The 144,179-nt window shown below is 40.0% G+C and overlaps 1 protein-coding gene across 1 annotated transcript; it reads left to right on the forward strand.

Annotated features, from left to right (window-relative positions):
• Positions 1 to 27,685: 27,685 nt before the first annotated feature.
• LOC104577906 (contactin-3) lies at positions 27,686 to 96,260 on the forward strand. The gene is made up of 21 exons (XM_010225421.2): positions 27,686 to 27,718; positions 31,415 to 31,548; positions 49,563 to 49,658; positions 60,485 to 60,688; positions 61,043 to 61,145; positions 62,062 to 62,246; positions 68,449 to 68,585; positions 70,852 to 70,981; positions 72,228 to 72,378; positions 80,214 to 80,341; positions 81,033 to 81,208; positions 85,227 to 85,344; positions 86,552 to 86,710; positions 86,801 to 86,950; positions 87,517 to 87,587; positions 88,467 to 88,701; positions 88,857 to 88,972; positions 90,232 to 90,418; positions 93,872 to 93,984; positions 94,772 to 94,940; positions 95,944 to 96,260. Exons 2-21 carry the CDS (start codon positions 31,488 to 31,490, stop codon positions 96,042 to 96,044), a joined length of 2,790 nt encoding a protein of 929 aa, XP_010223723.2. The 5' UTR covers positions 27,686 to 27,718; positions 31,415 to 31,487; the 3' UTR covers positions 96,045 to 96,260.
• Positions 96,261 to 144,179: the final 47,919 nt, after the last annotated feature.

A 144,179-nucleotide genomic window follows, 5' to 3' on the forward strand; every position in this document is an offset into this window, starting at 1 on the left:
CATCTGCTTCTGTAGTCAGCAGGAATCTGCAAAGCTCTTTCATTGCTGCCTTCCAAACCGCTCTTCAGAACTCCTTTTAGCATTAATGCCTCAAAAATGGCAACAGAAAAGTCTGCTAATGTTCCAAAACCACCATTTACTATGAGGTTTGGCGTTTTCTTTGTCTTTCACCATGACAGTCTTTTGTTGCCCTTATAATGTCTTTGAAGCTTGAAACCTTCCTTTTTGGCCCTGCAGAGGCCCAAAGGGCTGTCTGTGGTGCAGGTCCAGGTTCCTCTGCCTGCACCTGCGGGCAGGGCATTGCTGCAGAGCGGATGCTGGTGCTGGGGACCTGCTGTCTGCCTTGCAGATGCCAGGCACCTTTTACATCGAGCTAGGGCTGGTGTCCTGTGGACTGAATGCTTCTTGAGCATGGCATTTGGCATGTTCATAGAGGCATCTTCCTTTTTTCATTATTTTCTTTCCCTTCCTTTTTCATCTGAGAGAAACCAATTCATGCACTCTCAGACTGCCCCAAAGGGTGCAACAAAACACAATACAGGGGGAAAATGGGGAGATTCACTTCAAAAACGCAATTCTAATCTGAACCAGAACACTGGTATTGACACATAATGGGTTTCCTAGTTTTGTTTTAATGCAAGCAATGCTGCAAAGTTCTTCATAGTAATGCAGTAAGACCCGCAGTAGATGTACCATGATAGTTTGTCCATACAACGTGGGTGAGGGAAGAGTAACAACCCTGGCAGCCAGAGAAGAGCCTTGTGGCTGTACACAAGATAAGGAGGTGGTTGGTCACCAGGGAAAGTGGGTACTGACTTACTGGGAGGAAAGTGTCAGGTCTGTCTGAGCACAAAGCACAGCTGCACAAACTGTGGGTTTTCATAACGCTGCGCAGCCCTGTTGCTAGCCCTCTCCTCCCTGTCCTTCCTCCTCCCTCTCAAGTCAGAGATTTCAGTTCAGGGACGCATCTTTTCTTGGTAAGTGGCATGCAGCAACAAGCTGAAAGTAGGGATCTGATGCTGTGACAGGGCTGGTGACAAAGCAATGGGACCTTAACCTAGATGTCACAGAAGCAGAATGGAGTACCTGGGGACGGGAGACTCGCACAAAACCTGACTGCTTTGACTTTACATGAGCACTGAGTGATTTGTCCCAAAGGGTATGCACGTTTCTTCCTTCCCTTGCCCTCCAAAAGTGGTAGTGCAGAGGAAAGCCAAGCAGCTGCGCTTACAGAAACACACAGAGCTTCCTAAAAGCTGGTAATAAGGTTTGACAGTCATGTCATAACTATTAACAGTGGCATGGAGATGGGCCAGCAACCCATGCTCTCCCGGCTCTCCTCTATGGCAGAAATTGCTCTCTGGTTCTAAGTCTGCAAACAAAATTTGACACAAAGGGACATTCCTTGCAAGAGGAAAGGCAAAGCAGTGCATCGTATTGTGCCAAATTAGACTATAGTCTCAAAAAATAAAGTAGGGAATAAAGAAAATAGTGCACTGATATTTGCTATTTCTGTTGTCCATATATTCAAATACATCAAATAATTGAAGTATTAGGTGCATGATGGAACAACCCGATGAAAAGGTTTGGCAGTAGGTATTGGGATGGTTCACTTATTTACAACTGGTAAAAAGCCAGATTGATTGATACAAGTTTGCTGATGAAATCTTACCTATGAAAAGCCATTGTTCATTCTCTAGTACTAGAACAGTGTATAAAAAAGAGTTTTCGAAAGTGAAATTTGGGTCTCTGTATACCTCTCCTGTAAGGCCACGTGTCCTGATTAACATGGACCCAATAATGTAAGTGTCAGAATAAATCACAGCAAATGATACTTTTCTGTATGGATGTTGTGAATTTCAGAGCTCAGAGTCCTGGATTTTTTTCAGGCCAAAGAGAGGGTTAGTTCCTTCCAAAATTTGTTGACCCTCAGACAGCCATAATTCTTGGCAGCCTTCACTGTAGAAAGAATCAAAATAAAAATCAACACTGTAAAAAGGGACATTTGAGAATGATGTCCTTCTTGCCTATATTCACAACTGCTTTTAAATGGCTCTATTAGAGCTCCTATAAGCAAACCAGTGCAGATTTCTGCATGAACTGGGAATATAGACAGTTGTTTACCTTAACATGGAAGCTGTCAATAAACCAAGCTAATGATTTTTTTTTCCTTATCATGTGAATTTTAATTAAGAGTTTAGTAAGTCACAATCCAAATCCTCATGTCCTAGGCTTTCAGGAAGGCATTATGCATATGTTCATGCTTTGTCTGAAGTTTATGTAACTTCTGGTCAAGAATTATTACACCATTTTCCCACAGTGCTGCAGATGCAGTCCTGACCGCTCCAATTATCTGTCTACTCCAGAATATAGCAGCAGTAACTTCAAGCCATCATAAAAAAGTTTATTAATTTAGCTTCACTGAGTGCCAACCATTTTACTGCAGTGCAGTAGAAAACTATCCACCATGTAAGAAATCTTCAACTATTTTTCTCTAGGCTTGGCTCTCTAAAAGGACTTTCTGAAATTTGCAAGGATGAGTAGTGGGGCCAATTCTGAGTCTGCATGGAAGCTTTCCTAAATCCCTGCATGTGTTCAGGGGAAGAAGCTGATGTTTTCTGAGCTTGAGAGAAATGAGGGTTGGCTAGGGACTGCAGCAGAGTTTGAGTTCTCTTTTCTTGTAATTTCTAAGGCCTTTGAGTTTGCATGGTAATACCCTTATTTCTGTGTGCTTTCTCCCCTTGCATACATTTTTATGATAACTCAAATGGCAATAGCTGAATAGAAACTTCTAAGTTTCTTAAGCATATTCTTCCCAAGATTTCTCAGTCTTACTAGCCTTAACATTGGATTCATCTGATTTTCAGGCAGAAGCCAGCACTGATGTTGGTCGGACTTTGTGTCCAGTGTCCAGTCAGCTGGGGTGCCAGAGAGCCTGGCAAGAAGGATCAGTGAGGCAGTAAAAAGAGATGGCACAGAGCAGAAAACATGTTAGTATTAAACACTGAGCACACTGTGCAACTGAGGGATCTATCCTGACTCCCATAAACAAGAGGGTATAGACTTGCCCTGGTTGTCACCCACCCCAAAGGATGAGGGGCTGCGCTGGGACATGTGGCAGGTCCGCAGGGAGCTGGGGGCACCGACGGGAGGTGATGCAGATCCCAGCCTGAGCAGGAGGAGGAGGAGCAGAGGAACCGCTCACCCAAGCAGCCCCTTCCTGGGAGCGTGGGCAGCAGGGGCAGCAGGAGGTCTCGTGGGCTCCAGCGGACGCATCTGCCCGCGATTTCAACGTCTGATTCTGGCTGACTGGACCAAGCTGCTTCCGATGCAGTTCTCATTCTGCATCATTCATAGGCCAAAAAATCCCACAGGATTTCTCTTGGTAGAAAGGATTAGGTTTAGAATGCAAATATTTTTCGAGAGGATTGCTTTGTCTACAGCAGGAATGTTGTTTTTCTGTGTTTGAAATGTATTTGCCAAATTGCTACAGAAAAACAAAGTGCCCCGAGATAATGGTAAGTCTGGCTGCTGCAAAAAAAATGCTGTTAAAAGTAACCATGCTTTGTAACTTTGATGCCCACTAGTTCTTGCAAAGATAAAGCTTCTGGTGTGCTTTTTAAAAATCTCAGTTGTCATGAGCATCGTCACACAATTATACTAGTAGTCTGTCATTTCATATTCCTGTTGCTCAGACCTCTGAAACCCCAAACTACAAAGTCTATCTTTGAATTACTTCAGACTTCTGGCAAAATCGGTAGCTTAAATCTCATAAATACATCAGCTATGCATCAATCTACCACCGTTGCCAGGAGTGCAGGTAGGGCCCCAGGGAGTCACATATGGACACTACCTGTAGGACTTCTGTGATCTGTGAATCTCCTCAAACACCCTATCAGCGGTGTGGATTCCTGCATAGCGAATGGGAGCTGAGAGTCAGCTTTGGTTTTCTTTGCTCTATGTAAGTCACCTATAGGTCCTCAAGCCAGTGAAATAAAAGTAGAAAATCACTGACCTAGATTATCTCAATGCCTCCTGAAAGGGTGGAGCAGGGGAAAAAAAGAATAAAAGGCAAGTCCTGTATATCAGTCCCAGCACAGGCAAAACTGAGTTAGAAGAGAGCTGTGCTGGAGTATGTTGCCCAGGGCAAAGGCACCTTCCCCAGGTGAGAGTAATATCAAGCATATTTTGAGAAGTCACAAGGTCTTTTTCTGAACTGAAAATAAGCTGTTGCAGTTCATGGACTATTACTAGTGTAGGTGCTTGAGATGATGAAAGCCTAAAGATAGATTCTTGAGCTTTAGGCAGAGTACTAGTGATACAGAAAGATGGAAACTGGGGGAAAAATACAGCTTTTTTCAGACATAATAATAAACTGATGTGAAGTAACTATTAGAAAACTGCTTCAAACCACTTAAATCAATGAGAGTTTCAATTTTCCATTCCTTTCAGTAGGCTTTTAATCAGGCCAATAGAAGAGAGACCAAAATAGAGTGATGAAAATTAGAGAGGTGTAGTCAAAAAGTATGTATCAATTTGGATTTGGGACGTAAGTCTGCTACCTTGCAAAGAACAATATCCACACTTTCATTCACAGAGAATAATCTAATAGTTGTTTCAAAATACTTTTATAGTATTCTAAGTATAAAACACATCACCTATAAATTAAGGATCAAAAGGCAGCATGGGCTCAGAATATTAAATAATAACACCTTTCCCTAAGTTGAATTAACTGTTACAGCAAAATTTATTGCCAATCTGGCTACAACATCTGCACAACTAAAGGACTTGTTAAAGAAAAATGAAACTTGTCTTTCTGCCAAAGTTTGGAGAGGCTTAAACGGAAATTAATATCCGTAAGAAATCCTGGAACATTTTGGAAAAATTATCTGGCTAACAGTACCTGCTGCTTTCTAGAGAGAGAGAGAGAGAGAAAAAAAAAGTTTTAAAAGGCATATTTCATGGTGCAACTAAAACTTGCTCCACAAAAATGATGATGCTTTGATGCAATTACCTTCAATTTTTGTTGCTGCTGTTAAAGTAAATTTATGTTAATCAGTGTTATTCCTAATAAAACAAATCAGATATGTACTGTCTGGAAACAGATCATAAGCTCTTATATTCTCACAAAAGGTCTTACATGTTGATGCCAAATAGCGATATAACTGATAATGCAAAACCCATCCTTCTGTTCAAGTTCAAGGTGACAATTCAAGATAGCTCCCTCTCTTGGATCATAAATTATCTCTCCAAGATGTGTTCTGGAGGAACAGCACATGTGTCTGGGGAATACTGCGATTGAGATGGTCTGCAAATGCACACATATGCTATCTAAATAGTGATAATTTGAAAAATTAGCCTTGAAAACATGTAATGAGAGATAAAAATGTTTTTGTATATAAAATGGGCAACTTGGAAATACTGATTCCTGTACAGCTATTTGTTTTTTGCAATGCTATTTTCTGTATCCTATCTGAAGATTAAAAATTTTGCTTCATGTCTTAGAGACTAAAGCATAGCCTTTATGAAACCTTCTAGAATTTTATCTCAAAACTGACATAAAGAAAAAAAATTAATTGAACATTATTCACAGGTGCAGCCATAGCAACCAGTCAATTCAATTGTTCTTAATAGTCAATTCAATGTGAATTTATTTATATCCCTTTTCATAGCATCATAGAATCATAGAATGCTTAGGGTTGGAAGGGACCTCTAGAGATCATCTAGTCCAACCCCCCTGCACACGCAGGGACACCTAGAGCACGTGGCACAGGACTGCGTGCAAGAGTATGAAGGTACCTGAGCAAATAGCTGGTGTAGGTCCAGAAAGCAGGATGCCAAGAAGACTGTTTTTTAAATGCCCATATATGGTCAAAATGGCCATATTTGGGCACCCCAGCACAATTGTCATACTTGGATATTTTTACCATATATGGTCAAAGAACAGTCCATGTAGGCTCAAAAGGCCCATATTTGGGCATCCACAATCTGATTGCCATATTTGGGCATTTTTACCATGGCAAAATGCCCATACATGGTGAAAATGCCCAAATATGGTCATTTTGACAATATATGTGCATTTTTAACCTCATATGGTCAAAATGCCCGAATATGACAATTGGTCAGGATGCCCAAATATGGGCATTTTAGCCACATAGCAAAAATTACCTGTATATGGTCAAAATGTCCAAATATGGCAATCAGGGCAGGATTCCCCAATATGGGCATTATGACCATATTTGTGCATTTTGACCATATTTGGACATATTGCCCATATTTACCAACTACCCTCATGTGGAGATGCAATGCCGTTTTGGTTGCAGGTCATTTATATATTATTTTCTTCTTGTTTCTGTTCAAAGTAAATTAGCATAGAGTCATTTGTATTCATTGCAGTTTTCCCATCAGAGTATTTATATATCTTAGAATTATTAGCTCTTGATTTAGGAAAGTTTTTTTAACTAAGACTTTATGCATATGTTCATGTAGTGACAAACCAAATATCGTCTGAAATACTTGACCAAATTAAAGGTCTTGGGGCACTCTTTTGTCTTGTTTATCTTTCAGATATACTGTTTTTCGATTTGTTTTTTTTTTTTCATAGGTCAGCGTTGTTTATGCTCACTGTTTTCTCTGCCTACACCTGATGCTGTTGATAAAGCTTGGGTTTAAATGCACATGTCTTTTGTCTCAGACATGGTTTGGATGTCTGATGTAACTCATGAAGGAAACCATATTAAAACCTGAACCTACTTGATTATATTGACACCTGAAATGTCAGATGATCTTTAAAATTCAAACTGTGGGGCTAAACTACCACTGTGATTCCCTGGAAGGCGCTGTGTGCCAAGTATTAACTGATGGATGCTTTGGTGAAGAACATTGCTAACACCTGTCTGTTACGATGTTTATGTTGCCATAAATTTCACAGTTAGAACTGAAAGCTATTGAAGATAATTAAAATTCATCATTACATTTGGAAACAAACATTGCACCAAAACAAAAATAACTCTAAAAATAAGGATTCTTGTAAATTCTTTGGAGTACAAAAAAAAAAAAAAAAAGAAAAAAAAAAGGGAAGAAGGGAGCGGGCTGTTTTCACCACTCCCCTTAACAAAGTGAACAGTTACCTGACCATAGCAATCACATTTCAGAGGGCTTTTAAGGAGTATTTCTCCACCACTTTAAACTTACTAACCAGGTTTTTATTGACAGTTCCTGCCTAAGCTTTCTTTCTTTTTTCTTCTAGCAAACAAAATTATGCTTTGCATGCATTTATCCTCTGGGTGTTCACCTCTCCAAAAGTAAGTCTTGAGAGCAGGATGTTTCAGAAGAAAAGTAGCTTCTCATCCTGTGAGAACCCTTATGCTGTGTGAAAATTCCTAGGTGCTCTGAGCCAACAAAATATCTGATTTCTCTAATATAAGCTGAATTTTTGCTAGAAGTAAATCCACTAATCTAGAAAATGCTCTATATTTTGTATACTATTAAACAGTATATCAAGCAGTTTGTTTAAACACAGGATGGCAGGGGTAGAAGGAATCTAATTTTCTATTTAATTCTGTTTGATTAGGAAAGTTACACAGCCTGTCATTTAGCTTTTAGGACAGCCATAAAATGTCTTTGCCTTCCACTGAGCTGCTTGCCAGGCCTCCAGGCATCAGGCTTGTTCCTGCTTAACATTTGAGCTCAAGGTTGCCAATTAATAGGTAATGATAAAAACTGATCCACTGCATTTAACAGATGTGACAAAATCAGGTAGAGTACTACAAAAATAACTTGATATATGGGGAAGTAATCATATTTTAACGTCTAATAGCTGCAGATGTTCAGATTACTGCAATGCTATTAAAATGAGTATCTATTAATACACAAATACTTCAATGACACACAGAAACAGAGCTAAACAAAACCTGGAAGGGAAGGAGAAAAAAAACAAAACAAAACAAAAAACAAAATTTGCCTGTTTATCGCAATTAGCCTTCAATCACTTATTCATTTCTAACCGAAATGTCCATCTGAAAAGATCATGCTGTCACACTCCTCTTCCTCCCATGGTTCATAGATTGCTTTTATGCCTCTGTCTACCACATACAGGTATATGTGATATCCTCTCACCCTTTCAGTTATCCCTCTCTCTGATTTCAAGATATTGGATATCAGTTTGCACTCACAAGGCACTTAACCTTCTTATTATCATCTTCTTTCTGTATCATGCTCTCCAGCACAATTGCATATAATTCATATCAGTTTTGTATTAGTTACTATGACCTGATCTAGGTCCTGGCTGCATCAAGGAAATTTGCATCCATACACCAGCACTGCTGTATTTGCTAGTGTAAACCTTTCATGCATACAGCCTGTGTCAGGGCTTTCAATGCTGCAGTTTAATCCACTCACATAATTAATTTCCTTAATACAGACGGGGCCTCTCCGTAGCCTCCCCCACCCAGCGCTTCCCTCCTGCTGCTCCAGCAGCAGCTACGCTCTCCGTTTATTAGCAGGAGCTCATGGAGACAATGAAATGAGATTTTTAAGATACTGCTGATTTAATTGATCACATTTGATACTAAAAGAAGTGTTTGCCATTTACTTCATTGAAATTGGGCTTGACTGTTACTGGATGCTTCTAAAAACATAACTTTTTAATATAACATCATTTTTCATACGATGGTTACTAGACCTATTGAGGGTGGGATGATACAAAACAGTGATAAAATACAGATGGCTGTGAGCAAGAGTAGCTCCTCTGATCTTGGCATCCGTATTAGCAACACCAGCGACATGAAATGACTGTGGCCCAAGCACACGCGCGAATGCAGCTTTTCTTCCGCCACTGCCACCGCAGGGAGTCTCTCTGTGTCTCTCTTCTCTCTTTGAAGAACTGGCACATTATCCTGTGATATACATATTCAGAAAACCCTGGTCTTGGAAAAAATGCAAAATCTATTAACTGTGCATGCAGAGCCAGGGCTCAGATAAGTGTATATCAATGTTGCTGAAGAAGTATTTCATAAAAATAATTATTGAATTTATATTGAACACTTATTTTTAGATAAAATTCTATAAAAAGATCTGGAAAAGAAGATCTTCTAATCATTTAACGGCATATAAAGCATCATACTTTTTTCCACGTAATTTAACTACTGACATTACTATACCTGAAAGCACAGGCATCTGGTTATACAGCCTTACAGTAGAAAGACAGTAAGTACATTTTCAAATATGCTTTTCTAATCCTGAATATTCTAGGGTCCAGTGGCCATTTCAGATTAAGGAGTGGTTTATTTGCTTCCAGAGAATCACCAGCAAGATCAGACCAGTAGTCCATCTAGTTTCCATGTTGGAAGTGTTCCGTAGTTTCGCAAAAGCAGCTCAGCTTAAGCTTGAGGTGAATCAGATGGTACTTCTGCTAGTACCTAAGAGATTCCTATGAAACAAAAGTACCCAGAGGACAAGCTATGATCTGTTTTTCTGGAGGAAAAGCAGATAGGGGACAACAGTGGTGTATATAACAGATATAAGCAATTCACATGTGGAAAACATGTGAACACAATCAGAGAAATATTCCTTGGAAGTAGGCATAGCAACTGCAGCATTTGGTGGAGAGAACTGAGGGGGTATGTCATTAATGGGAACAAGAGTTCAGTTGGTAGTTTTAGGTTTATGCCAGCTGACATCAGGATGGAGAGGGGCTAAGTTTGGCTCTCCTTAATTATTGTGGAGTTTCTTAGCTGATTTATTTCAGTATCTTTATGTTTATTTACCTGCTTACACTCATATCACACTCATAAATTTAAGATTTCCCCCACCTCCTTAGTTTAATCTTTGGGAAGCATTAATTAGACAGCACTATAGCAGAAATATCTCTTCTCATATAATGTGGGCATGTGTCATGCCCACAGCGATGTTTGAATGACAAGTAGAAATGAAAAAAAACATTAGGTTGGAAGTAGCGTGGGACACTCAATTAGGTTGTTATTATTGAACATGTATATTACAGTAGCATCCAGAAGCCCCAGGTAGCAGAAGGGCATCATCATAGCAGGTGATGAAACCATGCCATCTAGCCTTAGAGAGTCTGCAGTCTGCAAATCGATTATCTTCAGTAAATATACTGTGCTATTGCTCATTTGCTGCGTTTCCTGAAATGAAAAGGAAAGGCAAAATACTTACTAAACCACTGTATCTACATGTCTGGGTTCCTATGTCTTCACAAAGGTTAGAGTCATCTTATAAAGATCTTATAAAGTATTTCTCCAACAAACTTAAAAAACCCTGCAATTTTACATAGTGTAGTTTGGTACCTGTGATAGGAGTTTGAAGTCCGTGATTTAAATAATTACTGAAACTAGAGAAAAAAAAATCACTGTAACAGTTGGTCAAAGCAGAAAGTGTGGGGCTTTTTTGGAGGTAGACAAGGTCATAAGGGAGGGCAAACTGCAAAAGACATTTTCAAAATTTAAAGGATGACTATGGTCGGTCAAGCATAAAAGCACAGGCTTCCCTTCCTATACAACGCACAGCTAAAGCACATATTTCCCAGCTGAAAACTCTGCTACAGGTCTGTGATATTGTCAGGTCTCATAAGCCCAAGTGAATCAGGCACAGGGAATGTGTGAATCGGGATGCTCTGGGGAAGCTAAAATATTTAGAGGGAAGAGAGACATCAACTGCATTTCTGATCCTCCTCCTGGTCAGGACCAAACTGATGCCCTGTTGACATGTTAGCATCCATAGTGCTGGATGTATAGCACCTAGAGATGCTATACTGTATCTTGCTGTAAAACCAAGGCTGGGTCAGCCTCACATAAGATTTTGTGCAATCATTTAAAAAAAGCAAACATAATCTTCTATGGAAATATATAGGAGGAAAGGTTAATAAAAGTCACCTGGTGAAGATAAAGAGCTGTGGGGATATAGAGGACACCTGTTGCAGATTAGGGGGTGTCCTTCTCTGGGATTGGTCACTGGGTTATTGATGCTCCAGGGTTGGTGGGAAGGTTGTATGAATAACCAAACCCTGGGCTCAGAAGGAGACTCTGGGCTCTTCCTGCTCTTCTGTTGCTCCACAATCTTTGAGGCAAAGGTGCAAAGCAGACTCTTGGCTATGTAACAGAGTAGCTACCGTGCTTCACTACCTTCCACGCATGAGCCAAGCTACAGTAATAGACTCTGTACTCATTCCTACTCCATGCCAAATCCAAGCTGAACCATCTTGGTAGGAAGGTCAGTGCTCAGCTCATGGCTGCTACCTCCTTTCAATTGTGGTTGTGAGTCCTTGGTGGTCCCAATCTGCCAGTTAAGACACAGCTTGTAGTCTTTCTAATGTGTTTCTCTACATCCCTTCCTCAAACCAGTGCCACAAGTCATCGCACAAGCAACTGCATCTCAGAGATGGATGCTCCTTAGGCACAAGGACTCCTGGGTTCATAGGGGACTTAAGATGGGTCTCCTCAGGTCCTTACAGGCAGCTGGGATTCCTGCTAAGTCTGGCTCAGCGGATACTGGTCTAGTGTGTATCTGTCCCCAGAGAAGGAGATGTTGGTGTTTCTCTGGCTAGCACGTTCCACTATTTCACTGCACACAGAAACAGAGATGGGGTAGTGGCATCTCCAAAATAACTTGTGCAGAAACCCGGCTTCCCACTCAGGGGAGGCCTCAGTGCAGCTGGAGCTGCTGCTGAATGGTTTCACAAGGCCTCAGCATCTCTCCCTGGCTTCCAGGGCAGCCTGGTGGATGGCACCTTCCCAATTACTGTGAATGCTTTATTATGGCTCGGAATCCTCAAAGACCATAGCGGGTTCAGGAAACTTATTACTATTTGTTACATAACCTGCTAAAAAAGAGACGTGAAGGAATTAATTACAGCAACCCAGCAGCAACACAGCGATCGGCTGCGGCCAGATTCAATAAAATCTCCATGTGGCTCCTACGCAGAGACCCGCGCGAACCCGATTCTCCCCCCGGGCTTCCAGCCCAGCAAGGGGCTGAAGTTTTTACTTAATCTCTTGCGCGCCAGCTCCCTGCGTGACCGCGCGGCTCCGCGGCCCCCGCGCGCGGCTCCGCGGCCCCGGGCGGCCCCTGGCGGGGAGCGGCGGGGCGGGAGGCGGCTCCCGCGCGGCCCGGCCCCGGCCCCGCCCCGCCCGCCGCGCGCCGCTCCAGAAGAGGCGGCGGGAGCCGCAGCATAAGGGAGTGTTGGTGCCGCCGCGCGCTCCGCAGGTGCGCGGGCCCCGCAGGTGCGCGGAGCGGCGGAGGGAGGCGGGGGGCAACTTCGCGAAACTTCACTTGGGCTCTGCGCCCCCGGGTGGCGGCAGCAGCGGGGTCGTCGCCGCGGTTCCCGTCTGCCGCGGAGCGTCTCCGAGCTGCGCGTGTATCCCCGGCCCCGCGGCAGCCCCGTGCCGGCGCTCGCTAACGGCTCGTTAAGGGCGCGAGGGCGGCACGCGACGACCGTTAAACGGGCGCCTGGAGCGGGCGTCGCGTGGCGACCGTTAAACGGTCGCCGGGGTCTGGGGCGGGGGCAGTCGCGTGGCGACCGTTAAACGGTCTCCCGAAGGGGAGCAGGAGGAGAGCGAAGCGGGGCCGCTCCGGGGGCGCCGCGCGGGCGGCCGCGACCTTCCAACCGCGGAGGAGGCACGGCGTCGCCAGCGGATCGTAGCGCGCGTCGCCAGCGAGCGGAGCCGGTTCCTCCCGGTACGTACGTTTGGCTTTTGCATTCCTTGGGAAAGGGTCCGTGCCTCACTCCGTGGGAGCCGTCAGCGTGACTTGCTGCCTTGGAAGTGTATTTGCTGTCAAGTTTATTTTATTTTTTTAAAAACTCTTTCCGACAAGGTGCAATAATGGCACTTCAGGCATCCTCCTACGGCGCTCGCGGCACAACCTCCTGCCGCCGTTGGGCTTCGCCGTTTCTGCGCTCCCCGTCAGCGAGCCTCGCTGCATCTCCGCATCTAGCGCAGGGGGCTCTTACAGCTCTCGCAATAAGCGCTTTCTGCATTTGGGAGCATTTAATAAAACCCTTTCCTCCCCAGCCCGCGTGTAAGGGTAGGAAAAGCGCCCAGGTGAGCGGGTGACCGAGGAGCCGCTCGGCTGAGGTGCAGCCGCCGCCTTCGGCAGCGCTTCCCGAGCGCCCCGGGAGCGCCGGCCCCGCGCGGCTCGGCCAGCTGGCGCTGTGGGTTAAAACCGATGGGTTACTGGAAATCCAGCTATTGCTGTACTGCTTCTCCCCTCCCCCCCTTAATTTAAAGTTAATTCTTATGACTGCGGAGTTGCTCGAGTTGTAAAGCTGCGTTTCTCTAACTTGAATGACATGCTAATAATCCTCTGAAATTCAACTTGAGTGTACGAGGTTTTTATCTTGTCTTTGACACTGTTGTGAATGCTAGTGTGCTGTTTACAACTACAAACCTCCAGTGAGAAGTTGCTTATTTTTCTTTTTATTTTCCTTTGGTGTGTTTGCTTTAATCTCCTGTGCTTGTGTGTGTATATATATAAATATATTATGTAAATATATATATATTTCTGTACATTGTTCAGAGTATATGTAAATTTTTAATATACAAAATGCTTTGAGAATGTTTTTCTCCAAACAATTTTGATTTGCCTTCTTAGCTAATTATATACTCCAAGCCTTTTAGAAACGTATACTACCTTAAAAAAATCATTCTTCAGGTTATCTAATTCTTTGCTAATTCAATTTTGAACACTATGGATTTTCATCCTGAAGTTGCTCCTAGATTTCTATTGAATTTTGACAGAGGCAGGATCTTTCTGTCAGAAATGGGGGGAAAATTCCCTTCCTGTTACAGTCTTCTCTGCATTATCTGTCTGCAGCTTTTGCTTACTCTGTCCTGCTCTGGTGCTTATTCTTTAGCTAGTGATTTGCTTTTGTGGGGCAGAGGGAATCTTTTCTTTTTTGTTGTTCATGTTTTACCAGTTGTGAACTACCAATGTCCATGATGCTGTGATGTGGCCCTGTTGTCGCTAAATATGGTGCCAGACTTGCTTCCCTTAAGTCCGAATACCCTTTTTTTTTTTTTTTTTTTTTTTTAAATATGTCCTTGAGAGGGATCGGTCAGCTGCCGCAAAAGATCCAGCAGTATAGATGGTCAGGCATGATTATTTTTATTAATGATCCCGAGGATAACTAAAAGCAATGTGCTGCCCTTTTTTCTTCTTCTTTTTTTTTCTTTTTATTTCTTACTGGTTGAAGTGCTTATTTTGCATGATGAAAAATAGTAGTATTATGTGAATCTCTCACAATGAAATAAAAGACTTCATGAAGGGCAGGCAAACTCCTCAAACTAATGACTACTGAAGTTTGGAAAAGTAATTTGAACTCTAGCTTGAGCTGCTACTTGATGGCATTGTAATAGAAATGCTGATCCATCTCTAATGCTTACATAGAGTTCCTACTATATGGTGAACTATTCTTGGAAGGCTATTCATTATGCAAGAGACTTTTCATAATAAGTTGACAAATGAACTTGGAAAAAGCACTTCAGAAAAGTTGTGTACTAAAATGTGTATAACTCTTGCTTGAAATATTATTGACTTGAAAATGTACTCACAATGTTCAGCTGCAATTTAAAGGTTGCTGCTGTCCTTTAACTGTGCTCAGCTTTGAATGTTTTATTTATTTATTTTTATATCCTTCTGTTTGGTGAGTTCCCTGAGTCACCTACAGGCTTTTACATCTCATTATTGGTTTTAGCATTGGCTTACGTTGAAGGTGAACTATGGGCTTTCTTACCTGAAAATACATGTCTTTTCTGCTTACCTTAAAGAAACAGGAGATATAACTCACTATTCATTGATTTTTACATTTAACTGGGGCTAAGGATCTGGAACATAATGCTGGCCAAAGTTTTTTTTTGTTTGTTTGTTTGCTTGTTTTGTTTTGTGGCCAGTCTCTTATTGAACAATGCACTAGGTAGGGGCTGCATAATTTACCTGCAGCTTAGTAGTGTTTGTGCTCAAGGAATATGAGATCCTAATTTCAAATATCTTTAGACATCAGACAATTCAGCATTATTATTTAATTTATCCTTCAGTAGAATTTATGCATCTGACTTAAGCTGGTGATATGAGCCATTATGGTTCATTCTAGGTGTTACAATGTGAAAGAAAAGTTGTCAGTGGAAAATTAAGACTTACTATAGACTGGTAGAGCACTACTCTGAAACAGGCTCGGTTCTTCAGCGGCCTCTTGTTGCTGTGTGAAGTATTGAGAGAGTCTCTGATGTTCGGAGCATGTTTTGGGCTTTTGGATAAGTCTGGTCCTGCACATACCTAGGACATCAGAGTGCCAAAGCTAGAGAAGGTCAAGGTTTCTCACAGAAGTATATGTGTGTATCTTAATTGACTGTGTGCTTTGCAGATCTCTGGGTTAAAGATTTCGGGATGTGAAAGCTATGGATCTACCAAAGCAACTTGGTAGTTCATCTTTTCAGTGTCAAGCTGAAATATGCATTTTTAATTCTTGTCTGAGACAAATACATCTCATAACATATAATACAAATACATTTCAAATACAAATACATTTCAAATACATCTCATAACATATAACATATATGAAAGGGCTGTTATCTTTGGATGCCTCTTGGAAGGATTTCTCAGGTGGTAGGCTGATACAGTGCTCATTGTCTCTCAGGCAATTAAAAGTACTTAGGGACTACCTTTTCACAGCTGAATTTCAGAAGATTTCTGAAGCCTTTCCTTAAAATTCAGTATCTTAGGTTTAGAAAGAGAGCAGGGGATGATTACAGAACAGGTGAGAGGTGGCTATTGGAATGTTCTGAATATGCTGTTTGTTTATTTGTCATTCAGAAAGGAAGATAGAGTTTTCTACCATTAACCTTTCCGTAGTTTTAATGCACTGAAGTATTTTTGCTCCTTAAAATCAATAAGGTATTTTCTTCTTGAAGCTCATGTTTCTCCAGACTATCACTTTTAAGTAATACTCTTTTGAAAAACGAATCTGTTAGTCAATATAAGGAATAATTAATTGTTAAAATTGCTGCATGTCTAGCTGAATGAAATAGCAGCTGTAGCTACAGAGGTTGCGTTCAGCAATGAACCAAAATATGCCTGAAGCCTGTTTGTGTTTTCTTGGAGAAACATTTTTTGTGAGAATAGACAGTATTTGAAGTCAGTGCATGTATATTAATCCACTGAGGATCCTGAGTGAAAGCAAGAGGGAACTAGTTTCTGCCTGTGTTTTGTAGTGTTCAACTGTGGAACATGAAGTTACATGAATAAGTATTGCAGAGCTCCTGGCTTGGGGAGCCCCCAAGAAACAAGGCTGGCAGCACATGAGCAAGTGTTTTGGACAACCGCAAATGAAAACCGAGGAGGCTGGGCTTGTCGGAGGAACATACTGATCACTTATATCATTTATGTTACTTCACTTCCTACTCCCATGCCTCCGCAAAAAAAAAAAAATCAGGATTTCTGTAATGCTTCATTCTTCTGGAGTGTCCAGGTTCAGTGGTCCGTTGTGACCAGATGTATTCCTTCTCTCATCTTGAAGGACCACAGTGATGTGGAATGAATATGTGTCTGATGGTGCTCAGGTTGTTTCAATATTTTGGCTAAAACTTTTCTCCCCTCTCTGCCTATTCCTGCAGCTTTTATAGGAAAGCCTCTTTTCTGTGTCTGTTTGATATTCCCATCTGTAAAATTTCCCCTATCTTTAAGCATGTTCTTACAGAACTCCCTCTATGGCCCCACAAACGCAACATCTCAAAACTGCTTTATGTCCCTACTACTTTTCTCCAGAATGGCAGTGATGGAATTGCAAGTATTTACCTGTGCAAGTATTTAATGTAGTTTAAACTTTAAACTACAGTTTAACTAAACTTTAGTTTAAACTAAAGTTTAATGTAATTTAATGTAATTTAAGCTTAATGTATTTTAATGTCAGGGAAGCTGTGGAGTCAAGATCCCATCTGTTTATATTAGGCCTTTTGGCAGTAGCTCATGAAGCACTAAAGGGCTCAGGTATAGCCAGATTTCTTATCTATTATAATATATGTATTCTTATATGCTGTTTTTATTTTTTTCTATGGTTAAGGAAAGGCAGTCTTCTAATCTCAATTATAATGAGGAAGAGTGAAATCTTGAACTTTACTATATTTCAACAGTTTGAATTTCATTGAGACTTTATAGCTATCAAATTCAAACTTGCTTAGATTAACCTAGATTACTTTGCTTTTTCTATCTTAAACCAAGCCATGATGGGCTACCCTGCATTAATCATTTTAAAAATAGCTATTACTTCTATTCCGTTTTTTTTTGGTATGCTAACCCATTTTTTAAAAAAATCATATTATTTCTGTAACTCTACTGTGTTAGATCATAGTGTCCTGTTTGTAATTTGGAGGATATATTTCAATTAGGTAGACCTCGACAATTCTGAAGAGTATTATAGCTCAATGTATTTAGGTCTTTTTGAGACTTAGGATCCAATAAACACAGCTGTTTATACCCATAGGTCTTTCTCTTTAGAGTAAATTGGTGGGGAAGATCAACTAGTTTTTCACAATGCAACTTAATGTAAAGCATGGTCACTGTTTTCTTCATTTGCACTGAGGTCAAAACAATCATTTGTGTGTTGCACTGCTTGACTACATAGGAGCAATCCCATCTAATCCAATCTGAAGCAGATCAGTAAATGATAAATTTTGTTTAGCTTACCAGCATACTTATTTTCACAGTTCATTTACAGAAAACTCATACAATTCTGGGTTGGAAAAGGCTCTACTTGTTGAAATCGCCTCTCATGGCATTCAGGGTAAAATGCGTAGGAAAAATCCTCTTTAATTATTTTGCATGGAGAAAGTGGGGAATTGGATTCTTGTGACTAATGCAGAAGCCATAATTTACTATTTTAACTATAACCAAATGTTTCGTCCTGTTTTCCTAAGGAGATAAGGCTTATGCAGTTACTTTAGAAAGGCATCTTGCCTACCTGTTTTGTTCATGTCTCTCAATTAGGTTGGTACAAGGTAGACTGTTCCTGCAACTCTGAAAGCAGCGAAAGACCCTGTTTTCCAGCTGCTTACTGGTGCCTTGCTGATGGAAAGAAGCTTCAGCTTCTTAGATACTAGAGAGCCCACCAGCAGGATCTGGAGCTGTGGAAGTAGGGCTTTCCTGGGAACACGACAGCTAATAGTAGTGCTGCTACAGAGTAATGAAGATGTCCTAACCTTTACTGGGCTTGATCTTGTTTCTGCAGCTGCAGGGCAGCAGTGCTTACCTGGGTGGTGGAACAGTTTGTGGCAGTACAGCGTATTCATGCACAGCTACCATTTGGATCATGAGTGTTTTTATGTAGTCAGCATTTACTATGTTAACATTTTTGTTGATTTTAATCATAATTTTTCTGGTATTTTCCGCTACAAGTATAGTGCGGATCACTGCTGAGTTGCAGTTACGACTGGGGGGAAAGCTCACTTCTGGATCTTGGATTATTTAATATCTCAACCAAGCATATTGGAGTATATGCATATCTGTTTTACTAGGGTAATTTTTAATGCACAGTATAGCTTGATTGCATTCCTACTATGTTACTGTTTGACCATCAGAACCTGTTAAACAGGTGTGTTGTTTGGAACATGATAAAAATAGTTCCTGATGAATCCATTTTTTGTGTTTCAAAAAACAAATACTTTAAGGAAAGCTATTCAAACTGGAAGTGATCAAGAGCTATTGGCAGACATTGTATCACAAATATGTGAGAGTTTTTCCCCTCTATTATAAAGACTAGTAGGAGACCCTTTATCTGCCTACATTTAATACTTCATTCTTGGATACTGTTTTATATTATTTAAGATCTGGGGAAAAAAAACTTCAAATATTAACTCTATTTTTCAAAAATACAGTTGTTTTTAAGGTTCTGTTACACTTACTGTTTGAAAAAAAATATTTTGTTGCAGAAAATTATACTCATTATAGTAAGCACACCTAGGTTGGAGTGCTCTAAGTAATTTTAGAGTTGCTTGGAAAAAAGGAAGCAAAACATGATTTGTAAATTTAATGGTATAGGCAGTATAGGGTTATGATTTTATAGGTAAGTATTGCATATTATTGAAATATTGCAAGTTTGGAATTGAGGTTTTTCTGGTATTTACACAATTACTTACACAGTTAGTTATAGAAGAGTTGTTAAGTGAAAATCTTCCCTAACTCATGTTGGATTTATATGGCCTGAAAAATAACTGCTATCTGAAAGCTTACAGTCAGCTCTGCTATGTAATTAAAGGAAAAACTCACTTTATACAGGCTGGATAGACTCTCGGGGCTTCAACAGGAGTACTTCTGCTTTCCTCTAAGGAAGTTATTAAATTGTATTATGTAGTCATCTACTGATGCCCATCCATCAATATTTCTTAAAACAGCTTCCTGAAAAGTTCAGGTACTGTATTAATTACTCTCACTTCTCTGGGTGATGGAATAGTGCTTTGTTCTGTCAATGCTTTGGATATTAAGCCCTTCCATCCATTGTTGTTTTTCCCATCTCTCTTAAAATTCTTAGTTGCTTCTTTGAATAATGAAGGTAATGATAGTTGCAGAGAAACCAGAGTGTACTAGAAGGAACAGCTGGTGCTCTTTGTTTCTTCTCGTGCTGCCAACCAAGGCTCATGAAAAGGACAAATCAAGGGCATGGTAACAGAAGGGAAGCCCTTCCAGTAGCAGCTGTGCTTCATCACAAACTTCCCTAAACATCCGGAGTTACGTAAAAGTAACCTGTTACCATATCAGCTTGGTCATAAGATGCCCCATTGAAAACTATCTACTGGGTTTGAGACTGGAGTTAAGGAGCAGAGCAGGGTTTCAGCTAGAATGAGTATTTATTATCTTTTTCTAACAGTATCTTTTTTTATACCCCTGAACAACTATTAGGCTACTGTAGCCACCTTGAATTACATAGGTGTTTTATTATAAAATACTTTTCTTCAAGACATTCAGGAAGCTATTAAATGCTAACAATTTCTTTTTTACTGTAATATGCACTAAGCTTAAGGATTATTTTATTGATATATACATCATTGATATTGGTGATGAATATCATTGATATTAACAATATAAATTTGGTCTCTCTTAAATCTCAAAGTTAACAAATTCTTTTAATAATATATTCTTTAAAAAGGCAAGCTTTACATTGAAAGAAAACATATTTGTGGTCTTTCAGACAAATGTATGAACATCGGTTTTATTCATTTACTTTTGAGTGAATGAATATGAAATAAGAGAATAGCCTGTCTACCTTTGAAAGATACCTCTGAAGTAAGCACTGATTTCAAGTACTGTTCTTGGCTTTTGGGCCAGCAGCTGTGCCGCTGGCTTTTTAGGAAAAGTCCTAATGCTTTTATACATGAATTGGCATTCATTTTATAGTAGTGCTGGCTGCAGCTCTTTCCATCTGTCTTAATTTCTGGTCGTGTTGACTAAATATGTTGAGTGTGGTGTTTTTTTTTTTTTTTTTTTTTTTGGCTGCGCAAATAAATGTGTGAAAATAAATGTCTCCTTTGGGTTGCCTACATGAAAGGGATAGAAAAAGTGTGGTATTACAAAACCTTATGACATTACATATAAATGTGAATTGCATCAAATATTAGCATGACAACTCCTGAAAAATAATGTAATTTATTCAGGATTTTGAAGTGTTGTCATGTAAGTGAGTGTCGTTCCAATGAAGTTGAAGCCAGTAGAATATAAATCTAGATTCTTATCCAGTTTCTGTTCACTGTGGAAGACAAACTCTTCCAAATATGCTGTTCTATATCTAGCTCTTTTGAATCAGAGTGCTGTACATAATGATTTAATAGTTTATCTGTTTTGTAACTTTGTTCATTGCTATGCTGGCAATTTATATATATTATATACATATAAATAGTAGTATAGCATAAATAGATTAATCTATTATGTAACTCTTTGGTCATATCATGGGATAATACAAATTCTGTCACAGATATGACTATATTAGGTCAAATTACTTCCCTGGTTATATACAGTGTAGCACATAGGCTTGTTTTTGTAGATGTTTGCATAGGGCTGTAGTTGTCTTTTGGCCTTTTCCTTCATTTCCTGGCTCAAATCCAGGTTGTGAAACTGTAAGAACAGTTTTAGTGCTTTAAATAAAAGATGGCAGTGAATCTTGCTGGAGGAGTAAGAACACTTGTCTGCTTGCAGCCCACTGCAAAAGGGCTGAGACTGCTGGCTCAGTGGCTTTATTAATTCGTAAAGAATTATGGATTTAATTGGAGGTCATTTCTGGAATGTTTGCCTGCAATGTAGGGAGAGTGGTGCTAAGTACATACAGCCATGAAGAGTACCTTAGAGGCCAAAAGAAAATAGCATCTTTTGTGGGCTGGAACTTGTTGCTGCTTTCTTGTTAGATACTGTGGAAAATGATTTTTCATCTCTGCAAGTAAAAGGTAAAGAGAGGAATAAATAAGATAAATAGAAGCTTCTGGTTAACAAAACTTTAATATTTTTCATTAAGGAGTGAGAATATTCTGAAGTTATCTTTTAAACTTGTTCTAAAATAATTCATGGTTGCAGAAACAAGATTGTAACTGGGATGAAGATCTATTGAACCCCATAGATTTTGATCTATGTTTCCATATTTTTTTTTTCTCCAACAAGAGTAAATTGTATGCTGTGTGTATGGCTTTCCCACAGATATTTCTTTTGTGCTATAGCATTTTGGATAAAAATGCTCTTAATATTTCACAAACAAATTAATCTCCATCCCCCATCTTCTACTTCCATGGTTTTCAAAATCTCTGCCAACCACACATTTCCTAATTTGAATTTCTTTCTCAAGCCCACAAATTGATTTTCTGTAGTGCTCTTAGGTATTCTTCACAGAAATAGCGTTCACCTCGGTGTTTTCATGTTGGCTGCCAGTTCTTTCCAGAACTGTTTGCATCAAGCCTGGTTCTTTCATAAAATCCGGGTCTTGATAGATGGGAAGAATAAAAGTGTTTCAGGCTTTTGTTGGCTAACAAATCTAGCAGTTCTTTACTTTTATCTCTATAGTCATAGTTCAATTATAATCACCCTTGCAAGCAATAAACTTGGGAATATGCCAAGAGTCCACTAGTAAGTGTAAGGAAACTATGTGGAAATTTTAGTTTCTAAGAAGTTTCAGATTTATTATCTTACGATGACTTGACTTCTTGTCTGAAGACTTTAGTGTCATAGATACCCAAGTAATAGTAATCTACAAATTGTGCAAAATGGAAATTATCTGCTGCTGTTTCATTACCCACTGTAACAATTCCTTCTTCGTTCCATATGCCCTCTATTGCAGTGATCTGGGTTGTGAAGGTTTATGAGAATATCTTAAAATACTGTCTTCTGCTAGCGGCAAGTTAATCAAACAAGCTCCCGTCTGAATTCTTGCTGGAGATCCATGTGCAATAGGGGGAGTTGGGGATGAGAAAAAGGAAGGGGGAGGAGCAGCTGCCTGGGTTATCCCCAGTGTGTTCCCTCTCCCCAGGAGAGGATTGGAAGGAAGCAGGAGACTCTTCTATTTTAAAAATATTTTTAAAATGTGCAATATCTAGTGGTCTTATTCGGTAGTAACCATGAAATGGTTCATTACTGTTATATGGTGCACTGGAATTTTCAAGCTAATCAGGCATACTAATTGACTGAACATCTGTAACTGCTTTATCATAGTCTCCAATGGGTATTATTCTGTCTGCTAAGTATTTTTTGCTGTTATAATCTACTTCTGGGGTTAATATCTCTGCTGCTGGTGATTTAATTCAGCTGAAATACAGTATTCAAATTCTTGGCCAATACTTCAGTTTCTTGAAAAATTTGACTAAAATACTTGAGCATTTTATTTTCTTATTTTTATCTTGGAGAGAGAAAAGTCTGTGGATGAATAGCTGCATGTGACAGAGATAATCATAGACACAATACATTAGGGGTACCTACCTGGGGCTATATATACTGAAGTTCAATTCTACATTAAAATTGGTGGGTTCTTCTATCTAGCTCACTTCCAGACTAGATATTTAAAAGCTAGTAAGATTATATGAAATGTAAAATACCATTATTTTTGCTTCTTAGACATGTTTTTTTTTTTTTTTTTTGACTATATATTTTAAGTATTGAGGTCATTTTGCCATTCTTGGTGTCTAACTTTGTGGAACTTCTCATTGTCTCTGCTTAATTTTAGAACAAAATATCTCATACTTCACTGAGTAGAAGCTGTAGGAGTAAAACTCGGTTGCTTCCTATGCTGTATTTTGTGGGGAAGGTTTGGTCCAGCTGCCCTTTTGGAAACTTGTGCCCTAAACTCATAGGGTTAGATCTCTTTTTAGGCTTGTTTCCTGTTATCCCTAACCATGCAGGGCTGTTGTTTGATATGGATTAGTCTCTGTGAGTGACTTAGAGCTATTCAGGGGACCAGTGTTGCATGGAGGTTCACAGGCCCTGAAGACCATGTGAAGGATGTGCTAAACTTCAGAGGACTTGCAGAGCGCTGCCTGACGGCTTACTTGGGCTCACCATTCCTTTCATAAAGTCCATCCAGAATCCTTATCACATTTTCAATGTCAGCATACCTCTGATTACAATATAAACAAGAAATAAGTGCTAGTTTGTTAGTTTGTGAAACTCTTTACCCTTGTTTACAGTAGCAGGACTGTAAATATCAAAAAGCTACAGAAAATAATAAAAAGAATCCCCTTTATCCACCTTCTGCTTATCTGTGAGGCAGAAAGCAAAACTGCTGGGTTTGTTTTATGTCTGCTTGCTTTTAGATCATCTTTGCTTTCTAAATTTAACTGGATGGAAAGAGGAGAACTCTTTCCTCACAGTTTGTGAGCAATGTCTCACAAACAAGTGTGCATCAGTTTTAGATTAACTGTTGTCTAGCCAGTTTCCCAAATTTTGGAATTTGAGTTACAGTTTCAGAAAAGGCAAAAATAGTATAAATATTGCTACAGAAAATACAAAAATACTACTATTTTGTAGTTTTTAATTTGCTTTTGTTTTATTGTGTGTGAGATGTTCTCTGCTATCTGGGAAAATGAATCTAGGGAAGTCCAGGTAACATTGTCCTGTGGGATGTGCATGGAAATGGAGTGTGGAGATCCTAGAAAGGGTCTCTGCTACTGAGGCACAGACAGCTGAGAGTTGTAAAATTCCTTCCTACCCCGTAATGGTCTTGCCTGCATATTTTGTCATGTCACCATGTCATACTGTGCTGTCTTTTCTTAGCATTTTTTGGAGGGTGAGTGTTCTTTTCTATATGTAGATGGACTTTGTCCTAAAATCAGATGTTGCCTGCAACTTTATTTTGTTTCTTGAATTTTGTATAGTATCTTAAGAATTGGTATTTGTTAAGAAAACAGATAAGGAAAGAGCGGGGAAAGAAAAAGCATGGGGAAAGAAGGAAACAATGAAGAAAATGTTGGAAGCAATCTCCTGTTAGCATTAATTACTTATGTATATTCGTTTGCAGATGTATCTGAGGATCCATGCACGTGGGTCTATGGCATAGAGTTAGTAATGTAATATCACTATACTTGTTTAGATTTTGCTATATTTTTCTTTGTAATGACAAACCAGAATGAATCTTCCCCCCAACAATCACATCTCTGGAACGGTGCAGGGAAGTCTGTCTTTTCTTGCTTTGAATAATTTGGCAAGAAGAGTTTGGATAAAAATGGCATTATTAAAGCCTTTACAATATGAAGTCTTAAAGGCCTTTTCCATTTAGTGTTTAGTAGCAGCTTGGTAAAAATAGCCGTTTCAGCTCATAGATCATAGATCTCCAGTAATCCATGAGGTTAAAATTCATGGTCTGAATTGGTTTTTGGTAACGCAGGTAATGAGATGATCTTACACAGTAAGTCCGAACCGAATGTGTGTCTTCTGGCTTTTGTGTTGGTGTGTGTGCTTTTGCAACAACAACAGCAACAACAACAACAACAAAAAAAAGACTTGAATGTGCAATTCTCCATTTTCTAAGTTTCATGGTTCAAACTAAATGGAAGTGACTGTGTTTCAGTGACTGGGTTTTGAAGCCTGTCACAAGAGTAGGATGATGATTATTGCTTCTCCTATGCCATGAACCGTTGTCATTTTACTTAGTGCACTTCTGTGGGAGAAATGTGAGGGAGAATGGCAGAATAGCAAATTGTTGTTTGTTTGTTTGTTTTGTTTTTAAAAAAGCTCTTGGAACTAGATGGTATTACTGTGGGCAGTAGGATTACTAGATACTCAGTGCTCTAAAATTTTGATGAAGGGAGACCTACTGACAAATTGCTTTATGTAACCCCTCTGGCCAGGTCATTTAAACTCCCTAATTGGAATTTTAAGGGATCTTTGGCCAAGCAAGGCAGTGCCCTGCAGGAAGTGGAGGTTAGTGCAACCTGGGACATGAAGACATGTGCGAATGAGCTTTCTTCTGGCCAGGAAATATTGCAGTTACGTTATGTATGCAAAGGAAAATGATGCATTATTGTGGGAAACTGAGAAACTGTGAGAAGCTGTGGGAACGGTGAAAGTTAGGAGTGAGAAACTGTGAAAGTTAGGAATAACAGATTAGCAGATAGAGAAACCTAAAACACAGGCTGGACGCACCGGTCTGTGGTTGGTTACCTGTTGTCCGTTAGCAGGATTGGACCCAGATACCAATAGAGTCAAGGAATTGGCTGGAGGCAGGGGGAGGGAGCGCATGGACAGTGTGTGCTCACATACTCGGAGAATATATAAGTTTGGTCTGATGCTCAATAAAAGCGCTTCTGGTTCTAAACCTTAAGTCCCTGCTCCTTTTGATGGCTCCTACACATTATGTTTTGGCAACCTTGTAGGATAAAGGGAACTTTAGAAATTACAATTTATAGGAGATGGAACCTAACCTGTTGTGAAACAAAACCAGAGAAATGGCAAACCTTGCTCTCCATGTACCTCTATGGCAAAGAGGAAGAGGAAGTAATTTGAAGAGTCTAATGGGCAAGGATCAATCTTATTATCAGGGATTGAAACACCAATTCGTTGGCAACATCCTCTGCTATCCTGAGACTTGCAGAGCTAAAGGTTGCCATGGACTGTCAGTCTTAGGGAGACAGTAAGCAAGATGCACACAGTACATTCATCAGAGTTACAGCAATAGAAATCAAGGAGTCGGGTCGCTTCGATTCACCTGTGGTGCGGGTCCCTGGGGTGTAGTTTGTCCAGTTTCATGTTTGATCTTTGCAAGAACTTCATCACAATTTTATAGTCCTGCACTATTTTTTGAAATTATTCATTACATCCGATCCTCATGGGTCAAAGAATTTCTCACTTCTGGTGGAGTACTTGTGGTGGGATGCTGGTTTATAGGTGATGACCCGTATGTGATATCAAAAGGGTTTCTGAAATTGGTAAGCTACATGGCGAAAGCCTCTGGTGTACAAATGATAGGAATCGGGGCCTGAAAATAAGTAAGCTTTGGGAGGAATGGGTGGGAGGGTGGGGTGCCTGTTCCCCTTCTCTACCCTCCCCACAGTCACTTCAGTAAGGCTTTTTGAAGTTGGCCCTTGATATGAAATATTCCAAGAAAGGAGGAATTAATGGATAGAGCACAAGTCATTGCCAGTGCAATTTTAACATGACAGTAAATTAATCTTAGCTGTCTGAAATGCAAGAGATATTGCTGAGATTGAAGCATGTATTCCTTCAGTAGATTACTAAATACCTTCCTGAAATACATCTGTATCACAATAATAAACTGAAATATCTAAAGTAACTAACAGTCTGGCTTTAGAAGATGACTGGTAAATATGAATAGAACTTCAGAAGTGTCATTCCTTGATTCTCTTTTTACTTTAACTTCACCCCTTTTGTTGAGTGGAATAATTCCCTTTGCAAAATCTGAACTGAATTATAGCATTCCATGGTGGTTATTAGATCCTAAGTGGGGGAAAAACCTGAATGATGAGTTGCTTAAGTCCCATGGGCATATTTGGAGTGGATCTTGATGTCGTGTGGAGATACAAAGTAGAAATACTCCATGAAGTTGCTTGTAGAGAGATTAGTATGCAGTGAGGGTGGGCATTCAGTTGCTATAATCATTCCTTGTTTCAGTGGGAAAAGGAGGTGTTAAAATAAGCATAGGAATCTGGGAGATACTATGTGAACTAGTGCCACCCATGTGGTCATTAGAGCAACAGGCTCCCAATACAAGAGTTAGATCAAGTGCCAGGGATGTAATAGGTAGATCAGGGGACTATAAATGAGAGTGCCAATAAATGCAAGATAAGAGGTGTTGTAATAAAACTCTCAGAACAGTTTTGGGTTCTTCTATTTAAGATTTTGTAAATAAATTTTCTTAAAAACTTTTATGACTTTTCTGACTAAGAGTGACTCAGGTGGTGATTAACTGGAAATAATTTTACTCCTCCTTAGTACTTTTTAATGCTGAAGTTCCTCTAAAACTTTCCTCCTCTTTTTTCGTTTACAATCTGACTTCGAGATGATGCGTCTATTGTTAATACTCCTCTATGGATAGGAAGGCTGAGTAAGAGCCACAGGGCAGCCTCATAACTGCTGCCTGCAAAGGCTGCTTGCTAATGAGTGATGCTGCCATGTGATTGTGGAACAATAATCGAATGAGACCCCAAAGGAGCTACAGCAACCAAGGTTTTCCTTGGAGCACCATTTTGAACTTTTTTTTTTTTTTTTTCCGAATGAGCCATTGCATTGCTGTGTGTGTATTTGCTTTTTATTACTTGTATTCTTTGTCATGCTGCTAAACTTCTAATTGGTTAATTCTTCTTTGCTGCATTTCAGGTGTATTGGAACTATTTGCATTTCTTTCAGAAGGCTGTTGCCAGTACTGGCTGTCTAGTACAGTATTCAAAAAATGCACTGTAGTTCACTTTGTTGCAAAACCTTTCCACACTCTGACATTAACTTGGTTACCTTTATTAGTTACCTTTATTTCTGGGTTTGCATGTTTGCAGATGGATAATGTGAAAGGGAAATAGTTAGCATATGTTTTCTACTGCAAGTGAAAAACTGGTTGGATAAAAATCACTAAAACAGTTGAGTATACTGGATTCTCTGAAGCTGTCTGTGCAATTCTTGAGCAGTGGCTGAGTAACGAAGCGACTGAAGAACAAGTTAGCTTCAGCACTGAGGAGAAAGGACTCTTTGCAGTGATGAAGACAGATATGGTATAAAATAAAGACGCTGGGAGGGAAAAAAATCTTGACTGGCATGACCTGGCTGACAAATGCTCTCACCTGCAGAAATGTTCCTCTTTTCCCAGAAGTGCCTGCCTTCCATATATATCAGACACTAAAACTTGGGGAGTGAACTCTAGACCCTTAGTTGCGTCTCCATCCACAGAAAGGTTAACTGTGGCATAGCACAGATCGGTGTTGACTTGGTATGTTCACGTACGTTTTGCGCTTTGTACTTGAATTTGTCGCTATGGAGACAGGCCAGCTCTCTAGGATCAATCTTGATACTGAAACAGAGTCAAGAGATAAGGAGTCAATACAGAAGGACTAGCTTGATCCTCTTTTAAAAAGAAGTCACTTGTGCAGTGTTTTTAATTTTGTATTTCTTTGGCTTTATCAGAATTCTAGGATTATAACATCTTCTGAAATACAGCTTTTTCTGAATGTATGTGGTTGCAACACACTTGCTTTTCCAAAGAGAGAATACTTTGTTTTCATTGTGGAATTTGTTGCTTTCGGTCTTAGAATATGAACAAAAAGACTCGTAATTTATCAAGATCAGCTTCTAGTAACTCCTTACCTTAGCAAAGATATGCTGACCTCTAGTGCCAGTACCTCAGTTTATTTCCTTCTTTGTAGTTTGTGATCAACATAGAAAAATTGGTTCTTGGTCTCTCTAACTTTCCTGAGTTCCAGTTTGTAATTAAATTAGATTCAATGACTCCATATCCAGCACAAAATGAAAGTTTCTTGAACCGGATCTGAGCTGTGTTCAGACGTACATGTGTGCGTGCAACACCCAAATCCCACCTTTGGGGGACTGATAGTTTTTATATTTGACTCTGGTAGTAAATATTCTTTTTTTTTTTTTTTTTAATTTCTCCCTCTTCCCCCCAACGCCACTCCCCAACCCCCCCCCCTCCCCCCCCAAATCTTTTTAGATAGTCTTGTAGTCCTGTTCTTCATTTGATCTTTTATATGGTCTGATAGAATAGAGGTTTTGGAAAGTCAAATTTGAAGGAGAACTCAGTTGGAAACTCCTATAGATGTGTGTTGCCCTGGTGTGTTAGATACTTAAGTTGGGATTTTCTTGCCCCCTTGGCGTGCTACAGGTGCATATCATAGTGTTAAATACCTTTATCAGTCTTGAAAGGTGAATTCACAGCATTGTGTACTCCTTAGTTGTGGAAGGTGACTGGTTTTGAGAAGGAGCACTTGAGCACAAATGAAATGTCTTTAAGGAAGTGCATACTAAGAGCTGGTGTGCTTTCTTGAGGAATATGCAAGTTGGACACTTTGTGGCTTGCCCTTCTCGGCTTCTGTTCACTAGGTTTCACCTTGCTCTTTTTTAAATCTTCTCTTCTTCCTCTTTTTTAATGGCTAGAACAATTGTTTATTTCTGCCTTTGTAGCTCTTTATCACATTTGGAAAATGCCTCCTCCAGAAGTAATTCCTATCTTCTACTTCTCATTCTTTATAGGGTTTTATTTTCTGATCAGGTGACTTGTTTGAAACAAGAACTTCTTACAGCCTCTAAAAAGGCTAGATCTTTTGCCTGTAAGAAAAGCAGAATGCAGGACACTGCTCTCTCTGGGAAGCACTCATTAAACACAGTGCAATCGCAGCACAATAGCTCATGCTAACACAGTTTCATAGTTGTGTTGCAGTATCGCTGTGCAGTAATTCAGTTTGATAAACTATTTACAGATGATCCTACAGAAGCAACATGCAGAATACAATAGCACTGAAGCTACACAGAATTATGCAGTGATTCTAGCCACGTCCTGGTATTTCTGGGGATGTGTTTGGGAGTTCTTTTAACACTTAATTCTTATGATTTTTAAGGTGTTTGTTTTCTTGGTGGCTGATTTCTGGCCATTTCCTAGATTGTCATGAAAAATAGCAAATGCATGGTAAGCTGTCCTGGCACACGGCTGCTTCAGGGTTTTGGCCCTGACGGGATGGTGGGGAAAGCTCCTGCCTTGCAGCTGTCACATGAACAGGACCTGGGCAGAGCCAGGGCCCCACACTCCTGCTGGGGACAGTTCTGAGTCAGGGAAACCTCTTCCAGGCGCCTATACTTCATTTTAGATTCCGTTCACATCTTTTCAATTATGAGTGCATTTCAATACATTATCAAATATGCCTTCCCTTGTGTAAATTGAACACAGGATAGCGTCTGACAATCACACAAATTAGCTGTGTGTCAGAGCAGCAAGTCCTGAAGCGGTGAGGATGAGGCTTGTGCCTCGGGCTGGGGTTTTCTTGTTCCACGATCCAAAGTATGTGATTGCTCCCTGATAGTATTCACTAGGGGAGTGCTTTCGAGAAAGCCCTTGGAAACACAATCTCTATTTTTGCTTAAAAAAATAGAGAAAATAAATTCTCAAGTCTACAAATATTAAGCAGAACAGCTACGTTACCTTTCTTTGCTTGTGTGATTTCTTTGATTGACTTCAGATTCTTTTTTTTCACTGTCACAAAGAAGAGTTTAATCTTGCCAACCCAGTGGCTGTTTTTCTTGTGAAAAATTATCAGAAGTCATTGTACTTGCATGACTCTTTCAGAAATCACTAGCACTTTAGATGCTGTTGTTGCTTCTTAAACTACTTATTCAAATCTTAGTTGATGAGAACTGGGCATGGTCGCAACTCCTGCTTGAGACCATCTGATCTAGGCAGAGTTACTTGATGGGCAGACTGATTTGACATTTTTAGTTTGACTCCCCAAATTTAATGGCTGCTTTTTTGACCTTAATCTTTCTGTGCCATAAAAAAAAAATTGATCTGATCTGTATGTTACAGGGCATTAAACTTTGCCTTGCTGCCTTCCTTTTGGAGAAAGTACTTGTTATGGAAGTGACATATAAAAAACATAAATGGAAAGATAAAACTTAAATAAAAAGACTTGGTACAATTGTGCCTCTTGTACTTTCTCACCTTTTCTAACTTCCTATTTCATGAAAATAAGTATCACAGATTGGGAGTGCTAGTTAACCATAAAACGAAGCTGCCCATCAGCTGTGCTCCTGCTGAATTATGTAATCTCTAACACATAGCTATGCACGTGAAATGTTATAGGTACTCAGGTACTCTCCAGGGTTCAAAGAAAAAGGAGGAATTTCAAGAGATCAGTCTTTCAGTCTCACTTAAAAATGTTTTTAAAAAAATTCTTACTGTGAATCCTGTCGTGATCCTGGTGTATCTGTTTTTTAACAGGTTAAACCTTTCTCTTGGAAGACTAAATGTATGATTCATCTACGTGTGAACCAAAATTACTGAATTCTGGCAAATGAAGATGCTGCTGCTGTGGAAACAGCTGTTCCTGCTATCCTTTATTGTCTGTTTTGGAGGTAAAAATACGTGGTGGTCTGTAATTTCTGGTTTAGAATTACACGCAAGTCTTCAAATTCCAGGGTTGAATTACATTTGAAGACTAGAACCATCCATATTTCAAAATGTAAATGTGCTAAGTAAAGTTATTCAGAAGATAAGCATGCCCTGGTAGGGTCACTGGGGATGACTGTTGCAGCTTTTGTCAAAACTGTTTATTTTGCAGTGAGTTTATTCATCAGGAATAGCACTGCATTGTCCTTGTATCAATTCAGCAGTTCAGAGGTTTGCTTTTTCTGCTGTCACATAAAGCTGAGCTAATTCTTGGTGTTTGAAACTTGTGATGCCTAACAAATTCAAACACCTGCCTGAGTAAAAACCAAATCCCAGGAGAATTTAAATTCTTTCTTCTGCAGTACAATTTTCTGGTTTATGAACTGCCTTCGAAAAGTTAACTTGTAGCTTCTGACATTAAAATAACAGTAAGAAATGTGCAAATAATTTAAAACTGAGGGAATTTGTTTTTCCTCTGCTTGAAAGTGTTGGGGGCAAATAAACCTTTCCCCCCCCTCCTTTTTTTGTGTGTGTGTGTGTGTGTGTGTGTGTTTGTTTTGGAGTGGAGGTAGGTACTGATTCTGTTTTCCCTAGCCCTGGTCCTGCTGAATCCTCAAGCCATGTAAAAGTCTGATTCCCTTTCAGCTCATGGGAAACCCAAAATAGTGAAGGTGGGCATGGCAGCAGGTTACGCTCGTTCAAGAAGGTTATAGAGGATGGTGTTTTGTGATGGTCTTAGCAACATTCTTGTATTTCTTGCTGTTCTGCTTTAATAGTAAAGGTAAGCAACAGTAAACAAGCCCTGGAGAAGAGGGGAAGTTGTGAACATCCTGTTAGCTGAAAAGCAGGACTGTGCCACTTGCAACTGTGCATATGGAAATACTTCAAGCAGAAAAGTGTGTGTGTGTGTGTGTATATGTTTTGTTTGTGTGCAGTAGGTCACTTGGTTACTGGTATCATGCATGTTATTTGTAGTAGAATGATTGATTTTTGTAATAGTCGTGGTTGTGGTGGTGTTAGATGGCTATTTATACTTTGAAATCAGTAAAATTATCTTAATCTTTTTCCTATACAAGACACTGAAGAGTTTATAACCTTATCTCTTATCTCTGCATCTCTTGGTAACATTTATACAACTTATATTTGTTATGATTCAAAGGTTAAAATTTATAAGGTATGAGTAGTTTAAGAAGGGAAGGCTGGAAAACTGTATTGCACTCAGAGATAACATGGACTAAATATGTAATGGATATGCCATTACGGAGAATTTTAGGTATTCCACTTTTAAAGTGGCACCTATTTTTAATCGCAGAACACGTGGCATCTTCTACATCAATCCGTTGAATTAAAAACTTATTCAATAGAACACACTTTTGGGGCAATAGATGAGGTAAGATTCAGACCTAGGAGGATAGGTTAACTCTTACAGTCTCTTAGTACAGAAAGTTTCTTTCTCCTGTGCTGAGTTTCCAGATGCGCTAGACATTTCTAAAACTGCTGTGAAAATATATGTGCAGATAGCAGAATAGCTGCAGTCATAAACATGTAATTCTTAGTGAATGCTTTTTGGACATGGCAGAATTCCTATAATAACCCTCCCCTGTGCAAAACAGGCATTTTCCTTTAGTGGACTGCTATGGGAAATGTATCTTATATCAATTTATATTTTTATATATATAAAGCTATTACTATAATTTTGATCTAGTTTCTAGTGAGGAGTTTTCATATGGGTGAAAATTGATTTGTGAAAAAAAATAAATAGGTGTCATCACTTACATAAGATTGTGACATTCTTGTTAAATTCAGTTTTTGTTAAGTATTAAGCTGTTTGGACAGATTCATTCTGTATCTTAATGCATAATTTTTACACGTTAATGGTAATACATGATGACCATATAAAATACAAAAAGTGTAATACGCATCTATGCCAAGAATGACTTTTTCAGAGACTTTTTATGTTGGAGCACTTCTGTATTGCCAACAGATATATTAAGTTGATATAATAAACATTTCTATTAGGTATAAAATGAGGAGCCGACTTCAGCTTTCCTGTGAGTCCTCTGATGTTACAAGTGCTTTGTACAAATCTGATAACAGAATACAGGTCTGCTATCGTAAATTTAAAAATGCACCGCTTCTAGGTATTCCTCTGGTTTTAAAACCAGCCTTCTCTCAGGCTTAGTAAGCCTCTTCCTTTCCCCAAAATTCAGACACTGGAGCTCTGAGAGCTAAGAAACTTGTCCTCATGCAGCCACTCTTACCTTTTGTTTATAAAGTGGGTTCACTTTTTGCTATGAACCAGTGTAAATCTTGCCTCTGGCTCCCTACAGCAGAGTTTGTTTTTAATACAGCCATAGTATTCTTGTGCACTTGTGCATTGCAAGCTTTACTGTGTTTTGGGCTTAGCAATGGTGCACACTGATTTCCATAAATGCTTTTTGGGCTTGCTGTCATTCTTTGTCAGTATACCACCAAGAAGGTGAGTGGTAGCAGACGGTGATGGCCCTGCCTTTACTTTGAGTAAACTGAGGAAATAAACAGGGTTTCCTTTGTCATGATCCTCTTTTTATTAGCTGTAAACCTAACAAAAAGACTTTACTGACTTGCTGAAGCTTCACTAAGTTCACTGGACTTACAGGAATTGAAATTGAGATGGTGAGCATATTCTATCATCCAAAACATTTAATTCCTTAAGTGTAGAAAGTGTGGTGGCACTATAAACCTCTTTCCAAAGACAGACTTTAAAAACTGCCTCATCCAGTTCCACTCTATGTTCCAAACCAAAAAAACCCTCCTCTCCTAGGAGAGGAGGAGGAGTAGAAAGCAGCTACTTCTTGCTGTACTGTTTCATATTAAAGCTGAATCCTTGCTTACAAACTCCATATCAACATGACAAATGCCATTTTTTATCTTCATTAATTAAACTTCTCGCAATATTTATGACTTCTGAATAGAGTAGTTTTGATTATTGGCAATTTTAATTTTAGGTGTTTTATTCTGCAATAAAATCTTGTTTTCCCAGATATTACTGGGCGCAAAGGGTATATATCTGCATTTGCACAGTTCTCTTTAGAGCAATTGGAAGTGCTGTAAAATATAACAGGTAGTTGCATTATATTTTTTTCTGAAAGTTTATAGAATTAGGGATGCATTTAATAGTAGCCTGTAAAAACAATCATTTATCAAATATCTTCACTATTGATTTGAGTAAGAATGGTGATAACTCCCTGTCCCTTGGGACTTCTGTCTGCAGAATTTCATGGTGGATCATCTAGAATATTGTCAGATATTTATTCTGTATCTGATTATTCCTTGTATTATTTCAGTCTCCTGCCTCAGACACCTCAGATAAAGTAGCTTTTGGGGGTAAGACAAGAGCCTCTGCAAAGCTGCTTCTTGGGTTGCGTGGCCCAACTTTGGCAATTCTGAGTTTTGGAACAGTCAAGTTTAGAGCAATGCAGATTTTAGAACTTCTTGAAGGGCAGCTTATTTCCTCCCATCCTTAATGGCAGGTGACTTGGGGTTGGGAAAAGTAGAGACTAGGAGCTGACTCTGAGACTGTCATACATTCCTAGCAAGCTGATATGCCTCCATATTTTCTCTTAAAGCATCATCATTTTTTCTTCTTCCCTAATCGCAAGCAGCACCTGTTAGTCATGCTTATTTACTCAGGCACTTGCTACTGGAGAGAGAAAAAGTTTAGAGAACTTGGCTGTTTTACTTACCTTTTGCTGGTTGGTGTAATGAAATGAAAGTTACCTTTTGTAACATCCTTTTGTTTCTTCGACCTTTTGATAGCAAGCTAGACAGAAACATCCCAGGCCTGCTGTCAAAAAAACAAACTACCTTCTGAAGTATTGTTGGCTGCTGTTGAAGAAAAAAAATGATGACCCAATAGGAGCAGTGACCTCAGCTAGTGTGTGATAAAGGTGTTGCCCAAAAATCTAGGAATTAATTTTCCATTTCTTACTTTTAAAATATACGTAGTAGTGTTCATCTGTTTATGAAGTCTATAGATCAGCAGATGAGCTGTGTTGCGGCTATGCCACAATGGAGGCAATAGGGAAGGCAACGTGATGTGAAAAGTCTTGGGTTCTGCTGTGTTCTGCTGTGCAGTTGCACACCGGTACCAGCCAATTGGGAAGCTCAGGGTAGTGAAAAAGAAAATATGGTTGTGAATGAGAGTTGAAAAGTGAGTGAGAATATGTTGAGGATGAGATCTAAAGCTGAATGTCTAAACTATTCAGAAAGAGACAGCACAACTGAGAATAAATACACTTTATATTTTAAAACTCTCCTGGAAGAAACTGTGTTCTTGCTTCTTTGTCAATCTTGAAGCATTTATTTTGAATGTAATTGACTTGGGCAGATGTTTGCCTCTTGGACAAAAGCCTTTCTTGATTGATTGGGTTTTTTGTTGTTGTAATTAACCTTGTAATTTCTTGTTAAACAACAGGTGGGATAATCTTAGTTTTTATAGCTTTTTCAGTACAGGTTGTATATCTCTCTAGTGAGATTTCAGGGTTCAGTGTTTATTGGGGATTGGAACAAAACTTTCTCACTTGTTTTTTGGGGTGGGGGAGTGCGGGTGCAAAAATAGTGCAAGACTGTGAAGCAAAAGCTTAACTCCAACCTTGCTTTTATGCATGTCTGAAAATTTAAGCAAATACTGCCAGTTTTGCCTTTGAAACTTCTAAGAATGACCTCTACTGACTGCAGCTATGGAAAAATTAAATCTAAATTTATGTAGACTTTAGCTTAAGGACATTGAATTCTGTCCTTTTTTTTTTTTTTTTTTTTTTTTTTTTTTTAAATATACTTATATTTATAAAAAGTTCACTTTAAGCAATATAATTGAATTACAATAGTAAGCAACCTGTTAGAAGATATTACTTTTTTTTTGCATTTCTTGAATCTTAACGTGAAGTATTTTATTCTTAAAATAGAAATAAAATGAAATCTATATAGAAGAAGTAAATGAAGGAGAGAAAGTGGTTGTTACAGATCATAACCTTATCTGTTCAGGTGACAGTTTCAATTCCATTTGAGTTCTCTCCAGTTGTCAGCTTTTCTATGTTGGGTTAAGTAACTTTTAAAAATCTGATTCCCATAGCAACCTGTTTTTTTAATTCATGTAAATCTGTTTGCCTCTTGTTATTCATGTGCAGTCTTTGAAAGATAATGTGAAAGAGAGGAGTATGGTGAGAAGGGTATAGACTTTCTGGCATAGATAATAAAGGAAATAATATTTTGATTACATGACAAAACTATTTTTATCCATGTAAAAGTAAATTATTTATTAGTGCTTCATGAGAATCAAACCTTCCCTCTGCTTTGGTAGCTTGGCAAAACCCTTTCAGCAGGTTTGAGGATTGGCCTATCCACAGGCCAAAACCAAATTCTTCTGAACAGGGGGAGGATCTCCGAGTCTTCTATATCACAGGGACATGGCCCCAAATCAGAATGCAAGTATGTTTATACAGAATTCCTCACATAATTTGTTACTTACATCTGTTTTTATTTTTAAGGTATTAAATGAGGTTGGTTTATCTACATAAATCTTTCTCATGTTGAATATTTCACTTACTTGGGCTTCCATAATATAAGTTTCTAACTGGAGAACCATGGAAGGTAGTGTTACACTAATGGACTTGAATCAAAGCTTTTATTCCATAGGTGTGATGGAGATACTTGATTGCTTATTACCTTAACTCTGAAGGCCATAACTTGCATTGAATGGGTTAATGAAGTTAGTACAGTGCTAAGAAACGATTATTTTCTGACTTTTGTCTGGATTTTTGTCTACTGCGTGTTCATTCATGTGCTCTTGTTTGTCTATCACCTTTTGTTCGTTTGTACCAGAATCCTGGTGAGGGCAGCATCCCTGTCAGATTGTCCCGTGTCTTCAACCTTACAGCAGTGGATGAGGAATTGGTTGTTTATGCAATGTAATTTGTTAGCTCACTTGGGTTTCACAGTCTTTCCTACGCAGTCTCCCTTACTCACATGTCTCTAAGTGCTGAAATCTTGACAATAATTATTTTCAGTTTAAATATTAATATTCTTTGGAGTTTGTTTGTATACGTTATAACATTAGGAGCTTGATTTAAAGCCCATTGCATCTGATAGGTGTGTTTGATAGGAATTTAACCCTTTGAACCTCCAACTGTGGTTTTGAAACTTAACAAATCAAACATTAAAAATATTGGTCAACAGGAACAGCTCTGCGTGCTATCTGTGTCACCTTTTGTGACTAACTAAGCAGTATTGTATAGGAGCTTCTGCAAACTGAAATAAAAACTAAAATAAACTTCAAAATGTTTTGAATGCATTTTAGAGCAATAAAATCTCATCTACAAAATGTTCATTCAAAAAATGGCATTTAACAAGTGCATTTGCCTTGGCTAGAGGTGTGACTTACTGAATTATACTAGGACTAAATGAATTTATAAGTATATACCAAATCTTAAGTAATAAACAGCTGCAACACAAAACTTCAGATTTAGAAGGGATTGAGAATCTCTATTGTAAATGGCTTCACTTGAGCGCCTTTCCACTTTGTATGTTTCTGCTGCTGGGCTACCTGGTTTGTTTCTAGATGTTGATCATGAGTATAGCTACTTGCTAAACCGAGTAAATATTTAAAGAAATGGAACCTGGAGTGCTGTTGCTATTGTACTGGTTTTTGGGTTTTTTTTTTTTTTTTTTTTTTTTTTTTTTTGCCTTTTTTTGGTGTTGATGATGCACTTGCATAGATGTTTCTAACAGAATACAGTAGTGAATGGTAACAGTGCATACTATAGATTGTATGTAATGTCATTTAATAGGCAAGGAAACTTAGGACTGCCTAGTTTTTCTTTTCTGTTATTACCTCTCTTAGAGCCCTGTGTAGTGAGAGACTTTCATTCTCTTTTATGAAACTGTATTTTTTTTCAGCTATTGGCTTTTTACAAGTTGCAGTTAATAATGTATTTTTGAGGCTTATGCCACCCTACATGGAAAAATGTTGTTTACACTGGATATTAGTCTGCACAAAGTGCATCTGTCACTTGAAGTATCTCTTCAGATACCAACAAAAAGACTTGAGATCCCACTATGTTTTGGGAGTTTGTTCTTATGTATGTGTTTCAGTCTATTAAACTCTTTGCAGTAGTGCCAAGATCATATTTGTTCATAGAAACAGAGCAGAAGAACATATCTGTATTTTTTATTAATCCATGCAGTTGTTTGCTCAGGTGTAATCCCTTGTTCAGCCACATTTATTCACCCGTGGAAGGATGTGCACATTGGTACATGATGGCATATTAAAGGTTTACCACAGTCTGCCACAGCTGTCATCTCTTTGACCCTTCCATGAGCTAAGTCTTCCACATAATTCTGCTTTCATTCAAGTGTAATGCCATTAAAGCAGAGGCAGACAGAATGCAATTCTCTGTAGATCTTGTCTCATTCCTTTCTGTTCTGAGGAGATTAATGTGCTCAAATCATCCATGTATTTTCTTTTTCATTCTCTAATGCTGCAAGAAGAGCAAAAAAGAAAAAGTGCACTGAGTAATGCATTAGCAGTGGCTTTGGGGAGTAAACTGGAAAGGACTCGCTAGTTTGCAGAAGCCCTCTTGCTTGCCCTTCCCCTGCTGTGTTCGGACCCCTCCTAATCCTTATGAGCAGAGCTGTGTGTCTTCTCCCTTCATCCACAGCTACTGTGACCTGTGCCAGGTGCAGCCCTCCCTCCTTGGTGGAGGGGTCAATGGAGGGGTGTGTGTGTGTGTGTGTGTGTGTGTGTGTGTGTGTTCTCCACCCTGTTTGTTTTCTTTTTAATCTTGTTAAGATTTCAATGAATGGCAACAACACCAAGGCGTCATCCAACTTGATTCCAGCTAACTTTCTTTTCCTTCAAAGGGCAATTGGTATTATTATCTTAAATAACATTCTACAGGAGCTGCATAGTATCTATCTAGGACTGTATTTTTCAAGGATAGTACCATGAAAGTTATGCTATGAGAATTTCAAATACTTGCCCCCCAAAGATGTTTAACTTTACTGAAGTTCTAAATGGATATAGATATTTTTTTCTAATTGCACTTGCTGTGGAAATAAACAATTCAAAATCTACACAAAAATGTCTTAATACAATATTAACATTTCAATATGATTTAGTAGTCTCAAGCAATTGTTATAAAGCTCCTTCATATGTATATCCATTTACAAATAGATACCATTAAAATGAATCAACAAGAGAGGAAAAAAACAAACAAACAAACAAAAAAACCCACGCACTCCACTTCTATGGGTGGGTGTTTGCTTTCTAATAGCACTCTGTGTGGATAACCTTGTTCTGAACCTTGGGATAACCTCCTGTGGTGTGTTTTCTAAGCTAGCTCTCCTTCCCCGTCTTTTTATGCAATTATTTCAAATGAAGAACTTGTTATACTGCTGCTTGCTGTCATTACCACTGGGATCCTGTAGGGCTGATGAGAGATCAAAAGAATTGAAAGAATGAAAGAATTTTGAAGATGATGACCTGTAACTGGTGTCTGGGGCTATCTATGTTAAATACATGCATTTAAGAAGGCAACTATCACATTGTCTAGTGCAGTTACTCTTTATGAACTTATATTCTTTGTAACTTATGGTGACTTGTATTTTTCCTAGTACTTATATATTGATTCTTCTTACTATATGTTCTAATATTTTATCTGACAATGAAGATAATCAAGTAAGTCAGTAACTTGTTGGGTTTCTTCTTACAGACCCTAGTTCTATAATTCCACTGCTTCTCATGTTTTATGATGGGAATTTTTTTCTTTCTCCCCTAATTGTTGTTCATGTTTTGTCAGTTGCCCCGTAGGCTTCCTTACTCGTTCCTCAAGTACCTAAGATGTGTATGGTTTGGTGCTTTTGGTTATTGATATCTAATGTTAACAATTTCTTCTGTACTTCCTTATTGAACCTAAAGGTACTTCCATGCCCCCAGTACTGACTCTGGGTTAAGGGTAATACCCAAACGAGTGCCGTTTCTTGTCACGTCCAGTCTCCGGGTGAATGGCATCTCGGAGGCTGTATGAAAGCTACTATGCATCATGGCCATGTTTTCAGTGCAAAGCAAGACTCTTGAGCACACCATGGTACTGCACACTGAATTGCTTAAATTTGTTACTATATACGATGTCAAAGTAAATCAAGTCAGAATGAATTTTCATCACAAATCATTGCATTATGTAATGAATTTAATTTATTCCAAGTCATGCTTGCAAGGTTCTCCTTTTCTTCCACAGGCAATGAAGTACCAGATAGCAATTCATTTTGAGCAGGACCAAATCCAATTTTATCTTCTGTCTATTTACTTCTGTGATTAATTGCATAACAATCACTGTTCATGCTTTTGTAAATCAAAATACAGGATTTATTTTCCACATGGAGATTAAACTACTTGATTTTATTTATTTATTTAAGATATCTGCGCTATATCTGGGTCAGAATAGTGATTAATACTGGGAGGAGTTTAGTAACCAGGCTGAAGCTCTGGCACGTGTGCTAAAAAGACCAAGAAAGATTCTGATTTGTGAGAAGATGTGAGGGGCAGAAGTGCCTGGGCAACAGAGCAAATGAAACATTGGCCTTATCGCAGGCAGCAGATCTCCCCCTCACACCCTTCATTTGTTAGCAGGCTGATACAGTTTCGTGTGTGTTTCTGTAGCTAGAAGGAACAGTTCTTTGATGGGATAAAAGGTAGTATTTATAGTACTTTAAATGCTGGAGAATAAGCTGTGAAGTAGGTCACTTGTGTCTTCCTCAGCTGGAAGTTCAGAAGGAACTGTTAGATCTTCTGTTTTGATTCCCTGCATATTACAAACCAGTTTTACTTTGTAACCCTTTTTTGAAGTTGTTGTCCAGTCTGTAGCAAGATTACTGCTGCTTCTGAAGTGTCCAGTTCTGTTTAAAAGAGTTCATGTGCTTCAGATATTCCTGTCAATGTCCTACTGCAGTGGTAACCTGCCTGACCGGCCCTGGTAGCTGTTGCAGAGACCAAGCTACTCTTGCAGGTTGCTGTTTTGTTTTCCGTGGTGGTTTGTATCAACTGTCCTCTAAATGACTGCTGCAAATCTGGTGATGGGACGATGCGAGTGGAAGATAAACTTGTCCACAGTGAAAACATTTTAGCTGAGATAAATAGAGCTGTTGCAGAGTGCCTAAATAAGTCTTGCTGTGTGTGTTAGAGCAACTACAAGGATCTCTGTTCATAAGTTTTTCTTAAATGGCCTACCAGAAATACAAGCCAGTTCTCAGCAGAAAACTGCAGCATGTCTTGGGTGCAAAAAACAGTCTGATATCTTCCACTGAAAATTTAATTGGAGACTACAGAGTAATATGTTTGTGCAAATATGCTAAATTAAGACCATATGGTGGTGCTTTTTTGTTGTTGTTTTTGTTTCGTTTTTAAGGACTACTTGTGCAGAAGATGGCAATGTGGTTTAATTAGATGATATTCATCACTATTTCTTCAGTGTTCAGTATCATTCTCTATCTCACAGAGTACACAGTATTGTACCACCTAGTGATCAAGTTAGTGTTTCATTTTTGCATTTTTCGGTGAACTTGGCAACTTCTTATTGGTCTAAACTTACCTGAACTCTTAGTATCATGTTGAGTAAAATCTTTTTTTCCCTGCCTGTACTTTCTGATGGAAAGTACTAACTGTACTTGTCAGTTCGCAGCTAGTGACAACCAGAAGGAAATGCTCTTCACTGAGTTCCTGTCCCCTGAAATCTCCAAGGAAAGTTGCTTTAGCTACTGTAAAACAAATGAACAAACTATATTATGATTTGCTTTGATGTACTAGTGCACATCCACTAAGCTACAGCTTTACTGATGCTGTATGGTGCTTTGATAGAAATAGATTGTTTTTATTATCTGTCTTGTACTTCTGAGCTTGTCAGTGCAGTGTAATCCTAGCTAGTAACCAAAGAGATTTATAGTCATAAGTGTTTGCAACAGTTCTCTGGAATCTGTTGTATGCTGTTGGAACATTTTTGTACTCAACTAGATATTGCAGCAGTTGTAGTGAAGCACATGAGGAAGAGGCTATTATACCTCCATTTGAGAAAGGTGAGATTTGGGCAGCGTAGCAACAATTAATGTCAGTATTTTCAGGACTATATGCTATTTTCAGGACATTAAGTCTGAGTTACTTTATTTGTCAGACATGAAAATTCACTTAACTCTTTCTAAAAATAGTGGCTAATAAATAATTGTCCCTTTTAACAGCCCTACTAACCAGGCAGATATGAGACTATTAAAATGTCTGAATGTTACTACTAGAGTGATTCGTGGCAAAACAGAGGCAGAAGTGAAATGCAAAGTTTTAATTTATTTGATTTGATATATAAATGTTCACCTATTACAAGCATATAGGATAAAGCTCTGGTTGTCATCTCCGTCTTACTTCGAGTTGATATCTTACTATATAAACGATTTCAGTAGTCCCTTGTAAGTTTATTACTCTAATGGTTTGTATCATTATTCTATTTGAATTGAATGATTTGATACCCAGTGGAGTTTTGTTTGTTTGTTTTGTTTTTCTTTTAGGTTGACAAATAGCATATTAATATTACAGAAATCTATATTAAGAATGAGTATCAGATCTAAGCATGTTAAATCTCTTCAGATGAATTAAGTGTACTTCTATGGTGGGGGAAAAAGTTCTTTTAATAATGTTTAAGCAGATATATAATCGTTTGGCGAGGATAAAAGATGCTAGATTTTGTATGCATGGATAACACTAAAAGTACTTAAACAGGAATGGTTATGTACGTGCAGTTCAGTATCCCAAACTACTCCATCGTGCAAATTAAAATTTTTACTTTCCTTCATTTGTCTGGATTAAAACTCAGACACAAGGTTGACTTACTGGAAATGATCCCTACCTAAAGAAACTACAATAGGAAAAAAAGATCAAATTATTATGAACTATTTGTAGAGTAAGGTAGAGGTTAAAAGTGATGAACACTGGGTTCTTATTTGCTCAGATGTCCTAACTGTAGCATCTTTTATTGTAAATTTTTAATCCAGAAACTGTTTTTTCCCTTATTTAGCTGAAATGGTTTTAAGGTTGTAGAAAGCATTTTCAAGGTATATGTCCCCTGTTCCCTGAACTGGGGCTCAGATTAAAATTTTAGCTAATATTCCGTACAACAAGCTTTGGCTGCCTCACCTGACCTCAGCAGGTCGCGGGCTCCGCTCAGCGTGGCTGGGGGGAGGGCAGGGTCTGGTCCCCTGGCACGGCAGAGCTGGCTGGCGGGAGCCTCGTGCGCGCATCCATTTGCTGCACGCGCAGACCCGGCCTGCGGTCGAGTTCTTGCGCTCTGCTAAGAGCTAGCAACACAAGAAGAGTTCAGATGTTCGAGTTTTCTTCTGTTTGGCAATTCTACGTGCTCTTCAGAAAGTGTATTGGGTGGGATAGAAAGATGGCTTATTAGTCAGGTCTTTAGCTGGACCCCATGTATTTGGGAAATAAATCGTTCCATGTCTTTATCAAGAAGGTGTCCAGATCCAATAATAGTAGTATAAGGGCTCTTCAGGATCAATGAAGACTCCGTACCAATGAAAACCACGCATTAACTTTTTCAGGATTTTCACATTAGTTGTGTTGGAGTTAACTGTGGTTAATGGTGTTCAAGGAACATTCCTTGTTTTTGCAGTGCTACACAAACTCAAGCAGTTCCTTGTTGTTGTTTTTAACTCAGGTATGACAAATGTTTTAATGGCCTCAGAATGTAAGATTCCTATGCTGACTAACAATTTAGTGTATGTTTTTCTTACATGTACAGCAACAGCTGTAGTAAGACATCTGTTGATAGGATATTTTGTCATCTCTTGTATCTGCTGTTTGTCATCTTTACATCTGTTATAGTCCACATGGCCCTAATCAAAACAGTGTGGCTCTTTGCCAGGTGCTCGCAACCCAGTGAGGTGCTGAAAATGCTGGATCTTGGTTACCCATATCCCGGTAATCTTTTCTGGTCACAGCCCAGCTTGTATTATCTGTGGGAGAATGAGTCTGTCTGAACAAAGAGGTTACCATCTTTGCAAAGATGAATGAAGTCAGTAGCCTAAAAAGAAACAAAACTCCCGTTGTCACCAGCATGTTGTCAATTCTTCAGAAGTACAATGTATACAAAGTCTTGAGGAATTCTGCCTTGGAAACTGTCATTTATAAAAACCTCTAGGTTATTAGACCCAGATCTGGCAAAGCATTTAGCCATCTGTTTAACTATTGAAATGTGAATAGCTCAGTGTTCTTCCAACACTGAACTTGCTTTTTAATCATAAGCCATTAGAGTGATAGAGGTTCTTTCTAGAATGTTGTCAGGACCTTCTTACGAGTTGTTTTAGGAAGGCTTTGAGGGGATGGGAACTGCAGAGCACTGAGGGCTCAGCTGTAGGATTACTTGCTTGAGCAAACATTGCTCCCTTGTGAGATGTTTCTTAAATTATAGCACTGAAAAAATCAACTCAAATATTTGCTTTGAGTGAAAGGTAATTCCCAGGTAATGTGAACTTCAAGAAGACATTTTTGGAAACATTAATATTTTAGAGAAAAAATTTCTCCCTAAAAATTCTCCCTAAATTTTTTCCTTCAAAATGTGGGGTTCTCATTGCAATGCTCATTTTCTCCTTTCCTTGTATTTTTTCAAATATTTTCTTTTTTTTTTTAAAAAAAAATAAAACTTATTGGATGTTTAACTTGATCATCTTCTGTGCTATTAATGTTTGACAACTGCTTTTTGCTTTGCTATCTGTGATCTCTCCCTTCTGTCCCACACAGGTCTGTGAAGGTGTCTAATAGCCTTTTTTATTCCCTTATCATTCCCTGTTTGGTAGGGTAGCTCTCCATGTCCGCGGTGCTCTTACGTCTGTGCCTTTTTTTCTTTAAGCTTTCCGTTTCTGTGTGTGTGTAACAGTGCTGTGATTTTTAAATGATTTTTGCTTACTTGGTATGATTAACTTTTTCTGTAGTTTTTTTTGATGCATCCCAAGTGACTAATCCCATTTGTTACTGTTCAAAGCAACTAACTAGTTCCTACTGGTCCTAATCCCTATCTGACTTGGTCTTTAAACATTCCTGTTTTCATGCAGCAGAGCCAAGTTACAGGCACTTGTCCTTTACCCACGCTGTGTGAGGCTGCTGCAATTTTATAAGCAGTAGCTCCCTTGATATGAAACTCTCACTTCAGTTTGGTGCAAGGCAAGGTTCCTGGGGGTAGGAGGTAGATGCCTTCCTGCTTTCTCTGTCCTGGAGCTTTTGAGGCATGAAGGAGGCCAGGATATTGATACTTACAGGAAACAAGAGTCGTCTTTGAAGTGGAGGCTCATGTGGTAACTGGCTCCAGCTTCCTGTGCTGTGGAAGTAATGAGAGAGGAGCTGTTCCCCTCTTACTGAAATATAGTTTTAAAAATACTTATGCTAGTATATATAACCTGTTGCGCTCCTACCTTCATATAGGTCAATGTTGTGCTATGTAAGTTCAGAAGTGTGTCATAGCATTATGAGACTTTGTAGAGGTTGGTGTGAAATTACTTTGTTTTTCTGTAATACCAGACTGAAAAAAAAAAAAACTGTCAGATAGTCCTGCAATAACCAGTGAATCTCTTCCCATGTGACAAATCACCCAGTTCTTTTGTGTGCTTTGAGTAGTGTTCCTTTTTGCACTGTCATTTCTCTTCTTTCCTTTCCACCTCAAACACTAATTGTTTACAGAAATAACTTTAATCTTCCTTCCTCTATTCTAGTTTCCAACTTGATCCAAAACCTAGTGAAGTCAGTGGAAAAATTCGCTTTCTTTACGTCGTGGGGATGCAAATGCTTGCATGGCTGGTCTGCAGATTGCAGGACTTACAGCATCAACATGCAGTTTATGTCTTTTTTTTTTTTAATTGCTCTGTGTCTGCATGCGCTGTGTTCTAGTTAACATGCCTAAGGTATCCTAACTATTCTACTGAGATGATAAAAGTATTAAGAAGCTTAATTATGCCAAGTATACATTCACTTTCCAGCATTTGAATCAAGTAGTAATGTAATGTATGTTAAAGTATCTCTGTGTAGCTGGATTTTGGACATAGGTATTGTAGGTATGAAGTTTGTGTGAGCATATGAGCCACTTAATCAGCAGGAAAGGTTTAAATCAAAACAGGCTGAAATTCCAGAGATACGTCGGTGTCTCTCCTGCAGAAGTTGTCATTGCCAAAATAGCTGTTGCAGTATAGCTCTGGCTGTTGTTCTTCTAAGAGCTGAGAAATTGATACTTCCTTTTAATAGCAACTAACTTTTAGCAGATTAACTTTGTTAGTTAACTTTTTAATAACAACAACAAGCAGCTTTGTCTAGTACTTGATTAGGTGACGACATCAAGCAGTCCCTTCAGAATTGGATATTCAAAGTTAATATTTAACAGCTAATATTTGGTTGTCTGGCTTAGGTACTTGGGCATCTTAACTGTAATTTTTTCAAGATTATACATTAAGTGAGTATAAGAAGACATTACTTCAATAGACTCCTTCAAAATAGCAGGCTTTATTTGTTGTGTGTTTTATCATGTTAAGATATTTCTGTAGGATAAGTGCCTCTTATTTCAGAATAACAAATAAACCTGAGAAAGGAAAACGTTTCCATTATTTGCTCACTTCTTAAAATATTTTATTCAGCCTCTCAGTTTCCAGAAAACTTAGTATTCCTTACCAATGCTTTCACTTAATAGCCAGTTTTGTTAGAAGATTCAGCACTCCATGCTTGTATTATTACTTGTAGCCTACCAGCTTTATAAAAACAAGCAAAAGAAAACAAGCAAAAAAATTGCTCTTGCTGTTCCACTGAACAGGACTTGTTTTGGTATTTGTAATACTCAATGTGCTACAGAAACCCCTGAAAATAAGATCAGAATACTGTATATGAGCACAGGATGCTTTCTAAGGTCAGAGGTCCAGACTTCATTGGGCAATACTTTCTAATGCAGTGTTTTCATAATAATTTACAGGATGTTGTTTTTATTTTCAAAGTACTATCAAACCACTATATAAAGTCTCTTATATAAAGAAACCGTATCATCATTTAATTCATTTATATATATATATATTTATCTGCAGCTAGAGTGATTAGTCTGGTACTGGTGATTAGTCTGGTTCCTACTTAGTCTGCAAAGTAGAATGGAGAGCTTCCTGCTAATTGATGGAAAACTGTTCTTTCATTGTAATAAGGTTTGTGTTCTTTTTCTGATGGATTTTGCTTTGCTGCTTCCCTCCCCCCACCGCCCCAAATTATTCCCCTGTGGCAATCATCTTTATCTGCAATCAATGAACAACTTCTGCAATGTAAAATTGCAGCAGATCAACCTGTGGAGCTCTGGCGGGGCACAGCTGGGTGCCTGCAGCCCAGTGAAATGCTGCCTGCCTGCCTGCGTGCCCCAGGTCAGAGCACCTTCCTTCTGCTAGCACCTGGTCCAGGACAGCGCAGAGACTGAGGCTTTAAAGTATGTTTGCAATAAATGAATATATGTATTTAGAAAGCAGTGATATTGTGGGTATCTTGATTACTGAAATAATACTTTTTGCGTTTGAATGACTTAACTCAGAGTGGCTGCAGGGTAAGTGGACCAAATTCAGTCCAAATTCATTTTACATTTTAGATTTTATTATTTTATATGTAAAGTTTTTTTTTTTTTTTTTTTTTTTTTTTTTTTTTTTTCGGAGGGGCCCCTACTTACTGAGTGCGAGTGAAAGCACAGGTGCCTGATATGTGTATTATACAGAAAGGGTTAGAAAGCTGGAAATGGAATCCTTAAGAACCCTCCTATATGCTTTAAACAGCACTCCTGTGAGAGCAGTTACCAAAACATAGTTATGCGAGCTAATTTTCAGTGTGTTTAAGGTTGACGCTATATGGCTGGCACCAATGAAATCAGTCCAGCTGTGGAGCACCTGGTCAAATGGGACTGTAGGAATATATTGATGCAAGACAGAAAGCTTTGTGCATGTAGAAGACACTGAAGAGTTCATAGATGTTTCCCCTCTCCCTCTTTTAATTGCACAATTTTTCTTACAGACCAATAAATAAAATAGTGTGGCAATAAATGTGTTTTTAATGAAACATTGTCTCCTCTTCTATAGAACAGAAGGCTGTTGCTTTTTAATACTAAACCCCCCCCCCTTTTTTTTTTTTATTGGGGGAAATAATTACTGGTCACTTGGTTACTTAGTCCAGTCACTATAATTACACTTTAAATAAGGGCTGTCTTTATTACGAAGACTGTGAGAATATATCTTCTTATAAAGTTGTAAACAACTTTTTTTTTTCATTTTCTTAAACTTCTTGGTCTCCAGTTGTTTTCTGGTTGGCATATTAATTCATATTTTGCTTTACTAATGTGTAGTAGTACAGCTCATTACTATTGATAACACTTGAAGGACTTTCTGAAACTGAAGCTGGTAGCTTCCTTCTCTCTTCCCTCATTTTCCTCCCTTTAATAAAAAAAAAAGCTTTTTTTCTTTTTTCCTTTTTTTTTCCTACTGTTTAAGACATGCATCTCTTTCTGAGTAGTTGTATTATTAACATTAGTTAGAGGATTAGGGAAGGTCAGTAGAGCCTTGATGCTATTTTCTTTGTTTTAGAAGAAACGGTCGTTTCAAAATCTCCTTTTAAGTTACTGTAACACCATTCTAGATATTGACATTCTGCTATGGTAGTATAGACCTACCATAAGAATAAAATTAATCATAGGATCTATTTATTTTTTTTAAATTAGTTCTTTAGTCCTAATTTTGTATTCTTAATGTTCAACAGTCATTTATTTTGCAAGTAATCAGCTGAAATTGTTGAACCTATTTGCATACCAAATGATTTGACATTTGGAGTTGAAGAGCTTGAAACACCTGTGTATTTAGGCTTTTCTGTTTCCTAATATACAAGTTATTTTTCTTTCAAATACAGATCTTGAAAACTCCAGAACTAAAATAAGAAGCGCAGTGTCAGTTCGAGAGGGGCAGGGAGTTGTGCTGCTTTGTGGAACACCGCCTCATTCTGGGGGTAAGAGCTATTTCATTTTTTTTTTTTTTTTTCCTCTTAAGCAACAGTAGTCTTTAAAAAGGTCTTTTGTGAGCTAGATGCACTGGATGTTTCCTTGCTTTTAGTGTTAAATTCAAGTATTACCTGCTAGAACCAGCAAACTGGTATAGAATATTCTTGCAAAAATTCATCAAAGCTATTTCACGGAGCCAGCTATCAGCACAGGTTGTAAATAGATATGAAATAATTAACTAAAATTTCTTAGAGTTGTCTATTTTAATTCAGTAGTGCAGGCTACTCTGCAGTCAGTGTCTGTTATGTTGATTGGCAGGTGACATCCAACTTAGAAAAATTAAGGTATGAGCCTTTCCCAGTGAGGTCTTAAACATATGCCCTCACACATCACATGATATCACTCTTATTTGACCCCTTCTTTTAAATAAACTGTGTGTGAACCTTTCAGTTTAGTTTTCCAGATATAGAATTTTCAGCGGGTAATAGGAAAGCAGCATAGATGGGCTGACTGCCTTTTAAAATTTATTTTTATCAAATATCTTATAGTCTACAAATACTGTTTCGATCAGTTTAATACTGTATGCTAACTTGAGTTAAGTTTCGGGATTAAAATTACAAAGAATGGTAGGACTTACTTGACGAAATGGCACGGAGCAAACTGTGTCATGGAAAGCTGCTGCTTCACCTGGCCGGCAGATCCCAGGCAATACCTGGGGACTCATGTTTACATCCTCTCTATCTAGCACCGAGGAGGGCTGCAGAGGTGGATGACACTGCTACATAGAATATGATTCTAACCAGAGCTGGCTCTAAGTATCTGTTTGTCACTGCAGAAACACGGAAGACACATTCATCAAAGAGCAAGAATGGTACCTCCTTTCTGAGCTGAATACAGAAAGGAAAGAAAATAAAAACCATGGAAGCTAAAGAGAAAAAAGGTCAAGGAATTAAGTCATAGAAGGACTTAATTTTATCTCAAAATGTCTGCCTAGCTCTTGCAATTTCTGTGCACTTAATGTGTTTGATTTTTATGGTATTTCCACTAATTAATTGTCTACTGCAGTTAAGTTCTGCCTAATTTCACAATTGCTTAGCCTCAATGAGTCTAGCTTTCTGTATTATCAGACAATTGTAAGAAATCAGATTTTTGTCTTTTATTTGTGCTAATGTACCCCATTTCTTGGAATTAAGAGACTTGATAGTATAATGCGGTGATGCTTGTATAATTAAAAAGCTGCTATCTTGCAAGGGATCAAGACAACTGAATGTATGGATCCTTCATGGACCCAAAGCTGGGACTGTGTCTTATTCATTATGTGTTCTGAAACTTTAGTGCTTATCATTGAGACACAACTAATGCTTGAAAGAAACTGATTCTATTTTGTTTATTGATGTGCAGTCCCCCCCCTTTTTTCCCCCTAAAATTTAACATTAATTTTGATTGTGAAGACAAAGTAATACAAACTAAACATTGCGAATGCAATAATTTAGGTATTGTGGTTTCTTAAATTTGGAGTACAAGCATTCATAGACTTAAAGTGGCAAGTTTACAGCTGTCTGGAACCTGCAGAATTTTTCTCTCTAAGTGACATATATGCTTAAATCATCAAATTCCTTAGAAAAGCTTTGCTTTTTTGATGACTGAGAAAATGGGTTATTGTCCCAGTTCTCTATACAAACAGAATGATTAAATTCTGCTTCTATATACAGTCCAAAGTCTGAATTATAAAAGCCCATCTGATGCCCACATTCTTTGCACATCTCCAAACTGACTATAATCCTGCAGTACGTCCAGAATGTGAAAGTTTGAGGTGTTAAACAGGAAACAAAACAAAACAACGTGATTGTATTCCTAAGAGCTGTGGTTCATATCACCACATGGAAAAAGTGGGAATTTCTTTCACAGTCAACAGATAGGATATATTAGACACCCTCACACTAGTTATTATTCATGCCAAAAAAAAAAAAAAAAAAGAAGAGCTGAGGGGTCTCTGAATTGCCATATAATAATTGTTACTAAAATTATGTAGAATTTTCAGATTTGTTTGAGAATTGGAGGATTAACCATTGAGGGTCTCATGGTATATGAAATGTTAATGCTCTTCCCCTCTCTCCAGTAAAATAGTCTGTATCACAGTGATGTCAAGAATACATTGTTTTTAGATTGGACATGATGGGACACAAGTCAGTAAGTCTTTAAGATATTGATTAGACTGATTCAACAGAGCCTCTATGGGAGCAAGAGAAGTAATCTATTAGGTATGACTGAGAGAATACTGGTGTGATAACCAATAGCATTTTAAATATGTGCAAAACTGGTGCAAAGAGAAAGAAATCAACTCTCTATCTAGCAAGAATAGAACAAGAAGCACCCATGGGCTTCCATTGTAGTAAGGAAAGCCTGGCAACCTGAGTGAGACACTACTGCAGAATGACTCACATTGTTAAACTGTGACTGCCTGAGGCTGGCAGCCTTTAAAGCTGGGTTTAAAATAAAAATGAGTTAGACTGTTATCTTCCTGGGATGGCTTACGAACAGCAGGTGGCCATAGGGCTCTAATGGCTGTGCAGTCCTTTCCAGACCTGTGATCTCTCATTTTGTGGCTCCCTATCTGTTTTGCTGAGTAATTCAAAACAGTAACTTTAAAAACTTTCTCTGATACATTGGCTTCTCGTCTCCTTTAGTCACAAAAAATCGTCTTTGTCCCAGATGTGTAAGATGAAAGAAAGCAAGCATGCTGCAGGCCTGAACGAGGCAAAGAAACCCAGTGACATCATATGCTGAATTTGGTACCACTTTTCAGCACTAAGCACCTACCTATTTAGAAGCATTTTTGAGCACTTTTTCATTGAAAGCATTTTGAGTTTTGCCATCTTTCATGATTTAGAAGGTCTTGCTATCTTGATAGCAATTGCCTTTTATATACCCTATAAGGCGCTTTCAAGGAGCTTTGCATAAATTGTGCTTATTCCTCCATACACAACATTCCAGTTATAATACAAAGAGATCTTCATCTTGGTAGAAATAGCAAGTTCTCTGTTTGGGGGGGGGGGGGGAGGGGGGAAGAAATAGTAGTTATTTGATAATTAAGGTGCTCTTCAGTCATGAGTAATCATTGTGCATTTGGTTATATAACTTTAATGTGTTTCTTGTAACTGAATTAAAATACACTGTTTTTCTACAAAACAAGTTCCCTTATGTACATAGTTTAGAGATAAAATTGACATCTAAAATTTGTTTATGTAGGTCTATGGCTGTCCCTTGCAATTATACGTTAGACCTTTTATTATCTTTCTTCTATGTTTTCAAAAGAGAGACAATATATCGGTCATCTCAAATGAACATATGAAAGTTACTATCTGTCTTGCATTTAATATGTAGCTAGTTAAAAAGGCACTAGACATATGGAGAGCTAAAAAGTATTTCTTTCTACTATCGGTTTTGTTCCAAAATCAGTAAATGAGGGTGTGGTAATGCCTGAAGTGACAATGCCACACAGCTGCCTTAGGGTATTCTCCTCTATTACTACTGTATGCATCTTAAATTATCATGTAGTGGGCCTCAGTTTTACTAATCTCATTTTTGAATTTTGGAAAATTTTACTAATTTTAAGGTATTTATGTCCTCAGGGGAGAGCAATGAGGCATAGTCATTTCATTTATAGGGATGGAAATTAGCTTAATGATTACTATATTTTTAAAGGAATTAGGTTTTTGCCTGAATTATTTTGTTAGTAGGTATACCCCCCTTATTTCATTTCTTATGAAATGTGAACATAACCAAGAAGAACTTGTGTAAATGCCAAGAATGTGTGGAGTCAAACTGCTTGCTTTCATTCTTACAATGCTAGGGAGATCTTGCTTGCATTCACCATTAGCTTTGTGAGGAATGAATGTTCCTATTTTATGTGGAAATGATCAATGTGGCAAAGGCATTTCTACACAAAAAAAGAAGCAAGGATGGTCATCTTATTATCATGTCATGATAAATACAGTTCTAATAGATAAATGAGACCATACATGAAAGATAAGTTGTATGTTAGATTGCCTATAACTTGCAACTGTTATTTAAAGCTGTGGCATGCTGGTCTGACCTGATAGGAGATCATTGAAAATAGATCACAATTTATTGCTCACTGGTTGGTATGACAAATCATCCAGTTAATAATGTCATGTCTGTAGTAAATTAGTATTTAGACTTGCAGATTGTTGCTCCTGCCTCTGTATTGCCATTTGGAAGCCTTAGGTTCCAAAAAAACCTGCTTCATGAATAACAGAGCACTGAAAGTCTCTCATATGCCAGAAATATTTTGATGTTTTTATTTTTTTTCCACTGTTGAATACCAATATGTCATTTTTCAGGGAAATATAATCTGAGTTGATATAACTCATTTGGCTTTGCAAGTGTTTCGTATCCTTAAAAAGCAAAAGCAAACTGATAGAACTCTAGATTATAGTTTCTTTTCTGTTGCCAATCTTTGTTTTCAGTAAGGTACAAAGTAGACTGTCTTTTTTTTTTTTTTTTTTTTTTTTTCACAACCACTTTTTGATGTAGATTGTAGATGGTATGTGAGTATGAGCAATAAATCCTATTCACACATAGGCACATTATGAGATTTTCTCACAAAAATGCATTCTAAGGAGAATAGTAAGTTGAATACTGCTAAAGCTGTGGTCTTACAATTTTTTCCATAGTGTTCTTGAGGTGTTCTGAATCTGCCAAGGAGAAATGGTGTTTTTATCTAAAAATATATTTTGCAATAGTCCTACTGGTGTCATCATCATCATCTGCACAAATTTCAGCTGACAGCTTGAAATCAAATGGTGCCCAAGAGACATTTATATTTGCCCATACAAGGGACAATAACACATGTTCCCAGATGGAATTTACAGTGATTTCTATCTGTCAAAGCATTATTCTCCCTGCTAGTAACAAATCAATGTCTGCAGAGAAAAATGATTCCTCAAACTAACTCTGTGTTTGTGTGTGTATATGTGTAAAATGCACTTTTTGAGTCTGTGCTTCAGGGTGAGGAAAAGCAGATTTAAATTAGTATATTTTTATTCACACTGCTATATAGTAGTTGTTTTTAAGCTTGTGTGGAGATGTATACCCACCTTAGGGAACTTGTAACAAATGATGTGTGATTCCAGTTTGAGAGAGGGCAAGCAAAATGAGCAGTAGATCTCTCCAGATTCCCAGAATATTTTTTCTCCATGTTTCATTATGTACAGTAATGATAATGAACTTGTGAAGGTAGTATTTTATTTTTTTAAAGTATTATTATTTATTATTATATGTTAGTATTTTAAATTACTATATTAGTATTATTTTATTTCTTAAATAATTGGTCTTCTGTTACTTTAGTAAATCTCAGTTTGGGAGATAAATAGTGATAGGTCATGGCCAGGTAAGACAGATGGTCAGTAAAATCTAAAACCTAGGACCATCTACGATCAGTGTTATCAGCTCCTGTAAATGTTCTGCTAAATCTTCTTGAATACCTCTAAACACAAAATGATAAAAAGTTATAGTATTACCATAACCATTTTTCTGAAGAGAGGTTCTTGCCTGCAGTCATTACTAATATGTGAAAGCATGTACATATAATAAATACCACGTATTCAAGTCAGAATGAATGAAAGCAATATTGTTGAAATCTCAGTATTTTAAAGGTGGATTGTATTTTGGAGGGATGGAGGAAAGCAGCATGGCAAACTGGGCTGTGCCAAGAGAGACAGAGCTTCACCTAATGCCTGAGGAAGTGTTTTGGGTAAGACTCTGCTGGATTAGGTACACCTGGTATCCAGTAAAGACTCTCTACTAGACTTTGTAAACTTAGATGTCATGTTAGGCGGCTATGGGAGAGTAGAGGAGGATTTTGAGACTAAAACTTCACAGATTTCATCAATAAAATAAAATGTATAGAGGGTTTCCAGAAGAGACATTCTCCTTAGCTGCCTTATTCTGTTTATTTAGGTACAGGAATATGAGACAAAAGATTTTGTAACAATAGGCTGTACATGAATTCATTTCTACTAGGGTATTTGTAGGAAGAAGGGGGAGAAACAGAGATGAAGATAAACTGGGAAGAACCAAAATACAAGAAAAAAGATTCACATAAAACACTTTTTTTGGCCATTTCTGAATACTTCAGAAAACTGCTTTTAACCCTTTTCCCTACCAAGATTGCCTGTGCTGCCAAATTGATAGTTTGTGTGTTTCTCTATTTTATTTCCCTATTCTTGTTGTCGCTACTAAAATATTCTCACTTTTCCCTGAGAATACGATAATTGGCCGGGAAAAGGCAAAAGGAGGACGGCTGCAGTCCGGGCATGCTGTCAGTGCTGATCGTTACACTAGTAACAGGAAAACAGAAGGCAATTCTTATGTTTTTTCTAGGGACTTTCCCGAGTACCTTCTCCTAAGTAAGTACAAGGCTATGAAATGAAGCTTGTCACTACTACCACCTATTAAATACATTTTTTTTTTTCATACAAATATACTAAAATGCTTAGGTAGTTTCCATAGTTTTTCACATGCTTAGCATTCAGAAGAAATCAAATGTGTTTTAGTTGAACTATAAGCCAAACTATTGTCTTTTTATCCTCAAAATGATTATAGGCAGGAAGCAATTTAAAATACTTTCAACCATTGAAAATGCTCAACAGAGTTGTTTTTTAAAAAAAAAAAAAAAAAAAAAAAAGCTCTGAGCAATTAAATGGGAAGTTCTAGGGAGGTGATTAAAAGAACAATTTGTCATTTGAAATGGATATGGCTAATGGGTATGTATTTAAATATTGCTTCCTAAAGCAGTTTCTTTCTTTTGTGCTTACTTTTAGGGTAAGAAAGATTTGATCAGAGCCAGTACATTCTGAATGACATTGCTAGTCTGAAACAATTAGTTCCGAAATGTGATAAAGAGAAACTAATCCATCACCCTTCACAACTACAGGGTAAATGAAATTGGGTTCTTATTCAGCATTGGAACCCAAACTAAAGCATTTTTTTTAGATGTTTCCATTAGCATTTGGGTTTCCTCCGGAGCAGGAATGAACATTTAACCTGCCAGTTAAGGACTACTTTTATATTGCAAGGTCATGTTCAGTTTGGAACTAACACTAGCTAAGGATCAAATCCCATGTGTTAGGAGAGGGGAAAAAAAAAAAAAAAAAAAAAGTGGGGGGCAGGGGGGAGAAGAACAGCATACAGCACCATACAGGCTGGGCAGCCTTTCCCGTGGCTACCTTTTATATATATATTATATATATTTATTTATATTTATATATATATATATTTTATATATATATAGAATGTGAGTGTGGTGGGATATTGGTGCTGGTGGTTGTTGTTATTTGTGGTTTTTTTGTTTTGTTGTTTTTTGTGGCATTGTACAAGACAGAAGACCTCTGTTTCTGAAGGATGAGCTTAGAATTTTTTTTTTCCTTTTGACTGCAATTGTCTACTTCTAATGCTTTTTGGAAATTTTTATATCACTGGAGTGCTGCTGCACACAGTAGCTGAGCCAAGTTAACCAAACGATTTCTATAATTACTGCTTGGCTCTTCTACAGTTCTGGGTATTCAGAATGGGGGTCAGCAGAAAGAATGTAAGTGTCGCTGCAACTAGATTGAAAAAAAAATCCATCCTTTTTCTGATTTTTGAAATGGGATAGTGATAGCATGATTTTTAATAATAATAATGAGTGGGTTCTTGCTACTATATATTTTAAGATGAAAATAAGGTTTTACCTGGAAGAATCATGCTTTTAATTTCAGCTAATATTTCAGCATTCTTATTGAATGCACAGATTTAAAACATTACGTAGGTTTCTCACACTGCTTCTACTCTTTTGCGTTATTCCATACGCAGAAGTTGCATGCCTAATTACCTGCACAGCCTGCTGAAAATTGATTTTTTTTAATATTTTAACCTACAAAATAATTCACCTTTTATGCCAAAATGATTAATGGTATACATTAGTTTCAAATCAGGATGTTTCCCATTATACTATGGAATAGAATGAGTTTCTTGGACTATATTCCTAACAATAGTTACTTGTAGCCTTAATTCTTAACAAGACGAGTTTGGAGAGAATTTCAGTAACGCTTCTAAAAGAAGCACGTAGTTATTGTAACTATTTACGCTTTTATCTCACCTCAGGTGGTTTTTTCCAAGGCTCATAGATGGTAGAAAATGACAATATCAGGCCAGAAAGGATGACTTAAATTGTTGAATCCTTATTTTAGAAGTTTGTTTGAAAATTACATGAAGTTTTTATAACTTTTTTTTCCATTGGACACTTCTTGTATGCAAAGTGCCTAATACCATGTGAACATAATCCTAGATGATGGTATGTAGACTGCACAGTAAATAATAAACAAATAATGCAAAAGTAGAAGCCAACCAAGATATAGTAAACAAAAACTGAGTAATAACTGTAATTTCCAATACCTTATCCATCTGTGGTCTGAAAGTAAGGAAAAAGTACATTGGAAGGCAAAGGATTAGCTCTCTGAGGAAGCCCAGAGGAGATGTATTACTTTCATTTATAACAGAAAATCAACTGCAAACTTGTAATTGACAGGGAGTGAGTTTATGTCCCTTGAGGTGCTCTGAGATCAGCAATAGAAAAATGGGGTAAACACAATAAATCATAGAACAAGTTGTTTAATATGAATTTTTCTGCAAAATAAAACTACAATTTTGTAAAGTATAATAAATATAAAATGAGATATTGGCTGCAGGGCACAGGGAAAGAAACACCAGGATCCATTTTTAAGAGAGGCAATGAAAATATATGTCAAATGGGAAATTAGTTTACTTGTAGACTGTCAATGGTTGTTCGATTTAACTGCAATATCCTTTACATTTTGCATTCATAATGGCTGGTCTTAATGAATTTGCTCCTGACTTAAGGTGGTGTAATGGGAATGAAATCAAGCTGCTTATTTCCCTACTGGGTATCCAGATTGGTCCCCTTCAGTGGTTTTTGTTTTGTTGTTTTAGTTTTTTTTTGTTGTTTTGGTTGAACAGCAGGTGATACCTGCTTTTGAGTATTTATATTGTAAAATGGGTGTATGTAAAAACTTTACATGGGCTATATTCCTGTGGCTGGATGATGAGACTGCTGCATCACTTTCCAAAAGTATTACTTGAAGTTAAGCTATAGCATCTATCGTGGTTCTTGACGCTGTGTAGCTGTGTTGTCCAAGAATAAAATAGATAGTTTAGTTGTAATGTTTTTCTTAATCCATGGTTGCTTTCCTTATCTTTAATTTATTATTCATCTCATGTCACATAGGAAGTAACTTTTGGACAAAGACATTCCTCTACCTGAAGAGGTTTCTGCTACAAGCCGAACAGGCCGGCTGACTTTCAGCAATGAGCAATTTCCCATGTGTCGAAAGCCTCACTCAGGAGTGCTCTAGGGAATGTTAACAGTTTGCACGCACAGATCCTGAAAAGTTATATTAATGGAAGAAATATAAATATTGATGGAAGAAAATTAAATGCATTTAGGATAGGCCATTCCATTTTGGCGTGCTTTTTGCATTATTCAGTCAAATACTTTGATAATTTCATTTATTGAATGTTTTTTCATCTTCACAATCTTTTGTTAAATTCTCCTGTTGGCTTAGCATTTTTCTGGGTGCATATTCATACTTAATGCTGAGGATTATATTAATTGCCTGCACTTCATTTCATGGCTGTGTCCACATCTATGCACTTTCAAATTAAGCTTCTGCAGAAGGATGATCTTCGCTCTGTAAGGGCAGTACAAGTGCTTGAAGATATTTTAACATCAAGGCAGAGCAATCAAACTATAATTGGTGCTAATTAGCACTTGCAGAAGCTGTAATTTTTTTATAAACTTTAAGCTGAGTGGCACTTGGGTGAAAAATTATTTTTTGCCTTAAAAATCATTAGAAATTGATTTCCTTTTTGTTTCCCTAAGATATGAATGAGAGGCAGGAACCTCACCTCTTAAAGGAAGTGGCTTTTACTGAATAAAATTTGCTACAGAGTTCCATTTTCTCTATAAGTAATGAACAGCAAAACAAAAATATACTGTACTTTCTACCATATCTGCTAGTTTGTTTCAAAAGGGTTTTCCTTTGAAGGGACCATAAAGAATAATTTTGAAGGCAATTTTGGCATTTCATGCAAAAAGATCTAATTTTTATGAGAAATGTAGTTTTGCTGTGTGCTGCCTCAGCCAGGTGATTACTCTTTTTTGGCATTCCTTTCATTTGCACAGAACTCTGCCGCTTCTAGGTGTTCATAGAATCATAGAATCATAGAATGCTTAGGGTTGGAAGGGACCTCTAGAGATCATCTAGTCCAACCCCCCTGCATACGCAGGGACACCTAAAGCACGTGGCACAGGACTGCATCCAAGCGGGTTTTGAAGATCTCCAGAGAAGGAGACTCCACAACCTCTCTGGGCAGCCTGTTCCAGTGCTCTGAGAGCACTTGAACACTTGCTCCAGTGTTCAAAATCTGAGCTGTATAGTAGATTCCATTTCAAGAAAATCTGGTTTCATTTTTGTTATCTGATCTTTCTATGCGTATTACTTCTTTAAAATATTTGGGTGAAGCAGAAAAGTTGTTTTTGTATAAAATAACTTTTTTTCCTCCTCTAATGGAGGAGCCATGGCTTTGGTGTGAAGATACTTTGTCTTCTTTTGTCTTATTTCCAGCATCTTTTTCTTTTTTCTCCCCTGTTTTTGGGCTGTCCGGTCCTCTTTGTTTGCCACTCTTCTTTGAAGAAGAAAACCTCAAAACCCTCATCTAACTCTCTTGTTTCTTTTCTTTTAATACTGGTTAGAATTGTCATTTGCTTGGATCTTCAATGAATATCCATCATTTGTACAAGAGGACAGTCGGCGATTTGTGTCTCAGGAGACTGGTCACCTCTACATAGCCAAGGTTGAACCATCAGATGTAGGAAACTACACCTGTGTTGTTACCAGCACAGTGACTAACAGCCAAGTTCTTGGTTCCCCAACTCCTCTAGTGCTCCGCACGGATGGTATGACTTCGTATAATTTTTTTTTTTTATACTGTGAATAAAAAAAAAAATAGTATACTAGTAGGGTATAGCTCTAGTTTCTGGTGAACATTTTTGTCTGTTTAAATTGCAACTTTCATGCCTTCTCAGAATAGCAATTACTTGTAAGAAAATAAACTGTTTTGTGTTTCTTACCCCTTTTCCTCTTGTAGATATGACAACAATTTAATTGGAAGCTCCCTATGCTTGTTTTTCCAAACACCATGCTAAAACAGCCTTTGTTTTTTAAATTGAATGTGATCTCTGTTTCAAAGAGAAAAGCATAACTTTGAAAAACAGATTTTTTTTTTTCTTTTTTTCAATTTTGTCATTCAGGTGTGATGGGAGAATATGAACCCAAAATAGAAGTTCAGTTTCCTGAGACGCTTCCTGCAGCTAAAGGTTCGACTGTGAAGCTCGAATGCTTTGCACTAGGAAAGTAAGTTCCCATCCTCACTGGAACTGCAGAGTTTAAGCAGCCCGAGGTTTATCCACACAACAGAGGCAGAGTTCTAACAACCTTTGCAGTTTTCTAAAGTCCATATTTTGACTGTCATGCTTATTGCCTTGGTAATAACCAAATAATAACAGTAAGGTGGCAGTCTTAGATCACTTTAATTGTTTAAAACACAGGAATTTACTTTTAATTTCAAATTATGTGGAATAAGACCAATTCAATTTTGCAAATGTACTGACCTTCCTCTGTTTTCTCTGTGAACAGTGACATATTCTTGAAGTCGCTCAGAATTTTGTCTAAATTTAAATGATAACTATACCTGATGATTTCATAATATTATTGTTTTTGTATATTTGAAATAAAAGTAAAAAAGCATCCATCTTCTGAATGATATTTCATGCAAAACTGATCTATTTGGTGTTTCACAATGCTCAAAAAATGCCTTTTGTTTCTGTAAATGTATTTACTAACCACTTTATGATTTATTTGCAGACAGTTTTGTTAGGTACTCAAACTTTTAGGTGCCAGCTTGATAACTTAAATATATGCCATTGCTTCTGTTGCCTGGCTAGGTGAGTGAAGTTTTAAAATCAGACAGAGAATGGGTGTTCAAGGATGGAAATCTCAAAAGACTTTGCTTGTGTCTCCTTCCATTAAAGTCAATGGTAAATCACTTGTCTACAGGGGAGGCCAGTGCTGATTTACAGAAAATTTTACAGTCAGTGGACAGTCACATGGATATTCATGAAAGTTTGGAACCATAAGTAATAGTATGTGAAGCAGAATCTATTTATATGCAAATCAGTTACTGTACTATATCACCATGTGTAATATAGAGTACGTATCCACTTCACAAGCCTTTTGTCACTTTGAGTTTTTTCTTTTCTCTTATTTTTAGCCCTGTGCCTCAGATTAACTGGAGAAGAACTGATGGTCTGCCATTTCCACGTAAAATAAAGCTAAGGAAATCCAATGGCATGATCGAAATTCCGAATTTCCAGCAGGAGGATGCTGGACTATATGAATGTATTACTGAAAACTCAAGAGGAAAAAATATCGCAAGAGGCCGTCTCACCTATTACGGTAGGAAGCCACCCCACTTTGTCCCTCCCTTACCCATGAAATTATTCCCATGGGTTTGTTCTAGGTGTACAGCTTCTGCTATGGCAATCAAAAGGTTGGGGCTTAAAGCTCATGGCGTCATAACTGTTTGCAGAGGAAGAAAACTTCTGCACTGGGCTAGTGTCAGACAGAGCAAGGACTTCTGAGAAATATCCATGTTCCAAAGGGTAGCTGAGAGTAGTGTGGAAAGTGCTTGCTTGTCCCTGATGTCAACTTTTTATTTTTGCACAAATGAAACTTTAGGTTTCTAGTCATTTAGATTAATTTTAGGGCTGTAATGTCACATATTAATATCACATTTTTAGGAAATACAAACTTCATTTTGTTTTTGGATGATTCATACATATTATGAAGCCTTTTCTTTTACATTGGCAAATTCTATTTTTAAATGAGTAAATAAATAAGTGAATATAATCCAATGTAGGAAATGAAGAAATGCAAAATTTAATAGCTGGAGAACAAGTCTCTTGTGCATTTAAGGCTGTGGAGTGATTTGAATAAAAGAAAAGCATATTTGTGGTCTTTTAAAGCTGCAGTGATTTGCGACGAAGCAGTAACTGACAGTTATTGTTAAAGCAAATTTCAGCAAATAGGATTTACCTTAGGCAAATGACAATTTAAAGTGTGTCAATTTAAAGACTGTTCCTTGAAATGTATGGGACTTTTTCTTCCACATAGGTATATTTGAGCAAGGATTTTTACAAAGTAGTACAAAAACCTGCTGTTGTACAACTTTCTACAAATATTGTTTGTTTTTTTTATTGGAAGCTGTTATTTACTAGAACATGCAGGACCCTACAATATAGGTTTTAGTCAGTGCAGTTTTCAATTTAAGAAACCACAGATTTTATGAATAAGAAGGAAAACTATATTTCTTCCCTTTCCTCCAGATGTCCAAAAACTGTCATATGTGCTCAACTCTTACCATAATCATTATTTCAAGACAGCTTATATGTTCGGTTTAGAATTCATTTCAGTAACTTCACATGTAAAAAGTAAAATGTATTTATTTTTTCTAATAGCATTATGGGGTTTAAAGTATATTTCTCATAGTTGAAGCTGATTATTAGAACGAATATTCTAAGATATTCTAGGTTCTTTAATATTCTCTTAGAAATATTATGAATCTTCCCTTTTTTCTCCTGAAAGACTACATCAAGAATAGGCCAACATCAATGAGCAGTTTGTTGGCCTCTCCAGGGTTCCAACATTTGTTTAATGCCACTTTTTTCTTCAGTGTATTTCAGAATACACTAAAAATAGGACAAGATCATCTAAGTTTTGATTTTAATCTAAAATCTGCATATATAAATAATTTGCCTTCACTAGAAGTATATTCATTTTGTCATCACTGTTATCCCTTCCATAAACAGATAATAGAAAAGAGATTCCATGAATTCTTTTGGGAGCATTGAAAAATGAGAGAAAACAGTGACGTTTTTGTAATTTAAGATGGAGTTAAATAACTGTTAACATGGTAGAGGTATTTAAAGCTATTTATTTAAAGTATAATTGAAGAAAATACACTTTTAATTAGTATTAATTGAATGGAACTCTTGCTTAAGAGTGCTGAAGTCAAAAAAAACGTTATCAGGGAGAACAAGATCTGCTGCTGTTTGCCTTTCCCTCAGTGATGTTGGTGTGTGATAGCACTGGAGTGCTACAGGCTGCCCAGCACGTTGATGGTTGAAGTCAGCCAGCAAAGGCAATTGCTTGTAACTTACGTGTAATAGCAGCCACTCTTGTTCACTTATCTAAGTCATGCAGGAACATATGGGAGCAGACTTGCTCTTCTGCGAAAATTCAACACCCCAGTAATAAACAGCTTTTATATAAATTTTTGTGCATAAGATAGTAATGTTTCCATAATAATGTACCATTAAAATTGTACTGAAATAACTCATGAATGTGGAACAGCCTCACTGTTTGCATATTTCATCTGATAACCTGACTCTATCTTGTTCATGGAGATGTCATGGAGTTACAAAATATGAATATGTAAATATTATGGAGTTGCTGAGTTTAACATGAAGTTTAAATATCAGTGCTGTCCAATAACTTAATTGTCCTGCTACTAAAACAGTTTATCTTTCTTGTGTACTAGAACTCTCCCTACCACTATAAAAATTACCTTTGGATTATTTTTGTATGGAAGTTAGATAATTTCCAGGGACTTTTGCAATTAGGTTCAGATACTTCCTTAAGGCAACTTGTTTTTTCAGAAAAAAAATATTTAATCTTTTAAGTCACAGAAATAGGCTAATCTCATCACTGTGAAAGTCATATTTTTTCAGGGAAATATTGCCTAGAAAAATGAGGGTGACAATTTCTGTTTTTACAAAACTTCACAAAAAATCTGAAGAATTTCCTGCTTGTTTCATAACTGTTTTCCAATAAACTACAGTAACTTCCTTTGGCCTCTGATCTATTGCCCATAGACCGAGGTGACCGACCACTACCATCAGAAAGTATTTTCAAAAGAGATTTCCAGCCCAGCTTTCAGAGAGCAAATTTCAAAATAAAAATCCTCAATTAAAGACTTCCCGGATGATCTTTCTGTAGCCTTCTGCCTCTAAGCAGTGGGCATGGCAGTCCTCCATACTCTTTGGCAGAGCTCAGCTTCTGGAGAAGAGTTGCTGTTGTGAAGTTCTGCATTTCATTTACAGTATTCCTGTGAATTACAGAATTTTAAAAAAAGTTTTTTTTTTTTTTTTTTTTTTTTTTTTTTAAATTGGAGTTTCAGACCACCAAGGAACTAGGATATAAAAATTCCTGTTAATATGTGTACCTGAGGAGGGGACTGCAAGGTAAATGTGAATTATTTGCAAATTGGATCTCGGCAGTTTCTCACTGCTTTTTCAGCTTTGGCTTCGAACAACTTCACAGCTTCCACAGAACCACTTGTTGCAACTCACTTGCACCAAATCACAGAAGAAAGATGTTCTTAAAACTCTTATTTTCAGAGATGGTCTTTTTTCCTTGTATAGGGTAAGAGATACCACAAAGTGCAATAAAATAATAAAATAACTTGTTTCCTGGAGGGAGATCTGCTTGTTCTCTCTATAAGAGAAAGATGATCATAGTCTTCTCCCCTGCCTCCCCACCTCCAAAAAAAAAAAAAAAAAAGGCATTAATTACATGGCTATATCACTTCTTGCATATGGACCATAACCGTTAGGAGAAATATATTAGGGTATATTAGGCAAAAAGAGAAGCAAAATAAAAGCACTAGCTTTAAGTTAGCTAAGAGACTAAAGGCTAAAATATTTTAAATCGGCTACCCCTTGGTTTGTTGCCCTAAGGGAACCTCATATGAAATTTTCATGAGTATTGTGAAGAAGGTTCCTGAGAATCTGTATAATTTTCACAGACTATAAGTTCCTAGCATGGTCCTGATCCCTGTGCACTTTTTAATCTCAATGAAACTGTTACTGCTTATGTGTTCCTTGACTAAGGAGGAAAGAATGTCTGCTTAGCAAGATTTCTATAATGTACTCAAGCCAGCATGGTCATTCAATAAAAGAACAAGGCTGTAAAATTAATCATTGCAGTCTTCCTTTGGGAGCACAGATATGGTGTGTTGCCCTCCTGAATGAAACTAGGTGTTCTAAACAGGTAAAATTTTTTGACCTAATATCAACTGGAGCTCCTGAGGAAAGTAGCTGCACCTTCAGAGTGGTTGAGGTAGGCAGAGCACCTTTAAAAGTGCTTGTCTTTTGCGAAGGTATGTAAATCTGCATGACCTTCTCTCTGCACTTTTCCCACCTTCTACAATGTGAAGGTCTTTAGCTTTGCCAAGGTGCTATTTGAGAGTATACTGGCAGGTGGAAGTGTCCCACTGTCATTTCAATTTTGAAAGAGTAGGTTGGATTGTGTCTTCCTAAAGAATTTGAAATGCCTTTTTCAGACATTTAGTAAGGCCTTTAGGTGTGGGGCATGAAAAAGCTATTGTTCTTTCTGCTGATTCCTTGGTAATTAAAAAAAAAAAAAGGGGGGGGGGGGCGGGGGGAAGATGTGAGAGAGGAGGGGAGAGCTCCCTCAAGAGGAAGGGGAAGGCTGCATCACAACTCTGGGGCATTGCTTAAGAAGCCACAAGTGTAACATCACACCTTGTGTCTTCACAGGCTCTGTTCTCTGTATTTCTGCTTTGAGTGTCGGTCTTGCTCCCACAGCTGCTTTAGGGAGCCCAGTGCTGAAGACTGCATGACGCGAAGAGACTGAAAATGAAAATTTACAGTGCAGATTCTGATGAAATTGAATAAAGGTTGAACTTGAAAGAAGGCTCTCTTTAACCTGGGTTTGACTGGAGATAGGCAGCACATGTGAAATATTGCTCATGTATATATTTATCAATAATTCAAGAATTGTTGCTTGTTATATAAATATTTGGCAAGTGAGCTATTTTTCCTGCACTTTGTGTAATAGTGTAGGACACATGCTAACGTGTAGCCTTGAGCTTTCCTCCCCTTGACACATGTAGGACAAACAGTCCACATAGCAATGTGAAATAAAGCAAGGACCCTTCTGGAAACTTAAGTATACCAATGTTAGTATTGTAGAGTTAACCAGTATTATTATCCAAGAAGAAAATATATGTCTGACACAAAGATGAAGTTATCCTGTTTTTTTGGGGATAAGCAGGCAATGAAAAGCATCTCCTCCCCAAATCAGTGAGAAGTATTAACCCTTCTAGGGCAAGGACATTGAAAACAAAAGGAATAACAAAGTTTCACTGTAAAGACTAGTTGAATTTCAAAGCAACTTAAGTTAATATCTGATTAACTATAATGTAGGTGATTCTTCTGTAGAGGAGTCAAATCTGAGAATTTATGAATATTTATGTACATATATAGCGTTAATCTTTGTTATCATAAAAGTATATTGCTATATGTAATGTGATGTTTGTTACTGCTTTGCAGTACATAATAGGGAGAGAGAATTTATGTGCTTGAAGAGAATGAATCTTTTTAACAAAATTAATACCAATCCCCATCCAAATGCTGGTGTGATGGTCCTGTGCCTATGGCATTGGAAAAGGTTTAGCTCTCTCTGCATTGCAGACTTCTCTTGTGTCCAAAGGCAAGTCATTAATTTCCCTGGTCTGAATTAATTGCTGGTATAACACCACTGCAGTAGGAAGTTCAATAGGAACTTATCTGACCTCCTGTGTTTTCAACAGTCATCCATAAAATAATGATCTTGCCTGCATCACTAGAGTTTTGTATTTTTTTATATGTATATTTTTAGGTATTTTATATGAAAGTGTTAGGACCTCTATTTAAGCAAATAAAGGATAGTATTTCAAAGATCTTTCTGTTTTAGAAGCTAAAGCTTTCTCTTTAGGAGCCAAAGCCTTGCTGAAAGAAAACTTCCTTCTAAACATACATCTGCACAGCATGGTCTACATCTTGTGTACCTCATTAATTTTTAGGTTCCAATAAGGGAACAAAAGCAACAGCATAGACCTTAGTATAATCTGCACAGTTTACATTGAAAGTAAGATAAACAGTTGGCAATTGGTGTGCTGAGCACCAGTCTGTAGCATTAGCAATCTTAACAGTACCAGAAATAATGAGTGAAAATGATGCCTACAAATAGTTTCACTTAGTGTAGTTTTACAGTAAAGACATATGCAAAACAAATTTTTGGCCCCTAGATCTAGGGCATAAATTAGAAGCTTTCAGAGTTTTGCTGTTGATCTGGAAGGAATTCTTGTAAAGTATGTATGTAATGAAAGAGCAATATAAGCAGTATTTAGGCCTAAGACTGACATATCATTAGGGTTGGGTGTTTTCTAGTACTTAAAGGATTTTTTTCAGTATTGGTTTGATGATTCAGTTACATTAATTATTTAAGTCAGATATTGCTATTTTTTTCTCTTGCATCAATTTCAAAGCTCTACTGTTTAACCATCAGTGATTTTAGTATTGGTTTCACTAGTTCAGATTCAGTGATCCGTAACCTCCATTTTCTTTTGTTTTACTACTCTAATAAAAATGTATAAGAAGGAAAGTGGATAATTTCTTTAGCTAACTTGGACCAAAACCAGTGAGACTCCCTGTTTGTATAAATCAGTCTGTGTACTGACCAATTAGTCCTTTGCAAATTAATCCGTTGATTTTCATTTGGAACAATAATGTGCTGTTATGTTTTTCACTTGCAGCAAAGCCTCACTGGGTTCAGATTATAAAAGATATTGAAGCTGCCGTAGAGGACACCTTGTACTGGGATTGCAAAGCAAGTGGGAAGCCCAAACCATCGTATAGGTGGTTGAAGAATGGAGACCAGCTGTCAACAGAGGTAATGCTCTTTCTTGAAAAACACGATGATGTGTAAAAGCTAACTGTCCTTCCTATGGCAATCTGTGTAATTAGTCCAGAGAAATGTGTTTTTTCTCAAGAACATCTGAATAGAAATTTGAAAGGCTGCAGTACTACAAACACGAACACAAATTATGTTTTACAGAAATATCTTGCCTAAGGGAGGTGTAAAAGCAGTGATAAAAATGTAAAATTAAGTATGTAATGAAAGAATGAAGAAAGAATTTAATAGAATTAATAAAAGGTACATATTAAAAATGTGATAGAGAACTTTTGTTATGATAATTTTTGTTAGAGATTTAAGCAAGCGTTTTTAAGCTTTGCGAAGAAAAGGCAAAAGATCCTAAGAAGTCATAGGTCACTGTTACTTGAGGCAAAGAATGAAAAGTAAATACATGCTATACTGCTATTTGCTTTAATGTTGTATTTGTAGGTATGTGATTTAATGTTATTAGTGTAATAGAAAGTAATACTTTGCTGATAGGGAAAAGAGGTTATATGCTTTGAAGATAAGATGCTTGGTCTTGCAGATCTGTAACTCAGAAAAGTATCTGATACCCATATCAATTTTAGTTGTCTTTTCTGCGTTGGAGAAATGGTCTAGCTCCAATTATCAGGTATATAACCATAGAGGCACTAGTGAAAACAGGAAGAAATTTTACCTTTGGTCCACACTGATAAGACTGCATTATGCTTGGTGTTGGCACCCACAGTTGAAGAAGAAAAAAAATGCTCAAGTGAATTCAGTAAATAGTTATGAAGAGTGTGGTCTAGACAACGAGAAACGGTTCTTACCCTTCAGAGTATTTTGTGGACAGGTAAAGTGAGGGAGTACAACATATCGTCTCAGGGATTCAATGATACTGTTACTGTAGTATACAAAGTCTCTAAGATAATAAGCTTTTTTACTTCAGTAAACACAAAAATACTTTCCCTCGTTTGGTCTCTGCATACCATTTTCCAGCCCAGAGCATTGATGTCCAGCCTTTTGCCATGACGTAAGGGCAGAAGCGTGACTTACACTGTAAACGCATAAGAGCTATAATCTGTAGGATTAACTCTTTGAAAGATAAGGGTGAGGAGACAGCAGGAGTCTTCTGTGACTGCATATCATGATTAGTTGTCCTCAGCTCTTCTGTATCCTCTCTTTGTGCTGGACTTCACAAAATCTCCAGCTGGGGTTATTCTTAGCTCCCCTTCTCCACAAATGAGTCTTTTTTAAGGGAGATCGTAAGGAGAGCTCGTAGTGCTAGAAACAGGATCTGGAGTTTGAGGCAAGTTCATCTTTCTGTTTGTCCTTTGCCTAACCGACTGAGCAACTTTCAAATAAATGGGAAGGGACCTGCAAAGGAAGGAGCTGAGCTGGGCGGTCTTCTCTGGCCAGTAGAGAGCCGAGTCGCCCTTCAGTGGGCACCAACTGTAAGTAGAAAAAAGTAGAAGAAACAGAAAATAGGGAGTACCATTGCATTAGGCCTCATGAGCCACGTGCAGATCATTTCTTAGCCACTTCTGCTCCGAAAGATATATTTGAGACAATAATTTGTTCTTCTGTTTGCTATCATTTCTCTGCTTTTCCCCAAAGGAGAAGCGCTTCTGTGTGGTTGTTTGTTTGGTTTGTTGTTGTTGGGTTTTTTGTTTTGTTTTTAGGGTTTTTTTGGTGATTGCAATTGTCCTTTCTCACCAGTTCCTACCACCGTATCCTTGAAATTAGTCACTTTTTATCCTAATTTATATAGTTTTCCAAGAGAAAGATAGGTGAAAAGAACCTTGTTGTTCGATAGCTTTGTCAGCTGTCAGACACTTAAGTTTGTCCTCCATTTAATATCTGTTGGAATTTATTCTGCACAGTACCACAGAGAGCTCATTAACAAATCCCATCTAAATAGTATGAAATGCCAGCACCAGCTGTATATTTTAGTCTATTTTAAAGAGCTTAGTTTTCTTCCATGTTTTGGGAAAAATGCAAAGGTATTTCAGATTACAAATATCTATAAAATTGGCCAAGTTTTAAGAAGTTGATTCCACAGATTGTCTTGTCAAATCCACAGACTGTCAAATCTCATAACTTTAGCAGTGCTGCCATAACATTATATGACCATATCACTTACTTTAGAACCCTTTTCATAATTATGTTGTCATATTTGCCTCATTTATTGTATTTATGCTGTCATATTTATCTTTCTTACTTATTTTAAATTCTCCACAGGAATTATGTCATCAATAAAGATATTTTTCTTAATATTCAGGGAAGGATCCAAATTGAAAATGGTGCGCTTACAATATCAAATCTAAATCTGACAGATTCTGGCATATACCAGTGCATAGCTGAAAACAAACACGGTATCATCTATTCAAGTGCAGAGCTCAGGGTTCTAGGTAAGATCACCTTTCCTTTCTACTGAAACATAAACCTAACTTTTCCCTTCATTGCACACACCTCATCTCCCTGCTATTACATCTCACAATTTGTAACTCACCCAGCTACCATCAGTAAAATAAACATTTTTGTCATCCTAATATTACTTTATCTGCAGGGCCAAAGAGATTATTCACCTGATTCCAGCGGATTTGCAGTCCAATCATTCATTGCTTTAAAACAGAACATAAATAAATTATTCATTAGGGAAAGAGCAGAGACAAAGGCTTGGATACAGGCCTGAAGATTAAAACTAACCATATGATCTGGAAGCAACACTGGCTCAACACATCAGTCAGTTGCAGTGATCTCCTGCATCATGATTCCAGCATTCCCAAGAGAGAAGTGTCATTTAAAAGCAATAGAGTGCTCTTGTGTGCTGCCTTTCTGCATCAAGGGTACGGGGGATTATCAGTCAGTCATTCAAATGATATGTACTCGAGTCTAAAATAAACAACAACCACTTATTAGATGTGAATGTGCATAGTGCCAGTGCATTCAAATGCTGTTGCACTTCCTACCTCCAATATAGGAAAGCGAGATTTCAAAACTAAGCCTGGAGGAACAGTGTGTTGTGGGACCACAAATTATTTCCTTCATATTGTTAAGATTGCAGGTTAATCAGCAGGCTACGCCTCACCTAATATATTCAGTTGCCTTTCAAAGTTCAGCATTAGCATCGATGGAAGTCTTCCAAGCACCTCAAACTAAACACATAAAAAATGAGCTGCTTTGTAGTTTTGTGTCATCCAACATTCTTGATCTGACATAGTATTCTGATACAAACTTAGAAGCCAGCAAGTCTTGAGTTTTAAGTAGACTCTTCTCACAAGACTTAAGCAAGGCATGTAAACTCAAATTCAACAAAACTATGTTAGGCATGTGCTTAAGGCTCACTGGATTTAGTGAGCTTGAGTTCAAATGAAATCATCTTTTCTTACTGTATGTACATGTTCTATTTGGTAGCATACTTTCAAATTTGTGAGCTCTAAGTGTTTATCTGTGTTCCTTTAATATAACATGGAGAAATGCATAATTGTCAACAGAATAGGTGGTTGGGTTAACTATTTAGTCCACGATTTTAATTATGGTTGGAAGCTAAGAATTATCGTATAAGTAATAATTAGTAGTATCATTAATAATTAGTAGTATCATTAATAAAATTCAAGGTGTTTTATTTCACTGTTAGTATCCTCTCTGTTTTAGCTTCTGCTCCAGATTTTTCTCAAAATCCAATGAAGAAAATGATTCAGGTTCAAATAGGCAGCACAGTTAATTTTGAATGCAAACCAAAAGCTTCTCCTAAGGCCAAATTTTTGTGGAAGAAAGGAGGTGAGCAGCTACAAGAAAATGAAAGGTATCAAGTCTTTCTTTGTTTTAATCTTACAAAAAGGTTGTTTATATTTTTCATTCTTTTTTGATAAAAGCTTATATAATAGTGTCACCTGTGGATCCAAACAGTTCTAAAGTTAAATGAGTATAAAGTTTAATAGCTGTAAAGTTCTTTGGTTGGTTGACTTTCTAATTGTCATTGTATCTGAACACAGAGAGTGTTAAGGGCCAACTTTAATTTTCAGTGTAATGCAGAGGGTGACCGATTTCTAGAGAAAAGCAGGTAAGCACAGGAAACCTGGAATGGTGAAAACTGTAAATCTGCAACTCTCCCATTTCTGCCAAAATTCTGTCAAGGAGGCAGATGAGACATAACACAGCCATGGTCATAATCAGGTTGAGAAATGAAAAGAGAAAAAATAATGAATTATCACTGGGCAAAAGTTAGTAATTGGGAGGTCTGCAGTAGGATTTTTGCCATTCTAATATTTTGATTTTTAATGTTCTTCTGCTCTTTATATAGGAAAAGTTATTGCAAAGATAACTCCAATATGTACATTACATCAAAAAAAAAAAATCGAAAGTTTGCCATGAATTTAAAAGGGGAAATCCTTATTAAATTAAAACTTAAGGTGAATGGTGGCAGGTGAAAATCAGCATTGACAAATACGTAATACACCTTGCAAGGGAAAAATAAAACTGCTTGTATCCAAGTGATTTTCTTTTAAATTAACCACTAGGAAAGTGATACAGGCATCACTGTGGATGGATGGGTGTAAGCATCTGCCTAGTGTACATTAGCAGCCAAACAAGAGTGGTGATATGTATGGCACAGAATAGAATATAACTTTTAAAAATTATTCCATCACTACCAAAATCCATTACTGTGGATACTGTGTTCAGTCCTAGTCATTTTGGTTTGGTTTGGTCACAAGGAGAGATTGTTGATGAAAATATTTAGAAGCATTGACTCTAATTAATCTGTAATCAGTTCAGAAATAAAAAAGATTAAGACTGCATGACTTCAAGAAGAATTAAAGGCAATAAGGGTATGTGAAAACAATGGATTATGAGGGGAAAATGGGATATGTTCTCATTATTCATTCAAATACTTAATTTCATGTGCACATCATTTAGATAAAAAAGGAAAATTAAAAAAAATAGGCATTCAGATTTTCTAAAAGCAACCATAAAGTTACCCACTTTATGGAAGATAAAATAGATCATTATAATAGATCATTATTTCTTTAGTTATTTACATGATAGTGAATATGTTTTGTGTTAGCAAAATGCTAACATACAATAAAAGTTCTTGGTGGAAAGGTTTTATTCACCATTCTCAACTAATGACTTCCAACAATATGAACATTTTGTCTAGTAATAAGCATTATAGCATTACAGAATTAGCCATGAAATGAAATTGTACCAGTCACTAGATCATTTTGTCAAACATACAGAAATGTACCTCTCTGCACTCTGGAGCAGCCAATTTATCTTTCCAACCATAAGGGTTTACTGTTTTTTCAAGCTTTCTGTCTTACATTTCAAAACTTGCATAAATTGGAATTTGGGGGCTGGACAAAAAAGAAGTTTGAATAAGTGGTCAAATTAGTACAGTTACATATGTGACATTGTCGAACACAGGAGCTTGATCCTTAAGACATTCTACCTGCTGCTTTAGCCCTCAGCAGAGGCTGTAAAAAGTCTCAGGAGCAGGATAACTGCCTGGGAGGTTTGCTTGCACTGAGGTCAGTCTTTCTGCAGTTCGTTGCTAGAGTATCTGAGCTGGTGACAAACTTGTAGTCACAGCAACAGCCACGGAAGACAGTTTGACTGGGAGCAGGGCTGAGAGGATGATTACACATGTCCCTCCCCATGCTTAATGGGATACTGCAGTGTGAGCATAGTATAGCTGAAGTGTCTGAAGATCCAGAGCTGAGCCTGAGGGAACAGATTGGTCCATTTTGCTTTTGGGGCAGATTGCCAAGGCAGTGTTCTGATTTCATAATTGCACCTGTGCTTCTCTAGCTCTGTTGTGTTAGGTTTTACAAAGCTGCGCCTATCACTGCGAAGCTTTCTCATCAGGTGAAATGGTTTTAGCCTTATTCCTATAAAACAGCATATAGTAATTTTGTTTTAAAAATTAAGTGCAGAAAGTTTTACCAGATAGATCAAAACCTTTTATGAGAACATTAGCTGCTGTTATTTATAAGGCCAGAGTTGTCTCCTAGTACTCAAAAGGTAGGCAGATGTAATAGCTTCTTGGTCTGCGTGGCTCTGGCTCTTCTTCACAGGGGACACAACAGCTTTCCTATGTTCAAATGTTAAATGTTGACAACTGTGCAATTTGGCAGAAGATAAGACATCCATCATTACAGAGCTTTATGCACAGATTTGTTTAGGTGGCTGCCTGCAAGCAAGCAAAGCCTCTTTCAAAGCAAACCCTTTGGTTTTTCTTCCTTTGTGAAGAAAATCCTTCCTCCTGTTGCAGTGTCATAACATCACAGTCACAAAAGAGTTTGTAACACAGGGCCACTGTGAGCCCTGTTATTATTTGATGATTGTTCTTATTTCAGTTGTCACTTTTGTGACCCACGTGGCAGATGTGTGATAGCTAGCACCTGATTTTCTCCTGTTCAGAAAATTCTGAGCTTTTCTTCTGGTGCCATTCCTTTTAAAAAGGCAAAGAGGGTGGTGTCCTCCTTGCCCTGGCCTGGCTCCTTTGCTGCAGTTGTCTCTGAGCACCCTTCAGATAACCTGTGTACGTTTGATTCATAGTCTTTATGGCAGCAAGAGGGCAGCTGCCCAAGCTACCAGGTATGCTGGAATATGCAGGACTCCACGTGTGCCCAGGAGTGTTTGAGCCCGAAGTGGGACTGTGCCTTGCAAGCAGCCTGTCTGAAAGGACATCAGAGCTAATCTGAATGCTTGTTACAATTGCCCTTCAAAAGCAATAGCTAGTATTTTCATTTGGGGTGATCACACCAGGCAAAAGAAACTAATGTTCAGTTTCTGGAAATGTATTGAGCACATGCAACACTGCCTGCTTAGATTTGTGCCTTTGCTTGAAAGAGCAAATTATGGTTTTTAGTTATGTGAACTAAACGCAGTTGTTTCCAGAATATGGCCCAGAGTGTCTTGTACTGTATTTTCAACAGTACACTATAAATGGCTTACAGAGGAAATGTAATAACAAGCCAATAATCCTGCATTAATCCAAATGAAGTGCACTTGCCTTCTGAGCAAAGGAGAAATTTGATTCTTTGAAGAAAGCACTCTAGTTCATTACTGTCTGCTATGAGTAATTGCAATTCATGAATTTATTTCAGTTCTATAATTCTTGCAGTTGAGAAAAGCATTTCCAACTACCAGTACATTTTTCAGCCAATAAATATGGTTCTAAGAAAGAAATGTGTTGTTTTTTAATGGGAGAACTCAGTCCTTTGGCAGAAGCACTCCTATCCCAGAGCAGTCCTTAAGAGAGGAAGGAGAGGATGAGTAAAGGGTTTCTCCTCGCTTGGCCACTTGCCTTTGAATGTAAGGAGCCAGCAGGGCTCGAGCAGTCTTCAAAGGCTGCATCCCCTGTCCAGGAGTCTGTTTCTGCAAGAGAACAGCTCTGCTGCTCATATTGCACTATATCCCACCTCGATAAATAAGAGTTTGCCAAATCCATTTTCCCTTGCGTAGCTAGAATTATATTCCTACTGATTTTTGGTAGTTTTACTTGTGGCATAATAGAGTATCTCTGGTAGAGAATTTGGGCAGTGTGGTGCTTTGTTTTTCATGTAAATGCACACACATACTGGAGCATGTCCCCTTCTGAGGTTAGGGGCAGGCAGCTCCAGACAGTCACAAGGTTGTTGTTTTGTCAGCACCCTAGTAGGGGCAGTGGGTTTAGGCAGTGCTACCTGGGGCCGTGTACCTGAGTGGGAAGGCTTAGCACCATGGTAGAACTGGATCTTAGGCGTCTGCTGTGAAAATAAGATGCAGCATCATGGATAGAAGCAGCACTTCCTAAGAGAATTTCCTTTTAAATGACAAATACTCTATCATTTCAAAGTATTCTTCATATTTTGTGGGTAAGAGAATTTCTGTTTCATTTAGGGTAGTGGTCTCAATATTTCTGTGATGCCTGGAAGATTTTCATTTTGATGTCATTGTTGCTTATATTGTTGATTTATTTTAAGATGATGCTGTATTTTCAATGTATAGATTTGGATAATGACTCGGTAAGGTTTACTTAAAGGAGCTAGAAATGATATATGTTGAGAGGGCAGAATATAAATTTCAAAATGGATTCATGAGCTCTGGGCTGAGAAATCACTCAATAGTGGAAAAATACAAATTTGCATCTTGTTAATTTTGCAAGTATATGATTTTTAAATAATATTTTTAATAAAGACAGCTACAGAGTGAAGAGCTGTAGAATGTGAAGGTATAGGGGCCACTGTAGAGTATTGCATATCAAAGGAGAGAAAGGAGAATCAAATGAATTGGGTACTGAAGGAAGAAAGGGCTCCCTTCAGAATGCAGGTTCTTTGCTTTGAAAGGAATAATTTTGGATGATGTAATGAGTGCAATAATCCTAGTGAGAATTCTGCTGGTTTTAATGATGCCAAATCAGGTACTGGGAGAGCAGGAATGTGATTACCTGGCACAGGTCATCCCCTCTTATGTCTGTTGTGGGCATCACCACAACCGGGGCCATTTGTAGTTACTTATTATAAGGCCTGTAGAGAATTTCTGTATATTATATTTTATCAGCAGTCACTGAGCCACAGCATGGCTGGGTTTATTCCAAATTAATCTAGGGCAGCTTCTACTGAGAGCACTGCGGAGTCCACAGGGTCTCCGAGCTGAGGATCATAGAGGGCAAAGCAAAGCTGCCTCCGAGGGGTAGGGCTCCAGGAGCCACTTCTGTTGCAACGCTGGCTCCCACTCTCAATAGATGAGATTTTATTTTTATTTCCTTTATCCTCTAAAAAAGCAGATTAGACTGACTTAACAAAGGTTATATTAACTTAATGCCAATTTAATTCACATTTCTATGAAAAACTGAAGACATACTAAAAATATTACATTGTAGGTGGGCCCTTTAAAGAATTTTTAAAAAATATTTAATGTATCCATATTATTTGTAATTGATAAGTAGTTCTAGAAATTTATATGGCATAGGTTGCTTGTAGCTGGTGCTGAACTCCTGGCTCAAATATCTGACTGGAGAAAAAGATTCATATAAGGGATTTTGAGATCATGCGCAGAGTGTTTCAGCTGCTAACAGATCTACCTTTTTTGCTAGAATTTTCTAGATTTATCAAGAATAGAAAAAGATAAAAGGAGCACAAAAAGATATTGTATACTTTAACTTCAGTAAAATAGACATTTCAGCACAAGTCTCTCTCAAAAAAAGGGGCAGTTTAAGCATCTTTAGCTATAATGAAGTGGTATCAATTTACACGGGGGAAAAAGCCAAAGATCTAATTACTGATAAAATGTTAAATGGTTTTCATGAGTATCAGTTACTGGATTTATCATCACTATAGTGTTTTTAGTTCCTTATGTTGCCTTATGATTTCAAATTGTGATGTAGAAAGTAATGCATTTATTTTCTAGTGCTTCAACGGGAGCTTGTTTTGGCTATCTTTCTTGTTAAGTAATCTGGTCTAATTCAGTTGGAATGTGATTCATATATAAAAAGCAGTTTTGACCCACTTTTTTGTACTTAAGTGTTACGAACTGGAAAGTAGCATATTTGTGTTTATTATATCAGTAACAATGTTAAATGGTTGGCTTTTCTGCTGAATAATCTGACAAATACAAAAGATACTTGTTATTTAATTTGGATATGGCTGCTATTTTAGTAATAAAGCAGAGTCATGGGAAGCTGAGCAAATTAGCATTCATTTACACTTTCACTGATGACGCCAAATGTCAGGTGGCAACCAGTGTAAGGACTGTGGCCCTGAATCCCAAGCACATGCTGGGTTTGTTTTGCAGCAGTATTTGAATTTTAACAGGATTTTGGTGAGTAAGGTGTAAAAATATGTAAGCCTGCAATAGGACTAGGTCAGTTCTCTGAGCAAGCTAGGGACAGGGAATTCAGGATAGCTTCAATATCCTGTGCTACAGGCACTGAATTGGCTTCCTGGAGCACCACTTGCCTTCTAATCCCAGGTGATACTTTAGTATGTTTATATGAATATATCAAAACATGGTGCAGTAAGTAATTATGCTAAAATAATTAACCATCACGTGAAATACACGAGCTCTTTTCATGCATGGTCAGTGATAACTAAGATAACTATGAAAACTATGATCTGATGACCAGAGAAAGGTGACAAATCAGTCTCCAGACGTGCTAATGGGCCTATGGGCTGCACCATTACTCAGCCACCTCCGTTTTAGAGGGCTACAAGTTTCTGCCATTTGCCAGTGCTCTGAAAGTCTGCAGGCAGCTGAAAATGGAATTCAGCCTGAAATTGCTAGGTGAACTGTAGTGAAAAAATATTGTGATACAGGAAACATTAAAAGGTGTCTCATTTTTCTGCTAAGAAATTGAGAGCACTTCCTGGCAGCAGCCAGCCAGAGTGTATTTGTTTTATCACAGTGGGTGAATGTCTAATAATTTTTAGTAAAAGCTTCAGCTTGTCTAATGCTTCAAAAGGAAGAGGTTGAACTATTTCTGGGTTAGTATTTTTGTATATGCGTATTTTGAGCTATATTTGCTGCCTTTGTAATGGAAAAAAGTAGAGTTGCTTTTTTTAATTTACCAGTAAAGATTTTATTTTGACAGTACAATTTTTCTCAAATTGATTTGTTGTTTTTCTGATTCTGAAAAAAAACTCTTGATTCTTAACTACATCATGATTTTAATAAGCCTCCTGCTTCATTATTTCAGATGAGATAGAGTTGCAAATAGCTCAGAGCACTCTAAATGTCATTTGCTTTAATTAAACAATAGACATTTTGTCTTTTATACCCTGATCTATTTTTTACTCTGTTTGGTCTAAAGTTTTGTCAACACTGCTTATTTTTTAGTTTTTCATCTGGGAATATACCCATAACTGGCCAGTCCCACAGCCCTATAGTTTGCTTGCGACCGTAATTGATTGTATTTTCACACCTTTTGTTGATGTGCTTATCATTACCTATAAAATATATTACGCATGTCTGTCATGCTTAATAATGTAATGTAAGCATAACACATGCTTAAAATACCTATAAATCATATAGTAAATTAATTACAAATGTTCCATTTAATGCAAAATATGGCCAATTATTACTCAGTTTTCATAAGCTTTAGGTGAGGGGAACAAGTTGAGGATACAACCCATAAAGTTAGGCTCTCAGACATCAGCAAATAGCTTATATTGGCTTTTGCTAAATGCTACTCTGCAGATGTCAATGTTGCAAATGAAGTATTGGCTTAAATGAAATATTTGCTAGGCTTGTTTATGTAAAACCTCAAAAGTGTAAAATGTGCATTGCTTATTAAGCATGCATTGATGATATATAGCTATATCAAATTTGCCATGCAAGACTATGTAAACAACGTAGTACAGTTGAAAATTATTCTAGTTTCAGCTGAAAAAGATGGAGTTAATATATGATTCCTTTTTTTCACTCACACACAAAAAGCCAAACATATGTATGCATTCATATCTTAAATGTTGGGTTTGCTGGTGTCCAAAATAATAAATAATATGAACTGAACTTTGCTGCTTATTAGTGGCAGCAAAATTTTAAAACATTAATTTGGTAATTGGTGCAGTTCGTTATATATATAGTGTAACAATGCATATTCAAACACTTTTTCTACAAAGCAATGCTATGATTAAAAAAAACTTTGTAATTTTTTAGAATCATGTTATTAAGTGATGGAAGATTAAGAATAGCCAATGTGACTAAAGTCGATGTTGGAAGCTACACATGCCTGGCAGCAAACCAGTTTGGAACAGCTAGTGGCACAACAAACTTAATAGTTACAGGTGAGCTGGAAAGGAGAATTATTTGTAAGGTGGTTTAAATTGAATTACAAAATCTGTATCAGAAGTCTGAAATGCTGTGAATTCTGAGTTTGCTCTCTGAAATACAAAATTTTGGAAAGTAATCTCAAAAGCGATATATTTAAGCATATATAAAAATAAAACGATGCGAGTAACAGACCTGTGATCAGTTGGGATAAGAGAGACTGAGCAATTTTCTCTTTTCAGAGATGCTACTTGGCCATGGATCTCAGATCCAGAGGTTCCAAACGCTTTCCTCCCCTCTTTTACTTACTAAATATTAACTAATACAATTATGCTTTTAATTTGGAAAAAAAAAAAAAGACAGTTCATGGCAATCAAGAAAAGTATTTGCGTCATACATACACTTATGAATGGTAGTTGTGTCATTGTGGGTTGCAGTGCATTTAGGTTTGTCAAGTATGTTGACCTGCCCACAGCAAGTTGAAATCTACTTTCTCAGTTTCTAGAAGCACCTGCTGGTAAATGTGCAAGGATACAGTGCTGCAACAAGAGAGCTCAGGCGGTAGCGTTTACAGTCCTGCTGCCTGTTTGAAGTGACTCTTATTAATGAGGTCTTGAGACTGTGATAGAATATTAATAGATCAGTAGTTATAATATTAAAAGATCAGTAATAAGGAAATCCAATAACTGATATTTCTGTTCTCAACAGAGCCAACAAGAATTACTTTGGCACCTTCAAACATGGATGTTACTGTTGGAGAAAGCATCATCTTGCCGTGCCAAGTTCAGCATGATCCAATACTAGACATCAGCTTCTCCTGGTATTTTAATGGAACACTCACTGATTTCAAAAAAGATGCTTCTCATTTTGAGAAGGTTGGAGGGGTAAGTTGAAATTACCTTCTCTCGTCTTATATACGTAGGAAGCACCTACAGGCTTACTCTTGTTGTACTACAGTGTAAAAATAGGATGTTTATTCTCTTTTGGGGCTGTAGACTGTTCTTTTGCGATGGAAGCAAGTCATTAATTGAGCATGTAACGCTGTATAGTGATCTAGATTTTAGACTGGATTGTAAGTGCCAACCTCTGTTTCTGCTTCTGGTCTTATGTGTTTTTTTTCAAGAGCACCTAAAATATATCAATGAACATGATCAAGGAAAGGATTCAGATTTTGTGGGCTACAGTCTGCGAGGGAAGAAAAAAAAAAGGAAAAAAATTGACTTTTTGCTTTATTTTTCCTGGTTTATATCTCTAATGGCTCCTTCAGCATTCTGTTTGAGTTTCCTTAGGTGAACAGGGAAATATCACATCACATACTATACTTATTTAGGACGTAGAGGTGTTGTGACAGGGAGATGGATGAAATTGAGGCTTTCTACTATTTAGCCTTTTAATCAAAACATAAAAAGTAAGTTTGAGGGATGTAATATGTTACAAGAGAATGAAATCAATTATAGTAAGAAGCCTTATTATAGCGCAAGGAATAGTCAAGTAATAAAAAGACACACAGCTGTACATCAGCATATCACTCTGGCCTGTGAAAATTTGGGTAAAATTTTGTTTCTCATAATGATGCCAGATCTCCTTTCTAAAGGAATAGCTTTGGGTTAGAAAGTATTATCTGTCTGTGAAATTCCAGCACCTACCTAACTTTGTTTTTTGCTTTAAAATCTCAAAAGATATGACATTCAATCTGTAGGTATCAAATACAGATTGTTCTACTATTGTCGATTAAATACAAATGTATGTGAAGATGATGACATTGTCAAATTGTCAAATGACATTCTCATTACATCATGAGAGAAGGTCAGTTCATTATTCTAAGAAAGATTTCTATGAAAATGTGCATGATGCATCAAAATTGCCAATGTCATATCCTCTTACTTTCCAGTAACATAGACTTTATTTACTTTATAATATTTCCCTGAAGTGTACTTATTATATGCACAAATAATAATTGTGAAAAGGTAAAAACATTCAAAATACCTAAATCTGACAATATTGCTGACCCGATTAAGGATTTATAAGCTGATTATAATTTTTTTTTCATAAAACAAATGCAGATCAAAAAGTTTTCATAGGAAAGTCTCTGCCGGTCCTGAATAATGTTTCAAAGTGAATATTACTGATTCAGAGCTCTGAAACTACATTTTTACTTGAAAAACCTGTCGTAAGAACAGAGGTAGGGATTCTTATGGGGTATAGAAGGTTTTGTTTTTTAACGCTTGTATAAAAAGGGGATTGAAGCCCATTAGTAGTAAACATCATAGATTATCAAGAGACACTCTGAAACATTTTGTGGACTTTCTCTGGATTCCATTTAGGTTAATGGAATGATTTCATCTGGAGATAAGAGTCATGGTAAGTAAGGAAGACAACATAAATATGTTATAAGCCTTCCAATAGCTGCAGTGCTTACTTGCTCAAGTAAAATCACTTCAGCTGTGTTGGTGGTAAACATGGTGAATGACTCCTCACTGGATGGCTGCCTTGTTGGGATGAGGGCCATGTAACGATGTCTTGAGAGTCCCTGTCACATTCTTAAAGGACGTGGCAGGCCTGGAGGCCGCCAACAGTAGTAGCTAATGAAATGTTGTGGGACCACCACCTGGTCTTCCAGATGGTTATAAAAATCTTGGATATGGCACTATTTAACTGCCTTTTTTTTTTTTTTTTTGGTACAGATAATTTATGGGAAGAGTATGGCAAATCAAGCATTTTCCAAAATTTTGAACAGATTGGCCCTAAACTGTTTCTAGCATCTCCTGTTCAGGCAGCCCAGCAATGGCTCAAGTTGTCACACAGTTGGGAAATGTAAAAGCTATTTCAGTGTCACTTACAGATGTTCATACCCTGCGGACTGCACTTTATTTGAATTCAGCATAGCATGGAGAAAGCTGGGTGACCTTGCTGTCACCTGGACTTGTCCACACTGGCAAAGATTTAATCTGGCTAGGCAAAAATGTGCCCAGGGCTAACAGTCTGCAGAGCAATGAGGGCCCGAGTGCTTTCTGCATCATAGCTTTCTGCTGCTGCAGGTTTCTGTATTTTCCCCAGTGCTTTGGGATTCTTTCTCAAAAGTATCCAAGGAAAATTTGCATGTGTTACTACTTCAGTGGCCATATATTTTGCTGTTACTTAAAGGATATTAGAGCTAACCCTGTAACAACATTTTCTTCACTTCCAGTAAAAAATGTAGTAATCTAGCCCTCTCAGGCCAAGGGCAGACAGGCTTCTATTTCAAATAAAATTCTATTTGATGATCTCCTACTTCCAGAGGTATTAAATGTAGTCTGCTAAAACAAGTTCACGTAGAACATGTTTGCCTGTGCGTATTCATTGCTGCTGGTAATTTCTTGCATGTCCACTTCTGAGCACAGGGCTGGATTTTAGATCGCTTTTAGCTTAACTAACTTCTGCTTTAGCTTAACTTCCAGGACTGGAAACGCCAGCATCTGCACTGTAATAGATCAGCTGGTGTATTCCTACTGTCCCATGTGGCAATGGGGTGGCAAAAGAGGTAGCAATGCTGGTTCTGCAATTTTAACTATAAATATCAAATCTCTCATTGACATCAGTACTCTAAAAGAAGTTTGGACAAAGCAATAGAGCTAATTTATATTTCATGTTAGAGATTTATTTGAAATAATGGCAGTCTGTGTAAATACAAACAAAATAATGGGTATGAACTTAAATAATCGAGAGTTGGAAAGTTGTTGTTTTTTTTTTTTCTTTTTTAGTAAGACTAAAACCCCAGAGTAATTTCTTTCCTTTTCTTCCAAACTACTATGTGTCAAAGAACTAGTCATGTGCCCAGTGTAGCTGAAAATGGCTCCTAAATAGGATTCTGTCTTTAAGTGAATTTCTACTTTTCTAGAAAATGAACTTTGCAACATGCCTGGAAGGGTAACAGATTTTGGTAGAGCCGTTCCAGATGTGCAGAAAAACAGCCTGAGGTAAACTGACTCAGGAAATAGAAGAATGAGCAGGTGTTGAAAAGCTACGGAGTTGTTGGGTAGTCTTGCCAGACTGGATTGACTCTATTCCTTACAACAGTGTCATGTTTTAATGAGTAAGAGGGACCAGAAGCAAATGACCAGCCTCGCACCAGGCTGGATGGTAGCAGTTCCCAGCAAAAGCTGTTGTCTCTCATAGGTGGTGTTGCCTTTTCAAAGAGAACATTTCTGCCAGCAAAACATACCATGAACAATCTGCTTAACTTTTGCTCAAGTAGCAGGATACTCAGCTATATTCAGACTGAGCCAAAGCAACAAAATTTCTGCTCATTGTATGAATATGTCTACCATCATAGTCTATGGGTATCAGACCATCAACGCTTCGAGGAAAAAGAGTGAGCAGCAAATTGACTGTGGAGAGTTCACCTTGCACCATGCCGTTTTGATTTTTATTTGTAACGCCGCAGACCAGACCAAATTCAGCTTTGTCATTTGCATTCTTGAACTCTCTCCTTAGAAGCCTGTAATACTGAGACTTTGCCAGTGCTGTTTGGATGGCAAATGGGATTGCAGCCCTAGTAACCACATTTTCTCTTTCTTAGAGCTTTCAGATAGTTTGTCACAAGGTACCAGCATTTTCATGCCTCATAATAGTGGTCAGTAGGTATATTCCTAGGATGAGGTAACCATGTTATAGCTTATCTTCTATGTTAAACATAAATAAATAAATTGTGTAAGTGTGTGTGTCAGGAACACATTTGTATTAGAAACATGGTTACATTTAGCATGGAGCACATGATTATGTTATCCTGCAATCTGTGCCAGTGTAATTTTTGAGCCCCTTTTTCCTTCAAGTTATTTTGACTGATTTCTCCATTTATAAAGTATGAACTCAAATTACCAGTTGGAAAAATTGAATTTTAGTGAGAACTTTGTATCTTGACAGAGTGCATCAGGCGATCTAATGATTAGAAACATCCAGCTGAAGCACAGTGGAAAGTACGTTTGCATGGTGAAGACAGAAGTGGATAGTGTGTCTTCTGCGGCGGACCTCATCGTGCGAGGTAAATCCCAGCCTCACTTATATGAATCATTTCCTAACTTCTGTGTTGCAGATTACAGGAACGACTCATGTTACAGATTACTAAGTCATTCCATCTCTGATTTCAACTGTATGATTCTGTCATGCAATTAGGGAGAATTTTAGCACCTTTTTTCTCCATATGTTGACTAAAGCTTACTTTTTCCTAGAAAATGGAGAGATGAAGAATATAAGGAATCTTGACTTCACACCTTTTCCCATTGGCAGCTCCTCAAGTCACTGATGAGAGGGAACTCAATACTGACAGCTGCTGTGAGACAGTTAGGAATTGCTGCCTCTGCTAAATAAAAGGGTTTGATGCTCCTGTGATCCTGCATCCTCTCTATGAAGTGGGCAACTGCTGGCAGCGCTTAGGAAAACTGTGTCCTAGCATCAAATTTGATTTTATGTAATGGGGGATATTTATTTTTCTTCAGAACTGAAATTAGAGCTGTTAAGTTTGATCTGCAGCTTTCAGTACTAATTACACAACTAAATGTAGTGCAAGAGAAAAGCTGTAATCCAGTAAAACACATTATGCAATCAGCATTTTTTTCAATGTATTTTAAAATAGGCCACATCTCTGTTTGGATAATACTTTTTTTTTTTTTTTTTGTATTATGGATAATGATATATTGCTGTTTAACACTGACTGTGATAACATACCTCTATTTGGATGTTTTTATGCACTGCTGGGTATTTCACTGTTTGCTGGTACAGACACCCAGCATTTTTGGTAGGATGCACAGCCTCTGGATTTTCCAGAAGGAGGCAGAAAGCTGTTCAGGGGGCTTGGCAGGTGTTGTGCTGAAGCAGTGCTGCAGTGCATCACGGAGTAAAACAGCTGCAGATACTGGATTGGCAGACTACATGTGTATTAGTAGATTAAAAGAGGACAGCAAGGACTGAAGTAAAAGAACTGAATAGGGAAAGATAGAGGAATCATGCAGAAAGAATGTCCAAAAAAATAACCTGTCATCTGTCACAGTTCAGAATTAATATTTCCTATTTTATCTGACTTAAGTTTAGTGAATATAAATATAAAAAGTAAATGTTCTTACTCTGAGATGAATTGTTTTCTTTGTCTCCCAGTGCTGATAAAATGAGTATCCATGGTGCTATGTTAATGATTGCCAGAGTACTGCCCTTCCTTCCAAACCACCAGCAGCTATTTTTCAATCTGATTCTAGGCTCACCCGGGCCCCCTGAACATGTGAAAGTGGATGAAATAACTGATACCACAGCTCAGATCTCCTGGCAAGAAGGCACAGATAATCACAGCCCAGTAACCACTTACACCATACAAGCAAGAACACCATTTTCAGTTGGCTGGCAGAGAGTCACAACAGGTAGAAGAAACTTCTTCCTTTAAATGCTTTTAACTGGGGGTAACATATTCTTAATTTTTTCTCCCTCCTTTTTCTCTTTTTTCCTAACAGTTCCTGATGTGATTGATGGAAAAACATTTACAACGACAGTAGTGGATTTAAATCCTTGGGTTGAATATGAATTTCGTGTAGTTGCCAGTAATAAAATTGGAGGTGGAGAACCTAGTTTACCTTCAGAAAAAGTAAGAACTGAAGAGGCAGGTTAGTGGGTTTCCTTATTTGTTTTTAATTCAAGAGTCTTAATAAAAAAAAAAAAAAAAAAAAGTAAATATATACTGTTCAAATCCGTGGGTCTTTGCAAGCAAACTTGGAATGTACATCAACAGTTTAAGCTGCATTGCTGCACAGGTCTCAAAAGCCAAATATGTAAAATACTGTATGGCAAATTTAAACTGTATGGCAAAATTCAGTCTGTTCAGTACGTACTGTAGAGTCTGAAGATGTCAATGGATGGAGAGGGGATGGGGTTCATTCCTTCCTCATGTTTGCTCAGTGTTTACCTTCCATGTAACACGTGTAACAACCTCTCCCCCTCTCCTCACCAGTAGGTACTAGGGATAAGGCCATTGCCCAATATATCTGCACAAGTTAATTCTATTGAAAACGTCCCTGTGCCTACAGTGCTTCAAAAGTCCTTGCCTTGATGTGCAGAACATGTCAGACTGCAGCTATACAACTGGGTTAGCTTCAAAGGAAAAGGGTGCTGTTATATAATGTTGTCTCTTTTATCTGCACTGGGTAGACAGCTATACATTTCTTTTTCACAGTTCCTGAAATTCCCCCATCTGAAGTCAGTGGGGGAGGAGGCAGCAGGTCTGAACTGGTCATAACATGGGATGTAAGTTTTCCAGCAAGCAATTTTCTTCTGAGAATGAATTGTTTTCATTCAAACTCTTCTTAAAAGATGACTATCTCTGGCTGTAGCAGCTTCTCATCTAGGATGTATATGTGCTCGGTAACATTCTGTAATGTGAGCTATGCACGTTTGCCTTCCCTCTTTCATTTTACTGTGCTAGACTGCAATCCGTAGGAAAGGTAGTTAGCGTCACTAAAATTGCTTCTATTGTCAAACAAGTGTTAAGCTCGAGAGAGGAGAGGGCTGGGGAAATGGAAGTGTTATTGTTCAAAGGTTGAGACACAGAATTATGCTTTTCAGTGAAACTTTGCAGTTTGTATTTTATTACCATTAACTCTGGACTCATGTGCTAGCTAGTACAAAAAAAATCCCAGATATTACTTTATGACATGTATCCATTTTTATGACTTTAAAAATGTTAGTAAATTATTACTAGCATGACAACTCTGTGGTAACATAATTATAGTCAGAAACCACTTTGCTAAGGCAGTTTTGGTGTCTACAACAATTGACTAAGCAATCATTTATTTTTTTCAGAACTATAAATTTAGACCAGAAATTGAAAAATAACATGTATTTACTGAAGAGTGTCTTAAGCCAGCATACTTGCTGGAAAACAAGCAATGTATCTGAGAATTAGTCTCTTTTTGATGAAGGTATGTGTACCGTGCAAACCTTAAGGTAGGATGAAGAGAACACATTTTGCTATATTGTACCAGAGTTAATTTGTTGATGGAATGAGCCCAAATGATGTACTAGAACCTGCTGATGGTCCCCTATATGAGCTTCTTGGTACTTTCTTCCTGTCCCCATGCTGTATATAACATTATAGATTATTTTCATCTGTTGCTTTTCACACAGCCCATTCCTGAAGAATTACAAAATGGAGAAGGATTTGGATATGTTGTTGCTTTCCGCCCCTTTGGCACCACAACATGGATCCAGACCGTAGTCACATCTCCTGATACACCAAGATATGTCTTTAGAAATGAAAGCATCTTACCATTTTCACCCTATGAAGTCAAAGTCGGTGTTTATAACAATAAAGGAGAAGGGCCATTCAGTGCAGTCACCACAGTGTTTTCAGCTGAAGAAGGTATGTGTTTGAGTCCTCGCCAAGTATTTCAACATGAGCTTTTCCACACGAGAGTAGAGCAACTGTTAATAAAAATTACATCATTTTAAATAGGAGCATAACTATTTCCACAGTCACCAGTGATACTGATCTCCTTTGTTGATTTGCAACTACAGAGCCGACCGCAGCACCCTCGGGTGTATCTGCAACCAGTCTGTCATGCTCAGTTATTGAAGTTTCCTGGAATGCCATTCCGTGGAAGATGAGTAGTGGAAGGTTACTGGGATATGAGGTAAACCCACATAACATGCATTCCCTGCTGTAAAGAACCATGACCTGCAGTGATTTTTTTTACATGCATAACTTTAATGTCTGGTAACTACCATCCCTCTGAAAATGATGCTTTTAAAAAAATAAAACTCCACAAAACCTGAAAGGGAAGGTGAGAAACCAGGGAATTAGCGGGCTCAGAAGAATAGCCTACAGGGGATTAGACTAGTCCATCATTTCGGGATGACATTATTCATGTGGAATGGCCAAGCTGAAGAACCATGAGTATCTGTGTGCTATACTCCAGCTGGAAGCAGCACAGCAGGAGAGTGTTCTGGGCCAGAACCCACCCTGCACAGCTGGTTTTGCTTGGAGCATCATTAACTTTGTGCTAGAACTCCAAGAGGGATTCTCAGACTGTCCTTGTCATGCGCTCATGGCCTGATGTGCTGCCCACTTGCCTTAGTATGTGCAACACCTCTTGCTTATTATAGCATTTACCTCTCTGAAGAGAAAATTTTAGCCACCTTACCTTAAATTTGATGTCAGCATTTAGTGCTTTGGTCAGAACTATTTTTGGGATAGCAAGGCAGAAGGTGTCCAATTATTTGCAGTCTATGAGATGCGGGGAGCTTTGCTGCAACATCTGAATTCTTCCAATTTTATCACTGTTTAAAAATGGATATTGTAAAAATACAAATTTTCTTATTTAAAAACATTTAAAAATCGAAGAACAGCTGTATTTATATTAATGGACTCAAGGCATGTCTGATATATGGAGACTACAACCACATTTCTTGCTTTCTTTCTGGCCCATGTTCATCCAAAAAAAGCCAAAGATAGAACAACACCACCATGAAATTGTGATTTGCTTCCTGTAAAGATAGTCATGGCTCCATCTAATAGTATTTTCAGACAGATTTTTGTTTCAGATTACATTTACTTACAAAGAAACTATTTTGCAAGATGCAGTTTTCTTCTAATGAGTTTAACTTGTTTACTTGAAGTAATGCTTTTCCTCTCATTGTCATTTTTGTTAGTTCAACCAACATCTAATATTTCAGTCTCCTTTTTTCTAAAGAAGTCATACAAAGAAAGAGCAGCAAGTATGACAGATAAATAATAATTTTATTTATGTAGTATATGTATTTCTAAAACTTTAATGTATTTCTACCTTTTTCAGCTAAGAAAAAAAAAAGCATTTAAAGGAGTTAAATGCAGTACTGTGGGTGAATATTGCATAGCAAAAGAATTTAAATATATATATTTTTAATCTACCAGGTTAGGTACTGGAATAATGGTGGGAAAGAAGAATCTTCAAACAGAGTAAAAGCTGTAGGCAATGAGACATCGATAAGAATAACAGGTTTGAAAAGCAACTTAGCATACTACACAGCTGTCCGTGCTTATAACAGTGCTGGAGCAGGTCCCTTTAGTGCCACCGTAAATGTTACCACAAAAAAGACACGTAAGTATCATGAATTTAAAGTGGGGAGAGCCATAATATTTTAGCATTTGCAGGCAAATGAGAAACAGGCTTATTACCTGGGGGTCACTATATGCGTAAATGACCAAAATTTTCATACAGACTAGAACAGTTGCACAGTTAAAGAGCAAGCTTGGAACTTTTGTTTTCAGTCCTCTGCTAAATCAGTAGGATGATTAAGGAAAACTCAAATACAGCACTGTACCTGAAGCAAGATACCTCATTTCTGCATGCTGCTTTCAGCATTCTTCTAGTGAACTGGAGGACTTTTAAAAAGTCAGCTGGGACTTTCTTTTATTAGAAGAAAGATTTCTGTTATTTGGAAGCAGAAACAGTGACTTGCTGAATTTTTCAGGGTTCTATAACATATTTATAAGCTCTCTAGGGCATGAAGTGGAATGTTCCTCACACTTCCTTGCAAAATAATCATTCATGTCCATTGTTACCCCTTGAACAAATTACTCAAGCCCACTTGACTATTAAAAAGGAGAAATTAAGCTGGAGAACAGATTCTCAAAGGCTGCTCTAATTTCTATAAATGGAAATATTTTTAGTATACGTTTGCATTGTAATACAACTCAAAATAAGGATCATAAATCTTGAAGCACTTCTGTCAGACTCACAAGAATCTGTATGAAAGGTCAAATTCTCTCCTACCAAAAGCAGTGCAATCACCAGAACTAGGAAATAAGCCATCTTATTAGAAATGTACCTATGCAGAAACAAGTGCCACTGTCACTGAAGACCAAACCAACTCAGATTAACTTGTATTTGCTAAAGGTTAATTATAGGCATACAGGTACTGTGAATTGGTGGACATGAAGTAACTCCCTGTGTGCAGCCGCTGTCTGACCTCGGCTGACGGGAGTTCTTGAAGCCGTCACCAGGGCGCTGCTTGGGCGGGATCGGGTCCTGGTCAGGGCAGGAATCCTGCAGTCCCGGCTAGGGACCGCTCCACATGGCAAACCAGAGCTCAACAAGCACCGCAGCTCGCTGACTAAAGCAGAGCCTGGACCAGGCCCTTGGGGTCATTAAAAAATACATATATTTGCCCTATACCCGTACATCTTGCTGGTGATGAAACAAGGCAAAAGCACACCAGTGCAACCTAAGGACATTTTCAAAACTTGTACTACTAGGGTATTTTGTTACTAGATAAATTAAGACAAATAATTCTCCGTACCACTGTAGTGGAAACACAAATTAAAACTTAATTTTTCAAGTCAGAAGTGAGATCTTATTACTGATAAAGGAAACTTTAATTTCAAACTGGATTTTGTTGCTTGAATTTCTTTGAGCTTTCTACTCATGAAACATGCCTCTTAGGTGAAGAAACCTCACATCTTTTATTCCTTGTTTTCTTTTGAGAACTGATCTAAAGATTTCCAGAATTGAAAAGAAAGGGGGGGAAAAAAAAAGCTATCTTCTTCATTCAGATGTGTGGATTAATCAGTTCTAATTTCTACTTTAACTTTCAAAACCTGACTGCTTTTGATTGATGCATTTCTTACTGTGAAGGAATTTGTATGTATTTACACATTTACATTTGCCCACACATTCTCCAAGACACTCATTAGTAACTACTAACCTAATAAGAAACGCATACAATTTGCCACCTGCTTCAGGTTCTAAACATTCAGTCTTTGTCTCTGACCACTAAAGTATCTTTGCTTTTGCATTTGAAATTAAATATTCATGTTCATAACCCAAAATTGCAAGCATAGCTTTATTTTATAAATTCTTTTGTTACACGTGATCGCAAATAACTGTGGAAGAATTAACTAAGTTTATAAGGCAAGATGACAGACAGCATTATTTAATATTGAAGAGGTCTTAAAACTCAACAGTATATTCTGGTCATAGCTTCTAATGGAGAGAAATATTAGTGCATATGAGTAACTTGAAATATTTAACATCTGAGTAGGCTCAGTGAATTACTGTAGCTGTTTGCATACTCACTTAGGACTGGATATGTACTCAGGAAACCTGGTGGGTTTGCATCTGGCCTTTATGAATTAAGTTCTGCTGTTTTGATTACTGAAAATTACTAGACATTTTTGTAACTGAAACAAACTGGAGCCTTCTAAATCATTTCTATGAGTCAAGTGGTAGACAGAAGCTTATAGTTTTTATATATAATTACTCTTCCTTTTTCTCAGATATCATATTAATAAGTTGTTGTAGATTTAAAAGAATGAATCCTTCCTTCTCAAGATCAGCCTTAATAGCTGAGTGGAAACTATTTTTTATATGCTCATATGTTACTTAATTCTCACAAACAAATGTATCTGACAGTCATTCCTTAAATTTAATGAAATTGATTACTGTGTATCAGATTTAATTCTATTTAGTAGATAGAACAAGGCAACTACTGCAAAAATAAGATTTGTGAATAATTTAGAATAATGCTTTTGTGTTCACTATGTGCAGGCACATAGAATCTTTTTTTTCATTTTTTTTCTAATCTGACTGCTCATGAACAGATATAGGGGAGTTCTTTAAGCACAAACAAAAAACAAAAAAACACGTGTGCAGGAGTTTCAAAGTCACTCTTACTGTTTAAGCCTGGAGTGGTCGACCTAAGCAGCCCTTGCCTCCACTAGGTGACAGCAACAGTAAATTGTTTTCCTTAACACATTTAGGAAAGATTTTAATAGTTGATTGTGTCTCTGAATGACCCATCTGGGAAACCAACCTGAGACCTCTTAAGAGGTTTGTACTCATCTTCTTTCCTGAAAGCTCAGCGGTTCCAAGGTGTAGTCAGGTGGCCAGCCAAGAGCGTACGACGACTCCTGAAACGAATGGCCACGGATTGTTAGTGAACATTCAAGAGCAAGAGGCTCACCTGGCAGAAACCCAGTACTGTTCCAGTTGCAGTAACTAGCTGCAGTGGTACAGATTGCATTCTAAAATCATGTCTGGTGTTTAAAAAAAAAAAAAAAAAGGGGGGGGGAAAGAACTGTCAAATATTTCTGCATAACAAATGCATTAAAATAAGTCAGAGTAGCATATCAGTTTGAATGTTCACTGAGAAAATAATAAATGTGGCTGACAAACAATTCATTGTAAAATATTTGCTTATGCTTGACACTATGTTAAAGATAGAAATTGTCTGTTATCATCACTGGTTTCATTAGAGTATGTTCTAATTGATCGCCTGTGTCTTAAGACATACTTTTGTTCAGCTGTAGTTAATGAAAGGCCATCAACACATAATGCAACTTCAGAACTAACATTGTGTGCTATTCTATTTTTCCTTCCGTTATTCCAATTTAGTCTCTGAACCATAAAGTGTACAAATGACAATGCTATATTTGAGTTGCTTTTATATCCAACATGTAATGACAGCCAATTACCTGAACTATTAATTCCTACTGCAGAATAAATCGTTAATGTCAATTAAACTAAATTCATGCTTTTACTATGTATTTGAAGCACCAAGTCAACCACCAGAAAATGTTGTATGGAATGTTACAGACTCCAGAGTAATTCTCAACTGGGAGGAAGTAAGAGCTATGGAGAATGAATCTGAGGTAACTGGATATAAGGTGAGAACAGGCCAGCAACGCATGCTCTGCTGGACTCTTTCTATTTGCAGGAGTTTAGCAATTAAAATACCTGCTGGATTTTTGTTTATTTCCCCCATAAGTCTTGATTAAGGGCTGAACAATGCCTGGCCTAAAACATTTCTGTAGTGTCTGTGTTTTATAAGTTTACATGGTATTGTAATGATATCCCACAATCTGTGGTCCTTTTACCATGATCCCTCTGCTCATGCAAACAAAGCCAGGAGCTGCTGCCTGTGCGGCCAGCTCCTGGAATCCCAGATGTCCACATGTATAACATTAGAATGGAAGAAAATAAAACAAAATGTAGCTGATATTTCCATTTCTGGCCTAGCGTACTCACTGTTGCTACATACCAACCTGCTTTTTCATTTTCATTACCTACATGCAGATTATCTTGAAATTACAATGTAATCTCTATTCTAAACAGTACACAAATATGCACGTATTTTTCTAAATATGCTCTGTCTTACATATGTTTTAAAGACATGCAGAAGAGGTTCTTGATGATCGGTGTAGAGCAGGCTGCAACATAACATACTCCTGTATAAACGATTTATGATGAAGATCAGCTTGTGCAGCGCTCTGGATAATAATGCTAGCAAGAAATACATGTTCACAGCCCAGCTAAACCACCTAGTTTCATAGCAGGAAGTTGAACTAAAAACACACTATGTACAGTTTCAATTTAAACACTCTATCTCCCACAACATTTTCAGGTTTCCCAAGTACAGCCTTGCAAAAAAAATGCTATTTACTTCTATTGTAGGTTTTTTACAGGACTAGCAGTCAGAATAATATGAATGTACTAAACACAGACAAGACGACAGCTGAACTTCTGCTCCAGTTTAATGAAGATTACATTATAGAAGTAAAAGCAACAACTGATGGTGGAGATGGCACTAGCAGCGATCAGATCCTGATTCCCAAGCTGGCTAGTACGTTGATGCTGAATTGTTACTATTCTGTCATGTGCCTGGGTAGAGTCTTTGGCCAGCACAAGAACCTCCTTAATACCAGGCATGGAAAAAAGCATTAGTAAAAAGAAAAGACTGTGTTTCCCCAAAGCTTGTGGTCAAAAGATAAAAGGACAAGGGGAAAAGTATGGGGGGAATGGCAGACAGGCTGGAAAGCAGCAGCAGGCGGGAGCTGGCAACGCCAGGACGCTCCAGGGGAGGTTGTGCTGAAGGAGGGCAGGCGAGAGCCACCTTGGGTAACCCTGGAATGAGGCCCGCAGAGGTTAGCGCAGAGCAGCGGCGCAGCAGCAGCACGTTTATGATCTCTGTTTAAGCTTAATGTAATCATGCCTTAAAATACAAAAGATTTTCTAATCCGTCAGCAGCGGTGAAATAACGTTAATCATTCCTCAGCTCTTTAAATTGCTTTATCAACAGAACAAAGTGGCATGACTGTCTATATATATATATATATATAAAATATATATATGTCTATATATATGCAGAGTCTATATGCAGACACCCCCGCCAGAAAAAAAATGAGATGACGCCATCACTTTGCCTTAGGGTAGTGAAATGTCACTAGAGTTGCACCTGACACCCAGAACTGAACACATATTGATGGGAAGAAGAATAAATTAATGTTTGCATGCTGAATGGTAATAATAAAAAAGCAATTAACAGTCTTCATGCCCTTACACATGACAAACTTCATTCTATTGCATTGGTAAATTACCATGTAAATTAGTAGTAAAAATGTTACATTTTTGCTTTTAAAAAAAATCATATTTTAAAGGTAAAGATTCTTTCAGTGTTTTGTAATGCGTTTTAAATTTTTAAAAATATTTAGCATATTTTTATAGGTATTGCATATCAGAATTTTTTTTCCCTCAAAAATCAGTGTTTAGCATCTAATAAGAGTAATAATTTTGTTCAGCAGATACTCTTGATTTCATTTAATCTTTACCTTTTTCATTTGTCACAGATATGGATGCAAGAGGGTCTTGCCCATCAGTCTGGCATATCTTCAGCATATACAGCTCCTTGCCAACAGTATTTTTCTTGACTCTTAACTCACTGTTGTGATGACACATTTTCATTCACTGGAGAGAAAAAAAAGAATCTCTTATCACAGAAAAGTGCTTTTTAAAAAAACTGCAGTGGCTAATGCATGTTTTTTTCTTCTATTCCGATGCGTTTTTAAATTCTTTATATTTCACTGTAGGTTAAAATAAAAATGTCATGTAAAGTTTAGCAAATCCTTTAAAAAGGAATCTAAAATGCCTTAATACTTGAACCAAAGGAGTTTACATATTACCTACTTCCACTAACGACAAGGAGCTGGAGTGGAAGCAGCAGCCCCAGGAGTGGAGCTGTCCCAACGGAGCTGCCGCACGGCGGGGCCCTGCCTGAGCCTCGGCTGCAGCCTAACGTCTACGTGCAGAAGATGCAGTCAGAGACCTCCGCTGCAAATCCATGACAGAGTGTGCACCAGCTGACACTTCTTAAAAAATAGTGTCACTACCAAGTAGTTTTGGATAATTTTGCCTGCTTCCCTTTACATAATGTATTCTAAAGCTAATAAGTTATGGAAGATAGAGACAAGCTAGAGCAGAAATGCTAGTTTTGCACAATCCATGGTGGGGTGTCCAAGAGGCAGGGCCTCTGTAGCTTCTCTTGAGAGACATTTCAAAGGTGCCTCTTCTTTTGATTTCAGTGTACAATTATGTACCTTTTTCTTAAGCAAGAGACGTTTAAGTTAATTTCCCCACATCACTAAGTAAGTTCTTTACTCATAACTAACCTTCCACCTTCAGGATCGAATTTTACTGCCCTCCTCTGAACTCCTGTCGCTGGGCTTCACGACCCAGGTGCGTGCGTTACTAAAATGCAGTTGCACCATGGCCTTACGAAAAAGGACTCTTGACACCTCCCTACCTTGTGCTGTCGTGCTTTCAAATATGCAGCCCAAAAACGACGACTTTTTTTTTTTTTTTTTTTTTACTTTTTCTATCACACCACATTGTAAACTCATGCCTATGTTGGTGTTTGCTGGTATTTCATAATGCTCCTTGATGCTGCTAAAAGCCTCTCTGTTCAGCCAGCTCGTGCTGTTTTCATCTGCGCCAACATGAAGGCACCTTATTACAATTATATAATTCTGATAGGATTATGGTAATACTATAGCTTATAATATTATATAAAAACAAAAAGAAACCACACACAGGCTCTTTGGGCTTGCTATTATAGAAAACCAATCTATGCTATCTTTCTTTCATAGCACTCTATTAGCAATTTATTAAACCTGGCTTTAATAACCTTGACTGATTTAGCTGTGAATTTAGACAGATCAGTCTTTTGGTGACCTTTTAGACAGCCCTACACCTCCATGGTAGAACATGTGCAGCTGACACAAAGCCAAGCCTTTTAAAGAAAGAGCTGTTTTGTGTTTTTGTTTGTTTTTTTTTTTTTTAGACAACAACAAAAATTATCTCCTAGTATTCCTACAACAGACAGAGAGAGCGGGAACCAGGATTAAGGAAAGTTTGATAACACTGTAGAAATATCTCGATATGCATTCAATAAAAATTACAACATTCAGAAGAAAATATGTGCTAACTGCTGGAGTAAGCAAGATCTGTAGATACTGTACATATATATAGTTATAAATAAATGGCTAGTTGCTTTTCAATATGTGGCTAACCAGTGATGTTTTCAGACACCTGCAAATGGAGGGGATGGGGGGAGTTCAAAAACAGATGTTACTAGTAAATATATAGTTCTGTTTCATGCAACAAAGGATGAGGCTTTATATTCTAGTTTCACAAAATTCTAGTTTGTGTTCCCGTATTGTGTTTTCATGATAACTATTACTTGTATTATTTATTTCTAGTTATATATCTCCATGAGATATGTACCCAGTACCTTGTTTCATATTGAAAAGTTTGAAATTTATCCTTAAATTTCCAGCTGTGTGTGTATCCTATGGTTATCTGTATGCATTTTTTTTCTATTATTCTAATAAACTATTTATTACATTGAAGACTATTAGACTATTTCTATGTATTATTGCATTACAGTATTATATTTTGCATCCCTGGGGATATACAGCAGCCAAAAGCTAATGTCTTTGTTCTTCATAACATTTCTGCTAACTGGTACTTGGTGGAGGAGGCGGAAGGAGGAGTTTTACCCCTCTTTTAGTAACTCATACAATCATAGAATGCTTAAGGCTGGAAGGGACCTCTAGAGATCATCTAGTCCAGCCCCCCCACCCCCCCCCACCCCGCCTGCACACGCAGGGTCACCTGGAGCACGTGGCACAGGACTGTGTCCATGCAGGTTTGGAAGATCTCCAGAGAAGGGGACTCTGCTGCCAAAGGACCATTGCAAAGCTCTGTAAGTCATTAAAAAAAAAAAAAAAACACATCCCTCGGCCCCTACTTTTTTACTCGCCCTCCAATTTGTACAAGAACTCAGTAAGTTTTCGAAAGTCTGTAAATGAAAAGTTATTTTAGTTTCAAATACGGCTTTGTTAATTTTTAATAACTAGCCATTACACGTCCTGACCGCCTGCCTTTGGGCAAGGGTGGGGCAGATAGTGCAGCCCACTATTGATTTGCCCACATGGGCATTTACCACATTTACTTGGCTCTGTGAGTTCTCATCTCTGTGTGGTCTTCACACCAGTGCTGTGTTCACCTCTGCCTCCAGTCCCCTTTTTTGGCTGTTAATAGGAATGATCAGCTGCTGAGTCTAAAGTCAAAAAAACAAGAGCGAAAGGAATTATTAAAAAAAAAAAAAAAAAAAAAAGTAGCCTTGGCTGTTCTGGAATATAAACCCTGTAATAAAATGAGGTTTGGCAAATTTCCTAGCACTTAGACTCACATACGAGAGCCGAGTCCCTACCTGCGTAAGCCCGGTACCCTCACAAGCGCTCGTGGTGCAGCAGCAAGAGGCGAGGCAGAAGCATTATCTTGAGTAGGCTCCTTGGAGACTTGCAAATAGTTTCTCTGGAAATGTTAGCGAAAGGCAAAACTGGGAGTCTCTGAAGACTTTTTTGGACAAAAAAAAAAAGTCATTGTGAAACGGAAGGAGAATGTAAAAGCATCTCTCTCATGCGCGCGCACACACACACACACACAATTCTATGGCTTAAAGAAAAGTTCGCATCTAGTTCCTTTGGGAGCAGCGACTGCTTTCAGTTGGGAAGCAGTTATTGTAGGTGATATGAGGGCTGTGGAATGGGAGTTGAAGGTCTGCGGATGTGGTTGCTGGGTTATTTTAGGCTTGGGTTTCAGGTTTCTCACCCCCGCACCACTAGTCTGCTGAGGAGACTTGCTTTATAATTGCTTTCCTGTGCCATCCAAGCAGTACATATTTTCATTCTTTCCTTGGACTCATTTTTATTGGGAATTGATTTTTGTGACTCTGAAGTCTGAATCTTTCAGATACAGCTGGTCTAAAACTTAAAAAAAAAAAAAAAAAAAAAAAAAAAAAAAAAAAACCTTCTTTGGACATTTTACACTCTTGGCTATGCTGTGAACACATAGGATTCTTTATGAATACAAAATAAGTTAGAAACTAATATTACTTTAGCCCTAAGAAATATTGGAGATCGCCATTTTCTACTTAATTTGCCTTCCACTGGTGGAATGTAGAGTGGGCAGTGCCTGTCAGGTTATATCTGTTATATCTTACTAACAGGCAATAAAGCAAGCTGTCCTGCATGAGGGAGTGCAGTAATATGACAGCTTTCTGTCTGAAATAAATAACAATGGAATATTGTAGAAATAAAATGAGTTTGTAAACAGGCATTCTCTCTCAGGAAAAACACCCTTCTCAATTGTTCTATGCTAATGCTTTGAACTACTGAAAAGCAATATAAAAGGACATGTTTAGCAGAGATATAACTGAATGTACATCACTGTTTTATCAGGCCTGCTTGATAAAAAGCAACACTAGCTTTCTATAAATCTTATGCCTATATAATGGAAAGTAAAAAATGGGGAGGGGAATAAAGGGAAATAAAAAGGTTTTTTTTTTAAAAAAAAAAAAAGAAAAAAACCAACTTACTTTCCAACTATCTCTTTTCCCCTCCTAGAAGAGAGCTCCTTGTTGTTAACTTGTTGTTACCTTTGCCTTCCTGCCATGCATCCAGCTTGGGTCTCACTGGGAAGCAGGATGCACAGCTGTAAAGGAGGGCAAGACGCTCGTCCTGCCCCACGCAGTTATGGCAGTTCAGCACCTCCCTGCCCTCCAGTGGGGCTCTGCGCCAGAGCCTTTCCTGCGGGAGCTGCCTCTCCCAGGGCTGCTCTGGCTCCCCCTTCGTGTGCAGCCTTTCCCAAAGCCGTTCGGGGTACCTGGAAAGGGAGGGTTTAGGTTTCAGTGCCCGGCTGCTGGGCTGCTGGGAAGACTGGGAGATGCAGATGCTGCCTTGGCAAGTTTCCTAAGGACAGTGTCCGTCCCGAGGACACCCGTCCATGCCAGGGTGAACCTGTGGCCTCCACGGAGCTGCCCGCTCCGTAGGGAAACACTTCGCCACAGCGCTTGGCTCTGCTTTATGTCCACAGTTGGTGTCACAGAGCCGAGCAGACTGCTCAGCAGCATCTCAGCTCTGCCAGACAAGGAGATGCCCTAGGAGAACGTGCGTGTGTGAGAATGTGACAGCTGGAGCCTAGAATAATCCTGGCTTATCACCAGTCAGGTTCAAATCTAATCTCCCCTTTTTCTCTTTTCTATAGTGTTTGTGTGTTGCCTGTCCCTGACTCTCTCCTGTGCTGTGTTATACAAAAAATTCACTCCGCAACAGTCTGATTTTTCTGTATCTTTCCCTTCTCTTCTTAATAGCCTTTATTTTTATGGGCTTTCTTCAGCAACTTTAACTACCTGGCATGTACAGGTTCTCACACCCCGTCAGGCTACAACACCTGCCGGGACACGCTTTAGCCTCCAAACCATGCTCTTCATTTGACTCATGCTATTTAGAGACTTTCCAGTTCGTGCTTGAGGGAGTGTTTTAGTATTAAAATATCGCAAGATCTCCATGTGCATCTTCCCTTCCTTTTTTTCCCCATCTTGAATGGGCAAGTTGCCTGTGAAAGTCTCCCTCTATGGGAGACTCTCCTTTAATGGACTAATTTGTGAGACATGGCGGTAGCCCTAAGTACTCTAACACAGACACTTTCTTTCCAATGTACCTAAGACAATTTTCTTACCTGCTAAGAGCGTAATTAGGTAATTGGTCCCTTGCGGTTTGGACCATGCCTGCTTTCTGTGCTGTGCTCTTCACGCCATCTCAGTGATTAATTTCCTTTCGGGTGGAAGAACATCAAGAAATCGACAAATACTGAAAAAACAGAAAAATGAAGGTGCCTAAAGAGAGGTTGCAACTCTGAGATATTTGCTCAGAGACACAGTCTCAAACAGATACAAACCATCTGGCCATTAATGCCGAGGCAGAGGGCTCCTTTCCAGCCTCCTTCAGATGCCAGCGGCGGCTGCACCCCGAGCGCTCCGGGCCCGCTCGGCCTCCAGGCGCTCCGAGCCCGCCGCTCCACGGCCAGGAGCTCCACGAGGCAGCCCCACTCGTGGGAGGCCAGAGCGGCCTCCTCAGTATCGCTGCCCTCGGTGACTTCATCCCGCGGGTCCTTCTGTTTCAGGCAGGAACACAAGCAGGGACCTGCTCCATCAGCTGCAATTGGAAAGAGAAGGTAGAGAAAATAAGGGAAAACTCTGTCTTCCATGCACTTTAGGAGACAAATATAAATCATTTCCCCAACTGAGGATCTGTAAAGTAGCCTACCAAACAGGACATATGCTTAACAAGAAGCTGTCTCATTAACAATCCAAAAAGAGCCATGGTTAAGGAAGACAAATAATTTAATTTCTCTCACACTTCCTAACATTGCCACCAAACTGAGGCATTTCAAGTTACACTTGTCACAACACTAATTATCTATTCAAACACTAGAGCTCTCACTGATTGAATGAGCTCCTCTGCGGTGAGAACAGATTATTTCATCAGCTGCATCTGACTGTCACCGCTTTGGCAGGAGGATGGAAACCGGCTGTATCCGCGGAAAGCCGGCGGCGGGACCTCTGCAGCGGCTTCATGTGCGACACAGAGCTGAACTCTTCTCCAGCAGCCAAAAGCTTCTGCTCATGCAATAAAAACTGTTCTCTCTGGGTTTTGTGTTGCCCTGGAAACGTGGAAAATAAAGAACCATTAATTATTTATTTTAAAGCACCCGGAATATCCAGTACTGGGGGCCTGATCCAAGGCCTGTGATATCTCACGCCAATCTCAGCAGATTCTGAGGAACTGCCAGGAAAACGACCGGGGTTCAGGAGCATCATAGCCCGCCCAGCTGGCTGCATTTCCTCTGATGCTGTTCTCCTAACAGCCACACGCTGACCACGAGCATCTCCTGCTGCTGCCCAGTTACTGCCGGCAGCTGCAGCTGCCCTTCCTCCCTGCCCCCAGCATCCTCCTCCTCCTCTGCCCAAGCACGAAGCCGCTTCGCCAAAGGCATCAGGGACCTCCCACCCTCCACGCCTGCTCTAAAGGAAGGAGACTGACACAAACACCCTCCTCCAGGAGCAGGAGCCCCACGTGCCCCCGGCTCCTGCCCGGGGCTGCTATGGGGCCGCGGGGGCGACGGCTCCGCGCGCAGCGGTGCATCCAGCCTTAGCGTCTATCACCCGTCTCGGTTTCAGAATACACACCCTTTTCCTTCAAAGAGATACTATAGCAGCTGAGCTCATAAATATCCATGCAAACATCTATAGGAAAGGAGAGCTATAAATCCCACAGAAGCATTCTTTCCAAATGGGAAATCAGGCCAATATTTCTAGTTCTTGGTACAGAAGTGTGAGTTCAGGCAGACTGAGCTGCTGAAAATGCTGCCAAATAAAAAGCTTTTATTATCTGTAAAATCATTTTTAAGCGTACATTCAGCAAATGAAGATCACTTGTGTCTTTTCCTCCCCTGGTCAGCAGTGTCTTGGTCTGGCCTGTTCCTGTGTCATCTCTGATGAAAACGGAGATCTGCATAGACAAGAACTGACCTTCCTACAGCAGCATGATGCCCAGCAAGGACTTTCTTCTGGAGAGACTGCTCGCCTCCCTTGCAGTGCGGCCCACAGCCGTGAGCTGGAACTCTAGCCACAGAAGTCCTGAGAGGATAAAAATAATTTTACAAAAAAATTCCACCCCCCCCAAGAAATCCTGATAATTAATGAATTACACAGGGTGTCCTTTCTCTTTCATTTACTCTTGTTAAATGCCCAATAACCTATGAAGCCAAGCACAATTTTAGGGTACTTCCCACACCTGAATATATGCAAGCTTGATCATGGCACCTAAATAGCTTTGATGAGAAGGTTTGGAATTTGGGCCATGTTTTAGCACAGAATTAGCTGGTATTGCTGAACGCATTTGTAGAACAGTTACTGGAAGGCAACAAGGTCACACCAACGCTGCAGCCTGCTCGGAGCCGGGCACGCACAGTCGCATGTGGCCCCTGCCCAAACAAGGGGGTGACAAGCGGTGGCCGAGCCCCTTTGTGGGGCTGCCACAGGGGTCCAGTTCCACGCGGACAGCACGCGGGGCGCTCACAAATCAACCTGCACTTGGCCATGGCAGAGCAATAATAAAAAAAGATAAGAGAGACCTTTTTTCACAACACATTTCTCAAGAACTGCTCTCCTGCTGGCCAGCTCTACTAATATAGAATAATGGGAAGTTCAATGTGCATACTGATATTTACTCTAACGACTGCACCACCTCCCCTTGCAGATGCACCAGAATCAAGGACATAAATATCTAAGTCTTAAACACCTACTTCAGCTCAGCAGGCAGAGCTGGCCACCCTGCAGCTCTCAGCGAGGGTACGGGAAGGTCCTGCCTTCACTTAGACCCACCTGGTAAAGCCTTCCCTGAAACCACGATGCTCAGGTCACAATTTGAAGCTGCCGGAGGTTTCAGCCCTCCTGAACTCCAGCAATCCCCAAGCTCATCCATTAGTCCGTAGCGGTTGCTTATACACGATGAAGGGCAGAACAGCGGATCCGTCACGTTGCTGACAGGAGAATCAGCGACCTCGCAGAGGAATCTAAATAAAAGACCAGGCATGGAGATAGGAGTGCAGCCGAGACCAGCACCACGAGATCAGGATTACAAGGACGCTCCCCAGGCTCCACCCCGGGATGGACCCGCTGCCGTCGCGCAGCTCCCGCGCCGCAGCGCGAGCCGGCGGGCACCGGTACGGGGTGCCGTCTCGTCCCTGCCCCTCCGCGCACTTTGCTCCAGCACCTGCACGTGCTGCCCCATGGAGCCAACCCTGGAGCAGCGCTCAGCACCGTGCAGCCACGGAACGTAAAACTCCACAGAGTATTAAAATATTACACGTGGTAAAAGGAACAACACACTGAAACAGTGCTCTTTGCATACGTCTGAGATCACTGACATATTTGCACATCCCTGATTTTCTGCACAGACTTCGCACCACCAGGATAGAGCATCGTGCAGGCTCACAACACAGTGGGTTGAGCCCTCTGCAAGCACACACAGTGCAAGGAGAACACCAAAATTCAGCAGCCTCTCGTAAGGTGTTCATAAGCTGCAGACAACTGCATCCCTGTTGCCACTCCCCAGGAGGGGATTTTCTAATGCCAAAAGTGATCACTACAGTACCAGCTCGGAGATGTTTTGTGCAGGCAAATGGAAAACAAGCAGTTATTACCTTCTTATGAACAAGTTATTGACAAAATCTAGTTCTGTTAGTGCAAGTTCAAAGCCTACAAATGAAGAACTGGCCTATCACAGAAATATGGGAAGCACTTTTATATTACGATTTTTTTATATTCTGATTGTAAACTATCATGCTGAGGCTCCACATTAGTTATCCATGTTTATAATGCAGTTATTTACATAATGGACAAAAATGCAGAGGCAAATAAGATGCATGGTTGAAAATATGTGTTGTTCCCTATTACAGCGCAAGTAGGAGACTTCATTCAATTATATTGCTTTAAAAATAAAGGACAACATTATTCCTAGATGCACAGCTTCTAATGGTCTTGAAAACACACACTCTATTGCAAATGTTGGAGATGCAGTAGAGAAAATTCAGCCTAATGCATATGCAGGACAATAGCCAGAAAGAGGAATCCTATCCTGGAAAGCTTTATGTCTTTCTGTGGTCACAAACAACCAGAAAAAACAACAAATTTCTCTCCTCCTTTAGCTGCAAGATACAAGAGAAAGCAAAGAACCAGCATAGTATACGAAAGGGTCCTTCAACAGCCAGCTCCTATATCCTGTTCTTAAACACAGATAAAGCCAAAGGAAAGGCAAAACCACAGGCTGACATGGGCTGGGTTTCACTTTTCAGGCCTCACTCTGCTTTACAATCATGCACGGACTTGGAAATTACCAAGCAGGTGTTTAAAAGCCATCCATAAGCACTTCTGCTAGCATCTAATTAGTGTTCTAACACACATTAGAGTGCACAGTCATCATTATTTCCTCTTCATTAGCTCCTGATATATAACACATCTTAAAAAAAAAAAAGTCTAACCCTCTTTCTTAAAAAAGAGCTTATTTCTTCTATTAACATAACAAAGGCAATAGGAATATGATTAATGTGTGCCATCTAAACTATGTGCATTAAACATTAAAAACCAATGCACCATCTCAGCTTAATGGGTATTTGCAAATTATAAAACATGCTTGTCAATATTAATACTTGCACCAAATGAAAAGCTAGTTTAGGAAGAAGAAAAAAAACACAACAATAGAAAAATAAACCTTAGAACCGTCTTCTGTTGTTACCTATTCCCATTACTTGGGAAGGAACCTCCCAGGCCCTCCCAGCACAGGGATTAGGGTCTCACGCAGGGCTGGGGGCGAGATGCATCTCTCAGCTGCTCCTGCGCCTCTGTGGCAGCTCCGCGAGCTGCGGATCAGCTCCGGCTGGCGATGCCACCCTTGCTGCCAGCTGCAGGACGGAGCCCTTGCTAAAAGCGCTGCCTTCCTCTTCCTCCCTGCTCCTCACGGCGCTCTGCCTGCCCCGAGCCGCAACGCTCCCCGCAGGGCCCCGCAGAGCTCGGCCAACGCCAGCGCTTCTGTCCACGTGCAAGTCATAACGGGGCAGACCATGTCCAACCCTGACACGTGTCCTCGGAGCACGGCTATCTGCTGGGAACGGCTGACACCTCTCCCATTGGGAGATCTGGTGCCCAGGACAAGGTAATCTCTAGGCTGGTGGCCCAAGTTTCCTTCTATTTCTGAAGCTTTATAGCTACCAAGGTGGAGGAGACATCAAGCGTTCCTTCACAGAAACCTTCTGCTATCTGCTAGGGAAATCCATGTTGGGGGCTTCTATCTTATCTTATCTCTGTAAGTGCTTCATCCTAGCAGAAATTCCAGTTCAGGTCGCCCAGCAAAGCACGTGAAGAAACAACACAAGAAGTCAAGACCAGCTCAAGTGCTGCACCACTGGCCAGCAGCACCCTGACCCCATGCACGCGCACGGGGCCCACTTGGCCCCGTTGTCCCCTCATGCGCCCTCACTCAGGTCAAGGAAGCAACTGTCCCTGCAGGAGCCGCTCAACAATTCACAGAGAGAACCAGGATGTGGAGATGTTGCCTCCTGCTGCCAGCTGGCCCGAACGTCACTAGAGGCACCTTAACTGCTTCCTTGGGTGCCGCAGCCCAAAAGCTCAAGCTTAGCAAATGGCACAAACCAGCATGCAGTGCTTGAAAGAAAACGTTGTGGGATTCCACAGGAATCTAAGGGAAAAATTCTTAACAGTGAGGGTGACAGAGCCCTGGAACAAGGAACCAAGAGAGGTTGTGGAGTCACCTTCTCACTTGGACGCAGTCCTGTGCCACGTGCTCTAGGTGACCCTGTGTGTGCAGGGGGGTTGGAATAGATGATCTCTAGAGGTCCCTTCCAACCTCAACGATTTTATGATTCTATAATTTTGTCTCCTTTACTCTCAACCTTTTACTCTCTACCTGGGTACTCAGAGCAGAGTAGACATGGTTGGTTTTGTGGGGAGAGGGCAGAGGGCGTCACACCTTTTAAAAAATTATTAGTATTATCAAAGAATAATCAAAGTTTCCAGAGGAAAGAGTAATTGTATCATGAGAATGTAATACATATTTGAGATGAATTCAATGTACTCAATGAGCTTTAGATCTTCTCCTTCCTATAAAGGCATGTTTACATCTCAGCTTAAAGAACTATTGAAGCACGTATAACGGAAGGGGTTTACTATACCTTGAGGCACATTAAGGCAGCCAAGAAGCAGAGTAGTTTGATAATGTCTTAATGCATCATGGGCATAACATTTGATTTCATATATTGATCAATCCATATACAATTAGTTGCGTAAGTGCCAGTTCACAATTGCTGCCGCTTCTTACTCTTGTTTTCTGTACTGAATAAAACTGACTGAAGCATAAGTGTGGGAAAGCAATCATATTTTACAACCTTAGAAGTTACATCCATCCACATTAATGAAGCATGAAGGTTCTTTAAAAATCATACAGAAGAGCAGTTTGTTCTTGGGAGTTATGCTGACTGGCCTCTCATCTATGATTTAAAATCATTTTAAAGGTACCCTTAGAAAAACATGATTTTAAAATGCATTTTTAAAGTCACATTAACCCACAGCCTCAAGGAAGTCAGAGGAAAAGCAGCTAATTGTTCAGTTTTAGTTCTGGACACTTCTATATTTGAGAAGTAAAAACTGCAATACTACTTAATATATGTAGTCTTTTAATAAATGTAATGCAAGAATATAGTTTTCCTTCCTATTTTAACTAAAAGTTGCAGGTATTTACATTGAATTCCAACTGTTGGTTACTCAAAGCATGTGGATAAATGCCCTTTATCACCAAGACTTCAAAGCCCTTACTTTGACATGTCCAACATCAGAAAGTAACTGTAAAATCAATTAACTCAACTGTTATTTTGGCAGTCTGAAGTGTAATTACCCATGAAATGTTGATGCTTTTCAGCACAGCAGAAATTCCTCACTTATGCTCAGCCTGGACTACGTTCCCTCTCCACATACCGGAGAGCAGCAAGGCCGTCCTTGGACGCGTGGACAGACACCAGCAGGTCCCGGTGGGCTGGCTCCTCCCGGCCTCACTGGCCGCTGTCCTCCTGCACTCACCATTTTAATGCTCAGCCCCAGGAGGCCTGCGGAGCAGGGCAGAACTTGCAGGTGCAAACCCAGACCCTGCGCTGGGGAGAGTCGTCCCAAGGTGATGCCCTCCTCCTCCTCCTGCTCCCACCTTTCTGCCGCTCCTTGTCCCGCTCCCAGAGAAGGGACCTGCAGATCGGGCGGTTTCTGAGTCATCCCGGAACATCTGCAGGGAGCAGATTCCCGCTGGGCCACACGCGCTCTCGCCGAGCCAAGTCTCTGACAGCGGCTGCTAGGTGCCACCTGCCTCATCTCACTGACATTTAACGTCCGAAGCTTTCAGACGTGCCCCACATCCTCCACGCATGGTTATTTCCAAAAGTTTGTTCCCGTTACCGATGCAGGATCCTTATGACAACTCTAAGCATAATAATTAATTCTGATACCTCAGCCTTAAAGCATCTTCATGTGAAATATTTCACAGTTGAATGACTTGATGCTTTTTTTAGCTCTATGTAAAACACGCGGCGTCAGTATAATCCTTGGAATCTAATAAAGATTCCATCAGTGTAAAATCATTATCCTCGGGCAAGAAGGGAATCAGTTCAATTATGATGTTGGTTGAAAAATTAGGGTGAAAAGTTGTAGTACATATTAAACTTGAGGCTGAAAAAGTTGTAGTACATACCGAAATGGTTACTGCAAAATTTGTGCATCAAGGCTAACAAATGCTAATACGTTCTTTTGTTACCTTCTAATTTATATGATTCATGTAAGCCTGCAGCAAGAGAAACTTGTTTGAAATTTCATCTACATTAAAAAATAGCAATGCAATGAATTGTAAAGTTATTAGCATTCATGTCTAGTTGTGTTATTAAGCTGTACACATCAAATCTGGTAGTACAAGTACAGAAATGTCATAATGAAGTAGAACAGCATTTAATCAGAAGAATTTCTAAAGGTCATCAGAGCATCATATAAATCCATCCAAGCATGACAGCAATATGAAATAAATAACTGAAAGAACATACTGAGAATAAACTTAAAGCTTTGAGCACTGTTTCCAATTGTAGAAAAATTAGCCGAATTTTGTGCTGACAGAACAGTTAAAAGAGAACTCTGAATTCTGCACCTGTAGTTGATGAAAGACTACCAGGATGCAGATAAGGAAGGTTACACTGGGGAACCAGCGAGGAACGTAGTGTGATAGCTTCCAGTGAATAGTTGATCTTGTATGTCTCCGTCTGAGACATAAAACTGAAAAGAAGTTTTCAGTTCAGTTGTTTCTCCCTCATTAGCCAGATGAGCCCTAAATGATTTGATTTAAATAACCAACAATTTATTAATATTTTTGTACTTGCAACAACAGTTTGATTTCTCTAGGACATGTATTATAGGTCTGATACTTGGCAGCTCCTAACTCTGGAGCCATTTTAATATTTCATGTTAATGTAGTGAAGGGCTCAGTTTTCCTTGCTGAGAGCTCTGCTGCAGCTGAGGCAGATACAGTGGTCACCAAGGGCCAAATCCTCATGCTCTTCGTCATGTTCAGCTGAGCCTTCCCCTGCATGAAGACTAATTGATTTCACTGGGACATTTCCCAGAATAAAGTTCACAGTGATTAAGGGCCCCAGAATCCGGCTCATAAGGTGGAATCAGATGGCCTGGCAAAGTGATGTAGTGCATATAAGTTCAATGAGGAAGGCTGAATAACTAATTTATCAAAGGTAGTTTGGGAAGCATTGCACATACACACATTCCCTGCCTAATTAGTGATCTTGGACATGAGAAGCAGAAAAGGCCGTTTGAGCAGAGCTGGTCTCCAGTGAAAGCCCCAGGAGCCACCAGCCCACGCCAGGAGGCTGTGGAGAGGAAAGGGCTCCCAGGGAAGCACTTTCCTTCAAGAGGCCACATCCAGAGCACCAGAAAACTTTAATCTTCATTCTGCTTCAATCTGGCCACTGCTGTGTTTACATGATAAGAAATTATAGAAGTTGTTCTCTTCTAGAATTAAGTAAAACCACATTCCTACAGCTGCACTACTGACGTGAGTACGTGTGCGCCAGCACACAGAAGAGAGAGCAGATCAAGTGCTTTAGGGCTCCGATACCTTCCAGCTGACCAAGCCTCCTAACGCAGAGAAGTCTGCAAAATGGATCTCCCAGCCTTCTTAGCCTCATTGCAGAGGGGAATTTCTTACAAAACAACCATTTCTATCCTGCTGAGCCTGTAAGTCCTTCGATTCTCACATGTGCACCCATATCTGCTTGGGCTTTTTCACTCAAAAGAACAGTGCCAGCTTTGCCTCTGTAGCAGAGAAAAAATAGAGGCGCTTACATATTTCCACAGCAACAAGCCAGCAGGATTATCTGTGTGATTTTGCACATCACTAAGAGAAAGGGCACATCCTGCTCTTCAGGCTTCAGCTAATTCAGAGCCTCGGCTGCCGCCCCGCAGAGAAGCGGCTGCTCCTTTTGCAACTGGCCCAGACTGATGTCTCGGCCTGGCCACCAACACCCTCGCCAGCAGGGTGTGTCTGGAGTCTCCTACAGCATTTGTGGGGTATTTTTCTTTCTTTCTTTTTTTTTTTTTAATTCATTTATAGTGGCATAAAATGAAAGCATTTATAACCACAATCAGGTTTCCTGAGAAATTTCCCTAGCAGCATGTTCACTGAATCAGCAGGAAAAAAAATGAACAAACAAAATGAACAGGAAAACACAGTACCTGAGTGGAAGCGAGAGGAGCTGAAAAGGACCACGAGATTCATCTTAACGGAAAGGTGCAGCAAGGGTGATATAAAAGATATTCTAATCACTGCATCCAATTAAATGAAGTAAAACACTAAGCATGTTAAGTGCCTTAACTACGATAATAATCAAGAATCAAGCAGAAATGGAGCGTGCTCGCAGGAGAGGCACCGTGCGTGCACGAGCGGCTCCTGCCAGCAGGCAGAGCGGAGCCGGGCGAGGGCAGAGGGGACACAGGGCGGGCGCTGCGCCCCAGCACGGGGCAGTTGCGAGGGACCCCCTGCTCCTACCGCACCAGGGGAACCGCGGCGGCCACCAGACCCCTGGGCTGGGACACGTCACTGCGGTGCCAAGGATCTGTGCTGGGACCCGTTTGCCGCAGGCAACGTCCAAGAAGAACGTTACACTTGAAGCGCAATGCGCTGAGCAAGCGCTGCTCCGGGCGCACGACGGCCTCCAACTGCTGCGGCAAATGTGGGAGGTCCCACAGCTCCCCTACCACTTCCTTATGGGATACTTGCACAAAAACGCTCTTATTGGCTCAACTAAAGCTTATGCACGTTTCAACTCTCTTCAGTCTGGAATGCTCAGCCCTAACGCAGTGGTAAATGCCAGTACGGATGTGGGGATAGGGATCTCTTCAGGGACCAGCCCGAGCCTATGCACGGGTGATAGATATTTTAATTAGCAACCAAGAAACTCAGCTAAGAGGCGACATTTCTCTGCCAACGATGAATCCCCAACCCGGCTGCAGTAGATGGAGCTTCCTCTGAATAAAGACTCCCAGAAAAACACCTCTTGATATGAGGAAGATTTCCAGTAAATCTCTCATTCTTATTGTCAGAGCATCCATGCTTATTAAGGGCTGGTTTTCACTAAATCCCAAGCAGCTGGGGCTCGCTTCCTCTCAGCAAATGTAGAGCAACTGAGCTATACACTGCAGGTTAATTGAAACTTTGTGAACTCCAGGGCTAGAGACAGCAGTTTGCTTTGCCTAGAGAAAACGTACTCGCATCTGGGAAGAGGGGCTTCAGACAGGTCCAGGGAGGGAGCGGCTCCTGGGGGAGGCTCTGCTGCTTGCAGACAGCCTGCAGGACACATCAGGGTGTTTGCATGAGATGCAGTGAGCACACTGAAGGAGGAAACATTTTGTTTTCTGTTACGGCTAAATAAACTATATAATCAGTAAAGCCACAGAATTAACCAATTGCCCTATACTTTAGGGAGGAACAATATCTTCTGAAGGGCCTAAAACAGCCAAGTAATTATTTTTACCAGTTCTCTCTCCATTTTCACTTTGCACATCTCTTTTATCTGGCAAAAGTTGGTAAATAAAATATTCACTAAGAAAAAGCATTGAAGAGAAGAGACAGTGAGGTTTAGTCCCATTGTTCATATTTGTTTTCACTATAAGAAAAAAGCATTGAAGTGCTCAGTGTGGGATTTCACGTGTTGCAATTTTCTCGCAAGAATGTAATGTCTCCTACACTACCTCATATGAAAGAGAAGAAAATACAGCATTAATATGTTTTTTTTCCATACCTACAATTTGTCTATTGTTAGCAAGGAGAATCACATTGGGCATAACAATATCTGCAAAAACTTGAACACAGATGCATTATATGTAATCCAAGTCCATCTGCGAGCTACTAAGCCTCCATTCAGGTAAAGAAGAAGAAAAGCAAAAGCTATTGCAGCAGTCTGGTTTCCCTTACTTTTTTGGCAGCAAGAGCTTGCACAGCAATAGGAGCAATCTGCGGTCTACGAAGGCCGATGTACCACTTAGCTGACACCAAAAGTTTTATTAGAAGGCTGTAACACTCCCTGCTCTGCCATTACATTTGCAATATTACATTTAAGCAGCTCATTTTCACTGAATTTGGCTCATAATCACTTTTGTGTCTTGAACCATGAAACTTAAAATTTTACAATATTAGAGGTATTGTAAGCCCAGGTATTTCATTAGCAGAGCTAATCTTTACATTTTTCTTCACTCCTTCCCTGACACACAACCCATCTCAACTCCAGCACTAAGGGGTCCCGATGGCCTTCGTCACGCGCAGAAACCAGCAGAAATCCGCTCAGAATATGGAAACATACACAGTCCCGAGCAAGAGTATCCTGGGATTCAAAAGGTCCCGGGCTGGCCAACAGTACATAGTCCTCGGTCACCTACACGGAGCCCAGGGCCCAGCCCCGAGGTGCCGGGGGTGGGACGAGGACCCTGCCAACCACTTGCCTCTCATCCCTCCCTATCAGCTGGGGATGTCCTGGAGATCAGCCCCTCTCTCCTCCGGAGACTCCAGCAGCTTCCCAGGTCATTCAACCAGCTCCTCACTTAAGAGCCTCAGCTTCCCTAGGGAAATAGTTTATCTTTCCCCATATAAAGCTCAGATTTTCCTTTGTTTGAATTTCAGCCTGCTTTACTTTATCTTCTAATATACCTAAAAGTCTTCCTGTTATCATTATGCATTTGAACAAGCGTCCCCTAGGGGATGACCTTATCTATAGGTATTAGAGCCTGATAGTTTGCAGCTGTTCTTTTACTGCTGGATTTGCTTGCTGGGTTGGCCAAGGGCAGGGAGGTTCAGTGGATACCGGTAAATATCCACTGAGACCTCCCTGCCCGGCTTTTACTCTTTCTCCAGCCTCCGTTTATAAAGTCTGGGATAATTGCACTGTCTTCTCTTCCCTAAACTTGTCTCAACAAAGAAAAATTTGCAACTCTGGCAATATTTTGGAAGTCTGGCATATCTTAATTGAGGATTGCTTCCCGAATGTAAAGCAGGAGGATTTGATCAGAGCAGGGGGCTGCGTAGGTGATCACTCTCCCATGTCAGGCACACTGACATGATCAGTTCTTTTTTCAAAGAAAAATGCCAGAAATTCAGAAGGCAATAACTAGTCCCCAAATGGGCTTACTGAAAAGAGATAACTTAGAAAATTTAAATTTTTCCACTATCTTTCCAGTTCTTTTAAAATATATCCTTATTAATAAGATTCTGGATATTCTCTTACATATTCTACTTTTTAAGCACAGTAAATAGCAATCCTGAATACTATCTCATACAAATAAATTCTTGTGGCTCTTGTATACAGCACTGCTCCTCTCATTAAATTTCCAATTAAAAAAATACATTTCTATATCAGAAATGACAATAGAAAAACCAACCATTTTATTCTTAAATTGAGCACAAACTATTTTGCACGGCAGGGAAGTATTTCCAAATCACTGCGGGGCTAGATGGGGGCTCACTCTGTTGTATTTGGTGAGCTTAGCATGTCCATGGCAACTGATGAATATTCCTGCTGTTATCACTATAAATAGCAACCTGCTTGGCAAAGTCAGAGATGTAAATATTAAATCCAGCACAGTTCTGTGTTCCTCCCTCCCCTCCCTCTGCAGTTGGGAGCATACACGTGCACATCAGCCGATTCTTTCCAAGCTGATCCGCAGGTGTCACAACACCACAGACACACATGCCTGCTACAGCTCCCCGGCACAGCCATGATATACATGTTTGGTCTATACACACAACTAATGCGCAACAATTAAGCCATTAAATCCCATATTTACCACCTACAGTCTGGCAACAGGACCGTGTCTGATTTCAGAGAGAATAACTCACTGGGCACTGCAATTGCTAGCTTGTCACCGAGACGATCTGTTGGAAGAGAATAATAATGTGTGGTCCCTTATCAATCTCAAAGCTGACAGGAACCAAAAAACAACTAAAATATGACATGGTAATTTATTTGAAAGGTTTCTTTTTATCAAAAAGCAGAATAGATATAGTTCTACCCAAAAGTAATGAGGGGGATGCATGACTGAGGACAGTGAGGTCTGGGGCAGCTTGGGTAGGGGGCTCAGCGGGAAACACAGCCGCAGAGGAGACAGAGCTCAGCTATTCACTCTGTAAAAGTCCACAGCAAGTAGAAGCCATTGTGAAAAATTAAAATGAAAAACAGTTTAATTTGCACATGCACATAGTAGTCTCTTAATTGTGCAGCACGAACAAGGTGGTGGGGGAAACAATAATTCATCCATTTCTTGTCAACTTTTTTACAGCGATAATGTTTTCCCTGCTTAGAAATCTACATGTGGGAACCCATTTTACTCCCCAAAGGTGAAAGAAGCTGTTGCTAAACCCTTGAAGGTGCTCAGCACTCCCGAGAAAAGCAGAGCTTCCCTCGGGAACGCGCGGGTGCGGAGGGCGGTGGTGAGCGCTGCGGGCTGCAGCGGCTGCGCAGAGCCTGGGCCTGCCGCGCTCCCGCCTGTAGCTGAACGCAATGCATTTGAAGAGAAAGTCGTTAAATGTGAAGGGAACAGAGGGAACCCATTTTGCAATGATCTGCAGGGTTGATTTTCTCTCTCCTCAAACAAGGGTTAAATGTACTGGCCTCTCGGGTCACAATTCTGCATGCCATTAAATGATTCCTTAGCCCAGGTACCAGGGAAGGAAGGGGAGATGCCCTTGCCCAGGCAGAGGTGCCCAACGCACGGGCTGTGTTTGCGAGGCAGCGAGGCTCTGCGCTTGAGGATGCTCTTCCTGCTAAGATTTAGATTCGCTAATACTCAACACTGCAGTGCTTAAATCCTCCCTCGAGTCTAGAGCCCTGGGCCGCTTTAAATGCACAAGCAGATGCAAAATGAGTCCTTCCACAGTGGAAACACCTCTCAAGAGCTTAACCGCCTTCTGAACAGCTCTGTGTTTTGTTTACTGAGTTCTATTGTCCCCGCTTCCCAAGTGCCTCCTTTCCAAAGCTCGGCTGCTCCTTTCCTGTTGCTAATTTTGCAATTTCAGCTATTTTAAGTCCCCTTCTGCCAGCAGCTCTTTGAATCCTCTGATTATTAATGCTGAAACAGCCACATCTTAGCCCTGGGGCCATTTCCCAATAAATACCTTTTAATCTGTTGCATTCTGCTGCACGCACCTTTGGCGTTGCCTTTCCCCCACCCGTGATTACCCTCCCTCCCCCCTGCCACAGGCCCTGGTTCTGGTGTGCAGCAAGTGCTCGCTGAGTTATTTTGCCAGCCGCCTTTTATCTCCAAGTTTCTGACAGTGTAAGAAAGTCTTCCAGAGAAAATAGGTTTTTACTGCCAGAGACACTAGGAAAAATCAATTTATCTTTGTTCTTATCTATAGCCTTATCTGCAAGAAAATACCAGCCCAGTATTTCAATATCCTGCTGCCAGTTCTCATTGCCTGGATTAAATACTCCCATTTTTCCATAAATTGTCACACTTCAAATACTTTATTGCCAATTTTGGAAACAGAAAGCTCCCTTTGTTAAAGGAAAAGATCACCTGGGCTGTGCTGGGGGGAATCACTGCCTCAACTGAACCAAAGTGAGAGCAAGAGGGAAATTCCCAGCGGGTGTTTCCTGAGTCTGGGGCTGGCAGCACTGGGGCAGATCAGCTCCTCTGGCCTCTCCTTTGGCACTTATGCCCAAGGATACCCCGCAGCTAAAGCCTGCCTGTTAGCAGGGTAACAAGGACCAGCATCTCCCCATGCAGGCAGCGCAATTCCAAGAACGTTTCACACACCGTAAACCCCATAATGTGCCAAAGTAAAGATCTACAAACTGCCATCATTTAGGATGATGGGTATGTGATCCCATGCCATAACGCTGCTGGCACTTACTCCAGCACCTTTTCTGGTGAACATTTCAGTGACATCGAAGCTGCACGCACAGCGATGCAATGCTCACATTGCGAGGATGCCGAGAAGACAGGCCACAGCAAAATCAGAAAGGTGCAAGGCAAAAGTCCGATGCACACACTTCTTCCCTTTATTTCTCTGTTGGGCTTGCTGCCTGCAGCACCTCCAAGCTCAACCTGCTACCTGCCTGGTCTGAAGCAGGTAGGAAAACTTAGTCCTGGGGCACAACAGGTATTTGGGTCTTTTATCTTTACAATCTTATAGGTTCTCCCCCTTTCTCTCCCTCTAGATGCCCTGTTATCCCTTCTAGCTGCCGCTAAGAGAAAGCAAAAAGGTGAAGAGATGCCCTGCTAAGGACCTGCTCTGTGCCTGCTCTCCCCTCCCAGGCTGCTAGCCTGGCCTTTGGCATTCTCCAAAGCAGCCATTTTATGCTATCTCCTCTGATAAATGTCTCCTTACAATACACTTTTACAACTTTCAGGACTAACTTGCAGTGAATTTTATTTCTATAAGCTTGCTGAACTGTGAACTACAGTGAGATGTTTCCTTTCTAGATGATGCATCCCATGTGTCTGGGTATTGATAGTCACTTCCAAGCATGTTTTGCTATCACTCCTTAGCGCATGTTGCAGAGCCCTCGCACAGTGTTTTCAGTGCGGAGACTAGCCTAGAAAAGGAGCAAAACAGGGAAATACTGTCACAAACAGAAAGAAAAGCGACACTGGGAAAATGCCAGCGCTGTAGAGTCACCCTCTGGGTTGGCTGCAGGAAGGTCATTAAGTACAAAATAACGAGGATGCCAGATGACAGCGAGGTATGTGCAAGTCTAACATAAGCTTCATTAAAAAAAATACTAAAAGAAAAGGTCTGTTCTGTGCTGCTCACAAGCTGTTACAACTCGCAGAGAGGGCTGTGCGTAAGGGCAGAATGTGCTTCTACCACCAGCTCCCTGGATTCACAGCAATGGCATTTCACTGAGCTGCCTGCATGGATGCTTTTAGCCCCGTGCAAATTCAGAAAAATGGGATGGCAAAAATCCATTTCCCTGAGGGCTGTCGCCTTGGGCAGAAGGCACACAGGCCACAGCATCCCCACAAGGTCTTGCTGGTGATCCATTAGGGGGATCTAGACACTGGAAACCTATGCCCAATTGTTGCAAGATTCATGGAAGAAGAGACCAATGAAGAGTCATCCTAATGCTAACATCTATCACTGGGTTTGGAAAAAAGGCAAAGGGAAGTTGCTGTTGACGTACGAGTCACTTTTGCCTTTGGCAGCAGCCTGGAGCAGGCGGCCCCTCCGAAGCCGCAGCCTCCCCAGCCGTCCCGCAGCCCATGCAGAGCTCGAGGCAGCAGCCCCAGGAAGGAGTCAACATCCCAACCAAATAACCACAGCAGCTGCTACTAATGCACTAAAAATAACGGTGCGCACGTTGCTTCCCGGACTACAAACTCGCCACCAAGTGTGTTCCTCCTCCAGCCTAGGCCCCTAAAGCAACATGCATCTAGCAGAGGGTTAATAAAAATATATGATATATAAATTGCTATTGGGATTAGAAAAAGTTTCCCCTGCAGATGTCCTGTGCTTTTTAGAGAAGTAGCTGGTGCTGGTCACTGTGAGAGGAAGCAGAGTCTTACAGGGTATTGCAGTGTGTTTGCTTCCATTCCATTCTGTCAATATTATGTCCTTGTTTCATTTATTGCACCTTGTATAGTGGCCTGGCTTCTGACCCAGGCACAAAGGCTGGCCACGTTATTCTCACTTTGTTTTTAGCACAGACCTTTATAAACGAGGGATACAGGCTTTTCTGGAGACTGTTCTTTCTCTGACTTTGTTTTTCTTCTCGTCTCAAATAAAAGATGCTCCTGACCAAATGCATCCGTACATTTTCTGTGAACAGAGTTAGTTTTTGTGAACACATTCAGAGCTGGCTGGGACACAAGAACCAGGATTATTCTTCTTCAAAAGAGTGTTTTAAGGACTACTCTCATTCTACATGGTAATTGTTCTACCATGTAATTGCTTAGCAAAAGGATGGATCAAGTTTTTTAAGCAAAAGCTCAGCCTAGTAGCAACTCCAAGCACAACTCAGGCAACACAGAATTATATATATATATAAAAAAAAGCTTTTGTTTTGAGAAGGCGAGCCATTCTAAACCAAGAACAGTGCGTGTCCTGTCTGGAAACATCTAAAAATTGCCAGAGGCAAAATGCAAACAATTCTCTACTGGCACTGGGGACTCTGGGATACTAGTTGCCTTGGGTACTCAATTTAACATAAAACAAATTGCCTGGGGGCAACAAATGGAAAATTTGCTAGTAAACAAAACAACTCTAATTATTTAACAGCAGAATCCAGAATAATTAAGCCACAGTGCCCAGAGTCACTAAAAGCCAATTGCACAAAGAAGTATCCAAAATATTCCAACTATCTTCTGAGAAGCAGGAAATCAGCTGCTTCATTTCCAGCCTGCGAGAGGCTCCTCTCTCCAATGGGGACTCTTTCCTGCTGCAGCACCAGCGCTGGCAGCTCCGGGCACAGGTCTGCAAAACGGGAGGGTTACGTTCGAGGCCAGGAGAGAACACAGCAGCCTGGGACCAGGCAGCCCCTTCCCCTTGGTGTGGCTGCGTAGGGCACCCACCAACACAAACTCCCGAGACACCAGGATCAGGAGACTGGGCTCCATTTAGTGCCTCAATGCCAAACACAATCCTGACTTTTGAACGAGAGCTCCCGCGGCACGAGGCGCGCCGAGCGCCAGCCCGCACCGACGGGCACTCGGCGGCGATGATTCAGCCCCTGCTTCCCTTCAGACTTCGTCATTACAAGGTTGCCAAGCACAGCACGGTTCAAAGCGCACACAGCGCAGCCACCGAGCGCTCACCGGCATCAAGCGGCTTCGACATCTTTCCACAACACTTCAATCATCGCGCTGCTTGCTGATTAACCCCAGCTTTAGAGCTGACATTCGCCTTGCCAAAATAATGTCTGAAGGGTGTACGAGAGCGGAGCGATTTGCTGGCTGACTGTAATTACAGTCAAATAGATGTTGCACAGTTAAAGCAGGATGACTTCGGAAAGACAAAGGGGTGAAAATAAATACTTGAGAGAAGTATTAAAAAAACATGAATGAGGTCCCCATATTATGAGCATTTTTGATAATGCTTTTCAATTTTTTACATTCGCCTTCTGGCTTTAAGAAGCCCTGAACAGGTTTTTATCTATTACAAGAGCTAGAAACATGCCTAAAAATAACACTACGATTCTCAACTAATCACATGGCTTGGAGAACCAAGGCGTGAAGAGCTCACAAGGTATTTCACGGCTCAAACCTACATTATGAGAGTTGCAGTACTGCCAATTCCCCGGGCACTTCTGCACCTAACTCAAGTCGCCCGGGGCTGTAATTACCTCTCCTCTGCTCATCTCCAGCAGGACCCCTGCTTCAACCAAATCCAGTGACTTTCTGCCAAAATTCATCCCTTTCTTCTCTCCCTGCTCCTCTAAACTCTTGCTTTTGATTACAGCAACTTTCTGTCAAGCCTCTGGGCTTCCCGGCTCTCCTTGCAGGAGCACACGCCAAGCTGGGCAGCCAAAACCATCTTTTGTTCTTCCCTGGTATTTGAACCTCCTTTTGAGCCAATTTAAAACTGTTTAAAACCAATTTAAACACATGGCAGATGGGATCAGCCCCTCCAGAGGCTAAAAAACATGGATATCTGTGGTCTCTGGTCCAGCATAATAGCCCTTTCCTTGGAATAACAATATAAGGGTTGGAAGCATCACTTGTCTTAGGCTTGGATGTTCATGACTCCAAGACTGAGCAGTGCTGATCGTACTGTAGCTATCACATTCGTGCTGAAAACTCACTTGTTCGAGCTGACTTACTTATTACTTGAGCTGTTAATTTTACTGTTTTATTAAGCGACTCTGAATGAACGCCATTAAAGCACATGGTAGTTTGGCTGATTGAATGATTGATCTTACACAGTTGTCTTTTTCCCCACACTCTTAAGTACTTTTATTTGTGATTAACAAACCTCTCCATTTCACTATTCCACTTCATAGCTCCCTGGCTCATTTTCTGCTTCTCTTTTTACATGTTCTTTATGGGACAAAGATCTTGCTTAACCATCTCCGAAACTATATGGAAAGAAAAATTTAAAAAAGCTATTTCCAAGAGATCCAGCTGCATGCCTGCTTTTAGGAGTTGTAGGTTGGACATGATGCACATTCTGCCAGCAGGATGCTGGCTGGCAGAGATCCTTCATTCATCATACTTGGTGTCTTTAGAAATTCTCTAAGATTTATCTGCCCAGCACAGGTGTGCACACAGAGAAAAGAAAGCTGAAAGTCAGGAAGGCTTTTTCTTGAGCAGTATTATTTCAGCTTAGTTTTTCTAACTTGTTGTTTTAGGGGATCTCTTTTTGGGGTTTCCAGATGTGGTGAAACATATGGGACAAGTAACCACAGCTCCAGCTTCATCCCCTATCTGGATTATTTTTTTTAATGCAATATTAGCCAGGACAGCTGAACAAACCACGAACCGAGTAAATATGGAGGTATGTAATGCCTTTTTTTTTTCCATTTTTAGTAAGATATGAATTCACTTTAGTAAATACTATAATGCTGTTTTTATAGATCACAAGATGTATATCCTAAGTTATACATAGGATTTAAAGTTTCTTAGTAAAGTCAAATGAAATACAAGGCACCAAAACAAGCAAGATTTTTCACAAATATCTGTTAAGAAATTACTAATATAAATTTAGATCAAGAAAAGTAAAATATATAAGAATTTCATAAATGTTTTGCTGAAACAAATATTCAAAGGCTTTTATTCTTTCCACAACTATCTGACATTTTGGACCCTTCCCTCCTGAAATCGAATAAAAATTCAAACTCTTGAAATTCGGCATAACTCAACTGCAATGTTCCATCCAGATTATTGATGTGATTATTTTTTTACCGCTTTTTTAAAAAATAGTATATATTAAATTTTTAAAGAAAAACTTATTTTGATCTACAAAAGGTTATCACACAAAGAAAGGGATATCAAGTCCTGAGTTTGAGGGAGACAGGATGACACAGAGGATATGGAGAACTCAGGAAGAACAAGTGCAGAAGTGAAGGAGCATTTGCTTTAAGAAATCCTTAAAACAGAAGAGGCACAAGATGATATCCCATAAGGAGATGGAAGATTGCAGACCAGTGTGATGCTCCGTTTGGTAAGCGTGGAAGAAATCAAAAGTTTAATATACGTCAGAAAACACTGTACTGCTCACTCAAAAAAGGACCAGTGCGAACAAATTTTCCCTCAATTCCTCGGAGAATCTGAGGGCAGCACTAGCTGAGACACTTGGACTGAGACCAATAAGACAATTTAAATTGCTTTTCAACTGGTTTAGGTTGAGGATCGCAACACAGGAGAGGAGAATCGTCAAGCAGAGATTAGAGCAGAACATAACCTAATGGTAGGAAGTGGATTTCTGAAGCACATTGCGCGACTTCAGCCACAAGCATCTTCGCCTTAATGCCCAAACCACCAGACCCGAAATCTCTCTTACCCCTTTAGAAAATTAAAGCAATAACAGGCTTTGTTCCCAGAACAGAAGAGGGACACTGTGCACACAGACCTCACATCTAATAGCATTTTATTAGAACAGAGGATGCAGGGGTAGAAAGCAAACAAGCTTCTGCGTGCACAGCCCTCCTTTGATTAGTTAGGTTCAAAAGCTGGAAGTTAAGATAGTGGTCAACTAAACGGGCTGGTACCATCCGCCCCGAGAGCCGGCTCGGCAGCTCCGGCCCCGCTCCCGCTTCTCTACCACAGTAGGCAAAGCAGCTCCCAGGCCCCTCGCTGCCAGTGCCCAGACCACTCTGCAGATGTGACCCCCAGCATGGGATAACCAAATATTTGCCATCTGTGCCATTCAAAGAGAATTACTTTATTTATTTATTGCTATTGCCTGGCAATTCAGAGCATTCATCCAGGAAACGGGAGACTTGGGGTCCCAATCCATGCTCCAGTGATTATCTGAATATCTTATTTAGTAATTACTCAAAGTAAAACAACCAATTTACCAGGATATGTACTAGAGAGGAGGAAGGAAATCAAAGTATTAACTCACAGAGCAAGAGCAGCATCTCTGAACCAACTACAAAGACTTCTATAGAAGAAAATCAGCCCTGCAGATGGAGGGGATGAGAGGGGAGGCAGGAGAGATAGGTGATGAGCTCTGAGATTAGGAAAGGAAATAGAGGAGTTTGAAGAGAAATGAAAGGGAGAACAGAGACTCTGAACATGTCGGAATGGAAAACGTGCGTCAGCAGGGACGGGGTGACAAGGTCACCCAGAGGAAAGAGCATCTTGGCAGCCCCATTTAACAGGATGAGGTGGTTGTGCATCTCGTGACCAGCAACAGCCCCAGGGAAAAGTGTTTCACCTTCGAAGGGTCACGTTTACAGCAGTGGCGAGAGGGACAGGCCAGCGCATGGGATGAGTGGATCCAGGTGAGGTAGGACCTTGCCTGGCAAGCTTGAGACTCAGAGCTTGGGGACAAGCTGGCCTCCCTGGCCAGCTTCAGGCCAGTCCCCCTGTGCAGGATGAGGAATATCCTCCTGGCGCATTTCTGTCTTGGGCACAGCAATACAGCCAGAAATACCCTGTCCTGGTGACACCTGCACCCTCAGTAATTAGCAGAATGGAAAAAAATCAGTCCAATTGTATTGCTTCACCTTGCGTATTGCACAAAAATGCTAAAATGGCCAATTCCTGCTTCTCAGGAAGCATTTTTACTGACTATTTTAAAAGCAATCCTCACACAAATTGGTTTAATAACCTGACAAACATGTTATTTGTGAAAGCCACGAGCCCTGGTGAGACGGCAGGAGCGCTGCAAGAGCTAGTTTCCAGTCTGCAGTCCCTTTTGGCAGCATCCTGGTTACTTTGCTGTAGTCAATGCTGGATGCCAAAATCCAATGCAGTTTATAGCCACCATCCGAAGCACTGCATTAAACAAAAATTAATTTGGACTGCGATTAATTCAGACTGCGATTACTCACAAAGACTAAATGTCAGCAGTTCTTGCTGAAAACAGACATTATATATATATTTTTCTCATTAAGTATTTTTTATAGAATTGCCTAGAGCAGCAGTGGCCAACTGCCCTTTTATCGGAGCACAGAAATATTCTCTGAGCGAGAGCTGAAGGATATGCATGTGGAAGACCCTACGGAGCAGAGGCGCAAGCTCGGCTCCCTAGGGCCATGGTAGGACTCCCCACGGATGCTGTAAGAGGACAGCAAGGGATGAGCCAGCTGTCCCATGGCTGCTGGACCATGACAGCATCTCGCACGCCACAGAAGTCCTTCTGCCACCCACACGGCCCAAAAGCCCCCGAAGAACTGGAGACCACATGGAAGCAGCCCGAAAGCTGCTGAGCTGTGGCTGAGCACCAGGAAGAGAGCCTCTCTGCTGAAGTCACAGACAGCCCCTGTGCCAAGGACTTGCCATTATATTTGGAAGACTGGCAAATGCAGAAGAAATTCAGGCAGGTTTCTCCTGTATGATCAAGTTCTAGTCCTGCTGCTGGCACAGTCCTGCCACGCTCTCTGGAGCTGCCCAGCGCTCACAGGTCTACGTCGTATCTGCCTGCAGGTCACGACGTGCATTGCCACGTGGGATGCCCCTGTGGGGTCCAGGCCAACACCCCTGCACACACACATACACAAATTTCACCTCATCTGTGACACGCTGGAACAGCTTTGCCAAAAATCCAGTCTCGATTCTCATGCTTTGGTTCAGCCAGGAGGTGAAGGGGAGGCCTGAGTCAAGCGGGGGTGGCCGGCCTCGGCGCACACCCCACGGCTGCCTGTCCCGCACACTCGCACTGCGGCTGACATAGATTTGTTACGTTGCTGAGCTAGCTCTAAATTGAACCTGTCATAGTGAAGTACATGTTTTCCACTTCTTCATCTCTTTGGTTCCTGTTGCTATAGTGACCATCAGAAATCAGAGCAAAAAAATACAAAGAGAAAGATCATCCTGTTTTTCTATTTAAATCGCACTTTGTACATATGACACCTGCAGCATTCTTCCTTTTTCAGTTTTACCTTGTTAGGATAACTACACAAACGCTCTTGGTTCTATCAGATTTTAGGGCCTCATCCAAACCTACAGACAGCAAAGGGAGTCTTTTCCCAGGTTTCTGAGAGCTCTGGCCTGGGCCTGCACTGCCTAGAAGAATCGATGCAGATTTGCAGTGCGCTGCAGACCGCGTTTGCTCAGAAGCCCCAGCACAGACACGTGCAGATACCCTGCTTCAAACAGTGACTCATGCTAGGAACAAAACGCACCACATACATGCAGCCACCTCCAGCCTCGTTTGTGGTCACATCCCCCTTCCATCTCCTTGACCAGGGATATGGGACACAGACAAGGGCCCTTTCCTGGTGGAATGACCAACTCCAGTGACACGCAGACATGATTCAAATGCGACTGTCTCCCTCTGGTGCTGGACCAAAAGGAGACCTAAGGCTTGATCTTTTTTTTGTAAATTTGCTGACCTCACGTAACATTTTCAAAATCACCTCCATGCCACAGGAACACAAAGCCTGTGCTGATACCAAGTGAGGAAGTCCAAAATCCAGGAGGCTTCATTTTACTAGAGTTAGACTTGGTCTAGATAAAACTGTTCCTTGCCTGCCAGTTTGGATGAGGAGGATGCAGCTGCTACCCACATAACAGTGAAGCTACAGCAGAGCTCTAGTGCAAACCTGAGGTCATAAGAGTCCATACCTGACCACAGCTTAAGCCAGACCCGAAGAGCTTTTATAGCAGCATAACTGCACCAAGGGTAGGAGAGCTGGGCAAGCTAAACCTACACTTCCATTACACCAATGTCAGTCAGTCAGTCAGTCAGACCTTTCCAAGCCTGTAGGTCCCCTGGATTGCTCTGAAAACAGAACTTAAAGACATACAAGCAGCATGGATAACCAGGAGACCCAGGCGCGGAGAGGCCCGACCCCGCTTTAACTCAATGGAGCAAGAAGCGGCAGCGCTGCCCTTTGGCTCCCGCACCGAGCGCACGCCTGGGAACACTGGGCACTACGCACTGCTCGTTGCACCAGCAGGTCAGATTTTTATCCCATTTTATAGCCCGGATATAACCATGCAGGCAGATGCGTTTTTGAGTCCCCCAAATCAACATATACCTCTAGATGGGCACAGGCAGGTACTAAAGTCCCTATTTAAACCTACTCCTGGCTGCTAAAACTTCTGTCCTCCCTGAATCCTGCCTGCAGCGAACGCACGACATCAACAAGACACCATGCACTTCTTCAACACTTGTGTTTTATGGACATATTAGAATCAAAATGCCAGGCAGATGTTTAACAGAGCTGTTATACAAACAAAACAAAACAAAAAGATAATGCCTTCTTAAAGCAGAAAATGCCAAGAGTTTGCAATATGATAGTTGGCATAAATAAAAATTTTGAAATGAGAAGTTTAGATTTTATAAAAATAGGTGAGCCTTACAGCCTGTCTTGTACCACAGGAGGAATGATGGATTTCCTGGCTGGCAGTAGCTGGCAGCAGGATTTCCACCACAGCACCCAGACTGAGAACCCTGCGTTCCCTACGCAGCATTTACATAACCCCAGCTATGCCCCAGGGCTGCACAGTAAATGGGCTGGCAGAAATAAAACTGGGCTGAACACACCTTCAGTCACACAAAAAGGCAGCCTCCCAAGCAGCTGGTCTGCCATGAGGCAAGAGCTGAAATTACTTAGATTTGACATTTGAGGGTAACATATTACTTCTTTTGCCCCCTGTAAGCCCAGAGGGAGCACTGTGCCTTCAAAGTCCGCGCTGCTGCTGCCTCGGAGCCCCCGTTGAACAAGAGTCTGAAGAACCCAGACTGGGAATCCAGCAATGAAATGCTTTTACATAGTATCAAGTAAACGTTTGGAAGATTTTCTAGAAAAGATGTGAAGTTGCATTCTATACCCTCTCCCCCTAGATTCAGCTAGGGTGTTCTTTGGGAGAGGCAAACCCAGGAAACAGAGAGGCTAGATTTTATTGTGAAAAATGACTGATATGGAATTGTGTGCTGGACAAGCCTGGCTCCCAGAAACAGGTATTATAAAACCACACAGATATTTCAGGTTAGTTCATCCCAATCATCAGAGATCGCATACAATATAAAGCAAGCAAGGCTAGGTGCTTTACCCGATTCCCAGGGTTTTCCAGGTTCATTCCTCCCCAGTCTCTCTGAGGCTCAGGGATGTCCACCAGGAGCTCCCGCTCCCAGACAAACCAAAGGCTGCAGGGTCCCCGCAACGGGAGCTCTGCGAGGCTGACACGTATTTATGTGTAGGCTTAAATAAAAGAACAATCCTGCCAAGGTGAGAGGTAATTCCTTCCTCTGTCCCCCTGTCATCCTGCTTTTACGGGAGGAGATATAAGTCATCAATATTACAGCGACTTAGCAATTCATTTACGCAGTTTTACTGCTTTGGACCAAACACAGCCAAGCTCCAAGCTTGATGAAATATTGTTATCCACATAATTCATTTGGAGCAGCTTCAACAAGGTATTTGGATTTGTGGCTGCTCCCATTTGAGGTGGAAATTGAATTGAAAATGCGCGTGTAGACTGCAGGGACGAGGCGAGTCTGCATACCAGGGAAGTGTCAATTAAATTCACCTTCCAGTGTCGGAAATAAAAGCCTGAGCTGAAGGCCTTGAAAACAGTTCCCATTATCATATCCACTGAAAACAACAGAAATAACTCAAACTGGAGGTGAATACAAGCTTATTTCAAGGTATGATAATCAAGTTCCAATCTGTTTTATTAAGACTGTGAATGTTGACTGCTCTACACAGCAATGGGAGATAGCTTAGCAATTTATGCTTTTTCCTGAGATAACATGCACTTATTAAAGATGTTATTGATTAAACGTAAATTAGCAAGTCACTGATTAACTCATCCCTCATCTTAACATTTCCATCATAGCAAACACCATATATACAATTTAGAGATTTAGAAATTGCTATGAAGTTGTATCCAGCCGTCAGCCACACTCTTTTGGAGAAGCACAGATATAACGGACTGCCAGGAATAACATCCCTATTATATAAAGTTTGCATTTGTGTACAGGCACCGAGAGCTGGAGCTTGGGTTTGCTCAGCAGTCCCTAGTGTTCCGATGCTTCCCTCCGCCTGAGCTCTGAGCACGCGATGCCCCGGGACTGGATATCAACTAAAGGGGTTTGCCTGCCTCCACTGAAAAGTTCAGAGGAAAAGCAATGGAAACCAAGACAATTCTCCTTTCAATAATTCCCATTTTACCTCTATGCTACATTGTCATTTGTGACCTTCTACAAACTCTCTTGAATTAAATATCTCTGTCTCTCCAAGTTTCCTGCCAGATTATTAACAAAAAGACCCCAGCAAAGGCAACACCCAGGAGGCTGCTGTGTTTTTGCTAAACACCCTCCCCAGCTGCAGTTATTTTAAAGACAACCACCCCCAGCTCCGGCTGGATGGAGGTGTTTGGAAGCAGTTGCCTAGAGCTGAGCAGGGGTTTCTCCTGCTCCCACCTGGCTAAAGCAGTTAAATGGATGCACCTCTCCAGGCAACCTGCCTGAGCAACCTGTTCGCAAGCTCCAGCGCGCATGGAGAGCTCTGTGATATGCGGAGGAGACACCAGCTGAAGCAGGAACTACAGCACGGATTCATCTCCTGAGCAGCAAGGTTGTCCCTGGTGCCCATGGAAGATGAGGGATACATCAGCGCATGACTGCTGCAATGGCAAATGACCAGAAAATACACCCAGGAATCCCACAGACCACGTAAACAGTTGTTGGCAGAGATTTCCCTGGTCAAGCTGGAGGCGGGGGTAGCATTTCCAGGTCCAGTTTCACCAATTTTTGCAAAGCAGAAACCTCACACCTCTGCCACTGAAATCAACAAGCAGGTGGTAAAATGCAGCGCTTCCTCCTTTAAAACATACCTGCCAGGCTTGCCATCACAGACAGGATGCCACTGAGTGAAATGCCTGGGGAACAAAGGGATGTTTGGGAGGGAAGCAGTATTTCATCACTTCTGCAACCAAACAGATTGCAAAAATGACCTTCAGCTTGTCATGGAAATTTTCTTCCCACTGAAAGGAAACTGCCAAATGTAAAACTTGCACAGACAAATGGTAACAAGAAGAGTTTAATGACCTGAAAAAAAAAACATATATATATATATTTTAATATATATCGAAAGATGGAGGTGGGAGTAGCAGCTCCAGCAATTGGCTGGTAACTTGAAATGACAGGAGATGAGCTGCATTGGAGATGGCTCAGAAAAATAAAAAGAACAGATAGCAGTAAATAGAGTGGTATTGTGGAAACCTGAATCAAATCACAGCACAACAAAATAACATTCCAGGAAATCCTGAGAGGTGACACTGCTGCAGAGTGAAGGAAAGGCAGAAGCATCGCTGGGAGCCCGGGAGCAGAAAGCAGAGCCCCAGCTAGGGCGAAATGGATCTGCTGCAGAGGGAGGCACCCCCCACAAAAAGATACTTCTCTCCCTCTCCAACAAGCATACACAGAGGAGACTCTCTGTGCTAGAGTATACATGTACTATATTCACTTGGAAGCTGCATGATCAGGTCATTGGTAAAACTTAATGGTGCAATTTAAAAATTAGAATTAAAGTTCTCTCTGGAGTCAGTTCTCACCAGAAACTGGATCGGAATAATTAAATAAAAGAATATTCCAGGAACATAAAAACATGAACCAAACCAGCACAGCAAGTTTGACGTTATACACCTAATCCAGAATAATCACTTCATTTGTATTTCAGAGCTAATTACCTGTAGCAATACTACACCAGAGAGCACAAAAATTCACATTAAAAAGAAGATGCGAACCTTGAAAACGTAGCAGATCGGGTGCAGCTGAACAAGTGAGATGGTTTGGGGATCTGCCATACCAGCAAAACTTCAATACATTGGCTTTCACAAGGGCTGAATTTGTCCTTCCAGTTCTCTTAGCGAGGAAGTCACCCTGCGGTGGCAGAAAGCTGGTGCAATGACAGGGGCTGTGGCCTCGGGGGTGTAGGGAGAGAAGCAGAGGAAGGGTGAAGCACACTGGGGATGGGAGCCTGCTGCCATCATATTCAGGGCTATTTTAACTTTCACTCAGGGAAGTAGTTCTGGAAGCATAAAAATAGCTTGAAATCCCTGGCCTCAAGCTACCTCCCTAGCCCTTGACGTACCTGTAGGTCAAACCTGGCATTTCTCATTAGTTGACCTGGGAACTGAAGGATACTCAGGTTCATATGCCCTAGGAAAACAAAAAAAAATGCTTCAGAGCTGTTCAGCTAACCCAGTGTGGGAAGCACCGAATGGGGGATGAGGCTATGGGGCCAGTAGGAGTGAGATGCAGGAAAGGCTCGAGAACAGAGCGACCAAAACCTCCTGGCAGGGGGGGAAACACTAACTGGGCAAAACAAAGCAAACAAGCAGGCCAGAACTCACAGCTTGGTCAAAACACTCAGCGAGCTGTTTACTAGCATCATTTTGAGGAACATTTTGATATATCTGAAACAAAATGCTGCAGTCTTCAATTCTGAGAATATATTATCCTCATTTTCAGACTCCGTTGTAATATCAACTACAAAGGCGCCACGGGGATGAAGTGATTCAGGTTTATGTGTCTTCAGTGGCCAGAAATTAAGCTGGGGTTTGATGATCTTTTATTTCAGGAAAAAAAGATACTGTCATACCCTGTTTCACAGGAGAAAAGCATGAAAAATTGTAGCTTTTTCCATGCTCCAGAAGAAGATGCTCCCCAGTGCTTCTCAGGTTCAGGGGGGAGTGGAAATGTAAGCAGTGTGCGAGCAACAACTAAACATGGTGGGACAATCATCTTTCTGAGCTGACCAATACTTTAAACCCACAAATGAGCAAAGCACTTTCCATTTGTACAACTAACATGCAAAAACACCACGATCTGCTAGAGCACTCGCACCTCTTCAGGTGGTTTTCTGTTTGGAACCTGAATGAAGTTTCCTTTACAAACCAACTGCAGCCATCCCAGCGAGCCCTTGCTGCAGCTACGAACACTACTTTGAAAGCCACCCTGCTGGAAATGTATTAATTTGCATCTCAGACTGTGTGCCCGGGCAGGCGGGAAGGCTCTGCTCAAAGGGGCTCAGTGCAGACACTTCTGTCTGCTCAGTGAAGGTGTTGCTGGAGTTACATCCAAACCCCTACCTGTTCCTATGCAAAAAGTACGAGCTTGTTTGCAAAACGGAGCCTCCTACAACATCCGCATTTTTTTGTTTTGTCTTCATTTCCTCTTACCTTCTCAAAGCTGTATGATCTGTTTCATCTTTCCTGTCTTGTAGATTCTTTCCCCACATTTTATTACAAGCATCTGAAACTCCAAATACAGATGTGTTTTACTGTTTGCATGAATATAAATCCCATAATATAATCTGACAAAAAATGACGGTAATATAAAATATCTATATAATATTTTATAAATGACAGTATATTATATGTCACATAAAATGACAGTAATATAAATCCCATAACATCATCTCCGGGCAAGTTAACTGCAGGCTTGAGTTTCAAGGGCCTCCTTCCCCCTCCCATCTTCGGTGCCCACACTCATGTGCTGCCCATCACCTTGTCATCCGGTCGCGCTGCCGGATGGATACGCGGCAGAGCCCGAGTTTCCCATAAACCTCATGCCTTTAAGATTTCTGCATTTAAGATTCAATACTTGAATATTCCTATTAATTTGCATATTCTGACCTGCAGCAATGGGGATATTTGATCATGCCAGCAGTAGCTGCATACGTAAAGAATATTTTCTGTCCTGGTCTAACACATACTAATAATGATATCTATGCCAACTGCCATGTGCAGACAGATATAGTGCTTTTTTTCAACAATATATACACTCAAACCAAGCCTCTAGGATTAGGAATATATTTTTTATATTTTAATCTATTCAGAAAGTAGACTGAATTTTGCGAGAGAAGCAAGATGTTAAAGCTCTGCATTTCTCTGTTTCAAATAACTTGGAAACAGCAGCGAGGCCCCGCAGACCAGCGAGTCAAGGCTATTGGAGCTGCTGCCCCGCGTAGGGGGACGCAGCGCTGTCCCCTGTGAGGCTTCTCCTTTGATCCGATCACCACATCTTACAGTTCTTTTTCTGATTCTCTATCTCGGTCTCATCTCCACAAAATGTCCAGGCAGGTGTTGGTGCCCACAACTACCCTACTGTTCTGTAATGCGCAGCCCGGGGAAGGCAACGAGTTTCTCTGTGAATGGTCACAATTATTAACTGCCACTGAAAGCAAAAGCCTTTCAAATATTGCAAAAACAATGGGGGAGGAATGGAAATGCCTCTGCATTTCAGCCAGGGACGGCGCCAGGCTGCAAACACCTGCTCCCTCGAGGGACTTGGGGGCAAGATGCTGCTGTGTGTGTTGCTGCTTGAACTCCCAGGGGTTTCTCTCCCATATGCAGTTGGTATTTATTCTGTGAAATACTGTTTTTAGAAAATATGAAGCTTTTTAAGAATCTTATATGCAGCATCTCCAAATTCCGGTTATCTCCAGCCTCAAGCATGCTTCTGCATAACATACAGCCCCCTCCCCTGCAACCATTTTTAGCTGGGGTGTATGGAAAGGAATTGGAGAACAGGAATACTCTGCTTCTCTGCAACTCACAGCCATGACACATGGGCACTCTAACAAGTGATGGAAGAAAAGCCAAATACTCCTTAGGGAAATCTAGTGATTTACATGGACTCAACTCAACTCAGCAAAGAATGAGAGTCAAGAAGTAGCAAGGCTTTTCTTGAGGGCTGCAAAGAAAAGATGTGCATTTAAACACTTACGTGCAAGAAGGGAACAAAATCTGAGAAACAAGGTCAGGGTGACATCAATAATGACGTATCAAAACTGACTAAAATGAAAACAGAATATCTAGCCCCAAACCATGTCATTGTTAAGCACCAAAATTATCCCTGCCCTCCTGTCACACGAATGATTCCTCCTGATGTCACTTTGCCACTTCTTTGTGTGATCTGCTGCGAATGCCTGTACAAGAGTCAGGGGCACAGGAGACGGCGGCCTCATCGCACCACCCTGAGAGCCACAGAGCTTGCCAGAAAACCTCTGAGAAAGGTTGCCTCTCTCTGTACAGGTTAAAGAGTATCCCAATACCCAATTCCTGCATCATCTCTACTCCTTTCTGAAAGATTTTGTGTATCACATCAACACACTACCATTTTAAGCTCTAAATAATAACCCCCAACCACATGCCAGGGGTATCATAATGCAAAGATTTTCTTTCTTGCAATCAGTTTGACTATATGGTATACAATAATGTGTTTGCTAGTAAGGAAAACACAGGTTTATCTCTAAAAGCAACCTATAATTTAAAGGACGTGAAGAGAAAGGATTAATCACAGCACATTAACTGGCGGGTGCAGAGTTTCTGTCACTACAACAGGAGAATGGAATGTTTTTATACAGTTCTTCTACCCTAATTAAAAACTGTCAGGAGAGCACGGTGAATCACAGCGCTACCATCAACACTGCTGCCCTTTCTGCCTGCCCAGTGCTCGTGGTGAGTCAGTTAACGGGGACTGCAGAATTTGAAGGGAGCCTGACACAGGAGTGAACACCGGGAGAGCAGCGAAAGGGGTGGGAAACGGCTGCTCTCCCTCCCCACCCAGAGGCTTATTCCAAAACCTGTGCCTGCTAAATTAGGTCGAGCTCTGGAGAAACGTCCTGATTGATAATCACAGGCGGGCGGAATCCTCTGCCAGGCAGCCCCAACCTTCTCAATCAGCAGCCTTTTCTTACTTAATTGCATGATTTCAAGGAGTACTAAGGAGGTGCTGTCAGATTTACATTGGCGCTTGTGCCAACCTCACCACTGTCGTCATGGTGATGGTATATAGGAAGGGACAAAATGCCAGACACCCGAGGAAATGTCAGGGTTTTGGTACTCCCACGCCGGCTCCTCGCCTGGGATTTGCTCAACGCATATGGATGGAGCTTATTTCTAGGCAGCAGCCAAGGCGGCCAAGCAGCACGTGTGCCACCTCCTTGCCAACACCCAGCTGGGGAGAGTGGCACCTCTCGGCCTCGCTCTGGCCAGGGGCCGGACGCTGCTGCCCCAAGGCTCCTTGGGGCTGCCAACTGCTCCAGCCTCAGCAGCACAGGGACACGACCGCCTGCGTCTTTGCAACCAGGGGAGGCAAAATTAAAGGTGATGGGTGATGAATATTTGGCAATTTAGGGAGCTGTTCCCAAATTTTCATTTTCTTCTGGTTTTCCAGAAGAATCCATCCAGCATCCATCTTATGAGCATGTAAAGGCTGCACTATCAAGAGCTCCACTTCAACGCCATTCAGCTCCTCACCACCTGCCGCAATACCCAACCAAAGGTACAGAAGGCTCCTTATTTGTTACAGCAGTTACATTCAGCTAAGCCCTTCACGGCTTTATGACCCCCCTTAACTTTTATTTAGCCATATTTCCTCAGAGAAACCTCCTGCCTTCCAGGCAGCACAAGTGGGCTCCCCACTGGCAACAGCTCCTAGGGGCAGATGCTGCCTTTCCTTGCCCAGCTCCACACCAGGCATGAGTTGCCTCCAAAGAGAAAGCAGCTGGGGAGCTCATCTCCAGCTCCCACAATTAGGTGAGTTGAACAAAATGGACAATCAACCCCCATCCATGGTTACATCCATTTTATCACTAGTTTCAGCAAAGCTGACTTGCATTTTGGTTGGATGCACATGGTGCATATTCTGTATCTACAGCTTGTGCAGTTCGGTAATGGCATCTGAACGCTCCACGATAGGGACAAGACACTGCCATTCTGGGCAAAGTGTGGCCCACATGCTGCCTATCACAGGCTCTGGGCACATCCCATGAGTACAGCTGAAATTCTTATCTTTATAGAGTACGGAGGTCAGCGTTTACTACTGCATGCACAGGCAGCGCACTGCACTACAGGCATAGTTTGCCTGTCTGTAATTTTCATAGTTAGCAACATTTCAGTCTGAAATGTACTGCAATCTTTACAAGGGTCATATGGACAACGCTTATTCTGCTGTTTCAGATAGGTCTTTGTTGTGTTTTCTTCCCTTATTTTGCAATGAACAAAAGTACAGAACGCCCCAAGGAAACATGAAACGGGAGGCAATCAATTCTTGGATTCAAGGGGTGACAACTCTTTTGTGCTCTCAGGAAAAAATTAGAGGATATAAATCAAGAATAGAGCTAGGAACTAGAAAAGGCCACATCAGCTAGAAATGGAGATCCTGTGAGTGGCGTGGGAGTGGTTACCCAAGGTAAAGCAGTTGTTGATAATAATGTCTTATCCACCTACATTTATCACTGTGCAAGGTATTCCGGGACAGAAAGCAGCTACCTGTGATCAAGCTAGAGAGTTCCTGATACATAATATGTGATGTATCCACATAATGGACCTTATGGGAACAGGGAGCAAAATCCTATTTCCTGGATGGGACATGGTTGCTGGTCCTGATATTGCGTTCCTTCATCCTGCTGATCGCTGATAAGTGTTTGCTTGTTACAACTATCTTGTCAGTCACAAAGGCCATCAGCACAAGTTAATAATGTACCATTCTGCTGGATCGATATCTTTACAGATCCTCCTGTCCTGATACAGAAAAGTTATTAGAAAGATTGGACTGCCCGAGCTCAACTCATCCGTTTGGTGATGCAGGTGGCTGCGGGGCTCGCTCCAGGGACGAGCCGCTCTGTTGCAAACAGACACGATGAGGAAGAGCCCGGGAACATCTTCACGGCAAAAAGGAAAGAGGAGCTTGGCCTCTTTTCCCTCTGGGGTAAGATTAACAAATCAAAGCCACACGCTAACAATTACAAAGGTCACTGCTAACCTCCAGCAAGCTTTATGCATAAAATCAAATTTCATTACCAAGTATTTGGTATTAGTAGCAAGGATGGCTAGATGTTCACATTCCTCTGTCCATTTACTGGCATAGCTGCTGTGATCATTTAAGATGCTCCAGCTAAAGCTATTAATTTACCAGGAAATAGCAGTATATTCCTTGTAGCAAAACCTGGAGCTGTGCATTTATTTCCATACTGAGTCAAAACAGAAATATGTGAACCCCAAGGCACTTGTTCCTCATGGTTAGACCCACCACAGGAGCAAGGTCTCACTTCACCTGTCCAAGCAAAGCCACTAGGTGAGCAATGAGGATGAAACGTTAAGCCGCACTGGCATACACAACACACACAGTCAAGTATTTACCAATAACATAGCAAGTGCCCAGCACCTATCTCCAAAGCTGTGCTGAGTTTAAAGACCCACCTCCCCCAGCATTATCCTCTGCTTGGTGCAGAGCATTTATCTGCTATTGAAATGACTAGATTTAATTAAAAAGGTATTAACTATCTCCAGAGGGTTTGCTGCTTCCTGCCCGTGAATGCTGTGCTTTATTTTTCGATGATTACTGCACATCACTCCCTCACTCGTGTTAGCAACAGCCATGCACAGGCGTATTGGGCTGAGACATGGCCCTGAAGTTTCAGAGCATTGCTCGGTTTTTGAAATTAGGAACAGTCCCCCTGAAACACAGGAACTGGTGTAAGCAGGTAAAAAGCTTGAGGAATCAACATAAAATAAAACTTAAGGTCTCCAGGACATCTCAGAAACTATTGAATCCATCCCCAGCAAAAATAGATTAGATTTAGTAGATTTCTGTATTGCATTTTGCATGATTAAGCATACAAACATCTTCAGTCCTTAAAACAGGAGAAATCATGATCAGATGTCCCAGATAACACTATAAAGGAAAGGCCACTGGGAAACGAAAAAGAGAAGAAATGAAGTATATTACTTCTCTGTAACATACAAAAATATCATTGAAGAGGATATTTATAATCTGTTGGTTTTAATGTTAGAACAGCATTAAGAATTTCAAAATTCATCTTTACTCCTTTTGTTACAGGACTTGCTGCAGAGCTAGAAATCTTCACAAGTATTCTGTTCATCCTTTCAATAAATAGAAGAGAAAATGCTGAATCTTTCAGTGAGAACAAATGCTTCTTTATCCAAATCAGCTATTTAGAAAAGCACGAAATATCTTTTCCCTCTCTCAGCTATTTAGGATCAAGACTCATTTGTGATCACAATACTATAACATCTGTCCTCTCTGAGGAAAAAAAAGGCATGATTTCTCTGGACAAAACGGTGGTATTTCTTAAAAATCGAATTGTTCTATTTATCAGTGAGAAAAAAACACAAGCATAAATGACATTTTTCTTTTGCAAAGTACATCCAACACCAAAAATACGTTTCCTTCCAAATACTTCCCATTTTGCATACTAACAGTCAAATTATTCCTTATTTTCTTGACAGTTCTCCCCATGGAAATCATGCTCTGGATGCAGAAATCTGACTCCCTGGGGTTGGGGTGGACTGGGAAAATCTCCTAATGTATCAAACGAAACTTAAATTAAATCCTGAAAGAGAAAAAGAATTCACATTCCCAAGATCTGCAGCACTGCTGATTATCTCTTATTCCATAAAATTACATTGCATTTAAAAAGCAAGACTAATAAAGGCTTTAGAATTTCATTGCAAGGCCATTAACTATGCAGTGTTTTTAGTATATGGTTATCAACAGTAGCCCAGAACTCCAAAACACGGCAGGAAAGATGCTTATGAAGCAAATGAAATATCCTCAAATTTAAATATCAGAAGTCCTGGATAATAAGAGAGGAAACTATAACTGCAGTTGCAAAGGTGAAAATATTAGAAGTCTTCAGTTTAATCTTGTATCAGTCTTAAAATGAAACCAGAACTGTTGACCTTCCAGCAGCCAATCTACATACTCTCGGTTAGAAATTTCTGTTGAGCTCATTCTGGGAGCAAGAAACAGAAACGACAGCCTGTTTGGCAGCTCTACCTCAATTACAGCCTTCAAGGGCTTCATATTCAATAGGCCACAATAAGGTAACGATGTAGGATCAATATTCTGTTAAATTATCTCATTTAAGAGATGATAGTGCAGGATTCATTCCAAGTGGTCTGTTACCTCCCTCTGCCCATGGAAAGCAAGTCTTCGCTGGCTAGTTGAACCAACATGAAACAGACTGCCCATGGTGAGATATGTTAATAACCAGTACAAAGGATTGTGGAAAATAATCTATAGCAAACACAGGCCAGCGCAGCATGCATTAAGTTGGTAGAAACCCCTGTTCTTGCAGCTGCACTGATGGACGCGGCGGAGCCGTGCAGCAGGGCTAGCTTTCCTCGGCCCTATGCAGGCACGATCGCGTGGAGCTGCAGCCCAACGCCCCGTCCTAACCCACTACAACAGCAACTGCTCAACACGGCTTCCCTTAAAAGAAACAAGGAGCAGATCGCTCCTGATGAAAGCGGGCAAAGCCCCATTGCCCAGGATATTCCTCACGGCCAGCATGTCCTGTCCTTTCCTAGATGCTGCAAAGCAGCAGTGCTGTCCGCAGTCCTTTCTCCATTCCTTTGATGCCCTTTCATGTCCCCCTATCTCTTACGCTCTCATCTTTGGCTCTCTCCCAGGTCCTTCATTTCTGTTAAGCCCTGTTCTGTCTTGTCATATCTCTTTGATAATTTATCAGTCCTTTCCAGTTATGCTGAAGTTTGTTTGCAAGCAGTTGTAAAGTAGTTTTCAATAGAGTAACATTAAATGCATAAGAAAAGGAAAAAGGTTTATACCATGAGAAAATTTCATGGCAAATCTCATTATAAGGGCAGCACGACATATTCTTAATCTAAAATGCAGTCAATACGGTATGATTCACATTAACAATTCTTTTATTTTTTTTAATAAAAAAAACTTTTTTTTAAAAAAAAAAAAGGAAGGAAGAACTTCATCCACTCTCTAGCTAGGAAACTCAGAACCCAAATCCCTCCTCTTGACATTGCTCACATCTGTCTTCCTCAGTGCAAACCCCGGCTCTCCACACCACCAGCACAATCAAAACTCAACACAAAAGGTTGTGCAGAACCCAGTGTCCCTGTGTCCCCCATCTCAGCACACTCCTCAATGCTCTGCACGCTACAAAGACTGCAGTGTGCTACAGCAACATGCTCATATGGATCTGTGTTATTATGAGACATGCACATAAATGTTCTGCATTTCAGTCATAAATTATTGCCATCACCAGACAACAGGTAACACCACACAGTATCTTATACCTGCAAACACCCACAATAAGATCAACTTTAATGTATTGTTTTTTGTCTCTTTAGGCATATAATTATTGTTTTAAAGACTGTAAATAATCTCACTACTAATCCAGGAAGTGCTGAATAGGAAAGTGTCTGCTTACCCATGAAAAATAGGAGCAAATTGATAGCACCATCATTCATCCCCACAGCAGAAAGAGCATATTCCTTAGGAGGAGATAAAAAATCATCTCACCAAAAACACTATCTCAGCATCTTTGCTCCAAGATTGTTGATTTATGGTCAAAAAAGCATCATCCATACAAGAGTAAGTGGTTTTAGGTCCACTTACACTAGTCTGCAAGCTTTGGGGGGCAAGAAAGATCATTTTGCTGTCTGTTCAACACCTATAACAGAAGCTCACACCTACATCTGACTCCTTGGACAAAACAGATCAGTTACACGGGAAGAAGCAGTAACAACCGCCTGCTGCCAAAGGTTAGACTGTTTCATTTGTTGGTTTTCAGAAAATACATCTATGTGCTTTCAAGAATGGCCATATGAGCACGCAGGAGTGTAGAGGTGGAAGCTCAGGGCATGGAAAGTCTTTCCACTCTACCAGCCATCGCAGCCAGGCACAGAGCACGTTCATGAAGTGCCATTCTGCAGAGTATCTTCCGTGTACCTACAGAAAAGGTCCAAGCAAAACTGTCCACACGTTAAAGCAAAAGTCTCACTTTCCATGGTTTATAAGTTTCTGTTTTCCTTCTTGTTCAAAACTGATACTGTACCATGAGTCTTGGGACCCGTGAATGCGAGTTAATACAAGGCTGCAGCTGGGGGAGGAAACAAATTGCTTCAGCATTTTTGTGTTTTTAAATCTGCTGCCTATTGATATTCTCTTTCTTCTCTGCTCATTTCTTATTAAAGCTTTACTATTGTTCAGCTCCTGCTTTTATTTGTTAATACCACAATAATCCGATTACAAAACCATGGGAAAAAAAACAGCATGCAATTTAGGTGGCTAATCACACAGTCTGAATGTCAAACCACAAGCCTAGAATATCTATAAATCTGGAATACCTGATCCACAGATAGCTGAAGTTGATGGAAATTCAGTATCGCTGTAATTCAAGCCTATACTGAGGAATTCCAAATGTTTGTAACTAAATATTTAACATGGGAATGTGAACACAAAAGTATTATCATGCAATCTTATTCACCTGCACAGCAACAAAGGGTTAAGTTCGGCCACAATTTTCTCCTCCGCTTACTCAAACCACCACCATAGGACTGGCTAATGAGCCAGTTTCTTAGCCGGTGTAAATTCCTGCCCTTCTGCAATTTTCAAAGCAGTAGGTCCACTTCCAGCAGTGGGGAGTTGGAATTTGTCTCAATTGTAAGTGGGTCAGACTGATCTGCTTTCCTGCTTCTGAACAGTTTCTAAATCGAGGCTTTCCTATGTGCGTATGAGACAAAACAACATTATTTTAAAAAAGCAGGATAGCCAATGTGGAACATAACTTATCTCCAAGCTTACGCCACAGCACAGACACTCACAGACTGCATGAGCTGCTTTGCCTGCAATAGCTTTACTAGAGGTACATTTTTAGGAGGTACTGCTATCCTATAAATGTTAATTTTTAATTAAGATTCTTTTATTTCTGTGTTCTTAATTGGCTTAGCAATTATTTAGGGAGACACCAGAAACTGCCTACTGCACTACTGTGCTAGGAGAAGCAGGATATCATGTTAAAAACTTTAACTGGTTTCAATTACCACCTCCATTACACATCTCTATGCAATCTTGTCCAATATTCGAGAAGTAACAAGTCATTCAAGACAAATCTTTCAAGGCAAAGCCGTATTGATGGGCACAGACAGCCCTAAGCTCACTCTGTGGGTGTCAGGTGTAGATCCAGGAGGCTGGGAAGGAGCATGGCACCTGGGAAAGCCACCAAGGCATTTCCAGACACTGATTTTATTTGCCCAAGCCCATGCTCAGAGCTGCTGAGCAGACTTAATTCTGTCATGTTCAGACAGCGGCATTATGGAAAGAGCTGAGGAACCTGCCCAGTGCCCTGCTAGCTGGTGTGAGCACATCCATATTTTCTTCATGCATCAACTCTCCCAGCCCTGCGAGGGGGATAAGCACATCCCAGCTCTTCATCCGCTCCTTTTGTCCATCCAGATGGCCTGCCCTTTGAGACAGGATTACTCGCTGTGTTTGTACAGCACCAGCACAAGGAGACGGCTGCCTTGGTAGCAAACATGCGATTTAGCTAAACAGGCAACAAAACGTACAGGGAGTCCCAGACGCCAGTTGGATCTTTTCAGTAAGCCTTTATCTGCTCTAGCCATTAAAAATGAAAAACCAGAGGACATGATTAAAATTACGAAGGCGAGGGGAAGAGAGGAGCACAAGTACAGGTGAAAACCCAACAAATCTTCCTAATTGCCCTGTTATTTAGTTGTCTGTAAACAGGCACGATGATCTTCCTTTCATGGCCTCTTGATTGATGGGAGCCAAAGCAGATGCAATTTGGTTTGTAAATATGTCTGGCAGAACTGACAGAGCTACACAAATAATAAGCATTTCAGTGAAGCAAAGCAGGTCATCTTTCCCTTTAAAAAAAAGGATCAAGAATTTCCAAGCCAAGGTATTTAAATGCTGACATATGAAAAGTCAATGCACTGAAAACCTGCACAGAAGCAGACTGCTTCAGAGATTTTCTGTAGGAGCTTTATGCTCCTGGAGCTAATCACCAAAGCACCACGAGCACCGTGGAAGCGATTGGATTTAGCAATGTGTATGCTGAAAATTGGCAGGCTATTCGGCGAGAGGCTTTGAAGCGGTCTGGTCTGTATGGAATTTCATTACCAGGTGTAAAAATATTAAAGATACCACTTTAAAAGCTGTTTTCAGAGATCTGTACTTGCTGGATAGTGTCAAATAATCTGTTTCTATTAATAAAAGCTTCTGATAGCATATGCTCAAGGAAAACTATAAAAGTCTTCCAGAGCCTTCCGAGGAAAGTAGCACAGACCTAAAGCAAAGAGCATCTTTCTTGCCCAAAGACACACTCCAGAAAAAGCCTCCCTGTAAGCAAGGCTATAAAACAGGGACGTACATTTAGCATGCAGCTCTCCTCCTGCTCTAAAGGCAAGACATTATCCTCCCTTTTCATCCTCAGGAACATTTTTAAATGATCTACCAGCACATTATTCCCCCACAATGCCTGGTTCCCAGGCAGGACCAGGGAAGCTGTAGGCACCTTGGGGAGACCTTGCGGCCAAGGAGCTGCTTGTAGCCCTGGGCTAGGATGGACAGGGGAGCATCAAGCGTGAGACCTGCCGCCTCAAAGAGGAGACCAACACAGCTCCAAGCCCTCGACCAAAAATATTAATCAACAATTTTCTCACTACGAGCTTAGGAATTTCTCAAACCCAAGTTTCTCCATCCCTGGTGTCCACTTCCAAGCCCCCTCGGTAAATGCCAGCTTGCTGGATTATGAAATTACTGAAGAAGTTAGTGGAAGGCAGTAAGAAACTAGTTTTGGTAGCAGTTCTATCTGATTCAGCACAGCAAGGACACCTCCCTTTTGTGCTCTGCTTAGCAAATACACATCCAGAATGTGCTTTAACTCCCATTGGTTTCAGAAACGTATTACAATATGTGAAACTGGATAGATGGATGCCTGAATTTGACTGTGAAACTCTGTTTACGGGGCTCCTGCACAAAGTCAGTCCCTTTATTCACAGTGCAAAACCGCACGGCGGACAGCGACAGAGAAGCAGATCACCTCTCAGCTGGCAGAGATACATCCTGCAGGCAAGAGAATTTCTACAAGCCCTGTAGACCACAAACAACAAATATTTTCATGCATCTGTTCGGTCTAACACAGGGATAGTTTCATACCAGCACTTAAGCCACCCACACAACCACTTTGCAACCTGCACTCTCATTCATGCAAAATGCCTTCCCTTAGCAGCCGTCCTCCTGCCGAATCGCCACTCTGGGCTCTTCTGCTTTTTTTTTTTTTTTTTTTTGGTAATGTTTCTAAAGCGATTCCTTGTTGCTGGTTGGTATGTTTGTTGTTCTGCTAAGCTTTGCTTTCTCATGCCTGGTTCAGCTTCTTTATGACCCATCAGCACAATATCCTCAGCCCGCTACAGCATCTCGCTTTTACGGCTTTGCAGTCATTTGCATTTCAGCTGCCTTGACTGTTTGCAGGGTCTCCTGACATGCTGACTTCCTCTCACCGCTTCCATCAATTGCACAGAATTTATAGAGGAGATAACACAGGGACAGGTTTCTTGTTAGCTGAAAACACAAACTCCTGCATACCTGTAGCCTTCACATGCAGGCAGCTGGTAACATATGGCTTTCTAAAGCCCCAAGACAGACACAACAATTTCAAAGTTTAAGAAACCTTCTACAGGCCTGGAAAGGGAAGAACCAGGGGCATATTTTAAAAATGCTCAAACTGCAGCAGTAATTGTAATGGTCACACAGGGATGATTTAACTACAGTTTTCTAACCAACCCCCACTAGGGTATCGTGAATAAAGGACAGATGCAAAAAAAACAAAAAAAGTCGTCCTCTGTGGTCTTATTAATCTATTTTGTAGTGAAAAACCATCAAGAAAATCGTCTCATAGAAAGAGACTGGAGCACAAAGCTGCAGCTCTTTGGAGAAGCAAGGAAGTCTGGCTGCTGCAGCTTTATCCAGAGAATGATCTCGCACAGAAAGCTTCACCCCGCACCGCTCGCCACTATACATCACGCTAATTTAAGACACTGTTCCAAGTAAGGGCTATCATTTTTGTCCTAGAGAACTATTTGTAAGTAAAGCTAATGTTTGTCAAACCTCTGCCTCCTGTTACAAAACCTGCAACTAGGCTTTTCTTCCATTAAACACCTAGAGGCTTATTGCTAAATACAACTTCCCCCTGCCCTGGAAATGCAGTTCTGTGAGTGGCAAGAGGACAGAGCACAGGCAGGAGCCAAGTCACCGGGACCTGGACTGCTGCGGCCTCCCTCTGTCCTTTGTGCAGGCCCAGCCACCTGCAAGACATCCAAGTACCCCAGGCGCTTTGAACAATAAAAGTGCACTTCTGTTCTGCCAAAGAAAACAAATATTCCTGCTCAATAACCACAACCCTTGATTACACTGAAAAAATATAATGAGGATGATTGTGATGCATTTAAAAAATTCTGCTAAAATGTTAGTACAGTTTCATGTTTTAATTCTAGCAAATCATTTATAGGAAAAATCATGAGATGATAAGAAACTTAGTGATAGTAGAACATATGTTCAGGCTCTCCAAGAGCATTTATGCCATTTCCTATGTTTTGTCAAAATGACATAGTGATAAATGATAGTAGCTGCTCAGCAGCTGAAGT

The sequence above is a fragment of the Tinamus guttatus genome, unplaced genomic scaffold, assembly GCF_059628265.1.
Source record: "Tinamus guttatus ecotype Peru unplaced genomic scaffold, ASM5962826v1 Tinamus_guttatus_pri_ptg000451l, whole genome shotgun sequence".
Lineage (NCBI taxonomy): Eukaryota > Metazoa > Chordata > Aves > Tinamiformes > Tinamidae > Tinamus > Tinamus guttatus.

What these genes read in the sequence shown, in the direction of transcription:
- LOC104577906 (XM_010225421.2), top strand. Translation starts at nt 31,488, where the DNA reads ATGAAGATGCTGCTGCTGTGGAAACAGCTGTTCCTGCTATCCTTTATT. An exon ending in GGCGGACCTCATCGTGCGAG is followed by an intron (nt 85,345 to 86,551) that starts GTAAATCCCAGC and finishes ATCTGATTCTAG; the next exon opens with GCTCACCCGGGCCCCCTGAA. An exon ending in GAAGGTTACTGGGATATGAG is followed by an intron (nt 88,973 to 90,231) that starts GTAAACCCACAT and finishes TTAATCTACCAG; the next exon opens with GTTAGGTACTGGAATAATGG.